The sequence below is a fragment of the Mchenga conophoros genome, linkage group LG11 (genome assembly GCF_057382185.1).
Source record: "Mchenga conophoros isolate Kocher_MC1m ecotype Shallow Benthic linkage group LG11, M_conophoros_male_GT1.1, whole genome shotgun sequence".
Taxonomy (NCBI): Eukaryota; Metazoa; Chordata; class Actinopteri; order Cichliformes; family Cichlidae; genus Mchenga; species Mchenga conophoros.
Genome location: NC_140536.1, coordinates 33906874 through 34051052, shown reverse-complemented (window position 1 = coordinate 34051052; position 144179 = coordinate 33906874). Strand labels below are relative to the sequence as shown.

The window sequence follows — 144179 nt, the reverse complement described above, 5'->3', positions numbered from 1 at the left end:
GTTTCTTTATAAACATGATGTAATAAATATTTTGTTTTGTTTTTAAACTACGTGTATTAATGCCCTAGTGTTTTCATCTCAAATTAATTTTTTTTAATGCAATTTTTTAATACAAAAAATATTAGTGCTGTGAGCGTTAATCTTGTTAAAAGGACGTTAACGCCATAACCACATTAACGGGGCAAATCTCAGTGAGTTAATACGGATTGCCCTGTGCATGGGGCTGGATGCTAATGCGTTAACGAGCTAACTGTGCTAATGCTTTAACGAGCTTAATGAGCCAAACGAGCTAACGCATTAACGAGCTAATGCATGAACGAGCTAATGCATGGGGCTGCACGTTGACACCGTGCAGCCCCATGCACAGGGCGATCCGCGCTAACAGAGATTTGCCGCGCTAATGCGGTTATGGCATAAATGTCATTTTAACTAGATTAACACTGAGCGCACTAAAAAATATATATTGACAAATACAAATAGCAACAGTGACCAATTTCAAAACATTATATGTACACTCACCTTCTGTAATTATGCAAAAAAAAAAGTAAATAGATGACTGAATTAGCTAAATTAGCAAATTTCTGCTGTAAGCCTGGTGTCTAATAAATAAGTAGCCAAATAAACCTGACCCCATAATACACTTTAAATGAAAGGCCCATGTTTGCATAAAGAAAAACAAAGAAAAGAAAATGGGAAATGGTGAAAGGGTGATTGTTCAGACATTAAAAAATACAGGCTTTTAAAATGAGTGAATCAATTAAAAAAAAATACAAACAAAAAATAAAAGGTAATGCATAAAGAGAGAAATAAAGACAGAAAATCTATTCATATTGCATCTTCTAAAATTTTTAGTACCCACATGAAGCTTGTTTTATGCCTTTTTTCTTACTCTGTGTGTTTGTGGATTGAGGATTTTGGCAGGTTAGGTTCTCCGTACTTCTCAACCCCAGACTTTAGGCAGGACAATGGGCTCATTTCACAACATTGCTTCAGCGCTTACACACAGTGTAGACATGCTGTATTGCCTGCTGAGGAGGATTTTGAAAAGACAATACAGGAAAGTAGACAGCCCAATCCATTACAAGGCCTCTAGAATTACATTTTCCTGAGATACAGTGGAGCTTTGGGAGATTCAATACACCGTGTTCCTGGGGATGGAAACAGTTTGGCCCAGGTTGGCTAATTCTCAGAGACTATGTACTTACTCACAGCAAAAACAGTTCAATACACAAAAGGAGGATTTTGTGATAAACAGAGGGAATTTTCGTGTCTTAAATTTATCGGACAGGTGCTCATCCATAACCACGCAGACTCGAAACATCTGGCTGTATAACCTCTAGCACAGCTGATGAGCAAGTTTTAACCTCTAGCCCTTTTCTTACGCTGACATAGTGCAGCAGTTTTTATGTCAGTGGATTGTGCAAATAAAGCCAGTTGTACGCCTTTTGTTCAGCGTTTCAGTTACAGAGAGAAAAACAGAGGAAAGAGGAAAAGCGAATTCGGGAACAGATGGTTCCCCTTGAGAACGGCTGAAGGGTGGGATTCAAATTAAAACAAAATGAATTATATGAGGTGTTTTTGATTGAATCATGCCCTAGCGACTCTTATCAAGGGAAAGTGGTGAAAAAATAATGTTGTGAAATGAAGAGCTGTTTTGTCAATAAATGTGCAGATATTTTGATTTATGAGTCCCCTGGGGGACTCGGGGGGCCAGCGGGCTCTTTAGCATTTCAGAGGTGACAAAATTGCAGCGAGTCATCGCAGAGTGGAGTCGTCACAGCAGCTCGTTTGCTTGGGATCAGCAAGAAGAAATACGATGGTCTGAAGCTGTAAGTGAATCCATCTAAACAAGTTGAAGCTAATTCGAATATATAGAGTACAGCAGTGAAGAAGAAAGCTGCTGTTCCAAATCAGTGGTCTTGAGAGACACATTATGAATGAGGTGCATTTAAAAGTGTCACAGATTGTGAATATCTGAAGCAAAAACTACAACTGCTTTAAAGCTGACTGCCTTCAAGGTAGTCTTCTTATCCATCCAACACTGGACCTCCACCTTAAACAGGAATATCATGTTAGAATAAGCCAACAAAGTCTCAGGGAGCCACATGGAACAAGTATCGTGGTGATAGATAATTGTGTGGGCTGGTTGTGCGGTTTCAATTGCACTTTCCCATCAGATGCTTCAGAACGTTACACTAGAAATTAGGAACCTGGGACATGTTCCCAGTCACACTCCTGAAAGGATGTGCATCCTTTGGGCTCAGACAGTGCAGGCTTTTCCACTGAAAACTGATATTTAGGCTTTGTGTTGTGGCTGAAGGACCAATTCTTGTCAGCAGTGATGATCCTTAACATGAAAGCAGGTCTGTTTGATGCACACCTGGAAGTGATTAGAGCGGGACTTTTGGGGAGCAATCTGAGCGTAGCAGAATTACTGAGAGCACTGATACACAAGTAGAAGGGGAGCCAAACATGAATCGGTATGGGTTTTGTGTTTTGATTGCATCTTCTGTTTCCTTGATGCAGTCAATTACGCTGTAGAAACAAGACTCGTGATCTTTATGTGGTACACCCAGTCTTTGAGCTAAATGCTAATGACAGTATCTTCAGTGGACCAAAGTTTGTGAGCAAGTTCAACCAGGCAATCTAATCTGCACTGAGTCATGCAGGCTAACATGCCTCCCTCTCCTCATGTCGTATACCAAACACACCCGCACAATTTATACTTCAGAATTCCCCATCTCTCCCACTAACAGCTGCCAGTGCAGCTGCATTGTTGCCTTCTGCTTAACCTCTCCACCACCCCAGCATCTACCTCTAGACTCCCCAATTTACACTCATTGGGCACTACACTAATTACATATTAATGCTAGTAGTGGGTTGGACCTCCTTTTTCATTCAGAACTGGATACATTCCTCAGAAACTTTGGTTCATATTGGGATGATAGCATCGCACAGTTGCTGAAGATCAGTCTGCTGTACATCCATGATGCAATTCTCCCAGTCCACCACGTGCTCTATTGCTGAGGTGGGGGAACTCCAGGCCTCGAGGGCCGGTGTCCTGCAGGTTTTAGATGTGTCCTTGAGCCAACACAGCTGATTTAAATGGCTAAATTACCTCCTCGACATGTCTCGAAGTTCTCCAGAGGCCTGGCAATGAACTAATCATTTGATTCAGGTGTGTTGACCCAGGGTGAGATCTAAAACCTGCAGGAGGCCTAGAGTTTCCCACCCCTGCTCTATTGGATTGAGATGTGATGACTGTGGAGGCCATTTAAGTGCAATGATACTACCATATTCAGTGAACTTGTTTGAAATTATTTAAGCTTTGTGATATGCCACTTTATCCTGCTGGAAGCATCCATTAACGGATGGACAGCAATAAAACTCAGGTAAATTATATTTTTTAAATCACGCCTGCTTGGTACTGAGAGTCCCAAAATGGGCCAAAATGGTATGCCCCACACTTATTTATCATCTATTGTCCAATTTAAGAGATGCTCTTCTGCATAACTTGGTTGTAATGAGTAGTTATTTAACATACAATTTCTGTTAAATCACCTCAAAGCACCCTAGCCATTCTCCTTAAACCCCTGACATCATCAAGGCATCATCAGCCAGAGCAGCTCCCTGGATATTTTCAGATCATTCTCAGTAAACCTCAGAGATGATTGTGTTGGAAAATCCCAGCAGACTGCAGTTTCTGAAATACTCACACCAGCCCGTCTGGCACCAATAACTGTGCCGTAGTCTAATTTCCTTAAATCACTTTTCTTCCATCTCTGATGCACATTTTGAACTTCAGCAGGTTGTCCTTTTCTACAGGCAGTCATTGATTTACTGCAATGTGAGTATTTGATTAGTTATTTGCATTAACAAGCAGTCTAACAGGTCTACCTAATAAAGTCTCCATAGGGTGTATATATGTAACATGCTTGAAGGCGGGTGATGATGGAGTCTAAATGCCAAATTGTAACAGCAATCTGCAGCAATAAATCAATCAAACCTGAGTTGTCTGACACAATTGCACAAGGTTTAATGTTAGCATGTTAACAAATTGAACACTGCTGAATGGGAATTAGTTTCTGGACATTTAACTCTAGACGGAAATACCAGCCAAAGTGATCAAATCTCATCCCGAGGAGAAGATGGATGCCTCAACCAACTTTTGTGACACACCATTCAGTATTTATGGACAGGTGCCAAATACACTCAACAAAAATATAAACGCAACACCTTTGTTACTGCTCCCATTCCCCATGGGATGGACGTAGAGACCTAAAATTCATCCCAGATACACAATATAACCATCCCTCCCAAACAGTGGTCACAAATCAGTCCAAATGTGTGGTAGTGGGCACATCTGCTATATTGAGATAATCCATCCCACCTCACAGGTGTGCCACATCAGGATGCTGATCTGACATCATGAGTAGTGCACAGGTGTACCTCAGACTGCCCACAACAAAAGGCCACCCTGGAATGTGCAGTTTTTTGCGCTATTGGGGGTCTGGGGACCCAGAACCGGTCAGTATCTGGTGTGACCACCATTTGCCTCATGCAGTGCAACACATCGTCGCATGGAGTCTATCAGATTGTCAATTCACTCGGCAGAGCATCTGTCATTATTCGTCTCAGGCATCGTTGGTGAGTGTTGCTTTATGGCCTTTAATTGGCTACTGTTGTCTCGGGGTTAACAAGCTGTGGTTGTGGTAACGGCCACAGGTACCGCCAGCTGACGTGATGTGCTTAATGCTCAACAGCTGCTGAAAGTAGTTACAGATTTGAAGCATAACCAAGCTTGGTCTACAGCTGAATGGGTTTCTCACCAGGGGAAGACTTTGTGGTGACTAGTTGTAGGTCAGCTGTTTTCTTTTTTCTCTCTGTTTGGCTTATCCACATTTGTTGAGAAATGTTTCACCACCAACAGACAGAGTAGCTCCCAAAACTAATTTTTTACTATGAACACACAGAGCGACGTGAGCATCCCACTGGACTCTTGTTTTATCACCATGTTTTTAATATATTCACTTTTGTTCCAACTTTGGAGATAAATAACTTGGTTTGGGTTTTCACTATTCATGTTTTATGCTGGAAGAGTGCTGGTAGTTGTGAAATTGGTCCAATTCAACCACAAAGAATAGAGTGTGGATTCTAACACCTGACATATTACATGGAGCAATTTCATTAAGTGCTTATCCCAAAAGCTTTCACTCCTCTTGCCACATTGTCTCAGGAGCCTGAAGTCTTTGCTAACTGTTGTTTTCATAGCCTAAAATTAGCTGTTAGCTAATAAACACACAATAAACAGAAGGTTAGCTGAATTCATGCAATTACCAACAAGTTCACAGAGAAATGTGATGTTTGTCTTATTCCATCTGTGAGGAAACTTCATACTAACTCTACATTCATTTTATTAGAATGTGTGGCAGATTTATTTACAACGCATGCCCAACCATAAACATACTATGGTTGGACGTCTTCATACGAATGGTACAGGTCACTTACTCTATTGTGCATCTCCCGTTTGAATCTCATGACATCTTAAAGGAGAAAAAAGTGATACATGAATGTGATTTCCTGTCAATTTAGCATTCCTCTGAAATTGGAGTCCAGCTACTTAACCCAGACACATGAACTCACTCAGGAAGACAAATCCACCGTTTAAATCAGAGTGATTCAATTATTGTATGTGCTCAAAAAGTATTCAGCACTGGCACAAGCAGGTAAAAGAGGATAAAATTAAATCTTGAGTGATTCAGAAGACACTGTGACTTTTCAGTGTTATCAGGATGGTGGATTTCCAGTGCATATCCTATTCACTCTTTTTTAAATGTTATCACCAAATCAAAAGGCTATTATCAGTTGTTATAAGTTCGATACACATCTGCACCTTCTTTGCCTGCAAGGATGGCGCCTCGCTTCTGTCAGTCTGCCCCGGGGCAGCTGTGGCTACAACTGGGGTTTGCCTCCACCAGTGTGTGAATGTGAGAGTGAATGAATAGTGGAATTGTAATGTGCTTTGAGTGTCTAGAAAAGCCCTATATAAATGCATTATTGTCTATCTTTCCCGCCAGTGTGTATGTGATTGGTGATTTACCCTGGGAAAAATGAGGCCTCCAAAACTGGTTGACCAGTGGTTGCTGGTTGTTTGGCTGCTGGTGCACCAAAAACCTGCTTATGATTGCTTTGGTCATTAGCAGACGTGGTCGCCCATATTTTTATGGAAGACACCGACTCATCTCAAGCACTCAACATCTACCCACCAAGCAGCAGTGAAGTGTGACACAAACCAGAAATGAAGACTGTTTGCCTTCAAAGTAAAACCAATGTGTTTAAAGGGTTTACATTTTTACTTTAAAGGCAAATAGTCTCCATTTCCTGTGTGCTTTTGTCACTTTTCACAGTGTCACTCCTGGTTGGTGAGAAGTTGGTGATGTTTGCAGATTAGTGGGCTAACATAGCAATCAGCTAGCACCGAGCAATTACAAGGTGTGTTTCATTGGCGCATGCTAGATCTCTTTGAAACTACTGTCACCTACTGGTGAGGAGGTGACAGTAGCTGATCCTGGGTCTCCTGTGCACTAGACCTTGGCTGTATCCCAATTCAGGGTCTGCAGCCTTAAAGGCCGCATTTTAAGGCCGATTACGTCACAGCGATGCAACGAAGGCTGTCCCAATTCGAAGGCTGCTCGAAATGCGGCCCTCAAATGTGTCCTTCATTTCCCTGAATTTTAAGGATGTGGCGGTGTAGACTTCGTGGCCCAACATATCCCAGAATGCATAGGGCGGCAGAGGGTGTGGATAATTTTGCCAATTTTGTGGATGAGGGGCGCCCGAAGAGTAAACTTTAAGTAAGTACTGAATATTATGTCACTTATTTATGTGCAAATGTTTAATAACGAAGAACATTAAAACATTCCTGTTGGCCACGTCGGCAAAGTTATGTGACATTAGTGACGTTTGTACTAACTTGGTTTTAAAGCCTTTACTTTAAAATATACGCCGTTCAATAGCTGACCTTAATCTTACAGAGAATGATCAAAGCTCATGTAGAAACAAACAAACAAATGAACAAAAGATTTTCTCCTTCATTTCTGTCAAACAAAGCTGTATGAAACATTTCCAGCTGTTAGTATCATGGTTGCTAGGCAACCTGGGCAGCGCGACGGAGGCTAGACCGTCCCATTTCACAAGCCTCGCACTTCCGGCCTTAGCGGTCTTTGAGTACACGGCCCTTGTGGACCGTTAAGGCTGCGTACTTTAAGGCTGCAGACCCTGAATTGGGATACAGCCCTTATCATGTGCCACCTATTGTCTCCATTTCAAGTCCTCCAATTCTCCAACAACTTCCTTCCTTTGGATAATAATAAATACATTTCTGTAAATAACCTCCCAACCTGAATCAAGTGTGATGAACCAGAATCTTATTTTTGCAGTTCAAATATAACAGCAGGTTGTTACCACACAATTCTGTCCTGCTGAACAAGCTCATTCTCATTCCCACGGTGTCAGACAGTGTTTTGTCACAGCTTCTGCACATGGCGTCCTTTGGTAACAGAGTGTGACGCACTGGGTTTTTCCAGTAGTGAAACAGGTCTATCACTCCTGACACCTTATTGACTGGTGTAAAGGTAGATTTTAAACCCAATTTCTACACCTAAGCAAGTACCTTTAAGTGCCTATGCATAAACAGTGAGGGAACAATACTAAAGCCACCAAATTTAGGGTTTGTAGAGTTTTTAAACTGGACCAGTATCTTAACAGTCACCAAAGGACACCATGAGTACAGTGATGAGATGTAGGCTTTCTGTGACAACCTGGGATGAGAACGTACTAGTGGTCTTTGTGTTTCCTGGTTAAAACAGTTAAAAATTCTGGTAGTTGAAGACACGGTAAAGGTTTAATTCCCCTAGTATGAAATGAGTTTGAGACACATGACCTTTACATCTGTCACATAAAAGGTTTCTTTTATTTTCTGGGGCCAATTTGGGTTTAGGCACCAAAACTACTTCATTCAAAATACCTGGTTAGGTGCTTTATGATGATAACACAAAGAACATCCTACAAAGCTATGTTTGCTCGCCTAAAATGATATCAGCACCAAAAATATAATGTGCAGTTCTTGGCACGGCACCAAGATATCTGCATAAACTGTGTTCCTACCCGTTTATGACTAGTATATGCTGGACGGTAGACAAGGATGTGCATGGGATGAGATATTTTCTGTAACTATTTTCTGTAACCAAAAGGTAACGTAAAAACCATTTTAAGTCTCTCTTTTTCAAGACTGTGCCACTCAGTGATGGATGAATATTACGGGTAATTTTTTCCCCCCATGAAATAGCATTTCAAATCAAACTCCTTGAAAGACCAGTAATAAAACACATTTCACTAAATGTGCCTGTGGTTGAAAGACGTGTGTAAATGGTGGTCGAGCATCACGCTGTGCTTAGAGCTGGGAGATTTTCCAAGCCCAGCGGAGAGCTCATGTGCAGAAATGAAGGCGACGGGAGTTGTGGTGGAGTTGGCGGGGAAGGGCGGGGGTATGAGAGACACCATTTCCTGTGTTTCTAACCAGCACCAAAGCCCTGAGCTTGTCAAAGTGACAGCTCCATTGACAGGCCACTAGTGACACATTGAACCGGAGTGAATAATAACAGAGACTCAAACTGAAAAATAGGCTGCTGCAGTTGTCCTTTGTCAGTGACACCATTAAAATTCTGAGGAAAATAGCTGGCTGAAAGCCTTGTGAGCAATTACTTCTGTGGATGAACTGTAAGAAAAGTGAAAGTGCTAACCTGGTCTAGATCTGTACAGATCAACAGCTCAGTTCAGCTATTGTCATTTCCTATATACTTCATAATGCTGGGGTGCAGTGATTTCAACAAAAAAGACACGGAGGGAATAAAATCAATATAATGGTGTTTAAAATCCCCCTGTAAAAATCTCTCTGTCCATTTTTCACTCCAGCATGTATGTTTTTCTCCCTCTCTCATTCGGCTCATATCATCTCTCCAGTGGAATTCCAGCAGACTCTGGCCACAGGTTATTTGTCATCCCTCATTTCTCCTTTGATCCCAGGGCTTTCCAAGGCTCAGGCAATTCAAGCCATCGCCGTCACCCTTTTGTAATTAATAACAGGCTTCCTTCAGGGGAATTCTACTCATTTGTTTTCTTTTTCCCCATAACTATCCAGCTGCGTCTGCACAAGAACCACAATAATCGTTTTTTGGCTGGTGCAGACCAGCGGGAAAACAAGCTTGAATTCAGCTTGAGAGGGAACGAGGGGGGTGGGGTGGCTGTTACATTTTTGTGCCAATGGGCAGGGAAGAATTGTTCTGTTTCTTTACGGGTCCACCTCGTACCTTAGATGAAGTCATTTTGTATTCAAATAATTGCTCTTGATCAGAAACAGGAGGGCTTTTATATTCTCTTCATCCAAAAATATGAAACTAATTATTATTTGGAATCAAGTAGTTGCTTAGTTGGAAAATTCAAAAGGATATTGCTTCCTGCAGGGATAAATACTCTGTTATTGTTCACTTATCTCTTCTGCCTATTAATCAGAAACAAGGTTTTAATCAGGATGGAGGTATTAATCTGAAAAGAAATAAAGCTCAAAGAATACCAGGGGCCAGAAAAAATTAGCTGCAAGTGTTATGGTTGTTTTGTGGGAAGCACACCAGCTTATGTAAACCAGGGCTTTAGTTTTGTACATAGCATGTGGTGTTTAGCTGTTTCCAAGACTCTGGCTTTGGAGTGACATGAAGAAAAATGGAAGAATAATTTTGTTAGTATTTCTACTCAAGTGAAGTGCTAAAGTATATTAGATGATGAAGATAAGATTACAGGGAATGATTTGTAAACAATTTCTTCATCTGAACTGGAGCCCGTACCATGTGACACAGATCCTTCAGTGGAAATGGGTTAAAAGACCACGAAGCACCCACAGCGCTCAGATTTGGACCTGAATCTGGATGCGAACAGAGCAAACAAACAGGAGCACAGCTGTTTGGAACAGGTTTTATCTCCTGAGTCTGGTTTCACTGGCCTGCTTAGGAGCTTTGACATGTTAGCAAATACATGAGAACAGAAACCTGTTTGATAATAGAAGAAAATATACTTGTGATCTAAACCAGACCTGTTATACTCATTTCTATATCCACATTTTCATTCTTTGACTCTAATAACGTAGCTTTGTATGATTCACGGTTATATATATCTATTTTTATTTTATTCTGAACCTCTCTATAGGTCTATAGGTCCTAATCCACTTAACCCTTATATACTGTTAATATTTCTTCGCAGTATGGTTTGGGTCCACTTTTACCCGGGCTAAGAGTTCTCTCATAAAAATGTCATTTTTGAACAAAAGATCTATTTTGAATTTGTAAATTTAAACCTGAAGGGTTAACACTTTCCTTTTACTTTAGTTTTTAGTAATTTTCCTTGTTAAAACTTGTAACTGAGATTCAACATCCTGTCCATCTGGTTGCTAATAGTTCTTCTCTTTCACTAGCAAGCCAGGTTGCAACAGTGGGATATCCTCTGATCTTGTTCAGTAGAACCATTTGGCGTCAGTGAAATCTAATATTAACTGTAAATCTGATTAAGTAGCAGGAAACTGAATTTTATTTGAATGTATTTTTAAGCAGGCTACAAATGAAAAGACCACTCAAATTCTGTTTATTATTTGTTACAAAATACGAAACATGTGTTAAAGGTTAAAAGTCAGGTAAAGCTAATTCGTACAAAGTGTTTTATGACCCAGTGCAGAATCAGCAAAAGTAGTCCAAGACTGCATACCTCCACCAAGGCAGAAAATTCCCGCATTAGTTTGCAATATTTTATTCGCCAAATTTGTCTTTATTTCAATTTTACATGTTTTTGTGAAGCCCTGATATAGACTGGTGATCTTTCTCAGGGTGTACTCAGTCTTTCTCACCTATAACAGCTAGGATCAGCTCCAGCCCCAGCAACCTTGAACTGCACAAGAAGAAAGATGGATGGACAGATGTATTTTTGAAGATATGACACATATCTTCAAAAATACAGTCTTACAAGAGCAAAGAATATTTCTAAAAATTTCTGAATCCACTACTCATTGGTTCTCTGCTGGTTTTTTCTTTAAACTTTTTGAGTAATCCCTCTAAAATAAATAAAATCCCATGATCTCCTTGGTGGAGGTTAAAAGCATGTTTCTCCACATGGCCAAACTCCAAAGACTGTGTGAAAACCGTATGACTGCTTGTCATCACTGACACTAACAGCATACTCTGCAAGCAGTCTATCCTTAAACACGTTGTTGATCTTGCACTCAGATGTGTGTGTGAAAGCTGAGAAGAAATACACAGGTGATGGAAATTTTGCAAATGATGGCTCAGTTCCTTTAAGTACCCCATTAAGTCATTCCACTAAGCCAGCATGTACAACCCACAACCCAAAAACCTGCTCCCCTGAGTGGAGTACAGCCACTGTTACTGTAATTACAACTGAGAAACATGTCTAAATGTCTGCTTTGAAAAAGATCTGTATCAAGAATCTGGAACTACTTCAGCGAAATGCACGGCTGTCATTTTTAATGGTTCTAAAGGTATCAATTACACGTGTGCTTGCCCTAGCTGTGACAGGTTAAAATGACCGTTTAGAGAAAAGGCTGATCATTCTGTGAAGAGTGTTTGTCAGCGGACGTCAGCTTTGGAGTCTTTTAACATTGTCTGTGGAGTGCAAGAACACACACTTGGAACTTATTGAGTGTATAGATGCACTGAAGCATATTGGTCACAGTTTAAATCCAATAAAACGGCAACAAACCCATGCTCAAAACAAGTACTGTTCTCCACAGCAAATAAAACGTGAAATTTTTTGCTTGTTACTGCCTTTCAAACCTGCAGGGGATTCATGATTTGTATTCAAAAGATATATCTTGGCTCCTGAACATCATTGCATTTACAAGATTTGATATAAAATCAAGCCCAGAAGTAAAGCTATAACTAAAAAAAAGGGATCGCATGAGTTGGGGCCCCCTCTGCAAATAGAAAGGCTGCTGATGATCGGTGTCAAGAGACTGGAGGTTTGCAGAGCATTGAACGCACCGGAGCACAAAAACAAATTTCAGCAGCTAAACAATCACAGAGCAGCCCGCAGCAGACTTTTCAAATGAGATAACCAAAGAAAGCAAGGGTAGGGTTCTTCAACATCATTATAAAAGATGCAGAAGCAACAAAGAGGGGGAAACAGTGAACATTTCTTTCCACAGCCCAGATGATTAGAAGCACTGAAAGAGGGGAATTAGATGCAAAAATAAGACAAATGTGATGTGGCAAATGCTCAGTCTGGCTTATCCAACTGTTTCTCAGCAAACACTGATCTTTATTTACAGACTGCAGTAACTGAATCTCCATATATATATATATATATATATTAGGGGTGCAACGATACACAAAATTCACGGTTCGGTTCGGTTCGATACTTTGGTGTCACGGTTCGATATTTTTTCGATACAAAAAAATGTTCATGCCTTTTTAATTTGTCATTTATTAAAATTATAAATATATATTTTAACTCAAAAGTACAGTTTTTAAATTTAACCCTAACCCTTGTGCGCGTTTTTTATTTTGACAGCGAATGCGCACCTGCGGACCACTTATGTGCAGCCCTGGTTATTTAGCTCCTCATATTGCAGCCACAGAAATTCTTTTGTCCATGAAACCATAAAGCTGCACTTTCTTTTTGCCTTATAGTCTCATTTGTCATAACTTCTCCGTTTTGTGGTAAGCTTTTCTTTGGCTGTCACTTCTTCACCCCGACCTGTCTTATTTGGCTCAGCAGAACTAAAATATATATACTGCTACTTTTACACACGGACTCACATAAGCTCAGCGATTCTCTGCGCGATCAACCTCTCACATGTTTAAGCTTGCTGCGGAAGATTTCACTTGTCATGTTTGCATAGTAAGCTAACGATTAATAAGACGATGTCAGAGGAATTGGTGCACAAATTATCATCACTCACAGATCAGTGCTGTCATTGCAAAGTGAAAGCAAAAAAACAAGCGCAAATTCAAACGCGATTTCAATATGTCACATATTGACAGTGGCTCACCGATGCCAATGACATAATTACCCAGCTACATTTCTGAAAGAATGCAAAAGCATTGACATATATTTTTCCTACAATAGCCCGACGGGCAGGGAAGAGATAGATTTTTGTAGCCCGACTGGAAAGATCGCTAGCTCCAGGACGTCAGGCTAGCGATTTTGCAAGCCCTGTATCTGATTGAGGAATCACTCATCTTTGGAAAAGAGAGTTTATTACAGAGAAATGTCTCTTTCCAAAATAAAAGCTATACTATCCGCTTCTTCTGGGCTATATTCTCAGCAGCATAAGGAGAATCACGTGCTAACAGCTGTCTAAATGACTCGGCTAAAGTTAGTAGCATGCTTGTTGTTTTTGTCTTTGCACTAGGATGATGTCGGCGTAAATGTGCAGTCATATTCGTTGTGTTCCCACTAGTGCTTTCAGGTTAATCTCGTTGAAATGACCTTAACGCCACAACACGGCAAATCTCCGTTAACGAGCTACCGCCGATCGCCCCGTGCATGGGGCTAGACGGCCAACACGTTAACGAGCTAACTGCGCTAACACACTAGTTCACACCAATGTAATTGAGCATTGCATGGCACATCCAACATACTGTTTTACTTTAGTCCATGACTCGCTTACCTTCAGGGTCATACGTCACATGAAAACCAAAATAATTCCAAACGCCAGATCTGAATGAGAGTGGGGGAGGTCCATCTTGCAAGGAGAGCTTAACTTCTGTCTCGCTAGCTTGCCCTGCGCTCTTCCTCCTGACTATGCTGTCTGTGTTGAGCGCTCAGTGGATCTGCGCTCGACAGTGCAGCCTAGGCGGAGTAGTCGAACGCAGATTCACTGAGCGCTCAACACAGACAGCATCGTCAGAAGGAAAGTTGATAAAATAAATTACAAATGTTGTATTGTTCGGTACATATGCGTACCGAACCGAAAGCACTGTATCGAACGGTTCAATATCGATACGAATATCGTTGCACCCCTAATATATATATATATATATATATATATATATATATATATATATATATATATATATATATATATATATATATATATATATATATATATATATATAATTATTATTATTATTATATTTTTTTTTTTTTTTTTTTTTTTTTTTTTTTTTTCTCAGATCAAGCCTCTGGCAATGCATTAGTAAAAATATAAAATGTTTCCGGAGTTGTTAAGAGATTTTATCTCTTAGAATACATTTCCACTGTAATAAAAAAAAAATTCTTTTTGAATACTTTTGAATGCTGCACATGCTTATGTATGTAGATAAAAATATAAAAAAAAAATTAAGCTATGGTATATACTTAGACTATAAAATTGTGTTTTTACAATGTGAGAGAGCATGCACCCTGTGTACTGAACACTGAACTCTTTCAGAGGCCAGAGTTTGAGGCCCCCCCAACCCCCGGTTATTTACTGCCTGCCAGTAAAGACTCTTCATCTTCCCTGTATTATCCTGTCTCATATCATAATATCTCTTTTAAATATGTTATTGAAATTTTTACTTAGTTGCGAGTCAAGAATAACTGTTAGATTAAATAAGCAGAGTGGTATAAAGATAAATAGTAAAATATGACAAAACAAGAATATATAAAAAGTAATTTTTTCCAAAAGAACAAAGATGAAAAGCAGACATTAAAATAGTTTGAATAAAAAAAGAAAAACATAATAACTGAAAGGTCGTTTTAAAGTATTATAGTAACTCAAGCAGATAATAGCTTGAACTATGGACAAACATGTTCAAACCATTAGTATATCAGTATTCATTGTTGTTAGTATTACTATTCTACTCTCACCAAGTACTCTATTAGGTATACTTTACTCGTAGTGAATTAGACTCCTTTTTGCATTCAGAACTGCTTTAACTCCTCAAAGCAACAGATTTATAAGGTGCTGGAAACAGTCCTCAGAGATTTTGGTCCAAACTGATATGATAGCATCAGACTGCAGATTTGTCAGCTGCATATCCATGATGTGACTCTCCCATTGCATCACATCTCAAAGGTGCTCTGTTAGACTGGGATATGATGACTCTGGAGTTCATTTGAATGCAGTGAACTCGCTGCCATGTTCAAGAAAGCATCTTGGGATGATCCGAACTTTGTGATATGGTGCATATCCTGCTGGAAGCAGGCATTAGAAGATGGATACGTTATGGTCATAAAGTGATGAAAACTGTCAGGAAGTGCCCAAAGTGTGCCAGGAAATTATGCCCCACACTATTTTACTACCACAATGAGCCTGAACGACTGATAAAATCAGGATGCCATGCTTTCATGTTTGTCCCAAATTCTCACCCTATCATCTGAATTCACAGCAGAAATCAAGACTCACCAAACCAGCAACAGTCACGTAAACTTACCTTTCCTCTCCATTCTAAAGATGGGTTTGAACTTCAGCAGGTTATCTTGGCTATGTCTACATGCCTAAATGCTTGGAGCTGCTGCTGTATTATTGGCTGACTTGCATTATCTAACAGTAGAACACCTAATAAAGTGGTTGGTGAGTGCAAATAACAACATAATGGCAATTATTAAGCTGATAGTATTACAGTTTAAAGTTCACAGTAGGCACACTATAACCTCTGTGCCAGTAAATCCAGGCGTGAGTACTTTACTGTGATTAAAGAGTGAAAAATGTGCAGTAAATTACAGTGGGCCTGGGGAGATAAACACAATAGCGAAAAGAAAAACAGCATTTCAGAAAACACGAGAGCATTTTCCCTTTACAGTAAGTGTTGGGAAGTCCCTGGTTTTACCAAGGACGTAGTTTCTGAACTGCTCCCAGAACTGTTTCTGACTCATTTTAAGTTTGTTTAAAAGGATTAAACACAAAACTGGAATCACAAGAGAATATTTCAACAAACAGAAATGCCTACATGTGCCCCAATACACACTGTAGGAGTAACATCTGACCTCCACCTCCTGTTTGATCTTATCATAGTCAGTTTTGCTAAAAGATTTGACTGGAAACACAGAAGAATGATGTTGGAAACAGGTTGGTGGAAAATGACTGTGTGGAAAGTTTTCGGTGGAGGTGGAAGAATGTCTGCCCACATCTGCCGTTAGGTCTGATAACTACGGCATGACTTGTCAAAGTCACTCTCGTCCACCCGCCGTAACCTTTACATTATTTTTCAGAGACTGTGCGCTGCCACGTTTGAACAGTGCGACCTTGTCTTAAGCAGAATTGAAGTCATTGTTGGGAGATCATGATGAAGTGCATGGAAACGAATCAGAGACCTCCACTGTGATGAGCTATTATCACTCTCGCCACTCACCCTATTTCATTTCTACCTTGTCACTGACCTTCCTTGAACAATGAATCCTGCTGACTTAAAGGTTTCTCTGTCCTCTCTGCATGGGTGATGGACACCCCACCTGTCCTCTTTCACCCACCACAACAGCACTGAGGCAAGTGTCTCTGTCGCGGTGTGGAGACCTACACCACCGCCAATAAGGACCGTCACTGGCACTGTATTCCTCCTCTCTTCCGGAAATTGACTGCAGGCTTTTCAATTATTCACACTGTTGAATAATGTCGGTCTCCGTCTTTATCTGAGCTTATCCTGACTAGTGATCCTTATCTGAAGGTTGAGTAATGGCAGAGTCAATGGGAGGTGGCAGGATTTCAATAGGAAGTCTTTGTCATTGTTCTTGGATGTTTAAGCTGAATAACACTACAATTTAGGGCAAGAGTAGAGATGAGACGCTGGATAATGTGCTATCATGTAATGAGCTAAACAGGCAGGGTGACATTGAGACTTCCACACATCTAAACATGTGTGTGCGAGGCAGCTCAAGTCCCATAAATGGCTGAAATCATCACTGTTTGCAGTGATCCTATCTTAACCACTTCGACCCCAACCATCAGCTTACCCGCCCTCGATGACCTCAGTAGCTCACATGAAGATTGGTTGATGACCGAGTGATGATAATGACCGACACCTTTTTTCATTCCTTGGCTCATGTGACAACTCACACGATTAACAATGGACCACCTCCAAAGGGGCGTGGCTTCTCATCTGTAGAGACCTCTCATCGTAGAGCTGTTTCAGTTGTAGACACAAATGTAACACTGACTACCTCTCTGCCTGAGCCTTTGTACCTTAAACATTGTTTCCGGTTTGTGTCACATTTTTCACAGTTTCAATGTCTTTTAATGATCTTCCGTGCAAGCTACAGGTGACAGTGGTAATCGGCTGGTAACCAAAGCAACTGCAAGTTTGTAAACACAGCAGTGAATACCTCTGTGCAACTAATATCAGATAATGATTGGCACCAATCTCCAGCAACCACTCACTGACCAGTTGGGCAAAAACATTTTTCTCTAGCAACCTGTAGTTGCCTAATGGTTGCTTGCTGGGCCTGTGTGACTTTTGGTATTGGGTTAAAATCTCGACCCATGTTTTGATGGATTGTTTACCCGGGCAAATTTTGCTTTTGGCTTCTCCCTTTAGACATCACCACTGCAGGTCATCTACCTCCATCTCACCTTATCCCAAGCACCTTCCTCTGTCACACCATCACTTCATCCATTCATATTCTCTGTTGTCTTCCTCATTTTCTTTTCCCCGGCACCTCTGTCTTCAACATCCTTTGTCCAGTATATCCACCATCCCTCCTCTGTAACCCTTACCAGTCATACTCACTACATTTAAGTCCCTTTTCTATCAGTACCTACTCAGATCAACTTAACGCCACGACTTAACTCAGACCGACTGGGTTTCCATTAGAACCCCGTACTTGTCGTCATAGCAACATGTCTGCACCTCCTGTGACATAATTAATTAACGCTAAAGCAAAGGTGGATGTTGAGGCAACCAACCAAAGGGCTTTAAATTCCATTCTCCCCCCTCTTCACGCTTGCCTTTCCTTCTCTCTTATTGCCTCCAAATATGTCTTCACCCTCTCCTACTGTCTTCAGTCAACAGTAGCATAGTTTCCAATACATAATCAAATCAAATCAGATTGAAAAAATAAATATTGGGAGATCTAAACCTGATCTGAAAATATCTCAGTCGGATCCAGATATCCTTCTGCATCCAGGGACTCAGTAAATGCTTTGCATGGAGAAACTTTTCAGCCCTGGGGAAAATAATCGCAGACTGCTCTTTTTATATATTATTTATTATAATTATTTTGACATATGAAGGCCACAAGAATGTTTTAAATGAGTTTTCAGATCCAAGAAAATATACATATATGCTATGTACAAAGTAGCTTTCCTTTAAAACTGTGGTTAGTTGCACCTAAATTTACATGTGCATTTTGAAAAGTGCAAAAGTGATCAAGAAATACATTTTTGGGATTATTTTAGGTGGCAGATCATTGATAAAATCACAATATTATTGTTTACATCAGTGCAGGTGCTCAACGAAGGTCTGAAAGTCATTTTTATAAGTGTGTCAGTGAAAGTGTAGGTCTCACTTTCACATAAAGGAGACCTACGTGACTCCGGAGGGATGTGAAAATTCAGTGATTTATAAAGATTTTGAAGGCACATTATCAACTACAAATGAGAGTCATTCTTCAATATGACAAGACAAGAAAGTACTCTTTCTACCTTTCGCCCTATTCCAAAGGAACGTTGACAAAAAAGTGCAATGCCCGTGTCTCATAAAAGACAGCACATTCCCGAGCTGTCATCACACCACAAGCACAGACAAACATAAACAAATCATTATGCTGCGGGGACGGATGCATGAGCGCACACAATCGAGAGCAAAATCGAATATATTATCCCTACAAAACTTCCATTGTCTGCATGCATATTTTCAAACAAGTCCGTCATGGAAAGCAGTTTTCTTCTCTCATCCCGAGAAGATTAAATCACAGATAAAATTAAAATGTAAACACATTTAATTAAGCTACAGCTATAATAAATAATCTTTGAGTAAGGGAGGGGATGGCAATCAGGCAACAGTGACTCGCCCAAATGGGTGACATGACTCATCGCACAATAATTTAATTTTGAACGGGCATTTGTGAGGACAAAAACAATCGAAGACTGAAAGACTTCCCAGAAGCTGGAGCTGGCCTCCATTAGCAGATTCTGCTCTTTGATAGTGGCATTGCCCTGAGACAGAGAGGGAAGCAGTGAGCCTCGTGACTAATATCTGACAACAATCTGTTCTCTATAAAGACTACACAATGTGCCGTCATTAGTCATGTTGCATGAGCCATATGTTTAGCTCGCTGACAATAATGGCAACAATCAGAATGAACTGGAGAAGCTGTGGAGGGTATCACTCTGACTAGAACAGATGTTGCAGTTCATCTGCAGTTTGTATCTTTTCCTCCTTTAAAAATGATCAAACCTTTAGTTTTTGACTTGAAACTTGAATTCCATGCACATTCAGGATATTTGACATTAATCTAAAAAGACTCACATGTAGAGTATAAGAAATGCAACATTGAAGGCTTTGCAAAAGATTCAGAATTTTCCCTTACATACGAGGAGCTGATCACAAAGCCTTGTGACTCCACCTATAAAAAGCAAAAGGCGGTTTTGGCCGCTGTCCCCGTAAAAATCATCTTTCTTATGAAAGCGTTCCAGTCTGCTGCTACATTTGGATCACTCCCTGGAGAAAACATCAACATCAGTGTCAAACTGACCTGACTTTATGACAAGGATCACTAGTGATGAGAGCAGGGTCTCTGGCTTTTATCCTGAGAGCCAATAGTAGACTAGAGGAGTCCACAGTGTCTAAGCCTGATGGCGGTGGATCGGGTCAGGGCCATGGCCACGAGGATACTCAGTGAGCTTTTTTAAACACTGCCATGGCTGTGATTTTATCCCCCAGGGTCAGACTGTCAATGCCAAGCTCTACTGTAGCGTCCTAAGAGAAAGCGTTGTGGCCGCAAACGACTTGAACTGTGCCCCTCACAACACTTTGAAAAGACACAAACACGACTGCAACTTTGTCTGCTTCAAGTTCAGCGATCTCCATTTTCTGATCTAATTCAAACAGATGTGAGTGCAAGCGTTCAGAGCGGGACTTTCACAGAGTAGCAGTGCTGGAAGTGTTGCAGCGGTGCCCCAAGAGACAAACTTGAGGAGTGATTTGCCAATTTTTAATCAGACACAGTGTTTGCTTTTTTATAGGGTGTTGAACTTTTTGATTCCACTGCTCGTTTGTCTCACATAAAAGTGCAAATCTGGAGGGCAAGCTGGAGCCGGAAATATTTCAACTAGTCTCTATTTGTTCTTTAGAGTGGACATATTCTACTTTTCCTCATTTTCAGTCGAAAAATAAAAAATGCAGCATTGACAATGAGCATAAAAGCCACCCTTTAAACATCATCTTCAATGTTTATTAACATAGAAACACCAGAATTTCCCATAATCATTATTTCATAAAACTGTGTTTTTGGTTACTGTGGGGAAAAACGAGCCTGGGGCATTAATCAAAGACAGCAGATTAAATAGCTTAGAATTTTCAAAACAAAACACAGCACTGTAGCCACAGCATTTATCCTGAAATTAAATTGAATCCATCCATCTTTTCCTACTCTGGAGTTCAGGGGCACCAGGGATCACTCATACCAGCTAACTCCTGTAGGTCTTCACAGGAATGCCAGGCCAAGAGATGTAATATATGTCCAGTGTGTCCTGGGTTTACTCCAAGGCTTCCTCCGAGTTGGACACGCACAAAAGGCCTCATACGCCAGAATCACCCCCAAGCCGAGCCAGTTCAACTTAGGTTAAGTGCTAGCTTTCTAGGTAACTTATAGATCCAACCTACATTTTTCCTGTTTATTTTAGGAAATCTTTGACTTTTTCGAAGATTTCTTTCAAGTTTCTTTCTTTCAAGTTAACTATGGGAAACTACTTTCCTACAAATAAGCAGGTGTGTGACTTTCTTTCCTACTAAATCCGTAGTGGTTAATGTCCATGTGGTTCTGACATAGTAAGACATAGTAAATGTTTAATTTTTGTATCATCAAAAAGAAAATGCCTAATGAGGAGGTTTTAATGCAAGACTGTTTTTGAATGTGTTTGGGAGGTACCTCATATCAGAGCCAGTGATTTCCTGTTTGCTTTCTGTGCTCTTCCTGTTTTCTGTCTTCTGTCCAAAACCAGCTGATGGAGATTGCTGCCCTTGCCTGAGGATGGTTCTGCTGGAGGTTTCTAATATTGCAGGGTCTTTATATTAAATCATGAAACTCCTTGACAACAACAACTGTTGCAAGCTGGTGCTGTTTATATATGTGATTAAACACAACACAACTTTTAGTTTATTTATAATCTGTTTAATGTCAACAGTTTCAACCTCACAAGGATTTTATTTACAGAAAAAAAGAGACAGAACACTGAACTTTTCCTGTGAAAGTCTACCAGAGGGGCTTTGTGATTAGCACTAAACATCAAAACAGCGTGTTTTTACCCGTGTAGGAAAATAAACATCAACATTGTCTCGGAGCATATCTCAGAACCAAGATCTGAGGATGCAGCATTAAAAAGTGAAGGGGAAATTTGAATGATGGAGGTAAAAACTAATCGGGGCAGATGTAACTTTCCCTGAGGAAAATGCCTCCCGTCTTCCCATCATCCCTCACCATGCACAGATGAATGTTTCCAAGGCTGCTGGTTGGAACACACCATGCTATCTGTTTTGATCATCAGATTTCTGACAGCACTACTGATTGTAGATCACATACCATGTTTGCAGCCTCACTACCTCCTCCGCTGCCTCGACTCTTGATTTGCCTCGCTTGCAGATTTTTCCTCCATATGCAGCACTTTGTTGGATGGCATGCATCGCCTGATGAATGGGGGGGAAGACCTTTGGCCCCTGCAGCAGTGTTTGAATACGAGTGGAAGCAATGAAAGTCGAGTGAAGCTGCAGGCTATAACTGGTATGCAATCATTCACCGCTGACATCAAATACACCCCCCTGCAACAAAAGAGGGTAAAAAATTGTTGCCTTACAAAAAAATAATAAATGTGTTAATTATCAAAATTCAAACAAAATTATCTGCATTGTCAGTGTTCACCACTTGATAATTAAAAAAAACACAAACATGACAAAATAAAAATAAATACAGTTGCTCGCCTCATGTTGCCAGTTTTTGCACCGAGGCTATAAAAATCAATCTGGGCCTGTTTTCTCTTTGCATTGTTCCAAGCTAGGAACACTTTGCCAGATTCACTCAACCTGAACAATTAGAGCTGACCCGTAGTCAGTCGTAGCAGAGCATTATACTGGTGGTTTGGCCCCGTGCTTCAGCCTGGCTTTGGCACAGCGGGTAAAAACGAGAGAGTGCTGGTACTGCCCGGCTTTCCATCACCTCAGCTTGTTACAGCACACAGAATCACCCATATGGAATCCATATGCATGGCCGGCATTACTCTCAATGGGTTTATGCTGGTCATGGCCAGGTTGTCATACTTCAGAGGCAAAGAGGCTTTGATGGAGCAGCTTTTGGCTTAACAGCACAGCCGCCGGGAATCCGTCAGACAAACCCTTTCCTGGAACATCTGAGGTATGTTCAGAGCTTCAAGCTGTGATCTTGGAGGCATTGTGTTTCTTTTATGTTCTTGGCTTTGAGAGGAAATCTCCCCGCACACTAAAGGCCAAAGATAACTGCCTAAAGTTTTTTTTTTATTTTGGAGGTTGTTGAGATGTTTTGGTCTTTAAGTTTTGATCTTACAAGCATTTTTGTAGTTTTTTTTCCCATTCTTGTAGTTTTTCTCTTTGTCTCTGTATGGCTTTTTCTGTTTTTTCATGTCTCTGTTTTAGTCACTTTACTTTCACGTTTCAGATGTTTTTGTCTGTTCACCTACACTGAGAGTGACTGTGGTTGAATAGTCAATTTTGCTTAGGACAGTTCCTAACTGAGTGACGTCACCCAGAACTTTCTTTGTGGACAAAATAAAGGACAAATCAAATCCTCTAAATACTTTGGAAAGGTGCTTCACTATTTCCTGTCTTTCTTCCAGTTAAGAAAACTGGAACACCCTTTACAAGTAAATTAGTTAATGACATCCCACAATTCAAAGAACCAAAAAAAAAAAACACTCAACATAACTGACAAACGACACAGATCATCTTGTAAGTTACTGCTGCTTTTTTCATCTCATAACTATCTTATTTTCAGCAATCTCCACATTAACATTACACAGCTTTATTAAAGATCTTTTTTAATGGAGTTGTTCCCCTGGTGAAGCACTCTGTGACAGTTTTTATGCTCTGTAAATAAAGATAATTGGCTATAATTAAATAAAAAAAATATATAAGTAAACCGAAGGCTGTAGTGTAGCTCACTTTGCACTGACTATGTTCTGATTTGGGGCATTGATGTATTGCCAGCTTTTGGGATTATCATAAAATTATTCAATTCCGAAGTCCTTCATAAATCCAGGAGTTAAAGTGAAGTCGTTTCTTAAACGTCATTTTTTCAGCGGGAACAAAACTACAAGCGGACAACACTCGCTTTGTTCCTGGGAAATAAGTTGCGTTATTCTTTGGGTTTTTCACATTTATACCACCTGCATAAAACAAGCCAGGGAAAGCACTTGGGGTGAAATATCTAAAATGACACCATTAAGCAGCCTCATGGTTCCTTGAACAGCTCTTCTCCTTATTCTCTCTCTCTCTCTCTTTCTCTCTCTCTCTCTCTCCCTCTCTCTCTCTCTCTCTCTCTCTTTTATTTATATATATATATACATATATATATATATATATATATATATATATATATATATATATATATATGTAATTTTTTTTTGTTTGTTTTTTTTTGTTTGTTTTACATTTCTTCCATTTAGGAAAAATAGAAGTGTCAAGAAAAAGAAATAGGAGCTCTTTTTTTCTTTCTTCACAGCATTTTTTGTTTTTCGATTGTTAGTCCTCCACTGGACTTTCTTTCTTTCTTTCTTTCTTTCTTTATTTATTTATTTATTTATTTATTTATTTATTTATTTATTTATTTATTTATTTCACACACATGGTTCAACAGTGTTTCATTTCCTACATTCAAATCCTCTTTCTCATTAATATAACACTGCACCCATGGGTGAAAAGGAGCAGGAAGAAGAATTAATTCTTATTACCACTTCCTGCCCCCTATCTGCAATCTAATTATTCTTACAAGAGGGCACCAACAACCCAAAAATACCCTCTAACATGTATCAATATGTAACAATGCAAAACTAAACAACAAATCAGTATGATCAACAATATACAGCACTACTACATGGCAATGAAAATTATTTAGTATTTAGTATTTATTTATTTATTGTCATTGTCAAGAACAATGAAATTGCGTTTGGGGCTTCCATACAACCCAAAAAAAAGAAGAAAATAATAAATACCCCTTAAAACCCAAGTGTACATATTTAACCCAGGGTGACTCCAATGCAATAAGACAATCCTTAGCAATAATGTTCGTAGAAATTCAGACAAAGACCTGAGAAACATGACAAAATACAACAATGCAACCCATTCAATATTATTGTACTGTGAGATATGATATCAGATATGATAGTTATCTATTCCTTCCACATTTAGCCCAAATTACTTTCATGTTCTTCATATTGATTTATCCTTTTAAGTATGTAACACATTTTAAAACGGTGCATATTTGTACAACTCTTGAGATTATTTTGAAGAGAATTCCATATTCTTATACCTTTAACTGTCGGACACATTGGCCTTTGTGTGGTCTTAGCAAACTGATGCTTAAAGTCAAACTTCCTTCTACTGTGCCCACTTCCTGAACACAATACAAACAAACTTTGTAACTTAAGAGGTAATGCATTACTTCTTGCCTTGAACATGAATAATAATGTCTGTAATTTCACTAAGTCTTCAAATTTCAACAATTTCGATTTTATAAACAGATTATTTGTATGTTCTCTATTTAACATTATGAACCATTCGTACCACTTTCTTCTGTAACAAGTATAAAGGATTTATATTAGTCGCATATGTATTCCCCCACACTTCAGCACAATAACTGAGATAGGAGAAAATTAGTGAGAAATATAAAATACGCATTGCCTTATAATCTAGTATATCTCTGACATTACCCAAAATATAAATATTTTTAACCATCTTTTTTCTAACATGTTTAATATTAGATTTCCATGTTAATTTATCATCCAATACTACCCCAAAAAAACGGAGTTCAGTAACTCTCTCAATCGGAATTCCATCAATGGACAGAGTTACTTCATCCTCTGTTACCCGATTTCCAAAAATCATAAATTTCGTTTTTGTCAAGTTCAAAGATAATTTGTTTACATCAAACCATTTTTTTTAGTTTTTCCATTTCAGAAACCATTAATTCAGCCAATTCTTTCAATTTTTCCCCAGCACAATAAAAAATTGTATCATCTGCAAAGAAAATGAAATTTAACATTTTGGACACATCATAAATATCATTTATATATTTGTTGCGCATGCTTCCTGCTTCCCTTTAAGTAATCACCAGCTTAAAACTACAGCTCGCTTTTTGGTTCATTTTGCTCCACAGTCCTGTGTTTGTTTCCTCAATCTGACTGTAATGCAAAGTGCAGTGTGTGTATTGCACTTTGCTATATTGTACATTTGGGGCCTTACAAATAGCGTTTATGTTGGTGTGATGCTCCTCCGTGGCCATTAGTTTTGCATGGAAAAACCACTCTGCTTTCCACACCGCAGTCTCGTTGCCCTTATAACTCTTCAAAAGAGTTCATGCGCAGCAGAATGGGCTAATTGGGTGGAAATGTGTTGACATTTCACCAACACGTCTCTCCAGTCCTACGGCAGTATGAGATGTATCCAATCAATTATTCAGATGATCTAAGCATGAAGAAGACAAGTATGCACCCGGGCTCTGCTGGACATCCACTGGCCCCCGCTTCAAAAACTAATGGTTCATTTAGAGAACGTCTGCTGCACCAGCCTGGTATGCTGCATGAAAACTCTCTCACCTGGAACATGGAGTTTAAACTCAGTAACTGCTCTCTTTCCATCTGGCCTGCTGCCTGTAGTTCACTGTTAATCCTGATCTCTTTATGTTGACATACTTGTCACGTTAGCTTCGCAGTACAGTTGAGACTAAGGCTAAAAATATCTTTGTATTACCATGGCACATGTGCATCTGTAGGTGGGGGTATAGTTGTTTACAAAATGTAATTAATAGAGGACGTCCAATTGGAGTAACAGGTAAATACAGGAAAAGCTTATCAGGATCTCGAGTACAAAAGAAATATGTGTAACTACTCCTCAAACTTCCTGTTTGCCAAATTCAAAGCAGAAAGACGATGGAGCCACAAGGCCATCACACAGTCTAGGAAGGACATGCATGCTGGCTGTTAAGCTTTATAGTGCTGTGTTGTATTCCAGCTCTAAAAGGTAACATTGTTGTTTGCAGGTATACGTGCAACCACAAGCATGTGTGCTTGAATATCTGGAATGCCTTGCCATCATGAGGGAAATTGATTTTATGCTGCACTTTTAGCTAATAAATGTTGAACAAGAGTTACTTTCAGTGCAATATAAGAATGAAAACAGACTTAAGAATCAACACTGATCCATACAGAGACTGTCAGAGCTTTGAAAATTGATCTTTTGAATGTTTTGCAAAAATGGAGCATGTCAGCACTGCTAAAACACAAGCTAATGCATAGCATAATGACTAAATCAATTATATCTTACTTATCTGCAGTATTACTGATCAATATACACTGGTTTTTACTGCCAAAAAAGTAGTAATAAAGATCAGCAAAAAGGCAACGGGTGTTTACATTTGTGGCAGGAAGCCTGTAGTCTGAGGCATACAGCATAAAGCTACACTGTAGCCTAGCTCACAGATTTAACATAATGCTATTAATCATTACAATGTAAAAGACTTTGGCGCAGACGGTACATATCAGTCCTATTGTGGGGATCAAGAGAAAGGGTTTTAAAACTATCAATATCAACGAGCAGAACAAGGTTGGTTGTAGCAATGCCAAATGTGGTATGAGCCAGATGTGGCCCAGAAATCATTAACTGGACTTGACATGGGTTTGGCCCAAATTCCACAACACACCTGACATTCAGCCTGTATAATACGGACCTTCAGCGTCAGTCGCAGCCAAATGAGACCCAAGCAAAACTGATTGTGCACATTTGTGCCAGAGAGTGATTGAGGTCTGTGTACGCTGAAAGGATGCTCACACAGGAACAAAATGCAACTCTTTTAAAAGCTCTTCAGCTCCTCATTGTCTTTTCAGTTAAATACTGCATGTCTGTCCTTTTTAACGCTCCTGTCTAAAAGGCTTCTTCTTGTAGGCACGATCTAAAACATGACTGGCCAAGATTTCAACTTTCCCCGTGCTTCTGAGTGGGATTCACACCTCGCCTGAATGAGGAAGCTTGTTTAGTATTTTTTTAGTCCTGGTCCTGCACTGGTGTCTGTCAGCTTAACAATTTGCAGAGAGAGGGACTGTGGAAACTCAGCCTGTTCAGAGGCTATGGAGTCCTCCAAAAAGCCAGCAGCACATAGCCCGATGGCGACGATACTTGCTGTAGGTAAGGTGTTGATTTTTGTTTTTAAATTGTTTTTAACCAGATAAATTCTTTATTAGCTCTGACTTCTATCCTTTCCATCAAAGTAATAAAGCTAAAGGATCAGCAGCAGCACAAACATAAACATGAACAGCCCACATTACCAGGTCTTCCGCATATTTTTGACACTGCCCTCTGGTAACAGTTCACAGCTAAAACATGTAGATGTCCATCTGTAAAGCTCCGTATAGAGCCAGTGGATGCAGGGTGGGTCCAGAAAGGAGCTTTTTTGGAATTCCCCTTTTCACATTAGGTTAGCTGGTGATTCTTAAGTGTAAGTCAACGTGAGTGTGAGTTGTTGTGTGTGTCTGTGTCTGTGTATTAGCCCTGAGATGGACAAGGTATACAGGGAGTCCTTCGCCCAGTGACAGCAGGACAAGCAGTGGATGGATGGATGGACAAACGGACCTTTAAGCCTAGATGGTACAAAGGACCCTAGTATGGAGGTAAGAGTTAGCATCCCAGGCTAAACCTACTGGTCCCTGGCCTTCATGTCTTAAAATACTGATTCTGGTTCTCTTTAGTTTATTTTTGGCCACAAGATGTGTTACTGCAGTAGTCTAATGGGCCTTTTGGAAGTGTAACAGCACTACTTGTGCACACCAGATGGGCAAAAATTCATTCATCATCAACTTTTGACAAGGTTCATTTGCTAATTGAAAACTGTAAAGTTTCACAGCTGCATCACAGCTTTGTCTTGAGACAGCAGTGGCATTATTATTTGTTTTGGGTTTTGTTTTTTTTCCAAATGTGTATTTGCATAGTTCTAAGTTCTCTTAGATGTAGCTATTTAGCTTTTATATTTTATGTATTTTACTTACTGAACTGTCAACACTGTTTGTAAACACGGTTACAGTTCTTTCCACCAACAGGGGGATAATGATGCTGCTGCAGATGTGTGTTTTTGCACCCGATGCTCATATTTATAGCTTGTTAGATATCATGTAAACACGGCAACAAAGATTAAAGAAAATTCTTTTTTTTTCAACCACTGACTCCACTGCATAAATCTGCAAGATGACCTGGATGGTGGAGCCCTTCGTGCCTCTCAGAAGCATTTTCAGCACCTAAAAGTACCTCAGATTTCAAAGGCTGATATGAGTCCCAGATTTCTGCTCACATTTCTCTTTGAGCAGCAGTTGCACGCCGCCACATCGCCACTCTGTCCCACATCTGTTCCTGTCCCTTCCTGTTTTACAGCACACTGTCCTTGGATAGCCTGATAGGTTCTTAAAGTCCAATTTATCATTGTTATGCATTTCTGCGAACAGCCTCCAGCAATTATTCAAATGAGGACGGCGAAGAACAGACTCCTCGTGTGGGTTCAGACTCACTCTGATGGAGTCAGTGGAGAAACCGAATCTGATCCTCTTAAAAAGTGATTGTTTCCAAATGTAACTGCGATTAGAAGGAAATACTGTATATTTGTGCGTGTGTGTGTGTGTTAGGTGGAGAAGGGGTGGGGGTGCTGCTCATGGTGTGGTCATAAACAGGATGCAGTGTGGCTGGGGGAACGGAGGAGGGGAATTGGGCTGATGGTGACGTTCATTACACGCACTGGTGCACACGCATAACCCTGGCTGAGACACACAGCCATCATTCACACACACACACACACACACACACGAATACAAACTGGCCACACACACACACACATTACAGATATTCCTGCAGGCAGACACGACAAACTTCCTGTCACACTCACCTCACAGAGACAAACAGGAATTCAACCCTGCCTTACCTTCTTTCTTTCATGGAACTGCAAATGTGCAGCTTCATCCATTCCTTTTCTTCTCTGACCCTCTCCTTCTTCAGAAACAGTCACATGAGTCCTGAGGTAAAACATCAGTCAAAATTAATGATTTCTCTTGGACCCCCCCCAAAAAAAAAAAAAAAAAATGCTGTGAGTGCAATTATTTAATTTGCAGTGAGCAGCTTGTAAAAACAAAAGTTTTGTGAAAAGCACACCAGGCCTGTATGACTCCTTCTTTGGTTTTACAGAGCGAGTGGGCCCGTTGGGTTTCTCTTAGACATTAAATGCTCCAAAAACAAGTAAAAGTAATGCAATTAATGGACTCAGCTACTGTGACTTCAGGGTCTTTATCTGAAAACTCTACGTCCAGATAAACAGCAATTTTGGGATTTCCATACCATTGACAGAATATTATAATATCAAAAACACCAAGAATAGATCTCAAAAACAGCTGTTAAGTTAAAAAAATGAAATACAAAAACTGGATTGCAGCGCCAACAATAAAAGAAAAACATGTCTCAAAAGTTAAGAAAGAAAGAAAGAAAGAAAGAAAGACTCTAATATATATATATATATACTGGAGAAGAAAAAAAGAAAGAGTTTTTGAGTTTTAGATTCTGGTGAATCACTGTTGAGTTCCTGTTTTGATTTCATTCTTTTATAATCACGTTAAGCTTCAGTTCTTCTGATATCCTTCATCTCAGCTTCCTGTTTGGATTTCACTGTTTTTGTGTTTTGCTTTCTGTGTTGATTTTACTATTCTAGTCTCTCGTCTTTGCTCCCTCTGTCCCATTTATGAGTAGGTGCCTGAGAACTTGTTCAGTCGTCTGAGTGTTAGTTGAATTTTGGTTGTTTTCTGTTTTATTTTTGGAGTTGTCTTTTTCATCTTTTGGTTTTACCTCTTACTTTGAGATAATTGTCTTCACCTGAGTTAACTGTTTCCACCTGCTGACCCTCAGGTGTGTTTTGTCGTCTGTGTGCATAAATCTCTCTGCTGTCTGTTCTGCTTCTCCGTTTGTGTTACTTTTTACTCCTCGTGCTGTGTTGATCTTCCGTGTGTCTGAGCTGGATTCAGTTTTATGTTGGACTGTGTTCACTGTGCAGTTTCAGCCAGATAGAGGAGACACCTTTTGTACTTCACTTCTTTACGTAACTCCAGAAACATCAAATCAATTCTAAAACAAATGACCAGCCAGTGCTGAATGTTCTCACTCTTCCTGGTTCTCATACAAACTGATGCATTTTGAACAATTTAAAGTCTGTTGATTGATTTCTTAATGCCTGCTAAAAGACCACTGCAGCCATCTAACAGAGAGGACATAAAAGCATGAATGACCATTTGAGTCTTGGTAAAACTCAGTATTGATCGTGTCCTGGCAATATTCCTCAGATGATAGTAGCAGAGCTGGACAACCTTGTTTATGTGTTTTTCTGAAAAGTGAAGCTCATATCAAATAGCCCACGCAGCTTCCTGACAATTGATTTAACATTAACTGACAGCGGACCAAGGGAGGGCTGGATGATAGGATGGAGTTTATTGTAACTAATGATATGTGGTCGAAAGGAGAAACATCTCCCCCCAGTTTTTCCACTCAGCTGCAGATAAATTTCTTAGTTTAATCTGAGTTTATTTTAGAAAAATCAGCAAACATTTTTTTTAATATAAAACTATTTATAAAATGGGTTTTGTTAACGTGTCCGCTCTTTGCATGTGACATTAGCTTTTGACTCACTAAAAGCCTGTTTAGTTGTGGGAAAGTGTTTGGTTTGAATTATAGTATGCTGCTACACATTAACCCTGCACAGTGGAAAAAACAAAGCTTTCCAGCATGTTTAAATAGAGCATCTGGCCCATTCCAGTACTGCCTTATTCCCAATGTCGCTAACTAATATTAATAAAACTGCAGTTTTTCAAGAAAAATGTACTCTATGCAATGTAAAGAACTGCAACAATGTGTCCTTTACTAAAGATAAACAGCTAATTGTTTGATGTTTTATACATTTTAAACAATTCAGATTGTGCTATGGAAATCTAAGTGGGCTATTTATTAAGGATTTTCTGGTGGTTTGTATCATTTTTGTGACCATGGTGCATACTCATCAGCTCAGTATTATTAAAGTCCTTAAGGGGACTTCAACATTTTAAACAAAGATCTTTTTATTTGAAAGCTGGTCAAACCAGACTGCTGTGATCATTAAGATAATCTATCTCATACACGCCTGGAGCTCGCTGCCTTCTTGAATCTATTGACCGTGGAAGGGGCCGGGAATTTTGTTGGTTTCCATCACTGCTCTGCTCCAACCCATTACAACAGATTCAGGTCAAGGAACATGACAAATGATTGGCTGTGTTTTGGTGACCCTCCAGGCCAATCAGCGCAGCACATGTGGATGAAATTGCAGGGCAGATAATGTTGCTGGCAGACTAATCATTAATTACTGCCCTTCTATCAATATCTAATTATACTGGCTGTCTGGCTGTGCAGTAAGGAAGATGAACCTCATACTGGAAGTCTGTATTGGCAATATAGCCAGCAATCTGTGATGCTGTCTGTCTGAAAGCAGCTGTTACCCAGCCAGGTCATCACTGCCCAGAGCTCTGCCGGATTTCATTTTAGCTGTTTAATCACAGACTATTTTACTCTTGGGATGCCAAGTGAATGCAATTAATTTCCATTAACCACCTTGCAGGACAGATAAAAAAAAGCAGCGGTGATGGATTGAGAAATGCCGCTTTAAAACACGCCCTTTCACTCACAGCTCGTGTGTGTGTGTGTGTGTGTGTGTGTGAAAAAAGATTTTCGCACGGATGCTATCCTGCCATACGCTGCAAAAGATAGCAGCCAGAGTTTAATAAAAACAAGATGCTCTTTTAATATACTGCTTAGAAGATCATCCAAGTCAGAAAATAAAGCAAAGATTCCTGCTGAAAGAGGCCCATAGACTGGATTTTATGAATATTTAGGTCACAGTTCCCTTTAGAGGAAACCTAAGAATATCTTTTGACTAGTAAGTAACCAAACTGTGTACATTATGTTGGGGATCTAACCACAAAAATGCACAAAAAACTATATAAAACCATTTTTTTTGGTTGCCAGTGGACACAAGATGCATAAGTAACCCTCTTTTATATATTTATAGATATTTTCCACACCGCCATATCAATCACTGATGTTCTCTGCTTCAGCTGCCCTGAAGTTGAGAATTTTTTCAACTCAGTACTTCTCTCTTCATATCACTGTTATTTGCCTGTCATCAGTACATGGAGCTGCGTTTCACTGAGATTGCATGGTTTCTTGTAGCTATATCACTGAGAGTCTCTTTCAAACAGCAACCTCTGGAACTAAAAATAAAGCCACCGTGGACGTGCCACAAGTCAGTGATAGTTTGCCTCTTCATAACAGCTGTGACAGCTGGTTTATTATTGTTCATTTTCATCCATTTGGACACTTGTAAGGTTAGGGGCTTGGAGACTTTAATTGGTGGGTGTGCCCGCACAGGCAGCTGTAGCTGATTGATAGCTGTCTGCTAAGTCTCACCTCCACCAACTGGAGTCATTAAACTGGAACCCTCCAATCATGTTTGTGGTTTTGGAAAATTTTGGAAAATTTTTAACAGAAGAACCTGAAGAATCATATGATGTGGTGAGTGGTGTAGGCTGACAATGAAGACTTTAGTTTTCAGAAGTTCTAGTTTGTTTGTTTTTATTAGTCTTAGTTCTAATAGGCAATCAGGCGACACGGCTTTAATCAAAATGCTGACATTGAGGACTCAAACCAAAACCAAAGTCTGTTGCTGTTACAGTCTGTTGACTTTCTAAACCTAACCAGATACTGCAAGAAAAATATCTAAGTTCAAAACAGCTTAGAAACAGAACATGCTGACAAACGTCTGAGTTGCTCCACAGCTGCCGATCCACCATCCAAAGGCAGACTTTGACACTCTTTATCTCTCCTTGTATACAATACTGCAGCTGCACAGACAACAAAGGACACCCTGTGCATATCTCTGCAATGCCAGCAGCATCGCACAGAACTGTACTTCACACACTCAGATGACACTGCGCTGTATTGTTTTTCACAGAGAAGCCTAATAAATCTCCAAAAGTTGATTCTGTTCATCTGGACGTAGCGTTTTCAGTGGGAAAACGTTTCGTCACTCATCCAAGTGACTTTTTCAGTCTCAGCTGACTGCAGGTTTCCCCAGTCTTATAAACAGACATGAGAATTTGCATGATTATGATGAAGGTGACCTCCCAGTCCATTGTTCCTTCAGTGGGCTGGTTTCAGTCATTATGCAAATATACTGTTTATAAGATCAGCTGCAGTCAGCTGAGACTGAAAAAGTCACTTGGATGAGTGACGAAACGTTTTCCCACTGAAAACGCTACGTCCAGATGAACAGAATCAACTTTTGGAGATTTACTTACCTGGATGATTGAGAATGCATCAAGACCTAATAAATCTAGATCCCCAGACTTTTTAAACAATATAATATTGTTAAATAACAAACTGAAAATATTCCTATAGATTTTTTGAGGGGGTGGAATTTAGGATGCGAAAGGTATCGATTTAAGATCTGGAAATTTGGAAAGAAAATGAAACCCCCTCTCACAAATGGTGCCATAAAGTCTTGAGGAGTTATAGCAGTGATAAACCTTAGCTATTTATTTTTATCAAAATAGATGTTTATGTGGTGTATAATTTCTCAGAAATACAGTTCTTTGTATATTACATCAATAAAAACCGTTGAGAAGAAAGGTACTGCCAGATGAAAGTTTGGACCTGCAACAAAAACACCATTAAGGTTTTAATCAGCGTGCAGTGGGCAGAGACACAGTGCATTAACTGAGCTACGTAGCACAGAGCAGGCCAGTTATTTTGGCAGTTAGATCATTGTTTCATTAATGTGTTTTCCTCAAGAGGACAGTGCAGCTGTCCTTGAGTAAAGTACTTAAATGCTATTGCTTCAATAAGCACTCGGCTACTGAGCATTCAAACAAGGGAAAAGACTACAGATGGACGGCCCTGCTGTTGTGCTATACACGAGAGTCGGGTTAAAGAACGAGAGCAGGATTTAATAATGTGCAATATATTTAAATCCAGATTTTATGAGTGAGCAAACGTGGTTAAACCTCATAGTTTCCACCAGAGATTGTCTGAATAAAATAAGCTTGAATAAATAAAAACATGCAGGGTGCCGCTTAACTGTTAGTACAAACAAACACCAGATTCTCACAATATGGTGTTATGGTATAGAGTCAAATTAAACTAGCTGGCGAAACTATGTTAATCTTATCAAAAGAATATGGTCTTCACAACATGACATGCTGACAACAGGTTGGAAAATACAGCAGTAGTAGGGTCAGCCTAAGACAATGCAAAGTTTCTCATTTTCTGTTGTTTTTTTTATTATTATTATTAATGCATTTAATCTAAATGTTTTTTTAAAAAGCATGAATAGGGCCTCTATAGATAATTTTCTCCTTTATGACGACTGTACAACAGTCATTTGTCATATATTTCACCTCTTTAAATGTTTTGAACAACAGCAGACTAAGTTGACACTAGTGCCTTCGTTAAGTGAATAATTTTGTGGGCTTGATTTCCTTTGATGCATTTTTAGTTCAGCTATCTGACTTAAAGATTAGTGAATTTCTTTTTATATATTTATTTTAAAAAAAATACTAGACAAACCCAAGGCTTAAGATGCCAAACCCAAGGCTTAAAAAGGCGACAAACTACTGAATGCGTCAAGGTGGCTGTGTCTATCCTTTATATCAGTGACCTTGCATCGGGGGAAACGAGGCAATCGATGCTTACCCTTTAAAATCTGTGGATCTGCAATTTTAGGTGGTTGTGCTTTTATATGAATGTATTATCGTGTTGGTTTTTGATCACCATTTTTATGGATATGTCAGGGCAGGAACTCAGAGCTTTTAAGATTATGCAGAATTCGTGTTGGCAAAGCCTAAAAAGATGCATTGTCCTCAGCACTAATATAAATTATGATTCAGTTTTGGTGGCATCACAGATGACTCGTTACACGACCAATTCAACGACCACATTGGGCATTTTGCATCTAAAACAGCACTCTTGTCCTCTGAAGCTTCTCCTGTTGCCTGTTGGTAAATTACTGCCATCTTGTGGCTGCAGTTGGATCTTGTCTCTGGAAGCAGGTTTAACTCTGCTGTTCAACTGGGATCTTCAGTTTCGAATTTGTTAACAAAGTCTGGATTTGCACAAGCTGAGAGGCCAGCACCTTTTCCTGATTCGTTGGACATGTGCAGTGCAGGTAAACCTCTCATACATGAGACTGACAGAAGACCAGCGTACAATACAAGCTGCTTTTGGCTCTGCATTCATTCAACTTCTTCAGCTCTTTAGCATTGAAATCTAGAGAGGAGGACATCCATTTCCACAGTTTTCAATTTAATAAAATAAAAAATCTTCCACATCATTTGTCTGCTAATTCAAGTTAGTTGAACTGTATTTATTTATACAGCGCCAAATCATAACAACAATCGTCTCAAGGTGCATTACTGTATATTGTAAGGCAAAGACCAGACCCTACAATAATGCAGAGAGAACCCCGACAACTTCTGCCAAAAAGTGTGTGAGTAGCCAGCAGCACCATGTGAATCAGATCTAGTTGTCACATTTTTGTTGCCTTCCTTTCCTGCAGATTTTAAAGTATGGCTTCAGTAAGCCAATGAGATTCTTTCACGAACAACTTGTGAGTGATAATCAGCGTTGCTGGCTGTCAGCAGGAGTTACTTCAAAATTATTAACAAGACCAGAACAAGTTGAGGAGTACTTATTTTTTTTAAGAAAATTCTTTTAATTTATTTCTTTGTTCAGACACTCCTTATTATGCTTTCACACCAAATTATTCTCTCTCCTGTGTTCACTTGGCTTTAGATCTTTTAGGGAGGCTCAGCCAGAGGAAAACTAATTTAATATCTTGTGTGCAAGAGATGTCTGCCATCTTTTTCTTTGCACAGACAAATTCATGCAGTGTTCTTGCAGAAACACGCTGACCTGTGCAAACCATTTAAAGGTCCAAATAGTATGATTTAACTCAGCTGACTCCTGTACGTGAAACAGAATAGAGAACAACACAACACTGTAAGATGTTTACAAGCAAATGTAACGCATATGAAAGTCTATGTTCAAAGCGATGTAATCTGACAAACTGCACTGTAAACTTTTACATAAAATAAAATGACGTTTGTTATTAAATGTTTACCATTTGTGTCCCCATAGGTAGACTGTGACATAGCTGTTTTGACATCATTTTGAACCCTAATTGTTAGTATTTTGGCTGCTACACCATACTTGGGGGTGGTGGGTGGGTGGAGTGGGGGTTGAACCAATAGTAAGGTGCTTGGTTACGAGATACGTCTTTCTGTCTTGGTTAGCTGCACGTATAATGTATGGATGTAACACATATAACTGCCGATTTACATACTAGTAAAATAATAGAATTTCATTTACTAAAACTGAAGCAATTAGCGTCTCACAATGAACCATAATATGTGTCAGATGATTTGATCTGTCAGTCACAGTAGTCATATCCCTTTAAGCCTTAACAGTATCTAAATAGCTGAGTTATTTAAAAAATAAACACAGATGCTTTTAAATGCTGTAAAGTCATCAAGTTTCAAGTAGGTTTTCATTAACTTTTAACAATTGGAGATTTTTTTTATTTATTTATTAAACCACTTTGTGGCTGTAAACAAGTTATGAAGACAAAGCTAGCATATTATCAATTTTTAAATGAATAATGTTGTTATAAAGCAATTTCTCGTTTGCACATCCAGCAGTTGTTGTGTAGCGATAGTGTAAATACCAGCATTCTAACACATATTGGTCTCACCAATATTTGCTGTTTAAGAGATCTAAAGAACAGGACCTGAGGAGGTCAGAGGGGTGACGGTGGAATAACCTACAGGTTTATGAATCAGGTGACCCGATCATGCGTTCAGTCTTCTTTGTCTTCTTTGTGTTTTGCTTTTTCTTTTTTAGTCATTTTTTTTTGCTTGTACTTTCTCTGGCTGGGTTATGTTCATGCTACAAAATGCCACCTTACAGCAGTAACCCTACCAGCTGAAAAATGACAAGTTGGGAGATACGCAGCTACATGCTGTGTAGTGCGTCACACATCGCTGCCAAAGGACACCTTGTGTGTCGGTGTGACACTCCACCAACTTTGAAGAAAAAAATGCATAATTTTACACCTCAGGGAGGAGGACAGGCTGAATATTGACTCTTCTTTTAGCTCTGTTTCTGCAGAACATCTGATGCTATAGCTGCTAAATCTCCCATTACGTTCACCATGGAGTTGCTTTTGCTGTCTTTCTGCTATTTGGTGCTGAGCTGGCAGCGTAGACTTGATTTATCATTTCATTTATCTTTCTTTTTTTTTTTTGCTGAAAGGAGCTACTTTTCTTAGTGCAGTGACCAGTACAGTAAACTCACAGTATAGTGGGTTAAATCTTGCAATAAAGTTGAATAAATCCTGGACGCAGCTCAAAAACTTTCAAATTCTCATAATAATTAAACAGTGCATGGATTAACTCATATGATGTTGCTGTTATTATAAAACATATTTTAAAAGCAAATAAACTATGGCTAAGGTTAAGGTTAGAGGAAGATAATGATTCAGAATCAGAATCAGAATCAGAATACTTTATTGATCCCTGGGGGAAATTATTTTTTGTTACAGTGCTCCATTTTAAACCAACATTAAGACAAGACAGACAATACGCTAACTAAGAATAGTACAATATATACATATATATATATACATACATACATACATAAGTCACTCATAAATAAATAGTTGGAAAAGAAACATGTGTAGTTGTAGCAGCAAACAGTGTGTTAAGTGGATGCGTTGTACAGGGAGATGGCCACAGGCAGGAATGATTTCCTGTGTCGTTCAGTGGTGCTTTTCGGTAATCTCAGTCTCTCACTGAACGTGCTCCTGTGACTGACCAGCATGTCATGGAGTGGGTGGGAGGTGTTATCCAACATTGTCTTTATCTTGGACAGCATCCGCCTCTCCGACACCACCTTGAGGGAGTCCAGCTCCATCCCCACAACATTGCTGGCCTTACGGATTAGTTTATTAAGTCTGTTGGCATCTGCGACCCTCAGCCTGCTCCCCCAGCATGCAACAGCATAGAGGATCGCACTGGCCACAACAGACTCATAGAAAATCCTCAGCATTTTCTGGCAGATGTTGAAGGACCTCAGTCGCCTCAAAAAATAGAGACGACTCTGGCCCTTCCTGTAAAGTGCTGTGGTGTTTTTAGCCCAGTCCAGTTTATTGTCAATGTGTACTCCAAGGTATTTATAGTCCTCCACAATGTCAACACTGACCCCCTGAATTGAAACAGGGGTCAAGTGTTTCCTGGTCTTCCTGAAGTCCACGATCAGTTCCTTGGTCTTTGCCACGTTGAGCTGCAGATGATTCTGCTCACACCACGTGACAAAGGAGTCGACCACAGCCCGGTACTCTGTCTCATCATCCCTGCTGATGCATCCAACCACCGCAGAGTCATCAGAAAACTTCTGAAGATGGCAGGTCTCTGTGCAGTGGCTGAAGTCTGTGGTGTAGAGGGTGAAGAGGAAGGGGGAGAGGACAGTCCCCTGTGGTGCCCCTGTGTTGCTAATCACCTTGTCAGACACACACTGTGGGAGACGTACATATTGTGGTCTTCCTGTCAGGTAATCAACAATCCAGGACACCAGAGAAGCATCCACCTGCATCGCTGCTAACTTATCACCCAGGAGGGTCGGCCTGATGGTGTTGAAAGCACTGGAAAAGTCAAAAAACATGACCCTCACAGTGCTCGCCGGCTGGTCCAGATGGGTGTAGACACGATTGAGCAGGTAGATGATGGCGTCCTCTGTTCCGAGACGAGGCTGATAAGCGAACTGAAGGGGATCCAGATGTGGTCTTACTATGGGTCGCAGCTGGTCCAGGATGAGCCTTTCCAGGGTCTTCATGATGTGGGAGGTCAGTGCCACGGGCCTGTAATCCTGGGGGCCACTGGGACGAGGCGTCTTTGGTACAGGGACGAGGCATGATGTCTTCCACATCACCGGGACCCTCTGCAGACTCAGACTCAGCATAAACAGTTTATGAAAGACTCCACACAGCTGGGGGGCACAGGTCTTGAGGACAAGGGGACTCACTCCGTCTGGTCCAGCAGACTTGCCTGAGTGAAGTCTCCTCATTTGCATCTCAACCTGGTATTGAGTGAAGGTGATGGGTGGGGGAGGGGTGTCAGGAATCTCACAGGAGGCAACATGTGAAGAGAGAGGCTGGCACAGTGGTGTGGCTCTGGATTCCAGGCTGACTGCAGGTGAGGTTGTGGGGGTGGGAGCAGACACTGTGGTGTCGAATCTATTGAAAATTACAACTAAAACGATAAAAAGTCAAATGCTAATTTGATGTCTGTGACAAGACAGCAGCTATTCGGCTGAAGGTTGAAGTAACTACGTAAAGGGCACACCACTTCCTGTGTTGGCCAATATGGAAATGATTCCCAGGACACTTGGGCTGAAAATGTCAGAAAGGGAAAAACGCCCAAAGTGGCAGCAGTTTAATGTGGAAGTTTTGACCAATCAGCAGTAAGGAGCCAGAAGTTTCCGGCTTGTTGGAACATTTTCGCCCTTCAAAGCTGTCCTCTTACATGTGATTCAAAAACATTTGAATTTGCGTGCTTTTGAAATGTGTAGCTTTAATCCCACAAACATCTGATGCAAAATCATTGCACAACTAAATGTTCAACAGATGTTTCAAAAAAAAAAAAAAACATTCCCAAAATACCGCTGGTAAATTTATTATAGCGCTTGGTTCATTTGACCTCTATAATGTGGAAGGGCATCATTATTTAATGTATGTTTGCTGATATAGAGACAGGGTATCTGTGAATTTAATTCTACTAAAATTTCTCCACTTTCTTACTTGCCAGTAATCAATGCTGCTGATTTTTTTTTTTTTTTTTTTGTCCGAGTATCAAAATGGCAGAATGTGAAGGAGGGAAATTGAGAGTTGTAGCTGCAGGCGACTGAGCAGAGGATTAAGGTTCATTCTATTCCACTCGCTGTATAGAGAAAAATGTGAGAAATGAGAATCAGCAGAGCGGCGTTTCCTCGTCTGCAGGATTATCTCAGCCGGCCGTGTTGTATGAGGCACTCAGACGTGGTGTTCCTCGTTCTTCCTGCAGACACTTGACCTTAGGGGAAAACACACACTTGACACCTCAAAATCCATGTCTTTGTCAGTCACACTACCAATCTGAAAGGAATTAAAGCAGCTCTGTATATATGACACATCTCTGTCTCATGAATTCTGGCTCCAGTGAGGATTGCCAGTTTGTGAGCAAATCACTGTAATTAGTGCCTGTGGGATGTAAATATAATAAGTCTTTTCTCAGCAGAGCACCAATGCCTCACTCAATTTAAGGTACAGTTTACCTTAAATAAATGCAGCCATCATAACTAGATTTTTTTCATTTTTAATCACACAATTTGCCAGCAGTCATTGAAAACTTCACGTTTCATGACCTGTTTTTAATATTTGCTGCCGTGATTATGTGTTATAATAACATTTTATTCCAAGAGGAATAAATTAAAACTTTTATCCGTGTTGGACCGAGTTATACACGTCACGTTTATCAGGGCAGAGATAATCACTGCATGAATTCAAGTTCACTGCATGTTGTTTTCACAAATCAGACTTGCGTTCTACATTATTGTACCGCACAATATTTGCCTTGCATTTGCATCATTACGTAAAAGTCTCATGTAAATAAGAATATCATCTGTGTTACGCAATAACAATAATCGCTCTTGGGCTTCACTTGCCAGTGGAAAGAAATTACCTCAGCAGTAAGATCAGTCCTCAAGATAACATTTTAATGTTTATACAATGCAATTTTATTCTTAAATAAACTGTAAAAGCAGACGGGCTTGCTCACATGTATTGTTAAGAAAAACACTCAAAGCATGAGATGTGTAAGTACAAAATTTCCAGCATGATTCTGCAGCCAAAATCAGCATCTGTGCCTTTCCTTTCAGCAGCCACGATCTCAGACTGAACTCCAACCAGCATTAGCCTGCAGTCATTTCCGATGTTCAGATTTTCCTCTTGCAAGATAAGAGGGGAATGAGACGAGGCAATTTTATTTCCAAAGCGTGTTTCCTACACAGAGGTAGGTTCAAGGTACAGAGAAAAGAAAACAGAAAAGCTAAATCTGTAGTATGAAAAAAGGATAAAAGAATGAAAATTAATTAAAATTGTCAGGAATGCAAAATGTTACCTTAAAACCTTCTAAGTTAGTTAAAGGCATTTGAGAGATGTCTGGCTATAAAGGTGGACTTAAACTCCAGGGCATAGTAGCAACACATGTTTCAGAATAATTCATATATCTGTGTTATATTTTGTAATATATAATTTCTCATTTAAATTACAGTAAGCAGCATGTACAGTAGCTGCTATTTCCCAGTTTAGTTTCTGTAATCTACAAAATCTGTCAAACTGTAAATAGTAAAAACTATTATCCCCGTCAGCTGTACAGAATAGGACGTTTCTGTTTTTGTTTTATTGCCATATGCGTTCTGTTTGCCAATCAGAGACCAGCTATTTATTTTTCTTTGACCATTTATTCAATTTAGTGTCTTGGAGGAAGCTGGAGCAGTTTTCCCCAGGCGTGAGGAGGGTACACCCTGGAGAGGTCTCAGTCTGTGTGGCACACACCGGTTACCAGATTGTCTTGTTACTTTCTGCAATCAAACAGTCAAGCGATTTCTACAAATATTGTTTTTCCTTAACTGCCATCATTTCCCTGTAGTTCCTCTCGTGTATGACATTTTACCTGGTTTATAGATCATGCTTTGTTGCCCCTTAATGAAAGTGTTTGCTAACTGAACGCCTGTCATAGACCTCATTATGTTAAAGATTCTAATAAAAATAATTTATCTATTGATGCAGCTTCTCTGTGGTACCTTATCATGCCATATTCTGCCACTAGAGAGCTTCACTTTTAGATTTGTGAGTCCAAGAGTCTCCAAATTAAAGGCAAAGCTTCCAGGTCTCAGACACCCTCCCTAACTTTAAGATTAGATTTTAAACTTTCCTTTCAATAAATCTTATATTTAGAGCTGGATCATTCCTAACTATAGCATCCCTTAATTATACTGCTATAGCCTCATAGTGCTGGGGGACTTCCGATGATGCACTGAGCATTTCTTATCTGCTCGCCTCCTTTTTTTCACTCAACTAACAAATGCCATTATCTTTGTCTTATCTCTGCTATAGTTAAGATTAGGTCCCTGTCTCCCTTTGCTTCCCCCCACCCTCCCCCCTGTGTCTCATGTCAGATGGCTGCCCCTCCCGGAGCCTAGTTCTGCATAAGGTCTCTTCCTGTTAAAAGTGAGTTCTTCCTTCCCACCTTTGACAAGTGTTGCCAACAAGAGATTGTCTGATTGTTCAGAGTTTCACTCTAATATTGTAGGTATTGTATTACTTCGCAGTATAAAGCACCCTAGGATGACTGTTTTTGTGAATTGTTGTCACATAAATGAAATTCTATGGGCTCAAATTGTGGTCATAAATATTTTGTACTTGTAAATTAAATGCATAGTTGTGAACTGAGTTTTCAGGACCTGAAGCTCAGTAAAGCGCCCCACCGACAGCCAAACCCATCTGTTCTCTGACTGGATTGTGAAATTTGTGATTGACATTACATTGACCAGTCAGCTGAAGGAAGAAAAATTTGGTTAAAATTCGTACTTGTAAGTTGAAACTCACACACAGTCAGGGAACTTGAGCGCAGAGTTTTGCACATAACAAAAGAAAATTGTAACTTGTGTAAAAACATTTTTTTTATCAAACACACAAATTCTCATCTATAGATGCACAAACATAAAATTTTCAGACATTTTGGTTTACAAGGTTACAAAACTTAGTTCTCAGCTACACTTTTGATTTACAAGTACAAAACATTTATGACCACAATTTGAGCCCCGTAAAATTCTATTTAATTTAGCCGAACTGAACTGACTTGCTCCCTCCAATTGCAAGGAGTGCATGTTTTAATACCATAAAGATGAACACTTGTTCTCAGTACCAAAAACACTAGAAACTCCGCATACTGTATATTAACAACAATCTCACTCTCACTGCTAAATTAATATTTTTAACTGCAAACATTCCGTTTGAGTCTTTGTTTTCGACAGCAGGAAAATGTTTAATGATCAGAGCGACTGCCCACCCCCAGGTTGCTACGATATGTTGCGTTTCTTTACATTTACTCTACACCAAATGATGGAGTTTTATATAAAATGATTTTGGTCAGATGCTGAATTTTGGTTGGATTCAAGCGACAGAGCAAGACTCAAGTCTGGTTTAATTGAAAACAAATGCTGCTTTATAGCAAGATTGCTATACAGTAGCTTGCTTTTCCTCGAAGGCATCAAAGTTTACGATATCCAGCTGTATTCACAAAGAACGGCACATTGCAGTACAAAAAGTACCATATTTTTACAGTAATTTGTAACAGTAAACTGTTGGAACATTTCAAAGACCATCCAGCAGTTCATTCAAGCATTGCGCTGCATCATGACTAAGAGCTGCTGCTCCTTCCTTTGATTTTGCTCAAGCAAAGCAACAGCATCAACAGTCCTCTCACACTTGAGAGGACTGTCAGGGCTATATTGTTCAAAGACACTGATGATGTCTTACAGTCATAGCTTGTCCCAGAGTCACCTTCTTTCCATTTCAGTAATACAGCAAAACCTTTATTACAGTGCTCACTGATAGGCAAGGCAAGGCAAGGCAAGTTTATTTGTATAGCACAATTCAACAACAAGGTGATTCAAAGTGCTTTACAGAGACATTAGAAACAAGAACAAATAAAAAGCATGATTTAAAATTGAATAAAACAAGCAAATAAACTAACTAACTAATTAACAAACAAACAAACAAACAACAGTATATAAAATCAAAACAGATAAAATCAGAACAGTAGATAAAATCAGTAGTTAAATGTAAGTTTTGAAATTTAAGCTTAAAGTGTGGATTTGGTGCTTTATTCAAATGCAGCTGAGAACAGGTGAGTCTTCAACCTGGATTTAAATAAACTGAGTGTTTCAGCTGATCTGAGGCTTTCTGGGAGTTTGTTCCAGATATAAGGAGCATAAAAGCTGAATGCAGCTTCTCCGTGTCTGGTTCTGACTCTGGGAACTGATAAAAGACCGGATCCAGATGACCTGAGGGATCTGGATGGTTCATACTGGGTCAGGAGGTCATTGATGTATTTTGGTCCTAAACCATTCAGAGCTTTATAGGCCAGCATCAGAACTTTAAAGTCTATCCTCTGACGGACAGGCAGCCAGTGTAAGGACCTCAGAGCTGGACTGATGTGGTCCACTTTTTTGGTCTTAGTGAGGACTCGAGCAGCAGAGTTCTGAATGAGCTGTAGTTGTCTGACTGATTTTTTAGGTAGACCTGTAAAGATGCTGTTACAGTAATCAAGTCTACTAAAGATGAATGCATGGACTAGTTTTTCCAGGTCCTGTTGAGACATCAGATCTTTTATCCTTGATATATTCTTGAGGTGATAGTAAGCTGACTTTGTTATTGTCTTAATGTGTTTTTCTAAGTTTAGGTCTGCATCCATCACTACACCCAAATTTCTCGCCTGGTTTGTGGTTTTTAGATGTATAGATTGAAGTTCTCTGGTGACCTGTAATCGTTTTTCTTTGGCGCCAAAGACTATTACCTCAGTTTTGTTTTTGTTTAGCTGGAGAAAATTGTGGCACAACCAGTCATTGATTTCCTCAATGCATTTACCAAGAGCCTGTACAGGGCCTCGGTCTCCTGGTGACATTGTGATATATATTTGTGTGTCATCTGCATAGCTGTGATAGTTTATTTTGTTGTTGTTTATAATCTGTGCCAGTGGGAGCATGTAGATGTTAAACAGAAGGGGTCCCAAGATGGAACCTTGGGGAACTCCACATGTGATACTTGTCTGCTCAGATGTGAAGTTACCTATTGATACAAAGTATTTCCTGTTTTCTACGTATGTTTTGAACCAGTTTAGTACAGTTCCTGAAAGACCTGCCCAGTTCTCCAGTCGTTTGAGTAATATGTTGTGGTCAACTGTATCAAATGCTGCACTGAGATCCAGTAAAACTAGGACTGACATTTTTCCACTGTCTGTATTCAGACATATGTCATTAAACACTTTGGTCAGAGCAGTTTCAGTGCTGTGGTTCTGTCTAAAACCTGACTGGAAGGCATCGTAGCAATTATTCTGTTTTAAGAAGTAACTGAGCTGTTGGGAAACTGCTTTTTCAATGATCTTACTTAAAAACGGGAGATTTGAGATCGGCCTGTAGTTGTTCATTTGTGTCTTGTCAAGATTGTCCTTTTTCAGTATAGGTTTGATTACAGCAGTTTTTAGTGATTCTGGAAACACACCTGATAATAAAGAAAAGTTGACGATCTGTAACAGGTCTGACTCTAAAGTCTTTGAGACCTTTTTGAAAAAACTTGTTGGCAGGACATCTAAACAGCAGGAGGAGGAGTTCAGTTGACCTAAGATGTCCTCCAGGTCTTTGCTGTTAATAGGTTGAAACTGTTTCATGGTGTTTAAACAGTTTTTTGGTGGACACAGTACATATCCTGGATCTGCTGTTGATGTACCAATTGCTTGTCTAATTTTTTGGATTTTTTCAGTGAAGAATTTGGCAAAGTCATTGCAGGCCATGGTCGAATGAAGTTCAGCTGCCACTGACACAGGGGGGTTTGTTAGCCTGTCAACTGTAGAAAATAAGACCCGAGCATTATGGCTGTTTTTAGTGATGATGTCAGAGAAGTAGGACCTTCTTGCATTCCTCAGTTGTAAATTATAATTGTGAACAGAAAAAATAACCCTGAGTGAGTCTAGGTTAGCTCTTGGGGTTTGGTTTTTTCTGCAGCTCCTGGCCAGTTATTTAAATTGTAACCTACAATTGAATAAAAATCTTTATACAGACAATGTAGATAACACAGGCTGAGTAATACTCCAGTGGAATCACTGCACGTCCGACAAACATTATAACTCAAAATTGGATTCAAAACACAAAACACAGCAGCTATTAAAAAAGACAAAATCTGTTTCTCATAATGGCACAAAACATGGAATAAATAATTTACTGTTTCAAATCATATTAACCACATGCTGGGAGAACAAACTCAAAAAATAAGCTTGAACTATTACTGTCGGCCCACTTTTGCCATTTCCAAGCTGAAGATCACACTACGACGAGTTCTAGCTTGCTATTCAGTTTTATCCTTATTTTATTCTGCATTATTGTGAATAAACTCTATGTTATTGCTGTTATATGAGAGTTTATTTACTGTTACATTTAAACACTCATTGCTTCCCTTTCTGCATGACTTCACCTCCATTAACAGTTCTTGACAGACGCTGCAGCGGCTTTTAATGCAATCATTTGTTTCTGTTACTAAAGAAAAGTTTGGTCGCGTCAGTCCTCTGAATGTAAAGGCGCTCGGGAAGTCTGATGTACGGCCGTGTGTGTCACCAGCAGCCCGGTCTCTCAATGTCCCGATTCAACAGGCCCTCAAGGACAAACCACGCAAGACACATAAAGCCCGGAGCATTAATTATTCAGAAAGGAGACGGTTGTCGGAGGCAGATAAATGTGTTTTACAATTCCACTCTTGCTTTTCACTGCAATTTAAGCTGGAGGGAGGGGAAAACGGGGCTGTAGTTGTCCATTATCATGCACTTTATCTCCTGAAATGAACAAACCCTTCAAAACAAATGCAATTCAGTAAATTGAATGGCAGCAAATCCAGACAGCCATGAGATGGGAGGGCTTGGGAAAGTTAGCATGCACATGGGAACATTTCATGATCAGGAGAAAACACCTTGAAACTTTTACTCATGCGTGTTGATGTGAGAATTTTGGTAAACGTAGGTTTTTCTGAGCAAAACCTGATATTTTGAAAAGGTCCTTCCAGAGTAAAGATATTCAGAAAAGGCTCTGTTATTTCTGCATTTAAACGTGGACAAGGAAAACAAATTTGCTTCCGACTGTCAATAATGTGTAATGTGATTTTATTTGTAGGCTTCTGATTGGCCTACATTTCTTGAGAGAGGGTCATGTCAAACTCGTTGCTTTTATGTGTACTTGAGAGCTGCACAATGTTGTTTTTTGGGTGGATGTTTGTGTAGACAGAGCAGATCTACATGTAGATTTGTTAAGACTTGAATTTGTAAAACCAAAAAATCTCAAAAGGCAGAAAATTCCTGCAAAGGCACAACCCTATACCATTATTATGGGCGAAACTCATGTTCCCCACACTGAAGCACCCTCGCCCTTTCCCCACCACTTGAGATTCACATCATACTGTGTTGTTGCTACTGACCTGGAATATGAGAAAATATGTTTGCAGTCTTTGAGGTTTCTCTTTCTACCTGCAGTCAAAGAAAACTACCAGTCAATTAAGCATAAAGTTTGAATAGTCTCCACAAATGAATGAGAGAAAACTGATGCCAAAGAGAGGGGATATCATTCATATTCTCTGACTATCAGCTCAGAAGGCCCATCCACGTGCTGATCTTCTAATTGGGAGGGGCAGCCAATCACAAGAAAGTTGGTTTACAAGGGATGTGACCTGAAAGACAAAGGAGCAGGCTTGTTGCAGGCAGCAGATGAACGGGTGGAGTGCAGAAAGCCCCAGTATAAGGCAAAATTTATAATGAACTTGCAAAGCTACTCTAGTGCAGACCAATCATAAAGATACGGAGCTTTAAATGAGCACAGGCCCCCTTTGATGTTGCAGGTCATACAGGTGGAGGTAATTTTCTCTGTATACTGCTGGCTGTCTAACATGGACATACTGAAAGATGTAACTACTCTAGAAAAGCTCAAGTATCTGAAAGGTGTACTGACATTTAGCACTTGAGTGTTTTTGCACTTTCCTGAAAACATGTGAAGCATGAGGCTTTGAAGTTGTTAAAAGCCACTTTAGTGTAACGTTAATTATGCCTCTGCTTTTGAGTGCTTTAGCCTGCTCTTGTTACCCTGATATTTGCTGTTTTGTGTGACTCCTCATTTCCTACAATCTCTAGAACAGAATCAGAAAGTGCTAAGCAACCCTGGCCTTGACCCACACAGCCACAATAGCCTGATTAATGAGCAATACACCAGGAAGTAGACAAGGATTATCCTCCAAGCTGTGCCAGGTCCTTTATTTTCTGTCATTTTCATGCGACCACTTGTGGGTTCTCACTGTATCGTAATTCAGCTGCCTGGCAGTATTAAAAGAAGGGTTTGAGTAATCTTTTCTCCACTTTTATAAGTTCTTATAAATTTTAGCCCAAAACTAAGATCACTTTGCATAGTAAAACTCAGCGGTATTGAGAGCAGGCTGTGTACTAATCCCAGGGTTAGAGGTTTAAACCACAGCCACTCTGCATGCTGAGGTGTCGTTTCAGTCTTTGTGCCTTCTGTTTGAGCTCGAGCTGCTGAGTTTAAAGCTGCAGTTCAACCCAAAAGAAATCGTAATGCTTTTTCTTGCTTCTATGATGATATGCATCTCGATTATTTTGCTTCATAGTGACAAAAAAAAACATCCGCAGGCTTTGATGCGAGTAGTTTCACGTAAGAACTATTTTCTATTTTACTGAACTGCACTCATTAATCCTATCACTCTGCAGATGCTTGTGACAACATGCCAGGAAGTAAATACTGATAACATCACTCCCTAACGCCAAAGTCATTCAGGCCTAGAGGACATTGGGAAAGCTCTGTAAGGGGAAAATGTTGATGGGGAAAATGTGTGTTCCCCAAACGGTTGGTCAGTGGTTGCTGGAGGTTGATGGCTGGTGCTTGGTAAAATCACTTGTAAAGTGGATGTTACAACAAAAATCTCCTTTGGGTTGCTATGGTCACCCTCAGCTTGTTTGGAAGATGCTGACTTGTAAAGAGATGTTGCTGCTGAGTGTTTTTAAAGTATTTTTGGATTCTTGCGTTTGTACAGCTAATTATATTTATTCATTGTTTAGTTCTTTGATACAGCTGTGGTGTGTTGTAGACATTAGTATCAACTAAACATTTTTAAATATTGCCGTTAAACAGCTGGTGTGAAATAATAATATTAATAATAATATCCTCACTGTTTAAAAAAACAGCCTAATATATACCAACGCAAACCTCCATCAGCTGAACCTACATATTTTAAACATAAACACTCAAATCTAGAACATCTTAAACTTAAAGGGGTGAATAATTATTTTAGGAATTATTTTGGGGTGCATTTTTCCAACATCACCATCAATCATACGGCAGCATACATATAACCCTTCAAACAGCATGCCTGCCATGTAACAGCCTTCCTTTACAGATCCTGATGAATTCCGACTCAAGCCACAGGAGACGATTCACTCTAAAAGTAGCACTTCCCATTACTGGTTAACTGGCTTTGACATGGAAAATTGATGGAGGTCTCCCTTATAAATACCACAATTCCACAATCAGAGTTAGGCTGTGAATGAATTCATTATTTAATGCCCAAGAATCAGAACAACTGTATGCCTACCTCTTTTAAGCCTTTCCCTCCTGACAGCAGTCATGTGTAGATTATGCCGTTGTCTGAATATGCACGGAAGAGTGTCTAAATGTTTATACGCTTTCTGATTAGCGCTGCATCTGCGAGCTGTTTCAGTTGTTGCGTGGGCAGTAAGATCTCAGCATCTCTGTATGCTCTGTCACAAAGTGCTCCACCTAAATGCCTCTACTACTTATCTTCCTCTGGGGATTACAAAGCATTGCAAATAAATGCCGAGTGGCGTAACTGACAACAGTCACATTATTGCAGCATGCCTGGCGATAAGGCCCACTGTGCACTGCGGGGCTCTCTGTGTGGCCTTTCTGCAGCTATTTAAAAGTGGAACACACACACACAAAGAAACGAGAATCTTTGCAGTACGAAATAGTTTTGATGTGATGATTAATGTTCCTCTCACAGCCGACTCACCAGAAGCCAGAGACGAAGAGCACAAGTGTCACTGGACCTACTCATTATTTTGCCTGACAAATAAAGCAAACGGGTTTCTCTGCCAGATGCCCCTCTCTACATATAATACAATTAACTCACATCTCTTCCACTTAATTTCCCCACCATCACCTCATCATTTTCTTCCTCCGCCCGTCGCTGCCTGGCCACGGTTCCGCCTCTGGCCACAACACTGGAGAATGCCCTCAGTAAAGGTTATTACAGAAGGAGACAAACTTACACTGTGATCTTTAGCAGCAGGAGGCTTATCCACACAGGATTTTACACAATGTTAAATCTAACACATGGGCGTCTACTTAGGTTATGATTAGCATTCTCGCACAGCCGAGGGCGCACGATTCTCTCTGTGGGAGGTGTTTTAAAGGCAGCTGAGGTTTTCAACAAAAAAATCACAGAACTTGTCTCTCTTTTCTGAATACTTTCAAGTAATAAAACATGGCTTCATCAGATGGCTTCCACTTCAGCCAGCCCAATAAAAGTAAACTAAAGTGGGTGATGTGTGTGACCTCTGGCTTTTAAAAGGCCCCCTTAAAAACCTCTTACACTCGGCAAATAAAGTACCTTGTTGTACAGCTTGTCACTGTGGTACTATCCTTTGTGGTATAGCCGTTATCCCTTTGACAGGGTGCACTTATGTGTATTAGTTTGTGCCTTCTGTGATACAAAAACTGACCTGGTGTAGTGCTGTCAGCGTTAATCTCGTTAAAATGACGTTAACGCCTTAACTGCATTAACGAGCTAACTGTGCTAATGCGTTAACACCATGCAGCCCCACGCACTGGGTGATCTGCGCTAACTCGCTAACGGAGATTTGCGGCGTTAATGCGGTTATGCCGTTAATGTCATTTTAACTAGATTAACACACTAGAATAAATATAAAATATTGTATTGTTATTATGCATATTTGTTATCATTCAGCTGCTCAGAAATAACACATTTCTAGCCTTACTGACCGCTCAAAGCCTTATCTGTCTCACATCTGCACCTACAGCTACCTTAGAAACACCAGTTATATTTATATTGCTCATTTGGGGCCATCTGACTGTCGGGGCTTTAGCTGAGGCAACTGTTGTTGTGATTCAGCACTATAGAAATGAAACTGAATTAAAATTTGAAGTGAATTGAAAATTTGCACATCTGGGAAGAAAACAGAGCAACCAGAGAGAGCTCACCAGGCACAGGAGTACATTTAAATCTACAGCCTAGTTGATGTGACAGATTCATAGTTATTCATTCAATTTAATAAAATAAAAGAACATCCATTTATTAGTTTTCTTCAGTTCTTATGAAATTCAAAGGTACCTCAGCTGTCGCTGGTGCACCTTGGACAGATCACAGAATAACAAGACAGTAAAACTGTACTTTTATCTTATTTTATTTCCTGTTTGCTTAAACACAGTCTACCTTGTCAAGCACTTAAAAAGAAGAAGAAGAAGAAGAAGAAGAAGAAGAAGAAGAAGAAGAAACATGCACAAATGTTCACTTTTTAATGCTTGGGAACACTTATGTACCATTTTGGGCCTCAAAAAGGTCCAATTGGGCTAATCAATTAAACTTCCAGTTGTAAAAACATACATTTCTGTAGATTGTACCCTTAAGGAGAGGAATGGCCTTTACCCCTACTTCTAAGAGTGTAGCTGTAAATTGAACTGCTGTAAGTAATCTTTTTGTCTGCTGAGTTACCTTACATGGCTGCTGCTGTTGCCGTGGAGAGAGGAAAATAACAGCCAGCTGCTCCAGAGGTGGAGCCGGTACGCATGAATGTAAGGCAGGCTGTCACTGGAAAACAACATGCACGCTCAGCATAAGTCCTGGCCGGGTGAGGTAAGGTTAATAAAACCTCACAGCTTCCCAGAGCAAAGTCATGAAGGAACCTTGTTCTGTGCTGGAGGTTTCTACCAATTATATCAGATTATCTGCACTTGAATGCATTGCTCTGTGAGCAAAATCGCAGAAAACTCCCCAGTATCCCAGTTACTTGATGCAAACCTCTGTTTTTCCCTTTGTTTCTCCCCCTTTTGAGCCAATGAACCTGTCAGAAAACATCTCCATGAGCTTGTACACAGAGAACAGAGAGGACCTAATTTTACATGTCGCTGTTTTAAACCCAAGGGGGAAGTCAGCAATTTCACTGCTTTCCTGCAGTGGAGAAAAACACAGCTGGAGTCTGGTGAGAACAGCAACAGTCAGGGGGGTTAGTTGCTCCCTTCAGCATTTCAAATCTCAAAAGACATCAATGGGGTTACGCAGAGCAGTGAACGAAATGTCGTCTATTTTGATTGAGATGGATTTTTCCCCCCTTTGTACTTTTCCCAGATCTGCTGTAAATTTGTTTTTCATGGTGACGTTCATTCTGACAAAAACCTCGGTGCTGCAGGTTCAACAAAAAGGGCACAGAAGAAAGCACAGAGCACTAAGCTGGCTGAAACACCGCTGGTTTCTGGAAACAGCTTGCACCAAAGCTAATCAAAGTTTTGTTTGTGGAAGTCTGGAAATGAGCTAAAAACTGGCCTGTTGAATTTTCATCACATTACAATAAAGATGATTCGGTTCTCCTTATTCTTCACGGTGCACGTGTTTGCATTATAAATATGCTACTGCTGTCACCTGCAGGGCAAACATAGCACTGCATGTCATCCTCTCTGGGTGTCGATTTGTTTTCCTGTACCAGAAAAAAGTCAAATTCATTAAAAATAGATGGGGCTGGAAAAGAGCAAACATCTTCTCCTCTGTCACGAATTATGTTTGCACAGATTTCTCTCCGCAAATAACATCCAGCGGCTTGTTAATGACAAGTCAGCAACAAATTCAAGTTTCCCTGATGGGTTCCCAGAAAACAAATTTACTGCAAAGAACAGGATGTACGGCTTTAGTAATGCAAAATGCAGCAGAAGGCAGACTTTAGATGTTAATCAGGAAAATTAAGACGCACGAATATCCTCACTGATCCCAGTTAATCAGGACGAAGGTAAAATAAATTTAGATCCAGGTGGATTGTGGCATTTTGACTTTGGGCTGCTCCACTTGTGTTACAGTCTTTGAGTTTGTTTGTTTTGTTAAGCAGCTCTAACATTTAAATATCTGTAACTGACTGGATTAGACAGCTGCTGCTGAGGCTGCTGATGATGATGAAACACATCTGAATCCACCTTCTGACAGAAACACGTTTGCTTGACAGTGAACGCAAACACCAGATTGTTTAGTGTGCAGATATCGCTGCCATTACTCGATAAGACGATCTGTCAGGCAGCGCGGCTGAGAAACTCGCAAGCACCTGATTGTATCACCCTGTTTTATTTCAAACTTTTATCCAAACAAGTTGCGGTGTTTCTTCTCCGTGAATATAAAGCAGATTGCGATTATAACTTATCATCTTCTTCTGGGTCTTTGCTTCCAATTAAACGATGTTTTGATGATGAAAAAATAATTTCCTTTTGAAATACGGACTGATGAATTTTAGATTGTAGAAATTAAACCTTTCCCTTTTCCAAACACATTTATTCACTGATCTGCTCTTTCATTACGCAGATAAGCCAAATAATTAGCATGTAAAGCTACATCAAGACCGTTCTCTCAGTCATCTTTTTTTCATTCATCGCCTCTTTCAACAACTGATACCAATTATGTTCGAATTCAAAAGGGGATTATGATCATGTTGTTGGGCTTCAAAGGTTGATGTCACTCTGTCCTCGTGGGCTAATGTGCAAACTAACCAGCTTTCAGCAATGAATAAACAAACATTTCCACATCTTCTCCTGCCAGACATTTTGCTTGGTTTCAAAAATAACATCATTTGAAATGATACTGAACAGCTTCTGCTCACCTACCAGGCTCTCCCAAAGAGACCAGCGGAGCAGAGTCTGGAGCAGGATTTGGAAGGGGGGGGGGCTCAAGACAGCCCCACAGTCATGAAACTTTATTTCAGTGCCATATCCCAAAAATAGCACAGCTGAATATGATTTATTATCCTGCCAAACCACACGTTTTGAAAGTAAATACTTTCATGTGGCTCAGTTTGTTTTATTGCCAACCAAATAATTTTTGCTATAATCCAAAAATATAATAATGGGACAGAAATCTCTGTGAAAACTGCTTCCCAGAACCACCTTCCCCATGACGGTGCTCCATTTCTGAAACTACCGCTCTAACATTTATATCCACCTCAGATGGTGACCGGCCATCTAGTGAAGGCGAGGCCGGAGCTCCGGGCTCTACTGGCTGTTTTATTTATCACTCAGCTATCTGTTTCTCTTTAAACATAGATTGCATATAAAAGATGGATGTAGGCATCATTAAGACCTCACGTGGGTACTTTTGGGGGTATTTCCTGTTGTCAACTCAAGATTTTTTCTATCCAGACGAGACCACAGTTGGACGAGAGGACAGAGACATAAAAGAGGATAAGATAAAATACAGTTTATTTATCCCAAAAGACCAGAAATTGTTCACACAGCGCACAACAGTTAAAACATTGAATACACCCTATAACAAATAAAGCTTAGACACATTAAATAAGCTCAATAAAAAATAAATACAATATAGATATAATACAATAAAAAACACAATAAATATCATCAATCAAAAACACTGGTATTCCCAGTGGATGTATGTTGAGCCCAACGCACCATCTGCACCTCTGATTCCATAATTAATCATTGGCTTAATTTCTTTTTAGGATGAAAACAGCTACAGTCTGGCAGTGGACCATCTGACTGAGTGCTGTAGAGACAATGATCTGGCCCTAAACACCTCAAAAACAAAAGAGATGATTATTGACTTCAAGGGATCTGGGGTCAGGAAACAAAATCTCCCACTCCACATTCATGGTGAAATAGTGGAGACTGTAGAGAGCCTTAAGTACCTGGGAGTCACCCTCACAGTGCAGCTGACATGGTCCACTAACATCTCCCAGCTGGTCAAGAAGGCACAACAAAGACTCTTTATCCTCAGAAAGTTAAAACAAGCCAAACCTTTACAGAAAGTGTGCAGGAGTGCAGTGAAATCCATCCTGACAAATAGCAACAGTGTGGTATGCCAGCTGTGCTGCTGCAGAGAGGAAAGAGCTGCACCGAGTGGTGAGAGCATCAAAGAGCATTGTTGGGACGGAGCTCGCACATCTGGACTCCATCTCTGCCATCAGTTTGACGAAGGCAGACAGTATCAGCAAGGACAGTACACCCCGATCAGTCTCGAACAGTTCTGAACAATCAAGACAGAAACAGGAACAGTTTTTACTCTAAAATGACAACTTCCACCACACTACACACTTTACTGTAAACATGGCACTGAAATACACACTTCAATACAAACACATATAATATGTGCATAATGCTGCTGTTTCCCTCCTCTTTTGGTTGTTTTTATTCATTCTATTTACTTATTGTTTTTATAATAAAGCCTTTTTACTATGTTTATTGATAATAAATATTCATTCAATCATCCGTATGCAGTTAAAATATAAAAAAAAACTTCAAATGCTGTCTTTTTCCAAATAACCACTTGAATTCCTTTATTCTTATCTCTTTAAATTTAGCCTAAAAAAACAAGCACAGAAGCCTTCATCAGGGAACGAAAGTGGGACTCCGTGGGAGTCCATATTCACCACAGCTGCAGTTGTTTTGATGACCTCAGTGTCAGACTCAGATTATCATCCCTGTCTCCCTAAAAGTCCCAAAGCCAGATGCTGTAGCCTACAAAGTGCAGCATCATCTCTGTGAAACACACTGTACTGCATACTGTAATATAATGCATAATATAAAACCACATAATAACTATATGCAGTTTTTGTGCTAGAGAAAATGAAAATTGACAAGCAAAAAAAAAAAACTTTTGGAAAACTGATGACGGTTGACGGTTGGAAGGTCGGGTAGTCGGGTATAGTGCTGCACCAAAAGTCTCCCTGTGACTGTTTAGTTGTAAGCAGGTTGCTGCAGTCGCCAGTAGTTTGCATGGAAGACGCCGACTTGTCTGCAAACACTCACTAACAGTTCAAAAGGTAGTGAAACTGAAAGGTGGTGAGAAACAAAGACCATTTATATTTAAAGTAAACATTATGCTTCTTGAAATATGTTGATTGCAGCAGTAAAGCAGGCCATTTAATCTGAAGGTTTCAGGGTTTTTGCAGGTTTTGTCTCAAGTGTTTGCAGAAAAGATGCCGTCGTCTATGCATCGTCATCCACTGCAACCTGCTAGAGATCAAAGTAATCGTAAGGACGTTTTTAGTGTTGCAATATTTTTGGGGTGTTTTCATCTGATGAACAACATCCAGCAATGGCTCACCAACCAGTCCAGGAGTATTCAGTACCCCACCCCTTTCCAGGCCTGCACGACTGAGGCCCAACATTCAAATTTGGGTTGGGATCAAGCACGATTTTGTCACGGCACACTGAGAGGACTCAAACTCAGAACTTACCACGATCAGTTTTACAAGATTTAACAAGGAAACTCAAGAATATTTTATGATCCCAATGGATCCGGCTGCAGACAGGCTAAATACACAAACAGTGGTTTCCAACTTTCTTTATTCAGCTTCAGCTCTGAATAAAGAAATGCCAGGTTTTTTTTTATATTTAAAATCTCTTTATCGCGTCCTCGTCAAGTCTTCCCAGCTCCCAGCAGCAGAGTCAGGGGCTGAACAGCTCTGAAAATGTGAGAAGAGAAATTCAGTCAGAGTTCACATTTTCAGTTCCTCCCCTGAGGGACCGCTTCACTAGCTTCTGTGCTCTTCATCACCTGCTGATTATCGCAGTCTGCTCAGTTCGTCACCCAAATGTCCAGAGGTCAGAAGCTAAACACACAAATGAAAGAAAAATAACTAATGTGAACATAAACTCTAATTTTATGACCCATGTAAACGGTAAATCACATTTACACAACTTCCTCCTCCCTGCCACTTTATCTTTCATAATATGTCCTGCATGTATCACCATCACAACACTGTGATAAACAGCATGCAGGGAATGCAAACAAACCATTAATCTCCTTCTGCCAACAGAAAAACAACCCACACCGCAAACATTTCCTAAATAACCAACTCCTGCTTATTTACACTGCACTATTAAGGCTGCGAGGATGATGCACACAATGAGACAGCGGTGTGTTTGCTTTAAAAAGGAACTGGAAGCAAAACCGTTTATGAATATTTTACTGTGGAGAGCGGAGAGCGACAAAGAGGACGTCTGGAGTCAGCTTTTGATAGTTTTTAAACGGCCCTGTGTGTGTTTGTGCGGCGTATGAGTAAATAACTGGAAGTAGCTGCGGCACTTTGTCTCCCTCGCTCTCTCTGAATACCTGCTGCCAAAGTACACAAGAGGAAATAATAAATAGAAATGCAAAAAGAGAACATCTGGTGGGAACAGTTAAAAAAAAAAACACATGAAAAATTGTGATTATACTCAGGGAAAATACACAGGGGCCTTACAATAAACGCATGTGTTTTCCTTTGTTAAAATGCATTGGATATTTCTCTCCGAGTTATGACGCTGAAATCTGTCTCCCACACACAGAGCGAGCATTTTTTTTTTTTTTGGAAAGTGACCAATGCAGACATGAAAAGCAATCAGATGTGATTGTGTTTGTAATTGGAGAGGAGTTCTGTGCGGCTCCGTAGCAGAACATGGTTGATTGTGTTTGAATAGTTGCTGATTGACTGCTCTGCTGCAGCCAAGCTGTGCACACTATGTGTCCAATAGTTTTCTTTTTCTTTTTAAAAAAAAAGGAACTTGAAAATTGCTTCGTAAACTAAGGAGTTAACCATTTATTCCCCGTGCAATCATATTGCTCCTTAGGTCACAAATTCAGCCTGACTGCTGGACTGAAATAACTCTGGTGAAGAGTCGCCACTGGAAAGAAATGTGCAAGGATGGGTTTTGTAATGAAAAATTAACAAGCTGGGTGAGGCAAAGCGCCGTGCTGTGTGGGAAATAACACAGAAGTATTCAAAAGTGCTACTCTTGTGGAGAGGTAATTATTGTCTTTCATAAAAATAATATTCTTAGAAATACGAGTCATTTTTGGGATTGTACATGCCACATTTCTGGAAGTTTCCTGAACAATAAATAATCTCACATGCAATAATATCACATAATCTCAATCAAATTGTAGCTCCACGGTTTAGCAGTCAGATTAAAAGAGTTTAGACTGGGTATGTCTGAAGACAACTACACAAAAGAGGAGTGTAAAGGCAGGTAAACACTGTGAAATTTCAGATTAAAGACAACCACGATGGAAGAATCACAGTAAAATTTCGGTCACAGTTACAGAGACACAAAGTGGGTGTTATAATAATATTGTAACCAATGAAAGCCTGGGACAAAATTATGTTGTACCAGAAATTTTGTGTGACTCAAAACACTTCATCCTACATCTGCATCATCATCACATCGAGAAAGAATAAATAAAGTGGAAAAAAAGTGGAGGAATTGTAGATCTGCCTTCAAGTCCAGCAGAAACCTCTGGTGAACTCAAGCTGTCTCAATAAAAAATGAGAGCCCTCACAGACTGTATATAAAAGATGGGCAGAGCTTCCAGAGGCCTGCGCTATGAAGCACGATTGAGTCTTATCCAGATAACTTCATGGTTAGGCTACAAACCTATGCTGCAAAGCTAAGATATCTAAGATATCAGCATGTATGAAATCTGCTCTTCAGAAAAAATCATCACCATTCCTGGAAGAGCCCTCAGACCTCTGTGTGCAGGTAGTGGGAGGTTTATCAGTAATAAAGAGATTCTGAGGTGCAACTTTATTCCTTGAATTTTTCCCTGCTGATACAAACAATTTTACTAAAACTATTTTTCTATAAGCAAACATGACATCTATGCTGCTGACCTTATATCAAATTTGCACATAGACTAACCTTAGGTTTGAATTCTGTTCAAACGATCGTGGCTCAAGAGTTGGGAGTTTGCCTTGTAATCGGAAGGTTGCCGGTTTGAGCCCCGGCTTGGACAGTCTCAGTCGTTGTGTCCTTGGGCAAGACACTTCACCCGTTGCCTACTGGTGGTGGTCAGAGAGCCCAGTGGCGCCAGTGTCCGGCAGCCTCACCTCTGTCAGTGCGTCCCAGGGTGGCTGTGGCTACAATGTAGCTGCCATCACCAGTGTGTGAATGTGTGTGTGGATGACTGGATATGTAAAGCACTTTGGGGTCCTTAGGGACTAGTAAAGCGCTATATAAATACAGGCCATTTACCATTTTACCATTTCTGTTGTTACATGTGAAACATCACTGAGGCTGTTAAATATTAATTTAATGGAATACTCAATGATAACCCATCCATTCATTTCATTAAATGATACAGTTGTAATACTGTTAACTCGTAACCAGCTTTGTGCGTCCTCTTATTCTGACCAATGTTGGGGTAAGTGAATCCAGATAACAGGAAGACTTATTTCATAGTATGGGCAAAGGTCTTAAAAGTGCAATCAATGTTGTCTTAAACATGCATTCTTAATAACAGCCAGCAGGTGGCAGCAATTCTGGTTGCAAAATAAAACAGACATTTTGTTCAATGGCTGGAAATTGTACAAAGTATCTTGTAGAGGAGATCAAAATGGCAAATGTTTCTTTCGTTGAAAGAGATCCTTCCGTTGTTTCTGACATCAGTTTCAAACAGCTCGTTCAGTTGTAACCTCACCAGTTGCTGTTTGGTTGGTTTTGGTAAAATGTTAGATAAATGGAGTGGAGACGGTTAATTTACCTCAGTAAAGAAACATAACTAAAAAATTATGCATCATAATAAAATCATATGTTCAATTTGAAATAACTTTTTTCTGAAATTAAATCCACTGAAGTCTATTTTCAGTATCCCAAAAACAATTTATGTTTATTTTTCATAGACTGTTACAAATATCTCCTTTATGGTTGTAACTGTACCCAGCAAGACAAAGGTCTGTGTTTACAGCACAGCAGGGCATCGCTGTGGTCTCCTTTCCCTTTCAGTGATGATCTGCCCTCTATCTTTTTTCTCCTCTCCCCGTTTCTGCTATTGTCTGTGTTCCCTCCATGGAGCCATGACTGTGACTGGTCTCACCTGGCTCGCTGGTTTGCACACCTACACTCAATCTTTAATCAGTCTCCCTCTGCATTTAATCCCTCGCCCATCCATCCAATTTTGCCAGATTGCTCTGCTGGCTAAGTAGAGGTACCATGCAGGGTTGCTAGTATTTGCACTGTAATCTTTCTGGAGAGTTTAACTAAGACCAGAGCTTTTCCCTCTGGACATAACTCTGGGTTTTCTGCCTTTACTCTGACCTTCTCATGTATGCCACCAGCCACCCTGCCTCCGTTCCCTCTGCCTGCTCCCTGTCCTCACTATCTCTCTGCTTTAGTCATTTCATGTTTCTATACTTCTCTGCTTCAGTTCGCCACTCCAGACCTGTAACGTTAACAGAAATGGTCACGGTGACAGCACCCGTTAGTTGCTATGCTCCTTATTTTGAAACATCAGTGATTGTGTTTTAGACTCAGCTGTTGTTGCTGATGTTTCCATATTTGGCAGGATGGAGCAGTAACTTATCTTTTAGAGTTAGCAAGCCTGGTTAGCAACCTGCATTGTGCAACACGTGGCAAAAACAACAGATTTATTTGCACAGCCTGTACCTGTAACATTCCTAACTAAAGCAGGCACATCCCTAGCCTCAGGCTTCAACCAAACCAAATGGTTTTGTAATTTGTCAGTTGTTATGAATCAGCTACAGAGACGGATCAGGCTATTAAAAAAAATCTTAATTTCATGCCAAGAATTGGACGCTTTAATGTGGGACTCTGAGGAAATACTTAAAATGCTTTTCAAGCCACCCTCAAACTAGAGAAGCTGCAGTTGTTTGACTTCATTTTTCAGCCAAGAAGATTGCCACTTGGTTTACAAGAAAACCGATGTCATCGACCACTTTGGGGAGGTGACGGTCTAGACATCTGTGGACTTTTCTTTGAAATAACTGAAAGATAAGTAGTTTTGATTGGAGCAGGAATCTTCAGGAGGGCTCTCATCGGAGTCATATTTGGGGTCTGCCTCTTCAGCATGACACCAAAGAGGAGGTAGTCCAGTAACTGATAAAAAGACCACTGAATGGTAAATGGTCTGTATTTGTATAGCACTTTACTTGGTCCTAAGGACCCCAAAGCACTTTACACTATATACAATCATCCACACACACAGGTGATGGAAAGCTACATTGTAGCCACAGCCGCCCTAACAGAGGCGAGGCTGCCGGACACTGGCGCCACTGGGCCCTCTGACCACCACTAGTAGGCAACAGGTGAAGTGTCTTGCCCAAGGACACAACGACCGAGACTGTCCGAGCCAGGGCTCGAACCGGCAACTTTCCGATTACAAGACGAACGCCCAACTCTTGAGCCACGATCATCCCTGCACGCAGTGAAGAGCTGGTTTAAAATAAGTGAAGGACGGTATAAAGGGTTCAGTCAGGCAGCTCTGAGGGTTGTGGTAGTTCTTTCTAGATTAAGTTTTACTGGGCTTTTGAAATATTTTCATATTCTTGAGGCTAAAGTCAAAGAGACTTTATTTATCCCCAAGGGGCAATTCAGATAGATGACACCTTGCCGACCATACATACAATACACAAACATCACATTGGGGAGACAGGTCAGGCTAGGTAGCACTGGCCGGTCGACCACATGAGCAGCGACCCCGAACCGAAACCATAGAAAATGCACAGCATGAGGAAAGACGAGGAGAAAAAAAAGAACTCCCCCCAGACTGAGCTTCAGCAGGGAGATCAGTTTGAGAACAGGAAAAAACCACCTCAGCACATGAATCATCACATCTCACAACATAGAAGACATAAGCTTCGAAGGCGTTTGGAGGGGTCAGTGTACATGCGTATGTGTGCGTGTGCGTGTTAAATTGCTGTGATGTGACACAACAGATGTGGGACATCAAAGGGAGGGTCACTGGTTTGCATCCAAAGCCCAGCTGCTCTCAGGAAAGACACAGACTGGCTTCCAGGGCTGAGGAACACCCAGGTGTGCTTATATGCTGAGCACATAAATGAAAATCATTTTCTATTGTGTGCAACATAAACCTGCTCACTAAATACATATAGGTAAACAATGTGTTGTTCAATGATGTTAAAACAAACCTCATGCTCATTTTTTGCAGCAAAGTCTTCAGCTCTGACTCAGACTGGAATGCATCCAGCTCTGCTTGAAAATAGACTTGCACGGGACTGATCCTCAAACAGAACAAGACAGCAATAAAGACCTCCCCTGCAGCCTTGAATTTGATTTGTTTTGGTGCTGTTGTGGGGAAAAGTCAGCTTCATAGCATTATGTGAGTACTTTATTCTGAAGAGAGAAATCAACATCATCATCTCTGTTTTGAACTCACAAATATCAGAATGGAAGTCACGCAGGCAGACTAGACTCAATTTTCCAACCTCCAGCTCAGTGAGATTTCTTTTTTTCTGCTGACACAAGGTTTTCATTTCACAGTAAAGACATGCTTCTTGCTTCAGCTATTACCTGAGAGGTGTACCTTTTCTTCTCTTCCAGCTAAAATCCACTTTCATACCAACTTATAGCTGGTTTTAAGGACTCAATCCTATCAAAGAAACGCTATAAAAGTCCATTAGGACCAAATGCCTTTCTGTGACATTTCAGGAGGATGATTACACCTGGTAAAACAATTTAAAGCCTCAAAGGATCATTGAGCATCAAACGATTCTGGACCAGGAGTTCATTTTTCCATGCTTATGGGACTATAAGGAAAGCTTTTAAAGAACCTATCCTTCCCATGCTCCGCTGCCGAGCGGCTCTCACTTCTGAAAAAGAGAGATGATAGCTTTGAATGACCTTGACACGCTTTGCTTTGTCTCATCACTGAGCTGCAATTCCAAGCAAATCAAGCACTGCCATGCCTGAGCAAGAGAGAGAAAACAAGACCCTCAGGAATACACACACGCACATGCACACACACAATCTCCCAACCCGGTCACACCTTCTTCACTTCACCACCGTGACATTAAGATGACAGCAGCACCAAGAGGAAATGAGAAACATGAGAGTGGGAGGTCGGGTGATTAGTGCAGGTCTCACAGCCCCACCTTGTGTTCAAAGGCAGGAAGTGACACACATACAGACACATAATAGGGATGAAATAAAGATTATTCAGTTGCTGAACACATTAAAATAGAGTCCTCATAAGCAGATGGACATAAAGACAGTGGAGCTACAGTTTGCTGTAGAGAACTGGAATCAGGTTAGGCTGTGCTGGAATTGCTACACTGTTGTCACTGACGCACTGGTGCACGTGTTATGCTGCTGCAACCTGTTTTATACAATAATTCTCATTTTTGGCTCAAGAAATGGACTCATCATCCTTACAGTGCACATAAAAAATGAAATAAACATTGCAAACAATCTGAAAATAAAGAATCCCTTTGATTTTACCTCTGCTGAATCATGAGGTCTGAATTAAACTAACTAGTAACTAATCGAGGGATAACCATCCAGTTCTGTTTCTCACAAGCTGATTTGCAATTACTTGAAGGTACATATTTTATTTCACTGTTAATCAACCTATATGTAAAGTGCTTTTCAAGTTATATTTTATTATTTATTCATCAGAAAAATATTTCCAGTGGCATAAGCTTAATTTTATTTGACCACATGGCTAATTTAATCCTTCAACATGGAGACAGAAATTAAGTCAGACAGAGCAGTAAAAGCAGGACCTCGAAGAACAACTTAAGGGAAGCTAGAGGAGCTTAAACAGGGCACCGTGTATGACAATCAATGGAAATTCTGGGATTGTGGACAGAAACTAACTGGTTGTCTGCTTGATCTAATGTTCATGTTTGAAAATCCAAGACTAACAGTGCCATAAAGACCAGTTACTTAATGGATCGAGACTTCATCCGTAAAGATTTGCAACAGTATCTTTCATCTCAAAAATGGGCAATCAAAACTACCTTCATGGTTGTTCCTCTTGCAGAAAGTCGGCGCTTATCCACAAGAACTTTCACACAGACTCACAAAATACTAGCAATAGAGAAAACAGACTTTTAAATTGGATCCACTATAAGAATACTGTGCATGTGATCAGTACAATCAATCAATAATAGCCTAATATGAAGTAACAGAAATCAATAGTGCAAATCAGCCTGTTACCAGTAATTCAGAAACACCCCAGGGTTGTTTTTTTTTTAGAAATCTCTCTTTTTAAAAGCAGCATACATTAAATATATGTTGTAGTACGCCTCAGAGCCTGCATGTAAAATATGTGCAGTTCCCATTTTGCATGCTTATTAGCCACATTAGCATTCAGTTAAAAGCACCGCTATGGCTAAGTGAAGCCTGACAGAGCTGATAGTCTCTTGTTTTCTGCTGCCCGTTTCTGAAGCAGATCATATCCCAGTTTTCAAACGTGTCATTAAACAGTAAACTGTCACTTTTACAGACACGCAGCCTGAATCTCTGATTGAATGCTGATTGCAGAACAGAGAAGAAGATCACGATGAAGCAGCAGAACGACACAACAGATGAATCCTGCTTGTTGGCATGAAAAATATTAAAGGCAGTCAACTGACATGGAGCAGATTAGCGTTTAGATGAATAATGAGAACGTACGGAGCTGGTAGATGGGCATATTCAGCATTGATGGTATGATTTCTCTCTCTCTCTCTGCACTATAAAAGACGTGGCTACTAGCTGAGCTCACGTAGGCTGAACCAGCATTAATCTCATAATTTAATATTCAGTCTAAGCACAGCTCTCAGAAAAGGGGAATGAGAAGAAAAGCAGCTTGGCCTAAGGGGGACGGTGTGATTCCGAAATGTTGACAGTGGCCTCTTGCCATCAAAACCACTGAATCTTATCAGTTTTACAGACTTGTTTTTTGATTGTCGACTTATTTCTGCAGATGAATGCAGATTATTACAGATGGATTTCGTTCCCCCTCTGTTCCTCCACCCCCGTGCCTTTTTCGCTCACAGCAACATCTGTGACAAATATAAAGAATACAATGAAAACCCACTTAAGCTCACTTAACACTCATGCATCCAATCTGCAGGAGGGTCCGATAACAAGGCTCTGCCACAGGACTTGCAGCCTACTGCTTCTGGATTGGAGCACGAGGGGTGAACGAGGGAAGCTAGTGAACATGCAGGACCAGGTTTTGGATTGTTCTAGGGGTTAAACTTTATCCACTGGATTTCCATCACAAAAGCCTCCTCAGCAGTGAGCAGACGTGACCTTGGGGCCTGCCAGGGACAAACTGAGGAAGTGAATTCAATGAAGCGTCCTCCATTCACGTGTAGGCCTAATAGGTCGCTGTCTATCACACCAAGTACCCGACCCTAGGCACACCTCCTCCTCTTACACTGGTCAGAGTCCCTTTATTATGCTGATCTAATGACTGTGGAGGGTAATCCCAAAGACCTTCATTTGAATCAGGGTGATGTGTTACGCACTCAGCCAGATTTGAACTGACACTGGGCCCCATACCTGCCAACTTGGGTGAGCGTTAAAGTCAGCCGTTGCAGTACCAAAACAAATTTATCCTTCTACAATTTGTGCATTCGTTTATTCTGATCTCATAGTAAAATCTCTTGATGCAAAAAAACAAATACCTGCACACAAAGAAAGCAGTGGTAGAACGTGTGCTGCAGAGATATGATATTGCTGGAAGGATCTGTCTTGTTTGAACAGTAATAGAAAATATGTCAGTGAGTCCAGTTTGACAACAAAATACAAATTATTTATAGAAATATTTGTCTTGATACTGACCCTAATGATTTAGTTTCAAGAATATCGACTTCACCAGCTCACCTCTGTGATCCCTATAACTTTCTTATCATGATAAATAGCCGACTGTATGGTTACACTTTTAGCTACACTTCGCACTTTTGCTCTGGAAAGCTCCTGCCCTTCCCCTTCCTCATGGTCGGGGATTCCTGGAACTCAAGATTGGGGTTATCGAATTTTTAATACACAATTATCATGGGCAAAAGAATCTCTAATAATGATATTATTGTCATAGCTATAGCAGGAATGCGTAGTTGTAATACTCCGTATTGTGACCAAAATCACAAGAACTAATTTTGGAGAATAATCCAGTACGATCATAGAGTGCATATATTTAATTAACGTAGAACAACAATTCTGAAGTCTTGAACTTCACTGTCATCATTGTGGGGTTTTTTTTTCCTTTTTTGGACCATAGTTGTATTAGTGGAGACAAGACATTAAACATATTGCTAAGCTGGGCGAGCAAGAAAACAGGCTAAACAGAACAAACTTAAAACTATCAGACAGATGGAACAACTGCCACCTATGTGTAAACCTTTAAATGTTTTTTGCCTTTTAATACACTGAAAAAGACCAGACAGAACCTGCCTGTCACTCGAATTGATCACATCTCTAATAATGCAAAACTTTAACCCTTAATACAAATTAGAGGAGTTATACACATTAAAAGAATACGCAAAGTAGAACAGCCATGAATGAGGTATCAGCCACAGGAATTAAAACGCCTTTATTTCTTCTGTAAAGTTGGGTACTTTAATATGGGAGTATATAGCCGACCTGAAGTGGCCACTTAAGGAACTGCAGTTTTTTTTTACATTTGCACACTGTGGTTTTGAATTTTATTACTTATAACTCATTTTACTGAGAAGGTGCCAAACAACCAGAAATGATACCAAAAAATAAAAAGAAACAAATATTTTTTTCCATAACTGAGTCACAGTGTAGACCTTTTATTTCCTGCTTTAAGGGAGTAGAATATGTGTTTCACAGTTACATGTTCAACAAATAGACAAAGTGCTAAAGACGAAACTACTATTAACCACTCTGGTGTTTTGGAGAGGGGAAAAGACGGTACTGGATGCGATGTTTGCCATTACCATGATTGCTGACATGGTCAAAATAAATTGATGAGATTTAAATTTGTGACGTACAACCTGTTTACCTTTTGGTATTCAGTCAAATACATTGCTAACTTTATTCATTGTGTGCTCATTTTTGGCTCTTGAAGTACAGGGAAAATAAAAGTATTTGAAATTCTGGTGAAGATTAACCACAATGCACAAAAAATATAAAAAATGTACAAGTTTTTACAAGTTATGAACATCTTTCAGTTTGTAAACGATCGTCAGTGCTGCTGTACCACAAGGTCATTGGTCTAAGTGAAGGTGTTGATCCGATTTACTCATTAAGTAAAAACAAAACTGTTTTTATTTCAGATTTATATTTTTCACTCATGAGAATTTATAACTCAGAGAGCTGCTGAGAGAGATGCAGACTCCCAGTCTTCTTTAATTTTCAATTCAATTCAATTCAATTTTATTTATATAGCGCCAAATCACAACAAAAGTCGCCTCAAGGCGCTTCATAGATACAGAGAAAAACCCAACAATCATATGACCCCCTATGAGCAAGCACTTTGGCGACAGTGGGAAGGAAAAACTCCCTTTTAACAGGAAGAAACCTCCGGCAGAACCAGGCTCAGGGAGGGGCGGCCATCTGCTGCGACCGGTTGGGGTGAGAGAAGGAAGACAGGATAAAGACATGCTGTGGAAGAGAGACAGAGGTTAATAACAGATATGATTCAATGCAGAGAGGTCTATTAATACATAGTGAGTGAGAAAGGTGACTGGAAAGGAAAAACTCAATGCATCATGGGAATCCCCCGGCAGCCTACATCTATTGCAGCATAACAAAGGGAGGATTCAGGGTCACCTGGTCCAGCCCTAACTATATGCTTTAGAAAAAAGGAAAGTTTTAAGCCTAATCTTAAAAGTAGAGATAGTGTCTGTCTCCCGAATCCAAACTGGAAGCTGGTTCCACAGAAGAGGGGCCTGAAAACTGAAGGCTCTCCCTCCCATTCTACTTTTAAATACTCTAGGAACAACAAGTAGGCCTGCAGAGCGAGAGCGGAGCGCTCTAATAGGGTGATATGGTACTACAAGGTCATTAAGATAAGATGGGGCCTGATTATTTAAGACCCATCTCCATAGAGACTGTGTCAGCTTCCAAAAAGACAAAAAACAAACTAAAAACCAGCAACAAACAACTTAAACATAAACAATCACAAAGAAAGAACAATACAGTATCCACATCTGAACCAAAGAGTAAAACAGTGAAATGTGGATTATTAAATATTAGGTCTCTCTCCTCCAAGTCTCTGTTAGTACATGACTTAATAATTGATCAACAAATTGATTTACTCTGCCTTACAGAAACCTGGTTGCAGCAGGATGATTATGTTAGTTTAAATGAATCAACACCCCCGAGCCATTCTAACTACCAGAAATCTCGAAGCACAGGCCGAGGGGGCGGTGTGGCAGCAATTTTTCACACCAGCCTATTAATTAATGAAAGACCAAGACAGACTTTTAATTCATTTGAAAGCCTGATGCTTAACATTGTCCACCCCAGCTGTGAAACTCAGAAACCAGTCTTACTTGTTATCATCTATCGTCCACCTGGGCCTTACACAGAGTTTCTGTCTGATTTCTCAGACTTTATATCTAATTTAGTTCTGAGCTCAGATAAAATAATTATTGTGGGTGATTTTAACATCCATGTAGATGCTAAAAATGACAGCCTCAACATGGCATTTAATCTGTTATTAGACTCAATTGGTTTCTCTCAAAATGTAAAAGAACCCACCCACCACTTTAATCACACTCTAGATCTTGTTTTAACATATGGCATCGAACCTGAACATTTAACAGTGTTTCCTGAAAACCCTCTCCTGTCTGATCATTTCCTGATAACATTTACTCAGCACAGTGAACTTCATAAATAAGTATTTTCTCAGACTTGGAGCCAACCCTCTTCAGCCCAGCAGACGATTTGGTGTGTCCCTGCCTGCAAACTCGTGTGAGATTATTCAAACCCAGAGCACAATTTTTAATTCTAGCCTAGATCCCAGAGTTTCCCAGGACACCAAATATGTTAAAGTGAATTACAGGGTAATGCAGTGAAAACAGTGCAGCAGAAGCCTAAAAAGAATCCACGTAATGAAATGCTGCAGTCATAAAAATATTCCCTCAAATTACACAGAAGTTTAATACAGCTTCATTAAATTATGCAAAATCTAAATATATATATATATATATATATATATATATATATATATATATATATATGTGTGTGTGTGCTGTTTTCTAACTGTGGAGAGTGTTTTTCTTTTTTCAAGTCAAAGAGACATGGGAATAAAAGATGCAATAAAGCCTAATGTGTTGCCTTACCAACAAGGTTACAGCCTCAGGGCTCCAGCTCCCCCGGGCCCCATATTCACTCTGTGTCAGTCGCTTTATGAAAAATGCACCATTATATTCCATAAACCAACTGACCATTAAATTATAGTGTCAGCTCAAATGATAAAGCTCTCTGATAAGGCATCTTTATTTCCACACAGCCATTTTACCTTTGCTCTGATGTGCACGTTGCATATTCCCAAATGAATTTATGTTTCAACAAATTACCATAAATAGCGGGTAATCAGGGACTGCAAAGAAACTGTTCGCCCCGGGGCCCCTTTTCAGGGTTCATGTTTATGGGTCAAACAAATGAGTCATTCTCTGGTTTAAAAAAAAAATCGGAGCTTAAGCAAATAAAACGCTGTTTTTTTTTGTCCTTCCCTACAAGCAAAGAATGTAAAGCATCTACACAGTGTGATTTTTATGAGGATTGGAGACAAACTGGTGTAAGAAGTCGATTTAAACGTCCTCTTTAAGATCCTTTAAAGCAACAGGAAGCCATCAACACCATAAAAACACTCCAGAGAAAGTTGCAAACACAGGCAGAATGTTTGGTGCTGGCAGTAAATTCAAAATAATCACTTTTCTTTGTTTTGTCCATCATCTCAGTACAGTTATGGTTAAATGCAGGCTTCCATGATTAGTAAACCATTTAATTTATTTATATTTCATACAGCTTCCCAAGTTGTTGAATTTGATCCTACATGGAAAATCTAATATTTTTATAATAATGGATTGCATTTACATAGCGCTTTGAGGGACCCCTCAAAGCGCTTTACAATACCACTATTCATTCACTCTCACATTCACACACTGGTGAAGGCAAGCTACAGTTGTAGCCACAACTGCCCTGGGGCAGGCTGATAGAGCCGAGGCTGCCATATTGCACCATCGGCCCCTCCGGCCAACACCAGTAGGCGGTAGGTGAAGTGTCTTGCCCAAGGACACAATGACCGAGACTGTCTGAGCCGGGGCTCGAACCGGCAACCTTCCGATTACAAGACGAACTGCCAACTCTTGAGCCACGATCGTTCCTTCCTTGTAAAAGTTCATATTCTAGTTTGTTTAATTATTGCACACCTTTTACAACCGAATAATATAAAAGCTATTATGCCAGTACACACCTTCAGTGCACGTGGCAAATTCTCAGGCTATACATTTTCCAGTGAAAGTAAACAATCTGAATCTGATAAATCTCTGTGTAAACAAAACATGAAAAGCCTGCTGCAATCACAGACTGAGCCTTTACGTGTTTTATTGATTCTTGAACAGTCATCCCACGGGGATATGAGTCTGCAAAGCATATTGGATAAATCATGATTTATTATTTTTCTGCATGTGAAGAAATGCTGCCAAAATATGCATAAATGTAATTAACTGACATTTCACTCAGTGAGTTCCCATCAGGCACTGGTTATCAAACAATTTATTTCTCGTAGTTTACGACCGAGCTTGCCCTCAGGCGTGCCCACAGATCACTGTGGATTGACTCTTGGGGAGGCAGAAGAAAAGAACAGTGCTTCCAAGTAAGCCATTACCTCTGCCTATGGGGTTATTAATCCACACAATAAAGGTTTTAGCTCTCAGCAACCCAGAGAGAGAGTTACAGTGATTATGGCCAAACCAAACAACTTTACAGCAGTGAGAATGAGGCTGAGTTTAAGTACTGCCTGCTATGTGCTAAATATTCCTTAAAGAGATTAAGACCTTTGTTCATATCATATTCATATCAACTGTCTAACTCGAAGTTGCACATATTATTAAATCAATAAGTAATATAAAATACACCATGCTGAAATAGGTCATTCTACACAGTGTGTGCTATAATTGTATAGTAAGTTTGCATTTATATGCACTGTGTCGTTACTGCCGTCAATTAAATCTCATAAAACACCTGCATATAAAATGTCACTCAATTGAAAAGGAAAGAAAATTGTCACCTTTTGTTTTCTTATTGTGTCCTCTAATAAGGCTATCGCTACTGATGAATTAATCGTTAATAAGCACTTACTTTCTAAAGCTGGTTTAAAATGACATCTGTCTTCCAGATTTTATAAGCATGTGTTTGTGTTCAATTTGAAAAATAGTAGAATGCTGTAATATAAATATAATGGCTTTTAGAGCAGAATATTTCTCTCTAAATTGTTGCATATAAACTGGTATTACATGAAAATACTAGTGCAAGTTCAGGCATTAAAGACTCTTTAGAAATGTAAGTTTGACTTTCATTTCCAGCGATCACTTTTCTTACATAAGGCACCGCATTCTCCGGGTTTACCTTTTATCCTCTATGAAACTATATAATAGTACTTTACTACAGACAACGTTTATGTTCACTCACCCTAACACATGGACGACTTAATCTGACTTGGCAGTCATATGGTTGCAGTTACCTTGCTTAAGCTGTTTTGTGTTAAGCATAATGAGAGCCATCAAACTCCGGTAAATGCGAGACACTCCTCAAAGACCCTCCGCTGAGGACTTTTCAAATGTGCCACGGTAACAATTACATGTAAATCAGACCAGCAGGCTGGAATTTTAAAAAGTTGAAACAAAAGAGATGGATGAGAGCAGATGAAACTTTAATGGATGTTGGGAAGGAGTTTGGTTATTTTAGCAGCATTTGAGCCAGAAAGAAGAAAAGATGTTAAATCAGATAAATAACTAAACCTGATGAAGTAAGGCAAATATTTTTCTTATGATTTTCTGTTCCTACTTCATATCAAGCTTTAATCCAGTTTTTAAAAGGTGATTTAATATCCTTTTAGTTATTTTCTGTAATTTGCATACAGATACTATTACAATGGCTGTCTGTGAAGGTTCTCAGTCATCCAGGTCGTCGTAGTCTAAAGAGCCTCGAAAGAAAAGCGTTTGAACTTCTTTAAGTTGCTTAAAGACGTTTCACCTCTCATCCGAGAAGCTTCTTCAGTTCTAGGATCAAATGGCGCAGAGTCTCAGATTTAAGCCCTGTGGGAGGGTCCCCCTAAGAGGGACAATGGACCCCCTAATGATCCTCTACAAAATCACATGAGCCAAGGTGTGAAAACAGGTCACAATCAGCCAGGGTTTCGGGTGAGCTCATTGTGAAACCTGGCCCCACCCTATCATGTGATTTTGTGAGGTCAGATGGCCCAGGATGTGAGTGGGCGTTAAGGCGTCTGGGAAGGGATCTCAAAACTGGATTATAGATGGCAGACAGTTGGTGTCGTAAACCACCGCCTCTGTTCAAAGATGGCCGTTCACAGAGAGTGGACTCTTTCAAACCGTCTGTTTATTACAATGGTTGGTACTCATATTAAACACGGATACAGTTTTAAATAATGAGGTCAGAGTATGTACAAGTAATCCCCGTGAGACTGCTTTAAAAAACTCAGTTTCAGACAGTTTTTTTCTGCACTTGACTCTTTATAGATATTTCTAACTGGGTCATCTTCCCACTAAAAGCCTCAGTCATATAGACCTAGAGACCAGTCCACCACACCCTGGCAACATTCAGCCACTTGGGGGAAAAAAATCTGTATTCCCCAACCAAGTTCCGAGCAGTTGCTGGATGCTGCTGGCTATATGTAAATAAAATCAATCACAAAGGGGATGAGAAAAAATAATAATTACATAAGTATAAGAAATAACAATCATACCAGCAGTGTAAGGATTCACAAATGCCAGCAAACTCTTGGAGATTTCTGAAACTATCGTAACGGATTTGAGGGGATGTGGAAAAATATGTTTACACCTGAAAAAAACACGACCACAACAAAGACTGAGGAGGGAAAAAAGTGCCAGTATTTTATTTGTTTCTGTCGTTTGGCCGGTGTATAAAACGCTGGGACACGACCACATGGTAATTGCCTATGCTGTGCCAGCACAGCATAGGCATAAGTGCTGGCCACAACATCAGCCACCTACATAGGTTACATCCTAGACTCCACAAAGATCTCCCACAGAAGCCTAAATCAGGCATTTAGCCTGGCTTTAGCAATACATTTCACAGCAACTGCCAATAACCTCTAGAAATCCCCTTTTAACCTGTCAGGGAATACTAACTTTTTCCCCATGAGCAGTGGTTACCAGGTGGTTGCCAAGAGGTCTGTAGACCTGTGTGGCCCGAATGCTGCTCAAACCCTCTGCTTATGTGGGACAGACAATTATGAGAAAATTGGTTTAAAAGGTGAGGTAGAACTGCTTGTGTAAAACAGAAGATGAGCAGGGATGAGAGTGCATGAATAAAAATGTGGAAATATTCATACGAGGTCCCTTTTAATCACTTAATGTTCCAATGAAACTACTATTTTACCCCAGCCTTCAGCACAAGCAGTGTGTAAGTGCCTTAATGCAGCCATAAAATTCTTTAATCATGCTTCAGCTGCTAAGCTGAGGGTTTTACCATGTGTGGCTATAACAAGCAGTTAACACTATCTAGTAGCACCAAAGCTGTGATTTTAATAATGATAAATATGCCCGCTAATTCAGTAGTCAATTATTGTGTGGAGGTGTGTTCATATTTACACTATGAGACGCAGATCTTGTGAAGACTGCAATTATCTACCATCTATATGGAATTAAGGCTATTTAAAGATGGCAAATAGCAAGAGTAGTGTCTGCAAAATGAATTCATTCTTATTTTATCTGACCAGTTGGCAGTTATTTAACCTGAAGTGAAATGGGGATTGGAACTGCTGTTTGAGACTGAAGAAGTGCTTTAGTGCTTCACGGATGCTCAGCTGTGTGGATGGGAGAGTTTGCACGGTTTCACAGCGAGTGCACCACACTTACTTTCAATATTTCATGAAAGTGCTGCACGAGCACAGTGTTGTTTGAACGGAGTGAATCACTGAACAAAGTATTTAATTCATGCATTGACTTTTCCACTACAGTTAAAACATCACAGAGCTATTTCTTTGGGGTGTGGTTGTTCAGCTCAGCAGCGTTGGGTTTAGTCGATATTATCGTGCTGCCTGATGCAGAGCCTCGGGTCCTGTCCGCATTTGTTTCACCAAAAACGGTGATGTCACAGCTCCAGATATTGATGGATATCACGGGTTAATGGAGTGCAATGAGAGTGTCACAAAGAACTCTATCCAAAAAGATGCCACTAAATGTCATCCGCCACCACCGGAGTCAGTGCGTGGTTAAATTTAGGTGGGTGAAAGCTTCATGTAAGCGATTCCCCGTGGCTACGTCGTGATTCACACGCTGCCTCAAAATGATGCTTTTTTTGGTTGATTTTCCAACTTCTTGCAACAGCTGTGAGGGCGATAATTCCAGCGTTACACGGGCACTGTGAGGAAATTAATTTCTCCACAGCCTATAAAAAGAATGAAAAATCACCTCTCTGTTTCAGTTACTTATCTTAAGGCGATACTGTACCAGCTGGAGTCTAATGAGCACGGTCACGCTGTAATTTTGGAAGTTCACACTGACCATTCACAGCCCAGCTTTTTGTACAAATTAAATTTGAATTCCCTCTTTTTTCCCCTTCAGTTTGTGTTTATAAGACACACAACATTTCAGGCTGCACTGACAATCATTCGGGCAGTGGGGCTCTTTTAAATTAACGCTTCTCACAGTTTCTTGTAGACAGACTCACAACAATGAGAGACCCACAGCAATATTTGTTAAACATGAAACAAACTTGTTGCTCTTACATTGTCCTCTCTGACTCCAGTGAAGCGTAATCTGCCTTTTGTGCAGACTCTGTTTGTGTGATTCCTTCACTGTGCTGCGGTGACTGATGGATGCTTGTACACAGACTAAGAAAGAGCGAGAGAGACCTCTCAGCTGAAATGCGAACAGGGAAAAAGCATCTTGGACAAAGGTCTTAATCTCTTTGGAAATTAGACAGTTATTATGTATGTTGCAGGCCAACGAGGCCTACTTTGACTCTGCTGTGTGGGCGTGTTGTGTTGCTGTCTTCCCAGCCTTAGGTGCCACCCATTTTCCTGTATAACCAGGAAATGTCTTAGTAATTAACCCTGAGAGTGCTTAATCTATGTGTTTATTCTTGCTTGAGGGAGAGTGCGCGTTAATTCTCATCATTGTTTCCCAGTTTTATTTCAGCATTTTTGCTCTTTTTTTTTTTTGTTGAAAACAGGTGCTCGGCTGTCCCTTTAAGCTAAATTATCAATTAAACCCTTTTTTAACTCCCTGCCTCCTTTTCCTCGTATACGTTTATTGTTCCTTCTCCACATCTGAAGCGTGGACTCTCTGGAGAGCGTAACAAATGAACACTCATCTGGGATTCAGACCCAGGACTTCTTAAACGTGTTATTTTTGCTTAGATTTCTTAGTTTTTGCTTAGTTTTCTAGTAAGCTAAACAATTCACAAGGACTACCAAAGTAATGCATAGTCATAAACATGTGCATAGCTATCTGTTATCGCAACTGCACACGTTTAAACGTGTGCTGGCTTGCAAGTGACACGTCAGTCCTGTTAGGTCCAACATTTAAAGATTTCTGTTTCTGCTGTTTTACAGAAATTGACCAGGGTACTCAATCAGACATGCAGCAAACATAGAACAGAGGAACAGAGATGTTTCTGGATTAATGGAGAGGAGTGCACATTTGAAAGCAGCTTTAGACAAAAGATGTGACATTTACTGATGTAAGTGGGTCTCTTCTCTTCTCACGGAGGGGGGGTATGTGTGTTAGATCTTTGGGTACAGCATTTGTAACTCTTTAATCTCAAATACCCACTTACTATCTATTTGGATATGCAATTTCATTGTGGAAATCACCATTGAATCATGTAGTTGAAAGCTCCATTAAAAATGCTGGTAGGTGAATGTATGAGCTCAGATTTTGTTGTTACGCTTCAATTCTCTTCTTTTTTTCGTCTTCACTGTCTTTTGCATGTGCCCCTGCTGCTTATGTAAAATCATGATTTTCACATCAATTGGCACAGAGCAGGGCAAATCTGTTATTGTTTGCTTGCATGCATCTTCAAAGCCACAGATTTCCACTCTTAGTTGGATGTGAAAGCACAGTCACGGCTCTGTGTTCAAGCTGAAGCCCAATGTCCCCTCTAAGCTCTAAGCGCTGAATGTTCACAGACTTCAACTGACGTCACCGCTGCTGTCGTGCCACGATCGGTGATGAAACACCAGTTTGCCAGGCTTGAGATTCAATTCGTCACGTTAATTTATTAGGAATTTGACATTCAAAAGCAGATCTTTTTCACTTGAAGGTTTCTGCAAAGTATTCCAATCAGTACTCATGCTTTTAGACTGTGATTAAAAGAAAAATAACAGGCAAACTTGATGCATAAGAGCACTGGATCAGACTGTGCTAACAGGACTACACCATGCACTCAAAAGGTTTACTTTACTTTATTGTTTACTTCCCATATTCCTCTGTTTTCTGGCTCTTACCCAGGTCGAGGTTGCAGGGGCATGCTCTAACCACCTCGCCTACGAGGCGTCAAGGAGGCATCCTGGTCAGAACCCTGCACCACCTCAACAGGTGGATGACAAGCTCCTAACCCAGACACCCTTTTGAGGAACCTCATTTCTGTTGATCGTATCAGCGATCAACAGAAATGAGCTGTCACTTCCCACAGCTCATGGCCATAACACAGGAATGTAGATCGACCAGTAAATCTGCCTGCCTTCATGCTTACTTCTCTCTTTACCACAGACTGGTGCAGCATCCCCATCACTCCAATTCATCCATCAATCTGTGGCTCCACTCTCCCCCCCACTCATGAATAAGAACCGAGAAACTTGAACTTCTCCACTTGAGACCCCAAATGATTCCCAAACCAAGAGTGGGCCCTCCACAGTTTCAAGAACCATAGCCTCAAACTTTTCATCCCAGCCATTTAACACTTAGCTGCAAACCACCACCATGAAAGCTGGAGGTTTTCACTCAATGAGGCCAACAGGATCTGCAAAAAGCAGAGACGATGATCCTGAGACCACAGACATGCCACCCCCCATCTCTTGGATTCACCTAGAAATTCCTTTCATAAAAGCAATGAACAGAATCGGTAACTAAGGGCAGCAGTAGCGGTTTCTCCCAGAACAAGTCTGACTCGTGTAAGCTGCTGTGTGACTGAGAATCTTATAGCTGTGTCTAAACACGTCAGATTTCTTCAGTGTAAATTTGTGTGGTCACTGGTTGATGACTCGGTTCACGTAAATAAAACCACACGCATGCATGCTGCAGGCTGTTTTACTGAACCAGATAATCCCGTTCGGTGCAAGGCTCATTCAAACCACCATTATGAAACACCTCTCAGTTCTAAAAACAGCAATATCATAAGATTAGTAACACATGTTTTTATTTAACATCAAAACTTCCTCTGTGTGGACTCACACAGTCATCACTGTACAGCGCTAGAGTGCTGTGGGCTACGCATTCTCTCAAGCAGACTAAATGGAAAGCGTATATAAAGGGACAAAAAATTCAGTCAGAAAGACCTCGACTACATACTGGTTTCACAGTGGGACGGCGCCGTCCTCTCACACGTGCATGTATCAAAGCCTGTGAGCGCGTAAAGGGAGAGCACTGGAAACAGGCCTCTCAGCCACCGTTACAGCAATCCCTCATTCTGACTGAAACATGTTTACACAGAGTTAACAATGCGAAAGATCGAAACGTCAAACAAAGAGTTTCCATAAAATGTTGTGTAATAATGAACACCTGTCAACTGTGGCTTTCATTTCCACAACATATTAAAATGTGAGGTGCAATTGGATTTTCTTCCACTGCATGGTTTAAAAATAGGTATGTATTTCAGAGGAATGACTGCTTTCAGCAGAGGCAAAACTATCACATCTTCCTAAAGATGAATATATCTGAGTTTTGCACTTAATGATAAAGAAATTCACATCAGCCAAAGCCTATTTTTCAAGACATTTAAATGTGTATGGATTAAAAACAAACCGTCCCCTTTCTGTCCTAAGCGCCACTAAACAGGGAAGTGTATATTTATGCAACTAATTACATTTAAATGTATTTATATAGTGCCAGTTCACAACAACAGGAGTCATTTGTAAGGTAAAGACCCCATGTGCACACAGGCTGTGACTGTAAGCAGCTGCAAACATCCTACAGTGGAGGCTGCAGGACGACAGGACTGTAAGTTGGACGGGTGAGATGCTCAATAATAAATAAATAGACATGTTTTAGCTATTTATTTACTTATTTGTAAATCTCCAGCAAAAAAAGGGAAAAGTATCCATGTGAATGTCAATAACTGGTGATTTTCCACAGATGGGAGGTGGGGGAAATACATACTGTGTAAAAAAGGTCTGAACTATTAATTATGGTCAATGCCACGAATCCTAGCTTAAGTTACAACATCCTGACAAACTGTAGGGTTTTTTTTTTTAGTTTGTTTGGGGGGTTTTGTCCTGAGGAGCCAAAACCCCTGTAGCTTTAAACTGAGTTATCAATGTCCACCATTTCTGAACTACTTTACACTCATAAAAGTGTTGATTATACCAAACAAATGTATAATAAATACTCTGTGTGTGCACAGAGTTGCAGGAGTTGGGGCTTTAAGCTGTGTGCAATTCAATAGGGTAGAGTAGGAAAAATATAAAGGAAAAACATTTCCTGCACACACGGGGCTCGTAATTTGTGGCTCCGCTCCTGAACACACTCAGTAAAATCTGATAAAGACATTTTATATGTTCCTTTACAACATACTGAAACCTTATTCAGATTCTCCCCCCAGAGACACCAAAACATGTTCCCTACTGCAGCTTTAAATCCAGCTTTATTGTGATACACACGATTTCAAACCAACTTTGCAGTCTTACAAGTGTCTACCAGAATAAGCAAACACATCATGCGCTACAATGTGTGTACATATGCTGCAATTGGGCTTAAATACCCGTGAGCTGTGTACATTGCAATAGGGTGGAGTTGGGAGGGGAGGTAGTGGGGCTGCGGGGTATTTCTTGCACACATGGGGCTCATAATTTCTGGCTACGCTCCTGCACAGGCTGATAAAGACATTTTATATGGTGACTTATTGTTACACGACTAACGTATTTTATTCCTCGTATTAAAAAAAGAAAAAACTTACTCATTAGGCCCTTTACTGCTTTGGCCTCGCGTAGGCTACTTCTCTCACCAATGCGGCGCACGTGCACGAGCGGTGTGCGCAGACCGGGAGCGCGCGCGGAGGCGGTCCGGGGCTTCCTCAGTTTTCTGTAATCGCTTTTCTGCTGCTGCTACCTCCAGTTAAATAGCAAGGACACGGGAGCGAGCAGGCGGCCGTGAGAGGATATACTTTTTTCGGTACCTTGGGATTACGACGCGGAATTGCAGCATCGACGGCCAGCTGTCAGGTAAGGTCGACACACGCGTTCAGCCGCCGTAGATCCGCGAAAAGTAACTAAATGTCCCGTAAAAAGTGTCGTTTTCCAGTGAAGAAGAAGGGAGGAGGAGGAGGAAAAGAAGGGGGAGGTGGTGGTGGTGGTGGTGGTGGATGTGTGGGACGAGCCTCCCTTTGTGCCGAGGCAGGGTCACTGCTCTTCACCGCACAATGTGGACACTCCAGAAACGGCGAGGAGCCACACGTTTACCCCCCGCACCGCCACCGCACACCGCTCCGCTGGCACTGCCGCCGCTCACCGTCCTCCATCAGCCTCGCCGTCGGACGAGTCCGGCATTAACGCCTTCTCCTATGCGCATTTTCATTGAGTTTAAAACACCGAGGCCTGCTTCTGCTTCTTTTTTTCCCTTTAAATACCCCCCTCAGCGGTAATATAACGCACCCTTCTCCTCCTCCCCCCGGCCTTTTAACGTTAGCTAGCTCCCAATTATGTTTATGGTCGCTTTTGTTTTAGCCGGCCCCTTTTGTGTGCTTCACCCCCACAAATGTTGACCTCCTTGCTCTGACAAAGCAATGAAGTGATGTCTTATGCCACACACACCTCTTAACTTGTGTCCGTTGTTATTTTTGAGGGGATATACGGACCCTGGCATCTCGAAACCGGGTACGTTTCAGCCGTTGGTGTCCTTACCGTCACCGTGAAACGCCCCCCCCCCCCCCCCCTCATAGAAAGACGACCTATCCCCCGCTTCAGTTGATCGCTTTTATTCATTTCGTGCCTATCAGAGAGCTTAAATCTATCAGTTTTGCTTTTAAAAAATAAGTTCATGGTATTTATTCAAGCCCAGGGGCGTTTCCAGGATTTAGAAAAACAAAACAAAAAACAGGTAGCATATTGGGGGGGGGGGGCAGAAAAAATCTGAATCAGAAAAACGTTGAGAAAAACATGTTGGGTACCAATTTCAGGCTCATGGTGTGACATGAAAAATGGTGCTTAACCACAGATTGGGATTTATTTTAAATTTTTTTGTAAAGTGGCAACACAGTCAAAGGGTAGCAACTAACAGCAACCAGACACTGCTGACAATCAGCTGCATTCAGTAACTTCAAGAGGACAGATGCAACTGTGAGGCTTGAGACTGACATTTGAATGTGGTAAATGCATTAGAGGATTACCTTGCTACAAAGCATTTTGCCAAATTGCAGTATTTGCTCGTTGTCCGTTGCTTTGTCACTGATGGTTTGTTGCTATTGGACATTCCCATCTCTGGTCAGTCACCTCTACCTTAGAATGTCCACTTCGCACCACCCCGTCTAAATCACTGGATATGGTTTTCATTTGCCATGTTGCTGCCAGTTATGTTCTTTTTTTTTCCCCCTTTCTTTTTTGGGCACCCCCTGGTGCATGCCCGCCAATTTCATAACTTTTAATGCAACATAATTACATGAAAAAGTAAGGGCTTGAATAGAGGTGGATATAGAATTGAAAATTAGCTTCACTGTGCACTGTGAAAACCCATCAGCTGGTATTCTCCTGACATCACTGATGATCAGAAATGGAGGGAAAGTTTACTGAGATCATTTGAAGGCAACTAGCTCGGACACTTTCTTTGATGCTTTTTAGATGAAGAAAAGAAAAGAAGCATAGGGCCTCTGCAGGACTTCATGTTACTGTAATTTGACTCGCGCTATCGGCCTTACTCCTTATCCTTTTGACTCCTTGGGGTGAACACTCAATGGGTTTTTAACGCAAATGTATTCATGCAAGTAATGCAAAACTTACATCACTAGCTTTACTGCGTGTAACTTTTAACATGAATTTAATCTAAAAGGTCATTATTATTATCAGTTTGGGTTTTTTTAAATGGTTTAAAACCTCCCAAGGTGAGCTCAAGTTATCAGCTGAATCATCTGAAGTTCGGCAAGCACTGGGCAGCACTTTCATGAAATACCAGCTATTGCCACTAGATGAAGCATTGTAGGAAATTCTTAATTATAAAGATTTCCTGGCAAAAGCACAGGCAAGTTTCTTGAGGAAATGGAGACTAGAGGTACAAAGAATTGCCAAAAGTAAAAAGAACAAAACATTTTAAGTTGCCCAGAGGTAAAATGATGCCCCCTGGTGGTAAGGTTTTAGATAACTTACAAAACGTAACATAGCATAGGAAAAGTAGATTTATTTGTTTAAAATCTGCAAAAGAATATGTAAATAATTTTCAGTCGGGGCTGAAGCCACCCCACGGCCCCCACTCTGGACACACCCCTGTTCCTGCGTTGTCTTTGTCGTTTGTAAACAAATGAGCAACAGAACCAGGGTAGTGTATTGATATTTATATTTTTCATCCACAAAGAGCTTTCTGTGTCTCAAACTACTACCACATTATCCAGTAAAGAAGAGGAGAGAGTATGACACAGAGCAGTGACAGGACCTCTAGTTTGTTTTAGAAATCTAGGCCAGTGGAGTCTACCTAATGACTGCTCTGTCTGTAACCCCTAGCAGATGATTGGGTGAATGTCTCATTATATTCTTAACAGGGGCCTTATACATGTGTAATCTGCTGCACTGTAAGCTTTGACAAATGTCTTTTCATCAGCTTTCACTCTGCACAATTTTAACCCTCGCCCACACCCAGCTTTTGATATAGATTAAGTACATTTTGCTGTCCCCAAGTCTACCCAACTATCAGACATTGTGGAAACTTGCAACCTATTAATATTTGCATGTTCATTTATTGCTTTAGGGCCCACGATGTCCAGCGAAGTGCAGAGACCAGACGACAGCCCCAGCACAAGCGGGGGAAGCTCGGATATTGAGCAACGGGAATCGGTACCTGCTGAACAGGAGCGAGAGCAAGCACAGCCCAAAAAGAAGGAGACTAAGATCTCGAGTAAAACCGCTGCTAAACTTTCAACTAGTGCCAAGAGGTAAGAAAAGAAGAGAGGGCTTGAATCTGGCTTTGAGAGCCGAGCGTTTACACAGGAGTTGTTTGTTAAACTGAAGGCCTCTCCCCCTTCTTGTGCCCCAGGGGTGTGAAGTAATATAAAAAGACTGCAGTCCCACAGGCATTGTCATTTCAAACATCCACGCGATTCAGTGTGCCGCTTAACCCACAGAAAGGAAGAAACTCACCCAGCTCTGCGCTGAGGTGTCACTGCTGTCATTTATAAAGAGAGATTCTCGTTCCAGCCTGTTTGTTCGACTGGATGCGCCTCGTGCTCCACAGCCTACACCACCACCAACACTTACCTCCAACCAGTCTTCGCACTTATTCCCAAAAAAGACAGCCGATGAGAGAATTATGCAACCACTTGGCTTAGGCCACTGAGTCTTTTTATAACAGAGACTGACATGATGAACATCTCTGGGGGGGTTTTGTAAGCAGAAAAAGCCAAAACATGGGCGGACTTCAGCGTTGTTTTTGTGCAGCAGTGCCTGAATCCCAATTTTCTGGTTATCTGTAGCAAATGATCAAAGCTGTCTAATTTATCCTCGTGCTTAATAAACAGATAATAGGAGTACTTAATCTGGTTATATTTGCGATCTAACACTTGAAATCTGCACTGTTATAAACTGTAAGTAGTTTTACTTTTACCCAAGCAAGCATGACTGATTTGCATATATTTAAGGCAACTATCAACAATTGTCCAAAACCGCAACTTCTGTTCACTTCTCAGTTTCTTTTTTTTCTTGGTGGTGTGGCTGATGTGGAAGCTGCTGGCCAATAATTGACTTGTTTTAAACAGGAGGGTGGAAAGAAATCACACCAACGGACTAGTCTAAAAGTAAGAAAACATTTGGCAATCAAAGCTGAGCACAAGCTAATGGACAAAATTACATGCTCTCCATAGACGTATTGCATTTTTATTATGAGCTATTTGAAACAGTTAATTGTATTCTTAAGAAACCAAATCATATTTTTAATATCACTAAAATGTGTGGCACAAATTAGTAATTACTTCTTTCCTCGCGCGGATGTGCCGAATAAGGCTGCACTTGGCAATAACCAGTAGTATCACTGCAGGAGCGGAAGGAGAGGAGGTTAATGTGCACCTACTATTGTAGCACTGTCCACCCTCCATAATGCACGTGTGGCCCAAGTGGGTGGATGCTGGAAGTTAGACTATTTCTAACTTCCAGCATGAAGAGACTTTTACATGCTGACATACAATTATGGCTGAAAAGAAAAGTGGGTGGATATTAGGTGAAAGTGAAAAGGTGGAATTACATCATGACATATTTTGGCTCTTTGCTTCCTTACCTTCTTCACAGTTCTACTAACTCCTTCAGCCTGTTTTTAGATGTTTAAAATGTTGCACCTGCCTGTCCTCCACTCTTCATCATGCCAAACAACACACAGCAGCTTTCCACTGACAAAGCAAGCGTCTCTCCAAGTACAATCTTATTACTCTGTAACTCAAAAATCAATCAAACTGTCAGAAATATCCTTCTGTTTTCTCCCATGATGCTGATAAATCAGTGTAACCGCTTCCCACACACACACAAGCATGAGCTTGTCATGTCAATGTTGGTTGTTTGTGGAGCTTCTGAATGAAACTATAATGAAGCATGTTCAGTTTAGTATGACTCATGAAAATGATCATATTAAAGCATCAATAATTATATCATCATCAGTGTGGAGAACTGTATTGCAAAGCCACACTGTTATTACACATATTACATGTCAGCAGGTTAAATATCAGGGCTGACATACAGCCAGTCATTGTCTATATGAACCTATTGCAGAACTTTCCACCCAACTTGAGGGGAAGTTCACATCTTCCCCTGACAGGGAGGGTGAGGAGCACCGCAGCCCCGATTAGTGGTGGGCACGATTGTAAAATCACAGAAAACTGTTCCCTGGTGTTGGCATTTAATAAAATAAAGACAATTAATATAAACAGTTAGTATTTTAGGTGCAGACTATCGAGGGCAGCAATGTCTAATTGCGTAGTCGACCACAGGCGTGGACACTTGATTATGATTTAAGCAGACTCGACATCAGTACTGTAGTATCATATTGAGTTTTTAGAATCTCATTTATAAGCCATTTAATAGGGGAAAAAAAGGTGTTTTCTAGTTGAGTAAACGGAATCCTAATTACAAGAAAAACTTTCTTTTAGGGGAAAGGCCAGAACCTCTTTGGAGGTCGTCTGCATCTCTTTTTCCGTTAGAGATTTGGGTTAAAGGCAACCACACCTCTTTGAAAGCTTTTGTATCACTGAATAAATGCACCAAGGAAATCTCCACTCTTTCAGATGAATTTTAATTTGCAAATCTTTCTTTTGCAGGATTCAAAAAGAGCTTGCGGAAATAACACTAGACCCACCTCCCAACTGCAGGTAAGGAGATGTTACACATTCGGAGCATTGCTGTAATGACTCATAACCCTGAGTGTAGATGGTAAAGCTGATATGGGCAGCAGCAGCAATGTGCTGTTTTCATGGCTTTTCTCTGGGAAAAAAAAAAGGAGATGTAATGCAGTTGTGTTTTTGTAACTCACCGCATACTGCTGCTGTTTGTTTGTATTTTTTGTTTGGTGTATTCGAGTGACTTAAGGCCACTGTGGAGTTGTTGTTGCTGCTGCTGCATAATGCATGCTGCCTTTTTTTTTTCTTTAGATGACAGTATTCTGGTCCTCTGAAATGGTGGAAAACAAGTGTGCGGTGTGACTTTAAAACCTGTTTCGATTCTCGTGTGGGTCCCCCCCCCCCAGCTCGCTGCGCTAGGGATTTACCACAGACAATGGTTATTATGTGCCACTGTCGCGGCTCTGAGCCCTTTGAGGAAGAGATACGGTCGCGAGCGAGCGGCAGGCCACATGTGCATCGGTCTCTGCGGACATGACAAAAGGCATACCTTTGGGAGGAAGCCAGCTTTTATTAACCCAAACCACACAAAGTGACACTGTCATTGATTGTGCCTGTGTTTATTACTGCACAATAATTACTCTCTGAATCAGCACTCGACTGCAAATTAAGAAAGAAAATGGACGCCAGTGTTTGTTGACACTTGTGGGAGATGCTGATGTTTTCTGACCACTGTGATTGGCTATATCCGTTCAGGCACCTGCTTAAAATGATTAAGGAAAACCGCTTTGTGTGACTCATCTGGCAATTTGAAATTACTACACCCTAGACGGCCTTGTTTATTGCATGAATTAATCACCCCTGCTGGGTCTCATCAGAAGCCCACCATCATTAACGATAAACATTGAGCTAACCTTTTCATTTCAGCTCACGGCTCGGTTTTGTTATTGTACCGGGGGCTAAAAGAGATGTTGTTTTTTTCCTCGAGGTCTCTAATCTATTTCACCCCCACCCCTCTCCGTCTTAAAACTAGGTTGGCTCACATGAAGGATTTAGCTTGAGGACACAGCTAAGTCATTTGAAAGTAAAATAATCGCTAGCGGAAATTTCACAGTCATCGTCTTAGTGGGGGAACTAGTTGCCTGGGAAACAATTAAGCTTCTTCAAGATAATCCTTTGTGTGTGTGTGTGTGTGTGTGTGTGTGTGTGTGTGTGTGTGTGTGTTGCCTTTCTGTATTTAAGATGACACCAAAAACCTAATAATGTGTTTTTTGTTGTTTTTTTTTCACGTCTGATGTAGTGAACTAGATTAGCCCTGTGTTAACAATGACGGGGGGGTCAGGTGCATCAGAAAAGCAGACGATCACAGCACAGTTTATATTCTCGCACGACTGAGCACCCAGCCGCTGCGTTTATGTCGTCATCATTTGTATGCCACACACTCATCGCTCCTCCTGGCCAGGTTAGCCTGAGAGGTTATTCAATTCATTCCCCCCGCGACAAATGGAGGCACAGACTGTTGCCCCCCCTTTCATGAGGCAGATAGAGACTTGTGTCAAAGAGATTCACTTTTGTACTTTCAGTAAATGCAGCGTTGGTGGCCATCAACTTAGGAACCATCCAGATTATTCCTCCATTTGTGTCAACGGTCAGAGAGAATTTCTCTTTTTCTATCGTACAGCTAAAAATCTGCAGTCTCCTTTGTTTCACCGACAGTCTTTTCACCTTCAGGGCAGTGGAAGGGATCCCGCAGCTTTGCTGCCTGCAAAATGGAGAGCCCGTCTTTGCATATTTAGCCTTCCTTTTTTTTTAAACATGCACAGCAGCTTTGAACTTTTTAGGACTTAAGATTAATTAATAGTACCTCATTGAGTAGGGCCTATGCTGTAGTGTATTTGAGGTGGTCTGGGCATCTGATCAGGATGGCCTCCCTTAAAGGGTTTTCCAGGCATGTCTAAGTGAGAGGACACTTCGGGGTAAACCTAGAACTCACTGGACACATTATATCTTTTGCCTGCACTGGAACCACTTCAGGATTCCCCCATGAGGAATTGGAAAGCAGTGCTAGGGAGGGCGAATACCATGGAATTTGGAATACCATGTTTAGTTGGAGTAGAAAATCAACAGATGGATGAAGAGTTTTTTTTTGCTTTCCATGTTTCTGGTGCTGTGTGTGCAGAAAACTGTGAAAAATATTCCCACCTGATTCTCCTGAAATTATCGAGTTCATGTGTAAAAATGGCTCATCAGTGAAGATGTGTGCTAAGAGTCCAAATTTACCTTTCACATCTTGGGAGGTGTTGAAGATCTAATTTAGTGAAGCATCTATGGCAGGAGGTTCCCACTAGATAAATATAATAAAACACCCACACATTTTCTTCATTCCACGTTCCTGTGATAACCCTCAAAATGTGTTGTTTAAATGAGCTGCCTGTCTTGATAAATCTCTCTTACTAATGTTTCCTGTCTTTCTCTGGCTGTAGAGAGGCTGCAATATTAATGCTTAAGTTGTTTTAAAACCAAAAAATCAATTCCTATGCAGTGTGAACAAAACTGTCATACCTTCAGTGCAATGTCACCACTTGGAAATCGCAAGCCGGTATTTAAATGTGTCTCCAAGCTTTATCTCACCCTCGGCTTTGTGACAGTCTGCTTGTCACCTTGGCAGTTGTCATGCATCAAACGAACAGGAACATGTTGAAAGCCCAAGAGGATTTGACATGGCAATTATTCTCACTGTCATACACTTCAAGTATATTGTACAGGCAGCTTGTGCTTTTACACCTATTGAAGCGTATAAAGCAGCTTTTGCGACGAATTGTTTTTTTGTTTCTTTTTGGGGGGGGGGGGGGGTCCCTCTCTTTCCATCAACATGTGCAAATATTGCATTGATCTTACTAGGATGAAGTTTTGATTAGATGGGCTTAAAGCGAAGCATGAAAGGCTTATCACTAATACCAGATTTTCAAAGCCACAGAGATTCAAATGTATGCTGCCATCATCTGAAAGTGTTGCACATCTTCAGACAGTTAATCAGGTTTACAAAGGCTGCTGACCCACTGAAGGCATTTTATTTTTCATAAGCCCTTTACTCTCCAGTAACAATACAGATTATTTTCCCCATTATTTGATTCTTTAAAACGGCAAGAAAAGGTCTCATCATTTCCTAAATCCCCCTGTAGCACACATTTCGTGTGATGTGCAAAAGGTACCACTAATATTCTGGTGCATTTAGTGCTTAATCAGATTTTAATCTCAATTGTGATTCTGGCTTCCAACGATTATGCAAGCAAAATAATTGGTATAAAGTGATTACCGACTTGATTTCACTTTAATTGAGTGAAAAGGTGTGTCATGAATCAAGCGCACACCTCTCCCTTACAGCGGTGTGTTTTTGCTGCTCCCTGAAAGCCCAGATTCATTTGCTGTTTGGCTAAGCTGAAGCCAAGGTGAGTAATGTGGGATTTATACTTCAGCTTTAAACCCTTCAGAAATCCTCCATCGTAGCCAAATAACATCCGTCCGACTGTGATTTGTGATTGGCCTGTTCGGTACCGTAGTGTCCTCCAGCACACTTCTTCTGCTGCTGCCATTTTTTTTCTTTTTTAAATCCGCTAAGAGAATTTATAAACTCAAGGAAAGCTATTCCACCCCCAGCTAGTGTTTTGGCACAGAAAATCCAGAACAACACAGGCGTTGTGATGGTTACATCGTAGGCTCTGCATTAGGCTCGAGGCGGGGATTATACTGCGGCGCGAGCGTAGACAGCTGCACCCACCACGGACGAGTAGTCATTTGTGTTGCGCTCCTTCTAAGGCTGTAAGGACGCATGTGGAGTTGGTCAATCGTCGTCGTAGTGTAGACTCCACGGGACTACACTACGACGAGTCATAAAAAATGGGCAGGTGTGCAGACATCTGCAGAAATCACTGCACTTGCCATCTGACAAAATTTACATCATGTGAGCCCAAGCACACACTAGCATACTCATGAACATGGAAATTATAGCCAAGTGAAGCATTTGTCAACAAGATCCAAGTAGTAAAGTTTTTGCAGTTGAACCCTTGGAAGGACTGTCGTCTGCCTGCAGCTGTCTTTGTTTCTGGATCTTTCGGCGTCTCTTACCCAGTCCACTTTTGGTAGTACACGATACTTAGCTTGGCTTCAGCTTGTTGTCACTCTTTTCCCCCAAGGCACTCAAGCCCATTGCTGCCTTAGGCTCTGTTCGCCCTCATCTGCTCCCACAGTGGAGACAGGCTGGCAGGGATCAGCATTTGCCCTTGCAATAGGGGATTTTCTGTGAAAAACACCCACTAGTCAACTCCCTTTTAGGACAAACCTGTGTCCTCCACGCCTGCCTCCTTTTTTTTCTTTTTTCTTCAATTGAATTATATTTTAACGTTCAAGGAAACATACAGTAGAAACATGTGTTTTTAACATGAAATAACTGCATGTCTTTTAAGCTAATGAGAAGGTGATCATTATTTTGCTTATGATCAGCAGCTTTACTAGTGAGTGGGTTAGGGCTGCCACGATTTGTCGACTAGTCACGATTACGTCGACTATCAAAATCGTCGACGACTGATTTAATAGTCGACGTGTCGTTTGAAGCTTTGTAAGATCGCAAAAGACGCAGGAATAATAGCAGGATTTAAGAGTGTAATAACGGACTGAAACAGAAGATGGCAGCACAGCATGTACAAGGATGCCAGCTGCCGTTAAACCCCGAAGAAGAAGAAGCAGCTGTGTCCCAGAATTCATAGCGCGGCCCAGCTTAGTTTCCAACAATGGCGGTAGCTAGTTAGTTTTAATATTACTCTTATTATTCTTTCTGGGTCACAAAATAAACGTTTAACATATTTTCAGGCGAGAATGTAGCTGTGTAAACCTCAAATATCGGCTCAGTTTATCAGGACACCACATATTTTTCAAAAGCGCTCCGACGTTTTCGGAGACGTCTGTTACCCACTAGCTCGATAGCTAGCCGGGGGCTAGGTCACTAGCCCCGTGAGAACACCGGACTCCCGGCAAATTGTTTTCAAACCCACCGCCGTCTTTCGCGACTCAGGTTAAATATATATGAGTCACTTAGATAAATTAAAAATGTTGTTGTTTGGCTTTTTTTTTTTTTTTTTTTTTTTTTTTTTTTTTGTTCCTGAGTAAATCGGTTTGGCTGAGATTAAAGTTATAGTTTTTACACAGCTGAATAAACGTCAAGCAGACAGCTGATTATCAGAAGTGTGAGATGCTGGAGAATATACTCCAGTGTCCTGTTATATTTTAGATAGCAAGGAGTTTATTAAACTTTACCGAAACAATCTGCAAATTTCATTAAAATTGAATAAACTATCATCTTGTCTTTATTTTTAGTTAGCACCTTAAAAGCTTAAAGCTGTAAGCTAATGATAGTTATATAAGAGCAGATGCTGCTGGTGCAATAAGCTGTAGTTTTACGTCCAGTGGATGATGATCTGATTAGTCGACTAATCGCATAAATAATCGGTGACTAGTCGACTATCAAAATAATCGTTTGTGGCAGCCCTAGAGTGGGTGTCACGTGTCCTGCCTCCTGCACGCTCAGTCCAGGTAATTACCTCATCCAAACCACAGAGTATTTTCAGCAGTGCAAACTCATCTGAGGCAGGCTATTTCCTGCTTTGTGAAAAAATGGCAAATGTGGAAAATATCCTGACTTAATTCTCCATAAACTGTCCGAAATTCATGTGCGAAAATGGCTTTTGGCACAAAACACAGAAAATATAGGAATCCCCACAATCTTAAGAAGTGAAAACCAATGAATACCTGTCATTTTCAATGGACTGTGTGACTAAGAACTAAAAAGCGTGAATTGTTTTCCATCTCTGCCTGAATATTACAAGTTTGAGCTACAGCTAAAGACGTTAAAACATAATGCCCGTCCAAGGCTGCAGGAACAAAGTGGAATCATTTTTATCAGCTTTATCTGCTAAATCCCTTTTCATCATCATCCCCCATCTTCCTCTTCTGCTCTGTTTCTTTAAAATACTCTGGCCAAAAACACTCTGTTCTGCTTCTCAGCTTATTCCCTGACCGATCCCTTCTTCATTTCTATCAAATCATGAGTTGTTACTACTCAGCACAGCAACATTTCAAAGAAAAATCCAACCGGGGTCCAAAACCTGCTGGTCTGGACACTGTGCCATTTCATCTCACAGTCAGTCAAACAAAAACTTCCATTACACCCTCGGAGGAGTGATAGCCAAATAGTGCTCAGCTGCTTGAAACGTTAATATTAAAAGCCAGCTTTTTGTGTTAGCTCATCCACACTCAGAAACAGCTGCTATTGTTCAGCAATCACGGCTGAATAATCCGTTGCTGAAGAGCTAGACATACCAATTTCTCCTCCTGAAGCAAATCGAATAGATTAAAAGCAGGGCAGCCACAACCTACGGTGCACTTTGAGTAACAAGTTCAGCTCTCTTTTCTGTCAGGACGCATTCAGGGAAATGTAGGAAACCACTAACTGAAGTAGATAAGGTTGAGGGAAGCTTAATTAAAAAGTAGTTTAAAACAGAACAGCTTCTGTGCCGATTTTGCCGATTATAAACTAAGAGCACTTAAACAGTGTAAAAACACCCACAGTTAGTACACATTAGTACTGTTTAGTAATTATTCTTTTAACCAGATTTCTTAAAATGTTCTTGCTGCTTAAGTATCAGTTTAACAGTATGTCTGTGTTTATGCAGTACATCATAAAAGACGTCATAAAAGCAAAATCTAGGAAACCATTTGTTAACCAGACGGCGGGCTAGGTTAGAGACTGAGAGCCACTGCCAGTCCAACAGCTAGAGATTGCTAACCTATTCCTAGAGCTCCTTGCCACCCCTATTGTGATTTACAGTTTCATTATGTATTTAAAATGCTGATGGAGTAGACTAGTCGCACACAACCGACCCCAACGTAGGCCTGGGCATAAAGAACCATACCTGCTATGACCAGGTCCCTCCTATATTTTCAGATCATCTCCCTGCACTTTGCTCTTTCTCATGGTAAACTCTCAAAATTTGTTTGGCCATAAAGCCTTATTAGGAGTATTTTTATGAGTAACTTAACTTACAAAAATAGGTGCACGTGTTTATCTATGAAAGTCACCGCACTACACATAATTACAAATAATCTCTCAGCGCAACCTGGCAATGCACACCCTGATTCCAGGGGTCTGTGTGTGTGTGTCTGTGTGTGTTCTCTACACCGGCAAACACATCAGTTATATGCTCGCTACCTCAGCAGCTGTTGTTGATTCACTACATCAGATGTCTTTACTATTAGAGGAAGACTTTAAAATACACTCAAATGAACGATTAAAATTAATGTCGTCCTTCAGTCTCAACAGAATCTTTCTGTAGAGCCAGCTGTGCAACATAGGAGGTAGGACTGTCTATAAAGATAATAAAAATATATGGTTTACACAGTTTGTTATGTTAAGCAAACAAAGACACTAAAGCAAAGTTTTCCTGGCTTTTCCTGCTTGCTTACTTAAGAAAAGTTTATGTACCGTAATTGTCGGGCTATAAGCCGCTACTTTTTGCACAAGCTTTGAACCCTGCGGCTTTTAGTCAGGTGCGGCTTTTCTATGGATCGTCCATGAGCGGATTTGTTTTGTTTGTTCCGCTGTTGTACGGCACTACGTTGCCTGGCGGAAGGATCGGGGTTCAAGAGTGGTATTTTGATCACATGTCCATCCGCCAGGCAACGTAGTGCCGTACGAAGTAGCGCGAAAAACAAACTTCAAAGTAGCGCTACGCGTTCAGCTGGAGGCGTGGATGATGAGCGGCGATAAACTTGCGAAAAGCAAGTTATGCTCAACTCCACCGGTGGATTCTGACAGCGTGGAAAAGTGTGAAAACATCCACGATCACCAACGGATTTCGAAGGGCTGGACTGCTGCATGATGGAGAGGAGGACACCGCCACGGCCCTTCTGAGGGTGTTCGACTCCGACACTGACAACGAGGATTTCTTTGGTTGGTTTTGAAAGTGACAACGAAGGAGAGAAGCGGAGAGTGGATGACGAAGCCATCCTGAACCTGTTCGTTTCCTGGAGAAGAGGACTTTGGTGGTTTTAGTGCGCAGGAAGAAGAGGAAGATGGTGGTGAATGACTGACTTTTCTTCTTGTTAAAGCTGTGTCACTGCACCTCAGCCTAAAAGGTAGTCTGAATCTATTTTTCTGGTGTGCTGTAGGTTATTGTTATGTACTACATTTGTTACTCATCTATGAAGCACAGTACATGTTTTGTACTTGTAATTACCGGTACTTGTACATATACCTAAAAAGTTATGCAAATATGTACCCATAACTTGTTTTTCAAAATATTAATAAAAGGGGTGTGTCTCCAAACAGCCGTCTCTTTCCTGACAATTCCCTTTGTGCATATTCTTTTACATATGATAAGTCAACATTGAAACACCTGCGGCTTTTAGTCAGGTGCGGCTAATGTATGTACAAAACAGGATTTTCCCCTGATTTTAGCTTGTGCGGCTAATATTCAGGTGCGCTCTGTAGTCCGGGAAATACGGTATGTCCCTCATGTTTCTTCACTTTTTTTTTTTTTTTTTTTTTTTGTTATAAACAAAATGTTAAAAATGAATAAATCCTGATAATTTTCCTTCTGTGAAAGGTGGAATGTCATGGAATGTTAAATTACTCCTTTTATATTCGGATTAATATTCTTGCTGCAGCTTTGTTTCCAATTATACCAACAAGTATAACTGATAATTATAACAAAACATCTGCTATTCTTAAATGTTAAAACTTCAGCTACTTTCTTGTTATGCAGGTTTTACACTGTTTTCTGACACATTCAAGACTAGATTAACGAAAAGGTTATCACTAGGTTAGTAAAAAAAAAAAAAATCCCGTCTTGCAGGCCTTGTTTGCTGCTTGCTTGGAGCGTCAGCTAGCTGCCTCACGTCTTTCTTCCTTTTGTTTGGGTTTGAATTACAGATGTATTACATGGCTGACCTTTGGAGCAAATGGTCTTCTTTGGTCTATGCATTTCCTTTTGTGTTGACATGATTCCAGAACTAAGCTGTCACTGCTTGACGATATCGGGCAAGCTGTTAGAAAAATGTCCCTTTCGCACTGCATCACATGCTTGCTGGCTCACAGCCTTAACACGAGTACGCACCTCCATCATCATCAAGACTCTCACAGAAATGAGGCTGCTGTTCTTGTAGGTTCTGACCTCTAATTCTCTTCTCGTCTTGGTGTCTGAGGTGGCTGTGCATTGGTTTTGTGCCGTGCCCCTCGGGGGATTATGTGTGAGTGACACAGCCAGCATAATTTTTCATGGCGTTAACATTAAGCACAGCAGGGAGGGCTTATCAATATTCATTAAGGGGCGGAGGGACCAGAGGAAAAGAGACCGGGGTGGGCTCCAGGAATACCTCCCGGGTGTTTGAACTGATAAACGTATTGTGTCTGGAAGCATCAGTGAATTATTATTGGTGTGATTTTAGTGCTATGATGTGCAGCAGATAAACAAGCACCTTTTCTGTGCTTCAAGGTGTTTCCACTGCTTACCTTTATGAAGTGTTTCTTCACTGTGTCAGCCGCCCAAATACAGAGACAGGCTGGATGACCGAGGAAAAAAGACATATACACACACACACACCATCTGTCACTGGGGTCGGTCATTCACTCTGTGATGGATTTGTTGTATTTCTGTGCTAATTTTGCATGCAGATTGTTTTTTTTTTTTATGTAGATACACTTGCGTTATTTGCATCCTCCGGTCAAAAAAAAATACATCATCCTTTTTGCGGGTTTTCTTTGATGTTCACTTCACTGTGGAAACTGATGCACGTGCTGAATTTCTCACCTTCATCTGCCATTTATACTGGTGTGATGCACGTGAAAATAGGTACACTGAAAATAGGCTTGTCTGTGAAATGGGAGACATCTCGAGCTCAAGTGTCAGTTAAAAGTATCGCGATTGATGGAATTTGTTGTTTAGAAAAATATAGAGCACAGTTTTCCACAGTTCTGTCTTCGGGTGTTTTTCCTTTCTGTCTAACCAGCAGTCTTGAATAAAAGGCTATTTAATGCACAGCAAACTGAAAAAGTTTATTTTTATATGTCACCAAATGTTATCGACTTTATGTCCTCTGGTCATCGTGTTTTCTGTGCGAACACAGCTGTAGATTCTCCACTTCTGCTTTGTTTTTTATTCGGTTTCTTTTCCAATAACAGTCACTGACAGTAGTCACAATTTATGTTTTTAATAAAACATTGGCAGTTAAAAAACAAACTTTTCTTTCACTTAACTGAATGTCTAAATAAATCGCTTTCTGAAATGTTGGAGCAATCTCCTTTCATATGTCAGCTCTGTAATTACACCTCCAAAACACTGGTTAGTGGCAGTCTTGGTAGATGTTTCATCTTTTTATTGTTTTCTGTCTGAGAGAATAATCTTCTGTTATCAGTTTCCTAGTGGAAAAGTTCATTGACCGTTAACCATCGAGCACAAGCGTTTTTCATCTCGTACCAGCTCGGGCAGACTCCGGGTCAGTGGTCTTGGAGTACAGCTGGTGATGCCTGCATGGCAGTTCAGTTGTAGGCTGTCTACAGGATGAGAACCTTAACCTGCAGGGATGAGAACCACTTGCCTCATAATCTGTGCGGTTTGATTATTTATTTAAGGGAGTGTGTATGCACCTACATGTACATCATGTTGACACAAACTGAACATCATGTGGTCCAGACTGTATAATCTGTTGCTCATATGCACAAATGAACCAAGTGCTCTCAAAGACTATCAGAAAAATGAAAGATATCTTAAGTGTGCATCCGTTTTCGTGTCCCTACATAAAAGCTCCTGAAACGAATAGTTTTTCCAGCCAAACAAATCTGTCCTGTTTTTTTTCTCCTCACAAAAAGTTTAATGTGCGAAGGTAATAAGTTGTTTCCTATAGATTGCAGCTAACATATGCTCTCCCTCTGACACAAGCCACAGTTTAATTCATCCTTAATGTTTTCCACTACGGCACTTGTTTGACAGTGAACATGGTCCGCCTTGATTCATGTGTGTCATTGAATTCTCAATGTCCTCATTTGTGAGGTAGTTTTCTGGCAAACATTTGTCCGCAGTGTTATTAATGGGTTTGCGGGGAAGTCGAGCATGAAGCATGGAGTGTGGACATTTTGTGGTGGATTGTTGCCATTACAGCGCCGCTTTCACACAAGCAGTTTAGGTCATTGAGAATGACTGAATGGTAATCTGAGGCTGGCAAGTAAGCAAACAGAAGGAATCTTTTGGCAAGCGAACAAATACTGTAACTCACAAGTAAACAGTTGCTCTTAGATCCCATTACCCTTCTGACTGGGATCTTAAAAAGTAATAGATTTCCCCCTGAAGTCACAAATCACAGCTCCTGCCAAGAAGCTTTAAAGTGTCTTAATGACATATTTGTGGTCTCTGGGATGAAATGTTAACACTCTTAACGTTCTGTTGTAAGTGATGAAAAGAAATGAATAATAACCAGGGAATAAAAACGTGCAGCTTAAAAAAAATAAAATAAATAAAAAATCTTGATACGTTTCTCTACCTGCAAACCTTGGGGCTAACACGGTGTCCGGGGAATAGACCAGAGAAATATCGGGCTGTGTAGCAGATGTGGCAGCTCAGCTTGTTCTGATCACTGACCTTTTTGGTAATAAGTCCACTCCCTCAGCCAGGAGACTAAATGGCTGCCCAGAGTAGCTTTGTGGAGGGTGCAGAGAGGCTGAAGAGACGGCTCCAATTACAGCTGAACAGACTTTAGTGGATGGCTGTAAAATGAAGAGTATTAACATTGCACACTTGACTAATTTAGTTCATAAATTGCAAGAGGGTGCAGTTTTGTCTCGGAGGCAAATCTGTTTTTTAGGCAGTTTTCTTTCCTGAAGCAGTGTTCCTGCAAGTCCCTGCCCAGGCAACCAGTTTGCATGTCAGCACAAATTCTAGCTTATTTTATTCAAGCAGAGCAAACGTTTATAATTACCCCATGATAGAGTTCCATGCTCATAAAGCAATTATAAAAAGCTTCTGTACACACCAGTTATGATTTAGATCTCGGCATGTTCTTTGAATTTTATTTATTTTTGCCAAATTGTGCACATTTGGTTTGTCGGGCCTCATTTTAGGGAACCGAAGTTTCTCCTTAATAGATCAGTCACCCTTCACTTTAGGTACACAGCATGTTCTTTGTCGACTAAGTGGTATTTTTATGACTCGTATGGCTCTATGCTGTCGTTTATGCAAAGCATGTGTGCGTTATGCTAATGATATGCTCTGCTTTATACATTTTTAGCTTGAGGCAAACATTTGCACTGCACCAGATGCTGGCAGCAAGCAGCAGGAACATGGAGAGGGAAAATGCTTACCACACTGAATTCTGTGTCGTACCTCAGAAGCATTGTGAAGAGATCAGATCCTCTGTTTATTTACAGCTTTGTGAACATGGGAAGAAAAATGCACATTTATTAAGAACAAAATAAATCTGTTTTTATGACTAGTAAAACCAAAGATAAGATTCTATGCAAGTCCTGCAATCTGCTGTAAATTGCCTTTTTTGTTTTTTTGTTGTTTTGTTTTTTTTTTACCAATTCCTATCATCACTAAGTGTTTATTCTATTACTTCCAAAGTATATATCCCCAAGGCTTTTACTGTAAAGGAAAAGACAGGAAGAAGCTCTAGCTGCACATGTGTAGAGCAAACGGGCTTTCTAGTCCAGATCTGGCTCATTTCCCTTAAGCAGCCTTGCTTATGATTGGCTGCCGCTCACAAATGGAGGGTTTTATTTCCAGTGGGTGAGGTTTCTCTGCTAGCAATCAGAGCTGTACTTTTAGGAAAAAATAATTAAAAAAAAAAAAAAAATTTGCTCTTGAAAACACGAAATAAAACAATAAGTTAAAGGTTTGATTTCTATGCGAGTGCTGTTTGTGATATATTCTAAATAGCCTTTTTCTTCACAGTAATTGAAATACAGCTGCATGAACATGACAGACTTTTTAAGTAAAAGGCCTCTCTCATAAAGTATACTTCCTCAGTTCAACACTCACAACAGTGTGTATTGATTGAACCGAGCGCACACACAGTCGTCTCCCTGTGGGAATCAAACTGTATTATTCCCTTCGACTTGGAAACGCATGCATCCACCTACTCAACCATTTCCCTTGTTGCTGTATAAACCTTCCGGTCAGTAATTGCAGTATTCATTGTACAGACTAACAAAAAAAGGCTCGATTTAAAAAAAACAAACCATGTCATTTGAGACAATAAAGACGAGAGAACAGAGGAAGGAGGTGTCACCCCGGCTGTCGAGCTGCACAGTAATTGGTCTTGGGGCTCTTTCACGGTTGGGGGGAAAGAAGATTGCTTCATTATAGTTCCTCTTCTGATAACCGCCACAGCCGCTGATAGAAAAGAAGATCTTAACTGAATGGCGGTGCTGTTAGGGGGGGAAAAAGTGCCTGTGGGGAATGAACTGGAATGGCGAATAATACAGATAATAGCTTTATTTGTGCTTAGCGGTATTCACAAGCTCCAAAACATACTGATTCACATTCAATTACGAGTTTACCTCCCTGTTTTATTTATCAGCCCCTTGGTGCAGTTTGTGGCTCAGACAGCTATTTACCTGCCGCTGTAAACAGCTCTGTGTGTGACAGTCTGCTTCTGGAGCTCTCTGTTTTTGCTCTTTGTTTTGCTCACACACAGCATCACGTTTGATTATGTTTGCATGTTTCTGTCGGTGACCTTTTAGATTATGTGCAAGCAATATTGGATCCAACAGCATCTTTTCAGTGTCACACTCCCTCACCCTTTTTACGCTTTAAAGGTGGCGGTGTAGTTTCTCGTTTCGGTGAGAGTGCCAGCTGTGGTTAGCTTGAAGTCATCGGCTTCCTGTAGAGACCAGTTTATACAGTGGTTAGAGGGAAATAAAATCCATAGAAACCTTTAATAAAATTCCTGCAGCTCACAGCTGTACGTCTATATGTTCTGTATATAAACAGTCATATTTTCAGAAAAACATTTCCAGAGTTGTTGAAGATATTAGTGACTGGGGAGCTAAATTCATCCATGTCTTTTTAATATAAAAATCAGCTGCAAATGCTGGGAAAAAATTCTCGAAATATGTTGAAACATCCTTTCATGAGGAAAAAAGCTGAAGACCAGCACTGAGGCCCAGAAATTTCACAGATTGCTCAACTTTTCACATAGTTGGTTAAAGGGGTTCTATTATTATATCTATTTCCAGCTCCATATTTTTATTGTTGTAGTTTTGCATAATTCAGTCAAAAATCATCCCAGATTGTCACATGGTTTATTTTGTAGTGAGCTTTGAAGTTTTGTTCTGTGTGTGTTTTTGTGTGTAAATTTAAACAGCTCCCGTCACCACTGTCCTTTAAAATTTGTAGTAAATAATGTTTACATTAAGAGTAGTGTTAGTGTATAGAAACAAACGTGGACACTACAAAGTAAGATGGCTTTCCATTGCCAGACGCCTTCTTGGATGCATCTTGTGTTGGGATTCTCCTCCTTCTGACGCTCAGTTTACTTCAGCTGCACTCTGTTTTATCAAAATACCAGTATTCGTGTGGGGCTTGGCCCTAAACATGCAGGTGAGGACTCGGTAAAAAGAATAGTTAAAGCTTTGAGCCACTCACCTGCAGCAGTTATGCACTTGCTTAGATAACATCTACCCTTCTCGTTCCACATAATATAGACTCCTAGTGGCAACTGTCATCACCACAGCAGGCAGAAAATAAGCTTTCTGTTGTTGTTGTTAAATTTTGTGCCACAAGAATACCAATGGTGGGTTTTTAACAGAAGAGGCGTTTGCACCGGCGCATACCATTTGTAAATCTGGCCCTGTGTCTCAGCGGCTTGGGAACGCCTCGTTGTTCTCCAGAAGAGCTGCAGGAGGAGTCTCAGCTTAAACTGCTACCCCCACAACCCAGATAAGTGGCAGATGATGAATGTTTAGCATGAACAGTATATATGACAGGATCAAATTAAAGCATAATAGTTCCCCTTTAATCTGATGGCTGTTCACATGCAGATTTATTTGATTATGTTCTGTTGACTGCAGCCTATGCACTGGACAGTCTGGCTTTAACATGGTGAGACCAGTAAAGAAGCTGTCTTTGAAGCCTTAGCGCTGTATTTGTTGGATGTGTTTCAGTGATGGTGAAGAGGGAATTTGTGTATTGTTTGTCTTAAAGTCTGTTTCAGAAAGACTCCATCACCACCACGCAGTCCTTTTGGCACACATGGCGGATGTTCTTGCTGTTTCCCTGCAGCTGCGCTTTTCACTCGTGCATTCTTTAATAGTGGTTGCTTGCAGTGTTTTCTTTGATGTAGAAAAACGTAAGTTTATTCTGGTCTGACATTTCAGTTTGTTCCAGAGCATCCTCAAGTGGTATCTGATGTTTATCAATTCCCTCTTTAAGAGTCTAAGAGAAGCTTTTTCCTGTAAACATGATCAGAGCAGATAATTTTACATCTGCTTAGAAATTCAGAAGCATGTCTCATGACCAACAGTCTTTCATCAACTTAACCTGATCCCTGTTGGCTCTAGGTGACAATAACCATGAGATAGGTCAGCGATGTTGCAAAGATTAGTCCTGCTCTCATGCTTTAAGATAAAGGTTATCTTTTGCCATTGGCACCTATCTGTAGATTGCTCCGTCTATGAGGTGTGGTAGTGTGGGTGATTAAATGTGTGAAGGACTCTCTGGTTGCGCAGGCCGAGCCGTACCATGGGAAAGAAAGGTCATTTAATATATATGGAAATGTTACGGCTGGCTGTGATTATGTGGCGCAGCTTGGATAGTTTTTAGGAACTGAGAGTGAAAGGTAAAAATGACGAGGCAGGCCTGTTGTACAGTGTACTCTTTATACGCCACAAAGAAACTGAAACCTCAAGACGGTTTGCAGAGGAAAAGGAAACTGTCCATTTTTATTTTCTCCCAGCTTTCAGTTCACTTGAGGATTTTCGTTGAGGCAAAATACTGAAGGCCGGTGTGAGGGGTCATTAAGTTGAACATCCTCACAGGCAACGCTGTCATGAATTCGTTGCAGGTTTCATACACGCAGAAGTCGTAAGCTCTTCTACAGATCACCCAGCTGAGGCGAATGTGAGAACACTGAGTTTTCTTACAAGGTCCATGGAAACCTCATTGAGTGTTGAAGCAGACTATTTCCTGCTGTGCTACATCTGAAAACAGACAACTGTGGAAAATATCCTGACCTGAGAAAATGACCAGAGGTTTGTGTGTGTGTGTGAAAACGGCTTTGGTATTGTGCTCATTGTTGAGGTCAGTGTGAGATTTGATTACTCGCTCCTTCTCACAGACACTGCCAGCATAAAAACATGACTGAATCGTGTCAACTACACAGCCTTCTGCTGCTAATATTAGCCATGCTCAACAAATCATCCTGTATGCCTTTTACAGGAGATTTATGTGAAGGTTAAATAAATTTCTTATTTCAACAAACAAATATCTAAAAATGGAGCAAAGAGAAGCAAAAATGATGGCGTGAAGAGGGTTGTTTATTAAGGGGTTAGGGCCAGGGTAGGCTGTGTTTTTGATCATGAGGTCCATGTCAGAGGACATGGGCCTTGGCCAGATGGTGAATTCACAGAAAAGATGCCTCAGAATAACTGTGGGGTAGTGGTATCCGTCATATGTCACCAAAAGAGGTGAAAGGCCCTGAGTAATTAGGACAAAGACAGAAACCTTTTTGGTATATGAATCTCACTGAATAAGGGCTCTGTTTTACTCATTTTGTCTGGAGCTGAACTAAGCAGTAAGTGAGTTTAGGTTTCCTGTAAAGGAAAGAGGTGTGTTTGTTTTGTAACCAAAGCAAAACAAGAGAGCTGTGTCCCAAAAGTGGAAGCGGCCTATATAACACCTCATTTTTAATTCACGTCACTGGAAGACAGAAATTTGATGTAAAATAAAATGTTTTTAATAACACAACACTCATGTATGTATATTTAACCACATCCATTAGATTTTGGTGCTGTTTTTTCTGTTCTGTTTTAATCAACTACTAAATTAGTCACCAGGAAAGTCCCTCATTCATCCCTAAAATAAATGTCCGGAGAAAGAATGAACCAAAAAGCAGAAGCGGGATGAATCTGTGTTGAAACGTCATATTGGGGCTCTGCTGTGTAGGAAGCAGCACAGCTGTCAAAGTGGGTTCCTCCGTGATCATAATCTCTGAGGACAAGGCAGTGGCAAGTTTCTCACAGACACCCGCACACTAATGCATCCCAGACCCCTCAAACAAATGACCCAAATACTACATCGAGGCGTTTGGCTGACAGTGCACTGCAGATGTAGCGTGTTATTGACCACAGATTATTGTTATTTCAGCCTGTAACAAAGCCTTTAAACAGCACTGTTAAGGTGGTGAACCCAGACAGAAGCAGCTCTGCACACTTACATGACGTAAGTGTGCAGAGCTGCTTCTGTCTGCCTGAAGAGAGGATTGTTTTCCCACAGAGGCAGAGAAAGACAGAAGGGACGGAGAATATTTATGACTGTCACTCCCCATTTCAGGGTTGGTTGTAAGATTATTGCGGGTTAGCTTTTTTTCAGTTTCACAATTTCACTTGATTATTTATTTATTTTTATTTTTTTTGCCAAGGCACCAGCCAAGCATGATCACACAGAATCCAAAATCTTAAGTAAATATGTAAAATATTATGTTTTTTCAAAAAAGATTTTAATTACATTTACTTTAAAACAAAAGCCTCACAGCAAGAAGCTCCTGGGTTTGAACCACCATCTGTCCGGGGCCTTTCGTTGTGGAGTTCACATGCTCTCCCTGTGCATGTGTGGGCTCTCTCTGGGCGCTCTGGCTTCCTCCCACAGTCCAAAGACATGCAGTTAGTGGAGTTATGTTAACTGGTAATTCTAAATTGCCCGCATGTGTGATTGTGAATGCCAATGGTTGTCTGTCTCTTTGTTAGTCCTGCGACATGCTGCAAACCTGTCCACGGTATACCCCACCTCTCACCCAGTGGCAGCTGGGATAGGCTCCAGCCCCCACCCCTCTCCATTAGGATAAGAGGAACATGCATGGATGAATGCAAGGAGGGGAAAAAAAACACCCGACTACAACGATTGCACTGAAATTTGTTTGTGATCAAATTATTATGGAGTCCCAGGTTTTTAGACTGGTAACACATAATTCAATCAAACAGATCTTATTTTTTTTAATATATATTTTTTGAAACAAAAGAATTCTTTGAGCTATCAAAATGTTTTTTCTTTTCTTTAATTCTTTTATACATAGAAAGCAAGGATGCATGGAGACCATAAAACACATCTACAAGCATGTGTGCGTATTGAAAAGACTGAGCCCAGGCAGCTTCTGTTTTTCCCAGCAGCAGTGAAGATGACACTGCGGTAAATTATGGTGAAGCTGGAGCCTCTCTGATATGCACACAGCGAGAAGCAAAGCGGAAGCTTCGTGATTGGATGGAGTGAAAGAAAATGGAGTTGCTTTGGAGGCGACAGTGACAGCTCTTGCTGCTGTAATCGCTATCACAATAGAATTTGAAGAAAAAGTGATCGTTTTGAACAAACCCGCATGCACTGTGGGTTAGTTTTCACAGTGACAAAGCTATAGAAGAAGTCTGAATAAAGGCTGCCTGGTTGTACATAAACTGCTAGCTTACTTTATTTAAATTTTTTCCTGTAAATTTTGCTCAAAGCTGGCAGCAGCGAGACCCTCTTTGTTGCGGGGTTTGACTAAAGGCTAGATTAATTGCAGAGCTTATTATTATGCAAACACATTTTTTGACTATTAATTTAAAATGGACTATTAAAATTACTACATAGTCATATTGTGGTGTTGCTGCCACAGTCTGATGTAGTGGGCAGAGGGCGAGCCTTCCTCAGTGTGTCGCACCCTCTCTGTGGTCATTAGGAGTTAGGTATAGGGCTGCCACAAACGATTATTTTGATAGTCGACTAGTCACCGATTATTTATGCGATTAGTCACTAATCAGATCATCATCCACTGGACGTAAAACTACAGCTTATTGCACCAGCAGCATCTGCTCTTATATAACTATCATTAGCTTACAGCTTTAAGCTTTTAAGGTGCTAACTAAAAATAAAGACAAGATGATAGTTTATTCAATTTTAATGAAATTTGCAGATTGTTTCGGTAAAGTTTAATAAACTCCTTGCTATCTAAAATATAACAGGACACCGGAGTATATTCTCCAGCATCTCACACTTCTGATAATCAGCTGTCTGCTTGACATTTATTCAGCTGTGTAAAAACTATAACTTTAATCTCAGCCAAACCGATTTACTCAGGAACAAAAAAAAAAAAAAAAAAAAAGCCAAACAACAACATTTTTAATTGATCTAAGTGACTCGTATATATTTAACCTGAGTCGCGAAAGACGGCGGTGGGTTTGAAAAACAATTTGCCGGGAGTCCGGTGTTCTCACGGCGCTAGTGACCTAGCCCCCGGCTAGCTATCGAGCTAGTGGGTAACAGACGTCTCCGAAAAGTCGGAGCGCTTTTGAAAATATGTGGTGTCCTGATAAACTGAGCCGATATTTGAGGTTTACACAGCTACATTCTCGCCTGAAAATATGTTAAACGTTTATTTTGTGACCCAGAAAGAATAATAAGAGTAATATTAAAACTAACTAGCTACCGCCATTGTTGGAAACTAAGCTGGGCCGCGCTATGAATTCTGGGACACAGCTGCTTCTTCTTCTTCGGGGTTTAACGGCAGCTGGCATCCTTGTACATGCTGTGCTGCCATCTTCTGTTTCAGTCCGTTATTACACTCTTAAGTCCTGCTATTATTCCTGCGTCTTTTGCGATCTTACAAAGTTTCAAACGACACGTCGACTATTAAATCAGTCGTCGACGATTTTGATAGTCGACGTAATCGTGACTAGTCGACAAATCGTGGCAGCCCTAGTTAGGTATTGTTTATACTTCCTAATAATTCTCTGATGAACAAATCCAGGTGACTTAGTGGTATTTTGATCCTTAGTGGTGTTGCTGCTGTTGTTATGGAGCACTTTTTTAAATATATATAATGTCTCTAAGTCATCGTTGGGGTTTTAACTGACAGTTGCTACATCCGAAGCCAGTGTTGAACTCTAATAAAATAAAAATGGTAAATGGCCTGCATTTGTATAGTGCTTTACTTAGTCCCTAAGGACCCCAAAGTGCTTTACGCTACATTCAGTCAAAATAGAAATATCTTGGTCACTTGAGGTTTTAAAGGTGTATTTGCTGTGTTGTAACTCAAATATTGCCTTGGTTATCTGCTAACTACTCTATAATGTGTGGAACACAGAAAGTCAGGCATTTTAACTGATCACCACAACAGCCTGGTGAAGGAAATCTCTTACAAACACTTAAAATCGTGCATCTGCAGATGAACTGAACCAACTCGAACTTTATGACGGCTGCAGCGCTCAAATCTCCCAAAACTAATAGCCTCTGAGAGAGAGACTGTCAGATCCTGAATGAGCTGGCCTTCAACCAGCTGCAACAAAGCACCATGGGAGCGCCGGAGCCGGTGGGGGGAGGAGGTCTCCAAGCAACAGCCAGTGGTGGCATGCACATTCAGCTATTGACTTAGCCTTTATCCACAGCCCTTGTGCGGTTGTCAGCTCCCCTACAGCAATCTCGCTGCTGAGCGCGCACCTCTGCCGTGCCCTATCATCACTATCTTTCCTTCATGTCTGAGTTATTATCGCCACTACAATCTCATCACCCTCAAAAGAAGTGAGCATCTCCTTCTATTGGGGATGCCAGAGAATGAAATAGTCACCTCTTTTATTCACCGCGGTGACACAGAAGCTTTTGAATAGATGTGATAAAAGTGTTACCTTGATATGTGAGTGTGTCTGTGTGTATGTAGCACAGAAATGTAAGCTAAAGAGTCACAGAAGGAAGATATCCTCAAGCAAGAAAAATAAGCTGTCTTTGTGGTTCTTTCCCAGCAGGAAATGCAGAGTAATGTTGAGCCAGTGAGTGGCTCAGCTCACTCGTCCACATTTGAAAAGAACTAAATCATTTATTTATCAGTCAGATTTACACTAAAAGGCCTGCGTTTGAAAGCCATACCCACTCACAGATAAAGGTGGGTGTATGCTTGGAATAAGCTAGATGTTATAAAGCATCATTTGACAACATCTGAAGGTTGTTTTGAACAGTTGTTCAGACTAAAGGATGAGGTAAAAACCTGCTGTTAACAGCGAATGAGGCACAAAATGAGTTCACATAAAGGCAGGCGCTGACATAACGACTGCGGTGCCAGTTATGACAACATGTCCGGACCAATTTGGACCGAGTCTTTTCCAGGGTGGCTCAGCTTGTGTTCACATTCAGCGGACAAACTAACCAACATCAGCAGCCACGCAAAGAATTTTTCATTTTTTAACTAAATTTTATCATTCTTTTTTGTTTTTAAGTTAATCAAATCATTTGATTACAGATCAAATACATTTTCAAATCCACTTGTGAATAACCCTTTCAAATAGTTTTCCGTGTTTTCAAAAAAGATCCAACCTCCAGTCCATCGTAGTATGTTAGCCTTCCACGTAGTCTCAGGCTACGTGGAGTATTTCAGACATCCTTCTCCCAGCAGAACTTTTGAGTTCCCCCCTCTAGATGAGCGTGCATCCTAACTTGATGGCCAGACCAGCAGTAGCAGTTCAGCTGTTCTCCCTATCTCTACCCTACACTGGAAACTCATTTCAGCTGCTTGTTTTCGCAAACTTGCTCTTTTAGATCTCATGACCACGGGAGGGTTGGAATAGGGATGGTAAAGCCTTTTGGCTCAGCTCTCTCTTCACAACAACAGTCTGGTGCAACGCCTACATTACTGCAGGACTTCCCAGGATACTTGAACTCCCTCGCTTGGGGCAGCCTTTCTTCCCCCAACCCAGAGAACCATAGCCTTCTGCTCCTCAGGCCTGAAACCCGTCCAATTCAGTTACTCGCCGGTAGATTTCACTCATGACTCAATTGAATTAGATTCTCACAGTCTGGACACTCTGCTCAGTCAGCTGTGATTCTCCCTGTTCTGTACAGGCTGCACTGCTGTTTTTTTCACTTATCTGCTCTGGCTCAACATGCTATCCCCGACCACAACTCCTCCCTCTTTATATTTATCTGTTAAAAAAATCAAGCTAGCATTTGGTCATCATATAACATGCATATCAAAATGACAGCATTTAAGTAGCAGGAACTGGAAATGCACAGGAGGAAATGATGGTACCAAACCAGCCAATCACAGCTGTTCTTTCCTACATTGATTTTGAGAGGTGCTCATCGGGTTTCAGTGTAGGATTTTAACTTTTTCCTTCAAAATGCCAGTGGATTCAATTGACCCGCTTGTTCTAGTGTTGCCCATGTTTGACATTTCTTACTCTTATGATTGACATGTTACACTAAACAGATCTGCTGTCCTGAAAGCTCTAGTCCACTAGTTCTCTGCTCTGATTTAACTTCTCTTTAGAAGGGATAGTTGGATGAGAGGAGCAGTTCATAATGTGTGTTTTTCCTCACTGTATATTGTTATGACAGGCCCAAACTGCTGGCTATCAGATGTCAACATCTGTCTCTGTGTGCCTGTAAATCCTTCTTCTTTGTGCTCACTGCCTACAGTGGCTTTAGCTGTTGTGCTCAGTCCGAACGTTTGTTTGGAGGCGAAACGAAGCCTGAAATTTTGGGGTTATTTGGTGTCTTTTCAGCATATTTAGACAGCACTGTTTGTGCCTGCCAAAACAAACTAAACCAGTGTTGTAACACTCCACGGTTTAAATGGACCCTCTTACCACCCGTGTGCTGTTTAACACCACCTGTGTCCTTTATGCGACAATCACTCATCCAGCAGTCACCGTGCACTGTTTTAGATATCACACTTTAAAGTTTACAGATACAAATGACTAAAACCACGATTCTTTTCAAAGTCAGATTGTTTTATTATTATATCAAGTGTATTCTGCTGTAATTCCCCAGAGAATAAGTAGTCATAATGAGCTAATTAAAGAAGGCTTAAGAGACGGGCAGTGTAAAAGTAGATTAGTGGAAATTTGTGTGTGTTGACACTGGAAGGAAGAAGGAAATGTCTCAAGTCTGATTTCTATTTACGGAGAATGATCTATTGTCAGGGGCATGCTTGGAGCCAGATGCTGCTTTTAACAGTTTAACGTTGGAGGCTGTTGCAGAGTCTCTTCCAGGAAATATCTCTCAAGCTCTTGGTTTAAATAAAAGTGCTCTCACAGCCCTGTGTGCCTGCGCTTCATATGCACACATTTGTTAGCACATCTGCCAGACGCTAAGGTTTGGCATTAAACACCATCCCTGGTAATTACATGAAATAGGAGGGATTGTTCATTGTCCCGGGCTTTGTGATCTGGACATTGTCCTGGTCTCTAAATGGCTCTGTGCCAGATCAGGGTCTTATTGTAGACAATGGTGGTTGGGGGGAAGGAAGCCCTTAATATGGAAATGGTATTAATTACGGCGCCTATACAACAGATGTGACCTTCAATCTCTGCGCGACATAAATACTCCTCTAATGAAGACAAAAACAGCATGAATATTTAATCATTTTGCACCAGTTGGGCTTTTTAAATATCTCATGTAAAAGTCTTTAAGGTCATATTTGTCTTTTTTTTTTTTTTCTTTTTTGTCATTTTTCAACAAAAAATAGAACAAATAAATCCCACAATCATGGCCGTCAGTGGTAAAATGAAATGCGTATGGTGTCGGGACTAAAAGTGAAGGGCACACATTCAACAACGGAAAAGAAAACGTGACAGAAAAAGTGCTGGAATGTGTAAAAAATCTGGACACAAAGTACACCAGATTGTAGTGGAATTAAATGCTTTATATATTAGAATATACACCTAAATATAAGATTTACAGATGCAGAATCAAACACAAATATTTTTGTTCTGTGTACCTCAGTGAGGCAGTTTTCACTTGCTCAAAGTTTAAATCGAATGAATGGTAGAAAACGAACTCTGCTAATATTCATTTATTTATGAGAATATGTTTTATGACCCATGAGCTTTACTCGAGTGGGTGGCCCCACTATCAAGAAAATCTCCACACTCTCATTTTCAAAATTCAGTCTGCTAACCAGTCAGCCCCGGCCCTTCTCTCTCTTCATGTTTCCCTACGGGTGGGCTCATTTCCAGCTCCACCGTCTTGGGCTACTTGTGGTGACGGCACTACTTGTTCTGTTATGGAGATTTGCTGTGAGCTGGTGGTCCGCTCTAACCAGAGCTTACAGCAGGTGGAGAGCTGGCTGAAGTGGCCACAAGGCTACAGAGCAGAACGAGGACTACCATCACAAACTGCTGTTCAAGATGTGGAGTACAAGTCTGTCCACAGGAAGAGAAACAAAATGAAGAGAGGCGATAACCTGCTCTTTTTTTTTTTTATTGTCAGAGTGTATATATTATGATTTATTAATGTATTTAAGTGTGGGTGCACCTCCTTTCATGCTCACACACACGCGCTCCCTGCCCAAGCTTCATGTTTTATTGATGATTATAGCGGTGGTTTAGTTTTCCTTTTAGGAGAACTAAACAATCATATTCTGGGCCCGTGTGCGTAACACTCATATCCAGAGATCTGCTCCATTAGTTCTTCCTAAAAAACAAAATAAAACTAAACAATAAAACTAAACCTGCAGAAAAAAATCATTGCATTTCATTTCAGTCGGATACGATATCCAGTGTTTTTCCCAGCTTTCCCCAGATGTGTGTAGTTGTGTAGTCTGAGAGAATATCAATTCTTCCATTTCACACGTTTCCTGAAGTATTTTTATCTATTCAGGGAGAGCTGCAGAGTCTTTATGCAACTGTTTCTTAGTTATTGCTTTATCTGTCTTATTTTTAGAGCCCAGTTGGCACATTTTCCAAAAAAGTGTCACCAAAATGAATCTGTGAGCTGATTATTGAGCTTATCTCTGTTACCACATCAACCAGTGAGAAGAAACCACAGGACAAAACCAAAGAGCACTCTCTCTAACACTGGCCATTACTGTTTTGTTTTTTTGTTTGTTTTGTTTTGTTTTTTGGAGCATTAAAGCCTTTTTGCAGATGAATTATTTCCATGTACACGTGCGTTGCTGGTCTTCTTCTGTTAGCTTTTTGTGTGTCTTTCATTTATTGAGGTCTCATGCTCATGCAGTATCATTAGTGTGTGTCAGTTTTTCAGAAATGCTTCACTTCCTCGACCCCCCAGTGGCAAGAAATCCAATCTTCTGATCAAAAATTTGAAATATGGTGTAAATCCTTCAAAAATAGCCTTGAACTAAAAAACCCTCAACCCTCCATGGCTTCAGCATTCCCCAAATCTCCATCATTAACTTGTCAGAAGCAGGCATTTCACCGCCTCAGCTGCCGCCCCAAATCTCTATCAGCCCGCTGGCAGTATGAACACCAGGATGTCGATTTCAATGCTCCGTGCTGATTAACATATTAACCAATCTTTTGTTTCAATTTTCCAGCGCCGGCCCCAAAGGAGACAACATCTACGAGTGGAGGTCGACCATCCTGGGGCCACCGGGCTCAGTGTACGAGGGAGGGGTCTTCTTCCTGGACATCGCCTTCACACCAGACTACCCTTTCAAACCCCCCAAGGTCAGCAGTCAGAAGACGCAATTGTTTAGTCGTTTGGATTTTTTAGCAGCGGGCCAAATATTAACTACACACTGCACAGACTCTGGACGGACTGTGGGGGTGTGGAGGATATATCTGGCTCATTTCTTAATCTGGAAACCAATGATTAGCCTGCAGCAGTGCACAAAGCATGACCACATATTTCCTTTCATAATAAAAGCGCATTCGTGTGATATTTTCACAGCAGTAAGGTAAAGACCAACATCTGAACCTGCAATTCCCAAATGTAGACACCCACATCCCATTTTCAAATCTGAAAAGTAAGTTTCCTTTGTTTTGTTTTCGCTGGTTGATTCTCCAGTAAGAGCTTAACTTCTGCTCTATTTGACTTCCTTTGGTGTTCAACATCAAACATGTTGTTTGAGGAATAAGTGCTGCAGTTGAGTTGAATATTTGACCCGTCCTGTTTTCACTGTATAAAGGACTCCCATTCTTGTAATATGTGGCGTTGTCTGCAGAGTACTTTTAGTGATGTCAAGTTGACGGCATTTACTGAACATGCAGACTGTTGGGGACGATCTCCTTTAGTCTGTAGTGCTCCCGATTATACTTTCACTTGGCCTTCATTCACCCCCACCCCCACCCCCACTCTCCATGTTAGTTACGTGCACCCCTCCCCGTGCTCCCTCACCCTCTTCTCTCCCTCTTCCTCGCTCTTTGTGCCATGTAACCACCAACTCTGTGTTTGACAGCAGACTCAAACAAACCCAGCTTTCTGTAGCCAGAGGGAGCTCGAGTGTTTCCGCCCCCTTCAATACCGCCAACCCCTCCAACACACTGTGATCTACAGCCAGCCCCCCCCCCCCCCCCCCCCCCACACACACACACGTCTGCAGAAACACTTTCACATCTGAGGCTTTACAAGAAAATAAAAAAAGTCAACCTAACAAGTTCACCAGGTGGATGTGTTTGTGTTTCTGAGCCAGGAAAGAGGAGCGCTGTGTCCGCAGAGGCGGTGGGGGTGGGAGGGGTTGGTTATTTATAACGTCCTGCCTTGTGTGTGATTTTCAGCGCTGGCCCCAAAGGAGGGGATAGGTTGGGGGGGGGTGCCAGCGCTCATTAGATGTTTCCTCTGGAGGGTCAGGGTCAGGAGGGCCAGATGTTCATGATTGGAGAAGCAGAGGTGTCAAGTGTCCGGACCATACAGATGTCAAGCTCGAATCTGAGCGAGACGGCAGACATAAACAGCTCTGTGTTTGGAGGCTGTTAGCTGAGAGGGCGTGTTATGCAGTCTGTGGTTGCAGGAGCCTGTTTGCTGAGACAGGTAAGCTGATCAACTCTCAATGTGCTCGGTTGTTTTTACACCATGCTGCCCTCTGTTGGCCAGCCAGTTTCAGCAAAAATATAAAAATGTGAAAAATTCCAGAGGATAAAACCAAAAATAATCATGTTCACAATAATAAAAAACAGCTGTTTTAGATTAACTGTGTATTTATGGCTCAGTATTGATCCAGAAACTGTGACAAATAGTGCAGAATGGCCCTCAGTGAAGCGATCAGGCAGACCCATTATACTAGGCCTGATGCTGATACATCGGTGTTAATGTGAGTAACAGAGAAAAGCTTTTAAGCTGCCCTCCTCTGTCTCACCTGTTATTATCACTGAAAGTATCAGACTACATGGTAACATATTCTTTTTTTAAGATCTTTTATTTTATCCCACTTACAGCTAACATGCTGGTTTTACAGGCTTAATCATTTGTTGCCCTTTTTACTCGTCTTCTGCTGGGTGGTGGCTTTCAGTGTTGGTTGAGTGTTAGTGTTTATGGAATTAAAACAGACTTCCACTTATCTGGATCCAGGTGCCGGGGGGTGGGAGGTTAACAGTGTAGGCAGAGATGTCTTGATGCATGCTCAATCATCCAGGTAAGTAAATCTCCAAAAGTTGATTCTACTCATCTGGACGTAGCGTTTTGTGGGAGAAACGTTTCGTCACTCAGCCAAGTGACTTCTTCAGTCCCAGCTGACTGCAGGTTTCCCCAACCTTATAAACAGTACATTTGCATAATGACTGAAACCAGCCCAGTGAAGGAACAATGGGCTGGGAGGTCAGTGCCTTAATCTTAATTGTGTAGGCAGAGATGCCTTCCCAATGCCACTGCTTTTAGTTTCTCTGGAGAAGAGACAGAGGTGTTCCCAGGGAAGCCAAGGTCCTGGTTCTGCCCCAGGGTCTCCTCCCAGTTGGTGTTGCACAAAGCATCTCACCAAGCTGGCATCCAGGAAGCATCCTGATCAGAAGCTGGAACCATTTTAATTGGATCCTTTTGGAGGAGTAGCGGCTCTACTCAGAGTCCCTCTTGCATGACCGAGCTCCTCGTCCTGTCTCTAAGGGGAGCTCTTTCATAGGTAGCTCATTTCCACCCCTTGTACCCGGAGTCTTATTCTTTTCTCCCCAGAGCTCACAGTGATATTTGAGGGTGGTTACATAGAGCAGCCAGTAAATCAACAGCTCTTCCTTGACAATCAGCTCTGGATTCACCTGGTATGATGTCCACAAGGCAAAGGGAAAAAGGGATCTCATGTTTTGTTTAATGCAGAGATCACCAAATAAAAACATAAACAACACTGATGGGAAAATCTCAAATATTTCTCTTATTTTCTTTTTTAAAGCCCTTCTTCTCTAAAGTGCATTTGTCTTTGTGTCTGCAGGTAACTTTCCGTACCAGGATCTATCACTGCAACATCAACAGTCAGGGGGTGATCTGCCTGGACATCCTGAAGGACAACTGGAGCCCCGCCCTCACCATCTCCAAGGTGTTGCTGTCCATCTGCTCCCTGCTCACAGACTGTAACCCAGGTATCTGTTTAATGCTGTTTGTTATGGCCAGAGACTTTTTAATGTAGGTAACTGTTCTGTCTTCATTTCCTTCTTTCTGTCCTTTGAATGCAGTGTTTGTTTTTACTTAACTCTGATGTGAAATGTGGTCTTATGTTTCCAGAATGCTAACTATTCCTGTGTATTAAGGAAACCACAGCCAATTCAAGCCCTCATTGTTTCCCCAAGGCCGTCAGATGCTGACAGATATTTGGCACAATTAGAAGCTTAAAGTTGTAAATACCAAAACCACATTTCGCACCAGGAAAGAACAACTGACCCACAGTCTTATAAGAAAAAACACAATGTCATGTTAAAAAGCAAACCAAAAAAAACACTGGGCTGTTATTAGCTTTGTGGCTTCAGAGCAAGATGTTATGTTTGCACAGTGTCTGCAACCATTAAGCAGCTACACTTGAAGAGGTGAGACAGGAAGTAGCAGAAACTCAGGACTTTATGTAGAAAAATGTAAGGTTATCAAATGTTAACGTTATTTACACTAATTTTAAGCTTAATGCTTTGAAATTGAGTCATTGTTGGGTGTATAGTGTATGATGAGACCCTATTAAAGAGTCTTCCTCATAGCTATACTGCAAAAAAGTTATTCGGGTGAGGTTTGGCCAGCTGCTGGTCCAGTGACTTTTTTTTTCCAGCAGCAGCTTGAGTTCACAGGCTAAAGTGAATGTGAACAACAGAGATTTTAGTTTGCTGTTAATACACTCAGAAAAATAATTATTGGCCCTCTTCAGCAGTAGTTTTTAATAAAATCAAATTGATTTTTTTTTTTTAAGCTTTTTATTATTCATTAAGGAAAATATGCTTGGTATAAACTCAATCTATATGAGTCTAGTAAATTTTATTTGACCCAATTCCATTAACTTTAACATTTTACTTGTGTAACAAAATTACAAGGAAAGTCTAAATGTAATTAAAGTACCGAAAGTCAGAGGTTTAGACATCAATATTTTTTCAAGTGTATCCTGTTTTCAAATACAGGAAGTGTTTACGGTTACCAAAATAAGAGACTGTTCTTACTCCTAGTTTATACTTGCCTTTGTTGCCCTGGTGAATGGCAGCACTAGCCAAAGTGCAGGTGCACGCCTTGCTTTGTACGGGCAGCTTGGTCTTTACTGCAGTTTCACTGCTCTCGTACAGAAGCTCAGAGAGTCTCCGCTTCAGCATCTTCAAAAGACGAATCACTCTGGGAAAAACAACTTTAAAATCTGTGTGACTGCTTTCTTGACCGTACCAGTGTTGGGCTGTGTTCTGTTCTTTTTGTTCTTTATGGTGACACCTACAGAGCACCAGGATAAATGGTTTATAGGGCTGTGGTGATGTTACACACAGTAGCAGAGCGTAACAACGATGGCAATGATTCTAAGCACAGCAGGAAGACGTTTGCGGCTAAAAATAGACATGTGCAAAGTGTAAAACAGGAAACCTGTTCATGAACTTGTTCATGAATCAGAGTTATTAAGGTCCAGCCCAGGCAGCCTTAAGTCTTCTCAACAAACAGATTTATAACAGCAGCAGTGAAGCAATCAAAACTTTGCAGGCAAAAAGCCACTGAAGATCTTATCAGTCCACCTTATCAAGAAGCTTAAAAGCTAAAGGAAAAACATCTTTTCAGCTGCTCCCATCCACAGCGGGTTTCTTTTACAAAGCATCTAACTTAAGGTTCTGAGGTCTAAACCATCATCAGTGAGGACCCTGACTGTGAGCTATCAGATAATGTTGCTTTTGTTCTCTGAAGCCAAAGACACACGTCAAAACCCATTTACATTTTTAACCAACAAGTACTTTTTGCTTTTCTCCGAAACATAGGATTAGGATTAAGAACTCGCAGGATTAAAAAGAAAGAAAGTCTGTCGGTGTGTGCAGATAAACAGCTTGTTTAGTTTGCCAAATTTAAAGATTGAGGCAGTTTCCTTGTAAACGTTGCTGCCATCTGACAGCAGCCCTCCAGCATGCAGGGATGTGTCTAAACCGGAGAGCAGAGTGTACTCATCTCAAGAGCTGGAATAAATATTGCTGTTTTTGGTTTTCTTGGCCAGTTAGGGGAAAACGGTTACTTTGGAAACCATTTCTTTAGGACAGTTAGTTTATTTCTTTATTCATTAGGACTCCCAATGGCCGTAACACAAAGCACAGCTAGTCAGCATTAAATACATCCAACAACTTTAACCGTGCACTAAAATTAATGAAAGCAGGCAAAGTTCAGTGATGAAGAAAGATTAATCAGTTACATCAAAATAAAGATCCACAGGTTTTCCTTCAGTGACTGCTTGAATGAGCCTCTGTTTGATATTGTTTGGCAACCAGAGCGCTCAACCATAATGATCTACATTCTTCTGTTATGCTGCATTTCCATTGCTTATTTTATTTGACGTGTTGTTTGTTTTACATCTGGACTTTTGAGTCTGTAATAAAGATTTATTGATCTCTCTCTCTCTGTTTCAGCCGACCCTCTGGTGGGAAGCATCGCCACACAGTACTTGACCAACAGAACAGAGCATGACAGAATAGCCAAACAATGGACGAAGAGATACGCCACATAGACTCCCTGCCGTGACCCGCCCCCTCCTTCACCTCCCTCACCCCTCACTGAACCTCTCTCTACCTCTCTCACCCCTTAGTCTGTCAAAGCACACTCACTAAGTGCAGCGGTAAATCTGCCCTCCTGTCACCCTTCCTCTTCCATCTTCCTCCTCTTTCTCCTCTTCTTCTTCTTCTTCCCTCTTTTATCTACCTTTTCTGTGTAAAAACAAAAAACAAACAAAAGAAAACAAAAAAAAGTCCTTTGTTCCTTGTTGACTTGAAAGCTTCTTTTTTATACAAAGAGTAGATTGGGATTTTTATTTTCCAATATCTGAATGTTGGAAGTATTGTATTGGAGAAAAAAAAAACACAGAATATTATAATTATCATAAGCATTGTCCTTCAGCTATACATTATGTATTCTCATTTTCTTAGTGGCACCTGGAACAAACATGCAGAGTATGCTTTTACTTTGTTTTTCTCGTTTTTATTTTTTTGGTTGTCACCAGTATGATATCTGCATGGAACAGGAAAGTGGCTACTTCATGCTTTTTAACTTTCTCTGATTTTGTTTGTACTGTATGTATTTTTTCAAAGGCTTTTGAGGCAGACCGCAAAAGTATAGGTCTGCCTGTGAAAGAGGCAGGACTTGTATATTTACTGGCTACCCGCCACCTCTGCAATTGCAGAGTGGTTTGTTGTGCACTTGTATTACTGAAGCACCCAATAAAACACACTGTGGTTGGCTTGTGAGAAAACGCTCTGCTCTCTGTGTGTAACTGCAATCTCTTCACCCTTAAATATTTACACTTGTTCATTCAGTCGCGCACCCTCCTGACTGCTGATGTTGCATGTTTCACATACGCGAACACGCCTGATTATGAAACATTACAGTCATAAACATTACAGCACTTCTTGGCACACACTGGGTGAGGGGTAGATTTTATTACCCACATGAATGTGATGTGAAGTTTTTAAGTTAGCTAGTCTTACACCTCAGAAACTCAAAATGGGCCTTCAGTTTGTGGACAGAAAGACAAACCTTTTGAAGATATTGCAGAGACTGTATACAAAAGATGGATGTAGTCCCCGATTGGTTTTCATTTTATGTCATTGAAGCCATTAGAATTTTGTCTCCTGCTGTGCTGACTTTGTTTTGTTTTTTTTTGGGTTTTTTTGTTTTTTTTGGGGGGGGGTTGCTTGTAGGCTAATAAAATCTGAGCTCTTGACCCATCAAAACTGAAAAAGACAAAGATCTTAGAATGTCTTTGTCTCATAACAGGTTGTGTTACTTATCAAATATTTCCATTAGACTAGTTCAATAACTCTGAATATATTGCTGTTATCCAGATGGATGAGTATAAAAACATAAACAAATCAATTACCCCCTCACTCCCTCGGATGTGTGATCAAGGGGAAAGTTAACTATAGAGACCCAAGCCCTTTTAGTCCAGACTGTAAAAATATTTATTTCTGCTGTTTTGGAACCAGCCTCAAGTGGCCACTAATGGAACTGCAGTTTTTCTGGCACACTGGCTTCTTCTTTTTCCTTTTTCTTTTTTTAGCTCCAGAGGACGTGACTTAATTAATTAATTTAGTCAACTGAACTAAAAACAACTTTAGAATTTATTTTAAAAAATAAAGTTTGCTTTTATTGAGTTACCTGTGCTTTTAGCCTGTTTACGACGACCAAAACTATTACACCATCATTTAACCATAGGAATTCACATGGACATATTCATATGGAGACCAAAGGTTGAATAACCATAATAAACATGAGCTCATCTTTAACTTGATTTATTATGAGGTTTGTCACTTGTTCAGCAAAAGAAAATAAAGTGCATGAAGGTGGAGAGACGAACCAGAAATGTTCAAAATGTCATTATGTTTCCTTCCTTTCATGCCAGGAAAAAAAGAACATAAAATATAACAAAATATTCCTGGAAAATGGTGCGAGTTGAAAATGTCTTTTTTTTTTTTTTTTCTGGATATATTTTTTTTAAGAATAGAGGTGGCCATGTAGGGGGGGGGGTCACTAAAAACAGAACAGTACAGGGAGGGGGAGGGGTGGCGACAGGAAATCGTGAGGGGAAGTTGTATATGCAGAAATAAATGACTTAATGTTTCAGCTCATTGTAGGATGTCTCCTCTCTCTTGTGCTCACATTTATTTAACATATTACCAACATAGGACCGTCTTGCCAGGGAGCCGCTGGGGGGACCAGCAAATGGTGGCGTGTACTGTCATTTCAAAGGAAGATTACTGTTTTAAAACACAAACGCATCACGGTGGCTCTTTGGCGTAACCACCTTAGTAGAAAAGTTATAAAGCTGCAATGACCCATTCAGAAAAAAAAGCTCTCCTGATGCGAAATACAGCCAAAAGTTGCCCTTTGTAATTTCTGCACTCTGAAAAGGCCTCCAGTGGGCCCGATTGGACCTTTCAGTGTGCCATTATGGCCTGGGGACCTTATATTTGATACCCCTGGTTTATACCGTTCTAATAAAAAGGTTAATGTACTTTTTTTTTCTCTCCATTAAACGGTCAGTACATCCCTTCTGCTTATTGGTAGAATTGATGATGTTTTCCAAGAAAATAAATATCCAGTCCTTAAAAAGGATTTTTTATGTATGTGAACTGGGGTCCACAGTGAGTCCAGAACTATTAAAATATTCAAAACAAAAGAATGGACCTGAAGGGGGATTAAAAAAAACACAAACTAAACTTTGTAGTACTTCACACAATATATTTTGGCGGTGTGCCATGTTTGAATCATAAATGAGTCATAGAGCAAAAAGCTTTTAAGCCTTTTCAACAGAACAAGAGCTGACTGATCCCTTGTTTCTTACAGATTTTGGTATTTCGCTTGCTCTCCTGATTAATGCTCCAATTGGCTGGTGCTTTGCATAAGTAATAATGTGGCCATTAGACTGTAAGACTGGCCAGAAGGCTGCTCGCCAAACGAGATAAAGTCTCCATCTCAGACTAAATTGGTGCTTAAAACAACTGCATTTTTTTTACCACACATTAGATTACAGGATTAGGTTGATGTGTTGCATTTAAAACAGCAATCTAACCTTTGCTGGCTCCCATGCTGTTCTTATTGCCCGCGTACAGTACATGTTTTTTTCCAAGATAATAAAGGAGAATTGTATTCCAATTTCAGTCCATTACAGCATTTTAGGCTAAATTTTTCCACTCGATGTACTTTATAACTTCACTGAAGTGCCTAAACAGATAGTCAAAAACCTTGAAAACAACACTTGAAATTGGTTAAAGAAAATAGTATTCCACTGTCAAAGCACAGCAGTAGTCACCGTTTGACTAAATTACCCCATTAACCTCTTAAACCTGCGCACCCTCCACGGGTAACTGCATCATGATGTACTTCGTGGGTCATTTAACAGCTGCAAGGCACGTTTCCCTTACAAATCTATTAATATGTAATTTATCAGTAATTGAGCCACGGTCAGCCCAAATAACAAGGGCCTGAATTTTTTGTTTGTTTGTTTTGTTTTTTGCACATAATGGCAGGCACAAGCGCAGAGAACTGATGCGCCTTTAACACAGAAATACAAACTATTCGCCATTAACCTTTCAAAACTGTGAAAATGTGCTTTCGTGCCAATTTTGGTTGCAATACTTTCAACTCGTGGTCCTGCAATAACACGTTGTGAGTAATTATTGGATGAGTCCACAGACATGTGGTCAGTTTAAGTGGGTTTTTTGTCAGTTTCTGTGGCCGATGAGGCAGCAGCTTAGTCATAGCTAAAGATCTGTTAAATAAGACCTCCTGAATACAGCAGACAGAACATCACACTTTTCAGATTATCTGCTTTAGGTATTGCAAATGTGACCAGTGTGTAATAATCACCTCACATACTGTTTGGTAAATCTAGCCCATGCACTTTAGCTGCCTTCTGTGGTCCTCCAGGTCACATAATGTGCTAGATTGTTGATCTTTCATGGAATAATAAGGGAAAGGCCCATGTATGAAACGGCTTCTTGGTCAACTGCTTTTAAGCCTCTAAAGCGGTGGTATGTATGAGACACTTACTTCAATACTTTCGTTAAACCCCTTCAAATCAACCTGGAAGCCTGCACTTCACTGCACAGTTACTGGTGTGCAGGAGAAAAGACAAAAGCAGTGTCATTGTCCAAATATGCACGGCCCTGACTGTGTAATGCTGCGTTCGGGATTTTGCTCAAGCTTAAAATGCTTTAATGAATGTGCTGATTAATTAAAGGCGCAGTAATGATAGCTGCAACTGAGCCAACTTTAAGATATTCCTCCTGTTTCTAGAAACACAGAATCAACTGCCTGTTTGTTTTCTAATCATTACTCTTTCTTCTTGTGTACTGAATTGGACTGCAGCGCCCGAAATAAACTTTTTTAAAAATTATTATTAATATTATGTAACCTGCGTGAAGCACTCGCTGCAGGCCTGTACTGTTTCCAGAGTACGACCGGTGCAGTTCAGCCCACTGCAGCCGCGGTAGGCTACTTCCGTTCCGCAGAGGGCGACAAGCACCAGCCAGCTAGCCTCTACTGTGGCGGAGGTCCAGACACAATAGAGTGGGTAAGTTTTATTAGCGAATAAAAAATGGCTTAATGGCATTTATTTATCAGACTCATGTGAACTGTCTGCGTCTCTGCGTGTGTTTTTTCAGTCGAAGTCGATGGTTTAAAAAGAGAGGAGCACACGAACGAGAAGGTCGCGGTTATCACTTAGTCGCACGGAAAACGGGCTCCGACTATGTGCTGGAGCGCAGCTGTTGCTCCCGGCTAGTACCTAACGCGTTTAATGTTTCACTCTCAAACTGACACCCTTCATACGACAAGTTTGATATACGAGAATACGATGCAACCATGTGTGGTGCTACACAACCCGACATTTAAATATATATTACTGCAGAAGGCCAGAGTCTTTGCTAGTTGAAGTTGGGGTAAGAGTGGGGAGATCTGAGGGGACAAGGGGGGCGTTAGCCGGTAGCATTAGCTTTGGTGGAGGGTGTCACCACAGGGATAAACTTAAAATCATCTGAATTTTTTAGCATTGACCCCTCGTCAGGCACACTGAGCTTCTTGGCTGTGAAATTATTCGTTTTAGTGTACATAGCGCTAGCTAGCTAGCTTGTTCGTCTGCTAACGTTAGCTAACGTTTTCCGTGACGCTAACGTTAAATCAGCATTCGCGAACGGCTTTGTTTGCGCTACCTCCTCTCCCACACGCGTACCCCCACAACCTGAACAGACAGTCGCTAAATATTGCTCACATTTACGTGTTGTCTTTGTTGACTTATTACGTAACCTAAATTACTTCAACTGCATCCAGTTAATCGAGTCGAAGCGACGTTTTCGCGAAATCGAGTTCGCTTAAATCGAAAGATTTCAGCCGCAGCGAAACGTTCGCATCGCCGCGTCTCGAAAACCGATCAGCTGGTGCTCTTCTGAGGCCACCGTCGATCAGAGGCGGAAGACCAGCTTAATTACGCCCTCTGAGGGCAGCTGGAGCTGAACGGTTCGTTTTCGCTTCGGATTTGGTGAAAAAAACTCCACGGGGCTGCTGTTAAATAAACACTTTCACCTCGTTTTGCTGATCACCTTTCCTACACCCCCCCCCCCCCCCCGGGATATTGCTGAAGTCGACCTTCTGTGGCGAAACTGCAATGTCCAGGAGATGGACTTTAAAATGCATAAATAGCCCCTGAAGTGAAACCAATTCCCATCAGTGATCCAGGACAACTCTGACCTTTATAAAGACAAAGGGTCTGCGTTAACTTGCTTGACAGAGCTCGGTGACTCTGTTAATTCTGATCATTTAAAAAACAATTTTAAGTTTGAGTATATTGAAACAGACTTTAAAAAATGCCAGGAAACCCCTGTTTAAGACACTTTTATACTTCAGTAAATAAAACACATATATTTTATCACCATCTAGGTGATCTTTTTTTCTAATTTTATTTTCTATAAGTTGTATTGGTCAATTAAATATGAACAAATTCTTTGGACCGCAATGAGATTTTGTGGTACAATATCAAACATCAAATATGCTTTGGATCATTTTGAGGTTGAAGAAAAGCTCAAACAGAAAATGTTGGAGGCTGTAGCTCAGGGGGTAGAAGAGGTCAGAAGATATTAACACAAGTTCACATTCTGTTAGATAGAAAGCACTTAAGCATAGAAAAAAGTGCTGGTGTGAATAGGTGAACGAGGCATGTTGTATAAAGTGCTTTGAATGCTTCAGTAGAGTAGAAAAGTGCTCTATAAGAACCAGTCTATTTACCAGAACTAGTAATACTTTTATGTATAGTCTCGGTTCAGACTTGGTTATGAGCTTCTTTCTTTCATAAAGGATGTTCTGGCGTCTCCTCTGCTTCAGTATTTGGAGAATTCAGCCAGTTCTTGTTAAGTCTGCCATACATTCACATAAAAAACCTTCAGCTGCAAATGAAGGTGGTTTAAAGCTCTATTTTTCTTCCTCAACCCTCCGCTGTGCTTCTAAACATTCACAACATGGAAGTGGCTTATTAAATGGCTGCTTGGAGGTCAAATTAACAAAAGCCCCATTTAGAAATGACTCTGAATCTTTTTGGCTTTCCACCTTTTAGGTTCCGGCTCTTCTCCAAACCAAACCGGTATGTCGGATGAAGACTCCCGTGCCAGCACCAGCTCTTCGTCATCGCCGCCTTCCTCCAGCCAGACCAGACAGAAGGACACTTTCTGCAAGAAGAAACGGGAGAGCAAAGCCAGCATGAGCAAGAACTCCAAGCTGCTTTCCACCAGCGCTAAACGGTAAAAAACCTAAACCATAAATCAGAAGTATCTCAAGGACATCCCCGTAATTCTCTTTAATCTCAAGAATTTGATTGTTGGGGGGTTTCTGTGTTAACAAAAATTCTGTGGGTTTATTTTTAGGGGTAAATTTTAACATAATTTATAAGAAGAAGTCCATTAGAGACATGTGTTTCAGCACACCACAAGATTGTCTTTTAGCACTTCCCTTTTCTCTTCTGTGTGTGTGCGTGCGTGCGTGCGTGTGTGTGTGTGTCTGTCTATATCTATATATTTGCACTTTCAATCTCACTTTCACCAACACTTGTTCTTTTACACAAGGAATTGTAGCAGAAATTATATTAATTAATCCCTAAGTGAATATGTAAATTTCATATTTAAATAAGAGGGTCTGAGTCGTAAATTCTGTGATTTCTGGAGTAATTATTACTGTAACTGACTATTTCTTTGATGTGCAGGATTCAAAAAGAGCTGGCTGACATTACACTGGACCCTCCACCAAACTGCAGGTGGGTTTCACTCTGTACCACATGTCAATTATCTACCTAGCTGCACTGGTAATAAAACCCATCACTGTATTTTTCCTCAGATACCAGCCGCTGTAATATACAATACAGAGCAATACTGTGGTCAAATCCAGATCATAATTACAATGGTTAACATTTTTTCAGAATTTGTCCGCTGTGGAGATAAAATATGTTTGTTTTTTTTAATCTAAAACTAATAATTGGCTGCTGTTTCCAAGATATTCCTTATATTTAACACCTGTGTACATTCTTAGAAAGCATTGCAGGGTTATTTCTCCAGAATTCACAAAGTTGCTGCACTGAGTTTATTTAGAGCTCAGCTTGTAAGGTCAGGTCAAGATGCTGGGGCTAGTTGGGAAACATCATTTTCATCATTTACTTAGAATATTATGAAATGTAGATATGTGGGTTTTTGCTGCATGTCATGTATGTCTCCATAACCAAACGTATTTATTCACCGACTTAGAGCACCAATAGGGGAAATGCAAAGTTAGACAAATTAGTGCATATTTAATGAACTAGGGCCTCTAATGCAAAAAAGTCTTTATGTAAGTAATCAACTGGTGAAGTTTGATATTTATTACTTTTTTAAGCAGTGAATACTAGTGTCCAGTTAAAATGAATTCCATCATGTGCACATTTTAAGGCTGTTTTCACAAATTGACTCATGCTCTGATCCTGAAATCTTCTATTCAGCAGCTCTTAGGTCCACCAGGCTTAGCAGTAGTATTCCTGCCTATACACTCAGAGCTTTGGCTGAAAAGCGTGTTCTTTTAACACCTTCAACTTGATTTATTGAGCATTTTATTCCTGAAAAAAGTGAAATGGTTTTTTTCTGACTGATGACCGACGTCAGATTTATGCAGAGATGGGATATCCAGAGTTATTTTTATTTATTTTTATTTTTTTAAACACTTTACGATGCGATATCTGAACATTACCCAGTGTTCACACATCTCTATTTAATGCATACTTGCATGCATTTCCGTATTTGCATATTTAAACACAAACATTTCAGAGAGCTTGTAATGATTAGTGTAATTATGTCAAATGTTTGTAATTACTAAATACTAGTTTCTAACTAAAAACTTCTAAACATATACGATACATAAGGACTTTTTTTTTTTTTTTTTCTTTTTCTTATACTTTTAACTAGAAATCTTCACTTTAGACACTTTACAAACTGCACACACACAAATCCAATTTTAATCTTTTTATTCTGCGGTATTTTACATTAACAGTCAGTATACTAAATATACCACTTCAGATTCTCGGGGAAAAGTAGTGATTATTTAATAATTATTTTAATTATTTAATTGTCCTTAAATGTTAAAAGTAGCAATGCACCACTGTGATCGGAAAGACTGTGCTTAAAACTGACATGTTTGAGTTTAGCCTTTGCCTGCAGTGTCCTCAGGCAAATCACTGAGCCCCACCACACTCCAGGTGGCTGTTCGGCAGCTGCGTCTGACCTTTGACCTCTCTCTGAAAGGAGGGAGAGAGGGAGAGGAATCTGTCCCACTGTGGCTCAGCAGATCAGACAAACAACCTCAGGCTACAGACCATCACACAAATGAATGCTGTCTGGATGTTTGCAGATAAATGAAAGAAACAGGAATTGGTGTCAGTTCACAGCCACAGTCCTAAAAGAAACGGCGGTTTCTGCTTTGACTTCAGTTGTTACTGCTGCCACTTTTCAGAAAACAGCAGCTTCTCGGGCTCCTTCAGGCATCAGACAGAAACTGGCCACTTTCATGTTGTTGCCTCTACCTGATTCTCGCTTTTGTAGATGTCCAGCTGTTTTCAGACATTTTATAGACAGGAGAATGAGGTCAGGATATTTCCCACAGATGCTCCTTTCTCACATGTGGCAAACAGCCGAAAATGGTCCCCTTCAGGCATGTTCACATTACTCGACGTGCCATGTGTTTAGAAAAGTTTCAGCCTGTTTACTAAATCAGACTGTTGGCTACAGGGATGCACACAGCACAACGTTTATCTAATAGTCACCCTACGGTGTGTTGTTTTTGTTTTTTGTTTTCTCTTTTAATTGTTGTTCAGTAGTTTAACAAGTTTAGAAGCCACTGCAGATGTTGTCTATGTTGTGAAGGCAGGAAGCATTATAAGAGCTGTATGTTTGTTTCAATCCTGGCACAGAATCATCAAATGAAGATAATCTAGCTGTTGTCTTAACTCGTGACTTTTACATAGTGAAGAAAAGTCTTTTTTTTTTTTTTCTTTTTTTTTTTGAAACAGGTGACTTAAGGCAAGGTGCAGCCTGCTGAATTGTTGGTTGATTGATTTTTGGCCTGTACAATCTGAGTCAATAACAATAATTCAGTATTATCTGCCTGCTACAGGTGACAGGTTTACATCTTATTCTACAAATCATGTTTTCAGGCCAAATCCACCTCATTAAAAAAATCAGAATATTTAAAATCATTTAAAAGGTTAATGTAGTTTAGAGCTCATGATAGAGTAGCTGGCCCTGTCACTTCCTGTCCTATAAGGTCATTCTAGTTTAAACAGTACTGCGACTGTTTCAAAGGTCCTTTTTGAAGACACTTTATAGTGCAAACATGATAGCCATCCTGCTGTTTTCAAACTATGCACCACCTTGTTTTAACCCATAAAAGAGGTAGGTGGAGTCCAGTTATCTTAGACCAATATAGCTCAAGTAAGTCATATCCTATATGACGGCAACATTAATGTCTCATAAGGGTGCTACTTTAAGCTGATTAGCAGTGTGGAAAGAGTCTTATAATTAGAATTCATCCACTTGAAAGTCAGAGCCTTTCATCTATCACATTTGCTGCTATATCTTTTAACATCCAGATAATTAGTCCAGATGGTTCTCCCTGGATCGATATTCCATGTTGTCGTTGGCAGTGAAGCTCTGTGCTAACCTTGATTAAAAGCGAACAGAAGAGTGCAATATCTAACCCTACCCAGCGTCCCTGCTGCACCACAGGAGCTTTCAATCAATACTGATATTATGGCTCATAGCAATGAACCCTGAGGGGTTCACAGCCGCATGTTCTACATGTCAGAGGGATAAAGGCTGGGCTGCTTTGAGGAAAAATCAATACAGATTACAGATCATGAGGCATAGATGCATCACTGGGGATTTGCTTTCAACTCTGGCATCTTCTGAATGATGCTCAAGGGAAAAAGCTTCGACTCTCTATGTTTGAAGGAAAATATGCTACAAGTACAGTGCTTCTCTTTTTTTTGTCCAGTGTTTGTTAATGGAATTTACAGATGTTTCCCACACGTGTCACATGTAGGGAAGTCGTGAAGTTGCAGTTTTCAAGACAGAACAGCCAAACGGATACATTTGCTGAATGTGTGTTCGATACTTTGGTGTCACGGTTCGATATTTTTTCGATACAAAAAAAATGTTCATGCCTTTTTAATTTGTCATTTATTAAAATTATAAATATATATTTGAACTCAAAAGTACAGTTTTTAAATTTAATGTTGCTGAAACAACAAAGTAATAAAAAACTATCTGATCGAGAAATCACTCATCTTTGGAAAAGAGAGTTTATTACAGAGAAATGGCTCTTTCCAAAATAAAAGCTATACTATACACTTCTTCTGGGCTATATTCTCAGCAGCATATTAAACATATCAGGTCCCCATAATGAGAATCATGTGCTAACGGCTGTCTAAATGACTCGGGTAAAGTTTGTAGCATGTGTGCTTGTTGTTTTTGTCTGCTTCCACTTGTCTTTGCACTAGGATGATGTCGGAGTAAATGTGCAGTCATATTCGTTGTCTTCCCACTAGTGCTGTCAGCGTTAATCTCGTTGAAATTACGTTAACGCCACAACACGGCAAATCTCCGTTAACGAGCTACCGCGGATCGCCCCGTGCGTGCGGCTGGACGGCGTCAACACGTTAACAAGCTAACTGCGCTAACGCACTAGTTCCCACCAATGTAATTGAGCATTGCGTGGCACATCCGACATAGTGTTTTACATTTGTCCATGACGCGCTTACCTTCAGGGTCATACTTCACATGAAAACCAAAATAGTTCCAAACGCCTGAATGAGGGTGGGGGAGGTTCAATTTGCCATGTTGCAACGAGCTTAGCTTCTGTCTCGCTAGCTTGCGCTGCGCTCAGTGGATCTGCGCTCGACAGTGCAGCCTAGGCAGATAAGTCGAACGCAGATCCACTGAGCTCTCAACACAGACAGCATCGTCAGAAGAAAAGTTGATAAAATAAATAAAAAATTTTGTATTGTTCGATACATATGCGTACCAAACCAAAAGCACTGTATCAAATGGTTCAATATCGATACGAGTATCGTTGCACCCCAAAATACAAAAAGTTTTGTTTTCCTCTTTCCCATTTTCTCCTTCTCTGTAACAGAGTGTTTCAGCTACACATTTTTCAAATTGGACAATGTAAATTAGCGTCAACAATGACGAATTAAATATTTATTTTCCAGGTTCATGTGCATGTAGTTTTTTTTTCTCTCCTTCTGTCTGGGCAGCAGATGGAAAGTTGTAAGTAAGATGACCATTAGTAAGACAAAAAATTTGCTTTTAAAATGGTTAGGAGTGACTCTTGAAGCTCTTTTCTGAACTGAGAGGTTTCTGTCATATTTCAGGTCTGCTTATAGAACAGAATGATTGGCTGTGCATCAGACATTAGCGAGGGAGGTCGCTGCCTGTGCAGCAACCTTTAGAAAAATCCGGATACTATTCTAATGGCTATTAAAACCAGATCTTTACTGAGATGTTAGAACTAATCGCTAAGGTTACAGGAGGTGTTGTCAAATGTCGTTTTTACGGGGGGGGCGTTACTTTGGGTGGGATTTCCCTTTAACAGCCCACTGAATTCATCTGTCGAATTACAAACGCGGCATTTATCATCAGCTTTAGCTCCTTTTTGACGCCTTCTTCGGCGTGCTGCCAGTAAACGTGAATTTTATTGTGATTCATTGTGTTTTATACACACAGTATGTGAATGAATGTGACTTTCATACTGTAGTACACACTGCTTTGATCACTGCCGCTGATGCACATCCACTGTGCAGCTTGTAATCTACAGTCTGTGTGTGGGTGTCTTTTTTTTTTTTTTCTTCTTTGTTTCTTTCCTCCCTTTCTGACTTCATTTGCGTCGGTGTGTCTGCTCTGTGGATGTTGTCTGTTTGCAGATGAGATTTGTATCGGCAAAGCTTTTTCCCCCTCCTTCGTTATTATTGATGTAGTATGATAAACACCAGAGATGACCGACAAAGATTAGAACTTTCATTCTTTAAAATGTGACTCATGGCACAGCAGCAAATAAATATTGTATTTTAGGCTTATGTGGGTGGTGCAATAAACTAAGTGTACCTTGATGTTTTCAGAATATTTTTGTGGCTTCACCAGAACATAAATCCAGTTTAAATGAATTTAATCCTTCTGATTGCAGTGCTGGTCCAAAAGGAGACAATATCTATGAGTGGAGGTCGACCATCCTGGGACCGCCGGGCTCTGTGTACGAGGGAGGCGTCTTCTTCCTAGATATCGCCTTCACACCCGACTACCCCTTTAAACCCCCCAAGGTACTGATACACAATACTAGAACCTCATGTCTGTTAACTGTACCTCAGAAGCAGGCAGCAGGTGTTTAGACTGAAACTGTTTCAGCTGCAGGGTTTTAGATAACAACATCAAATCGAGTTCAAGGACTATATTTGATTTAAAAGACAAGGTGTACTATGTTTAACCCAAAAGTTGGAAGGTTGGGTTATTAAATGAAGCAAAACAAACAGATGTCACCTGATATAAAAGTAGCTCTGCATAACGGTGTAAAGTTTGACAGTGCAGGGTTGGGGGGAAAAAAAAAAAAGTCTGTTTTCTCAAGTCAGTACATCTGTTAACTTGAGAAAACAGATGTGTTACTTTATGAAGAATCAGTTTTATCAGATACCAAGATGGAGCTTTATTAGCTACACATTTGCTCGCTTCTTATCAAGAATATTTTTATTTCAAACAGCAGGAAAAGTAGAAATATACAGTGTGCTCCTTTTAATAAACACACATATCCCAAAGGGATTTTTTGTCATAAATAATTTCCAGAAAAATGGGAAACAAACAATTAAGAAAAAACTGTTCACACTGACTTCCAGTTAAATCTCCATCCCCACACTGTTCCAAAAACACGTTGGTGTTTATTTATGTTTTCAGTTCAGTTTCAGATTGCTTCCAGTGTGGGCTTGGTTCTTTCACTTTATTTTTTCCTGTGGTTTTACTTTAGTTTTTAGTTTTTACAAGGCAAAACTGAGCATGTTCAGAAATATATTGGACATAGTATAATTAAAATTTTTATTTTGTCTAATTAAAATGTTTTTCACATCGAGTTTTAGTTACCTTTGCTAACCTCTCACTGAGACACTGTACAGTTTCATAATACCAGGATACAGGACTTTACACAAAATATGTTGTCTCATTTAAAAAAAAAAAATCTTGACACAGATAAGCACTGTGGTTTTCAGTCATTACTCAAACAAGAGTACCGTATTAATCATCTGTTGGTCTGGTTTTTTTAAGCTGTAGATTTTGTGCTTCATTGCATGTTGCTGAGAGGTTTTAACATTGTGAAGCTCTGTAGTACACACGATTTTCTGACAACCAGTCCTGTGAATGTGAAAATCACCAGATCATTTTATTTTTAAAACAAAATGATGCTCCAAGCTTCAGTAAAACTTAGCTTTATTCTTTATTAGCGACGGTGACTATAAACATGGATCTCTTAAGAGAAAACACGCCCTCTCTAGGCACACTGTATTAAATATGCTATAGAATACATGTTCAAATAGCACAAAAAAGCCTCCAGCTCCACTCCCACACACAAAACAAACACATTGTACAACCTTTTGTTTGCCAGATTGCTTTTACTGAGACCCTGCTCCTCTTGCTTTTGTAACAACACAGCAGCTCATGATGGTCACATTTAACCTCTAAAATTACAGCCTAATTATCCCAAACACAGTTTAAAAAATAAAAAAAGTGGATTCAGTCCAGATTTCTGGGAAATCGGTGCTTCTACTTTCCAATTCAAGCATTTATGCATTATTCTTTTTATTTTGTGCTAATGCTAATGTTTGCAATTTCATGTTAATAATAATGAATTGGATTTATATAGCGCTTTTCAAGGCACCCAAAGCGCTTTACAATGCCACTATTCATTCACTCTCACATTCACACACTGGTGGAGGCAGCTACGGTTGTAGCCACAGCTGCCCTGGGGCAGACTGACAGAAGCGAGGCTGCCATATCGCGCCATCGGCCCCTCTGGCCAACACCAGTAGGCGGTAGGGTAAAGTGTCTTGCCCAAGGACACAACGACCAGGACAGAGAGCCCGGGGATCGAACCGGCGACCTTCCGGTTACAGATACACTTCCCAACCCCCTGAGCCATGGTCGCCCCTTTTGTTTCCTAAATGGAAGCGTTTTCTTTTTCCATCATATAACTGCTTCAGCTGCTTACTCTGGATCAGCATCACACATTTACAGAGTTTACAAATGACTGGACGAGTGTTTCATTTGTTTTTCCCCAGAGGATTATTTGAATGATTTAAGCAGCATTTTTTTTAAACATAAAGAGTCACAGCGGTGACAGTGAAAACTCTCATCCCAGTGGATGTGTATAGTTTCATCAAGACTGTTTCCCAGTGGAATGAAACAAAACAAATACATGGTAAAAAGCCCAAACAGCAGTGGGAAACAACCTGTTCTGATGGGATTACAAATTAAGTAATAAACCACCACAAAATATTAAATGATGCTAAAAATGGACTAATTTAAACCCGAAGCATAGCCCTTTATACTTAATTGGCCCATTCATTACATTTAGTTTTAATAAAATAAACATCTGGTCTCTATGTTTGAGTAAAATTTATTTTGTTATGTAAATATCAACAGGAAATCTGCTCTGTTAAACAAAAGCAAAACTGAAGATTAAATGTAAGCACATTTCTGATAATCACAGCGTTTTACTATTCATGTCTGTGTAGGTGGTTTTTGTTTGGGGTTTGTGGTTAGGGACACTTGACGCAATCAGATTTTAATTTCGTGCTTTTGCTGCTTCAGTTCATGATGGAAATATAAATTCATGTAAAAAGAAAACACATATACTGGCTGTTTTCATAAGTAAGTTATTTGAGGAGAAAATTTTATGACCATGCGAGTCATTCAGTAAAAATTGGTCATCGTCTTTTATCTGAACCCTCAGACTCCCAGATTTTTTTTTTTGATTTTTTTTTTAAATAACAATTTCAAAATCATTCAAAATAATTACTTTCTTTATGGTTAGATGATGAGCCTGGTGTCAAATGTAGATCAAAATGAGACATCTCAGAAGTTCTGTTCTGAGCAGTCACCTGTTCATCGTGGTGACATGACCTGTGAAAGCTTTCCAGTGAATTATAATAGAAAAGAAGTGCTGGTTTCTACTCCTCCACGCTACACACATTGAGTTATTGCAGTTTTGCTACTGAACAAAAGTAATCATGAAAAAAAGCAACATTAAGGGTTTAGATTGTGGCACTTCAGGTGGGTGTAAAATTGATTTGGGGGAACCCCACCATCACCCTGGTGGGGTTCTCTGTGTGTTTCCTGTAATTTATTTTTTAGTCTTAGATTATATTTAATGTCTGTGAGAAGTGATACAGCATGATAAATACCAGAGATGACCAACTGAGACAAAAACCGATTATCATTCTTGGAAATCTTGAGTCACGCTACAGTAGCGCATAAACTGAGTGTTTTTGTCTCTTTGGGGGGGGGGAATGAGTATTAGACATTGTACGCTGAGATGAAAAGGACTCAAATTTCCTCCAAATGTTTTCCACACTTCACTTGTTCCACAATAATTTTGCATTCAGTTTTGACACGGAACATTTACTGTAAATGACTCACTGTTTATGGCTGATTGTTGTACTGATAAGGAAAAGTGAGGTTTCCTTCCAAGACAGTTAAGATGACGTACTTCTTTTCAGCCACTAGGGGGCTTTTGTCTACTGAAGAGGTTTCATTGCAGTCCAACACTGACTGAAATTCTCTACACAGAACAAATATTTTGTCATATTTTGAGCTGTGTGAGTGCTTAATTTTGTTTTTAATAACACATGTGAAAGTGATCAATACAGGAGTGTTTGAAGAGAAATGCAGAACACAGTACAGACTTTTTTTTTCAAGTGTTTTTCATGCAGGATCTTTGTGTCTGCAGGTAACTTTCCGTACCAGGATCTATCACTGCAACATCAACAGTCAGGGGGTGATCTGTCTGGACATCCTGAAGGACAACTGGAGCCCCGCGCTCACCATCTCCAAGGTGCTGCTGTCCATCTGCTCCCTGCTCACTGACTGTAACCCAGGTAAGACATGCACGCTGATGAAAGCTGCATCATTTGAGTACTCAGAAAGCAAAGATGTATTTTTGTAACAGCTGTAACATCTGACAATTACTCATTAAGAAACATGGATTTATTTCAATGTAATCTGGTGCCCATGAAAAACAAACGCAGTGAAGGGAAAACTGGGTCATCCAGGCTTGGGCCAGCTGGTGTTTTTTATTGAAAAACTTTATTCATTGTTTATGGTGTAGATTTAATGTAAAAGTATAACTCCTATATGTAGCGTCTTCATGTAAGGTACAGCAGTGGTCCCCAACCCCTGGGCCACAGACCGGTACCGGGCTGTGAGAGTTGAGGCTCGGTCGTGAAATTTATGATTTTCAGGGTTTTTATCGTTAACTCTGTTTCCCTGGGTCTTTTCCTGTGTTGTAGTTGTTTGTCTTATTTTGAAAGAATTAATTATGCATTACCATAGCGACCAGAGAGCATTAAGGGGCAGAGAGGAGGATGTTACTCTCGATGTGGTTAGTGCAATTCAGGAGGACGCTGCTAATAAAGTTACACATTTACACAATACTTTTTTTTTTTTTTTGTAATTTTGGTCCTGTCATTTTATTTTGTTGTATTTATCCGCGACACCTTAAAGGCCTGTCCGTGAAAATATTGTCTGACATTAAACCGGTCCATGGGACAAAAAAGGTTGGGGACCGCTGGTGTAGAGTAATGGAAGAAGCTGCGTTACAGACAGACTGGTCCTCAAAACACTGTCCCGCTGAGCTGTAATGAAAATGAGAAGTGCGATACAAACAGGAGGAGGGAAGATAAAATGTTGCCCCTTTTTGAAAACATGTTGGCTGAGAGCTGAACTTTTTCCATTTCCAGTTTGTAAAACTTCAGGTTTTACCACCACTCGGCTAATCATTAGCAAGTATTTGCAGACAAACTTGAAAAACTAAAGGTAACCATGGCAATTCGCCACCAACTGTCACATTCAATATGGCGGACAACTCTTGAGCAATGCCTGCATCACGTCATGTGACAAACCTCATTGCTGCCAAAAGCAGAGAGGTGAGAGACCCTCAGATGTCAAGTCGTTAATGATCTTTTTACAGGTTTACAATTGTGAAACGCGCACTCTTTCCAGTGCATCATCAAATCAACTGCATCATTTCTCTTTACAGCAGTGGGTTTTTGTACCTCCAAAAAGGGCAGACTCACTGGACAGAAGTAAAAGCCGTGAAAGTTTTTCAGATTGAGCCTGTTAATCGTGCCATTGTCAGGATCGCCGCTGTCAGCTCTCTGTCACTTGTCCCGTCACCAATGTGCAGGTCTCCTGAGGCAGTAAAAAAAAAAAAAAAAGTTCATCGTCATTGGAAGCCAAAGGAGTGATTAAAATAAAAATAAAAATTAGATGAATGGCCCTTCCCTAATGCATGTCACACTGGTTTTATTGGTATCTTACTTAGTGTGAGACTGAAGAGTCTTTGGTGAATAGCAGCACTGTTGCCAGTTGGCTGCTTCAGGTCAGGGATTCTAAAAATGAGGCGCTGCAAAGTTTTCCTCTTTTCCTCACCCTGCTCAGTCACTGACATGCGCTGTTACTGTCACACTGTGGGAAACTGATACAAATTTAATAGCCTGCTGCTCCACATTTACTGCAGGAGTGCGCGTCGCACCGCTGCTTTGACAACCATTCGAATTGATGACCCCGTATTTTTACCACATACCTTCCACAGCTGTGAACTCTGATCTCATGACCCCAAAGCTGCACATTGTAAACGCGGTCAGATTTTATGTGCTCAGCATGCTGCTGCAGGCAGCTAGCATAAAAGTTTTACTCTGATTCATTCACCAGTGAGGAGAACCTGTCTGAAAGACAAGACAGCAGCCGTGTTGTAAAAGAGAGGGTGTAATTTAGCTTTTATGCAGCATGAAGCATTAAGAAAGAAGGCAGAGTTCAAAGTGAGGTGCAGTTTTAGAAATGTGATGTGAATTCCAGCTGACGGTCCACCTAAACATTTACATGATTTCATAAAATGGAAACATGTGACTCAAGTTTGTGTAAACCATCAATTTTATCATTTTATTTTTTCCAAAAAAGTAAATTGCAGTTGTATGAGAATGACTAATCTTTCAAAATAAGAGCATGAGGACTGTACAGTAGTCAGTGTCACTGAGAAACTGCTCAGATCCAAATGTTCAATAATTAAAAAAAACAAAAAACTTCTTAAACAATTGAAACCTTTTAAATTTGCTTCAGTTTTTTGTTTTTGTAGCATTCATGCACAGAGATCATGAAAAAGTGGTGTCGAAATGAATGTTTTCCAAGTCTTAAATTGTTGCCGACCAGCCTACGAGCTTTTTTTTAGTTGAAGTTTTTAATCTGTATTAAAGAGACTATCGAACCTTTTCACCCTGCCATGAAGACGCTTCCGGGAGCTCTGAATTTTAATTCCAAACATGGTGGAATGTTAATTTATAACTTAAACTGTCATTTGGAGGTTTTAGATGGCAAATCGGAAGAACAGATTTGAATGTACTGCACATGCATTCCAGACGAAATGTTTCTAAAGTAATTTATTCCAATTTATTCTGATTATTCCCGTTTCTTCTGTTCACCCAGCCGATCCCCTGGTGGGAAGCATCGCCACCCAATACACGACTAACAGAGCAGAACATGACCGAACAGCCAAACAGTGGACAAAGCGATACGCCACATAAACCCACAGAGGACGGCAGCAGCAGGAAAAGGAGGAGGAGGGTCGAAGGGTCGCTGGGTTGCTTGTTTTGGGGGGAGGGGGTGTTATTTCTATCTCAGATTTTTAGTACTTTATTGTCTGGTATATTTTTTGCTTCCTGATTAAGTTATCTCCAGAAACGTGGTAATAAAGGAACACAATGGAAAGGAAGTGATGAGTCTGCCTCTTTTCTTTTTTTAAAAAAAAAAAAACATTGTTAATTGAAAACTGAATTCCACATACAACTCTGTGCATGTTGAAACTTCCGCTGCAAGCATTGTAAAAATATTTGTGAAGGCACAAGAATGCACCGTGAAGCATGCCACACACCCATCGGCATTTATAGCCTAAGAAAAGCTGCCAAACTAAATGAGATGTACAGTAAACAAAAGCACTAGTACAAAGCATAAACTGTAGTAAAGAGAAGCTGTATACACGACTGCAGTGCCGACCCTCTTTAAAAACTGAAAACGTACATTAGGGGACTGATAGTCAGGCACCCCTGTTTAGCTTTTATGGAGTCATTTAGTTGAAAGTAGATGCATTTAGTGTTTATATATGCTAAATAAGTGTTTAGCTTATCCATAAAAATGCACATTTTTCTTTTTGTTTATACCTGTCATGTTTACCTTTACAACTGTAAGAAGAGCACCTGCTAACATGCAGGATTAACCATGTGTCAGAGAAAAGTAGTGTCCTAAGAGAAAACATGCCTTCCATACCTGAGGGAACATGCTTAATTTTAGTGTTTGTCAGTTGACAACCCAACCTGTCCAACAAGGCTTTGATGGACATGTGTGACATTATGGACGTTTACATGACTGTGAGCCAGCAGCCTTCACAAATTGTTGTCTTTGTATTGTAACACCTGTTCTGAAACTCTTACATCTTGCTCTTGAAGCAAACACGAAAACAGATGGAAACTAAACTGAAGTGAGCAGACATGCTTGGGGAAACTACCGAAACTGAATTCAAAACAAAAAGTCAGAATAGAAGAAAAACTGATCTGAAAATACGAAACTACATTAACTCAGTGAGTAATTCAGTTGAAGCCTGTATGTGCTGTTACAGGCCTGTATTAAATCATATCATTAGCTGCTTTAGTACATTTCTATGAAGTAGTATTTTTTTTTTTTAAACAGACACATAAGTTTAAATGAAACTTATCATAAAGGGTTATATTCAGCCTATGAATCCTGAATAGACTCAGAAAGTTGTGATATTTTTGAAGTGGTTATTCAATTTAGCTTAACAAGTGCATCGGGTAGTTTTAACTCCCAGGACACGATAATTGCTCTTTGTGACCTCTCTCACTTAGAGCTGGTGTTGGATTAAACACAGAAGTCTGCAGACTGAAATTAGAATCTACAGTGCAAAAGTCTTGATTACCACTTATCCTTTATATTTTGCTTCCAAGGTGCCAGATTTTGTTGTAGTTTTTAAAGCGGTCTGGAGTAGTAATTCTCCAGGCTGTCTGAAGGTCTTTCAAAGTTGTTGCTTTTAGACATTGGCTGCTTTTTCACTCGTTTTCAAACCAGTCTTTAAACCTGACTATTTTCAGTTGAATGAGTTTTGCATATCCAGTCTCTTACCACTGACCTATGAATCATATGTCAAGCATAAAAAAAGCACCTAACTCAAATGAACCATGTTGTGTCAGACAACAAAGAATTAGCTTTAGAACCTTTGTTAGCAGCCTGTCTCAAAAACACGATTTTTCCCCCATTTATTTAGTTGAATCTATGAAAAATCCCAAAGAAGACAGACATAAAATGGTATTAAAGTCATTAGCTGAAAACTTCAGCATGATGTGCAGTGTGTCTTTAAAAAAAGTCACTGGAAACTGAACAAGTGGGGGACAAAAGAAGTGGAAGTCCTAAAAACCTTAAAACAGTCTATACCAGATGAACAATGATTTAAAGTCCTTCAAATAACAGGAAGACATCCAAAAAATACCTGATGCAGAACTGAAAGATGCATTTAGCCCTTCAGATGATTCATCTAGCCCACATTTTCGGCTGCATTTCAGCCTGTGGTGTTGGGATTTTGTCAAATGAACACAGAAAAGTACCATCAGATTTTGATCTGCCATGGATCTGATTGGCAACAGCTTAATTTTTAATGCCTTAATTTTTCCAGCATGACAGTGATCCCAAACATCCAGAGAGGTCCTTCAAGAACTATTCCTGAAGACTACTTAAAGTATGAGAACACTTCCTCAGAGAGTTCAGGCAGTCTTTAAAAATAAAGGCAGTCATATGAAATATTGATTTTCAAGCTCACTAGAAACTCTGCTTTTGCTTTATATATTGTATGTTTGGATGTTTTTCAACAAATCACTGAATCTATTTCCCATTTTCCTAGTAAAATATAAAGAAAATGAGTGGCTGAAGACTTCTGCACAGCACTGAAAGGTAAAAGTGGTTTGTTCTGCCAACGTGCAGAAGCTTTGACAGTTAACTAAAGATGAAACTGCTGCTGGCTTTTACCAAATATAGAAGGTCTCTGATGTGGGTTTTAGGTGAGTGTCAAGTATGTAGATCACAGAGGTCAGGTCAAACCCAGGTCACCACCGGGGATGCCATGTTCCAGATTTTTCTGCACTGGGTCAGCATCACTTTGGAAAAAAAGAACAGTGCTGATCATCATGGTTGCAGTATGAGCAGGAAAAAAAAGATTAAATACATGCATGAGTAACAAGAGGGCGAGCTGTCAATTGTTTAAATGTTGTAAATGCACTAAATCAAAGCAGGGAACTTATAAGAAACTGGAAATCCAATATGTGTTCAGCATTTATTATTTAATTTTATTATGATTTTATTTAAGTCATTTGTAGTTTTAGGCTCTTGTTATGCACTCAGCTGTGTGTCAGTCTTCTTAAAATACTGGGGTGATGGGGTGTGGAGCATTGGCGACCTGCAGAGTGAGAATCATTCCAAGGATGCCTGAACGCTGGGCAGAAAGACAAATCTGGTCAATGAGCACTTAGTCACACAGTCACTGTGCATGTGTTTGCACGAAAAATTTTAAATCATGACAACTTCATATAAACTGGCTTTTTGTCAAGAAACCAGTGAATCAAAGTTATAATTTCCAAAACAGCTGGATTTGTACATGCTCAAACAACAAATTCCAAATTCAGGCAACATTAAATCCATTGAGCTAGCTATAAATGTTACTGTATAGTATAAATGTTAATCATTCATCTCACTCAATCTCATTGTAGATATCGTGTCAGTGTAGCATTCAATGCTACAAGTCATTTATGATATGGTAAGCATATTAAACATGGTTTTATTGCATGCCGTTGAAATGAATAATGAATATCAAGGACACAGTCCTCGAAGGGTTTTGTTAATAGTTGCCAAATATGCAAAAACTGATCAGTTCGATTACAATGTTGAGTTTGTGTTATTAGAAGTTTGTAAATTACTGAAGCACATATATGATTGAGTTCAGTTTGAATGTAAGTAAACATTGCTCATTGATTTGACCACCTGTCTTCACAATATTATAATAAATCTTGTTCAGGGGTTGCCACTATCATCTGCCCCCCTCTCTCTCAACAACTCTCTCCAAGTCCTCCTTCACTCCATCATCTCTTTTTTCACCCACCATCAGGTCCATCTTCAACATCATTTGTCTAATTTCCTCTGCAGTTATTTTTTCTCTGCACAAATACGCATGTCAATTTAAAAAAGTTACATATAATTTCAAAACCATTTCCATCTAAAAAGTTATTTCACACTTTACTAAAAATTAAAAGGAAAAATAATCCTGGTTCATAGCGAGCATTTTCCCCAGGTAATTTGCAATAGCTACTCCAAGACTACTGCAAAAAAACCCCACAGAGACCAGCTGGGTTCACTGACAAGTAGATTGGTGCAAGAACACAGTGATTGAATTACAGGCGTTTACAAAGTGAGCATGAGTCCAGCGCCATAATCAGAGGTATTTCCAGGGTGCTTTACATGGGGACGTGGCAAAGGGAGGATCAAGAAGTGGTCAGCCCTGCTCTGAATCCCCACTGCTGTTGACGATGTCACTTTTTGCATATATGCTTCTGTGTGGGCCTCATCATAAGAAATGCTGAGCTAAATATATGGTGGACTTGGAGCTCATGAAAGGTTTACTCGATAGAGAAAAGTCTTCAGAACAACTGAGTGTATACACACCGTCAGAGCTATGAAAGCAGCACATATACACACTGACAGTGTATCAGCTAATGCATTACTAGTGCATTAGCATAATGAACAAATGAGATACAATTACAGCATAACACACTGCCTCATGGGGCCATTATCCTTGTGCTAATCGATATACTGTGTTTACACTCCACATTACTACCATAGCTCCATATTTGAGGGTCGCAGATGCCAACAGACTTAATAAACTGATCCGTAAGGCCAGCAATGTTGTGGGGATGGAGCTGGACTCCCTCAAGGTGGTGTCGGAGAGGCGGATGCTGTCCAAGATAAAGACAATGTTGGATAACACCTCCCACCCACTCCATGACATGTTGGTCAGTCACAGGAGCTCGTTCAGTGAGAGACTGAGATTACCGAAAAGCACCACTGAACGACACAGGAAATCATTCCTGCCTGTGGCCATCTCCCTGTACAACGCATCCACTTAACACACTGTTTGCTGCTACAACTACACATGTTTCTTTTCCAAATATTTATTTATAAGTGACTTATGTATGTATGTATGTATATATATGTATATATTGTACTATTCTTAGTTAGTGTATTGTCTGTCTTGTCTTAATGTTGGTTTAAAATGGAGCACTGTAACAAAAAATAATTTCCCCCAGGGATCAATAAAGTATTCTGATTCTGATTCTGATTTAGTGGTTTACATAGTTACTTTGCAAAAAATTTGCTAGTTCAGCTGCACGTTGTGTCAGGAAGAAAATGTAGAGTTAAAAAAAAAAATCAAAACATGAAGAGCTATCTGCCTGAGACTCCTTGTGACAAGGAAGCAGCTCAAATTAGCTTTCTATTACTAACCACCATATTCTTTTAGCAATCTTTTGCAAACAGGGATTGGGCTGCCAGGGCCTCCTTCAATGACAACCAATCAATCCAACCTCTACAGGCCTGTTCAGGGTGGTGGGCTGGCTTAGCTCTGTGGGCTTAGGCCTGAACAGCAGACGCTCACCCTTGAACCCCAGGACAGGTTAATTTTGTCCCTTGCTTTCCTCATTGACAAGGTTGCAGCACACCTCTCAGGGCAAGCAGAAGGTACAATCCACTAGACACCAGTCCAAGATGGAGACAGTCATACATTCACTTCACAAGGTTCTGCAGTAGTGATAAATTTGAGAACCTGACCGATGCAGATAGAGGGCGAAGAGCAAACTCCAACAAGGAAGCTTAAATAAAGAACCTTCTCACTGTGAGGTGACAACACAAACCTGCACCTGTGCTTGCTTAAGCCATGTTTTACAAAAATATACATTTCTAAAAAGATTACCTTCTTTCTGAGTGTCAAACAACTGAACTATGCAAAAATATTAACATTTAGAGACAGTTAAGGAAACTTCTTTCCTTTTACAGTTTTTTTCCTTATAGAACCTCCTGTACATACTTTTATTGTGACCTTTTTTTGTCTAATTGTAGTTAAATTGTAACTAACATTTGTTTATTTCTATCAATTACACTTTACAACTACAGCTTTAAAGTTTAAACCTCAGCCCAGGTTTAAACAGTTAGCGAAACAGTTATAAAAGAAAAAAAAAGTATTCCACATTTATAAACTGCAGATATCACAGCTGGAATCATGCGAGGGACAGATGTTTACACTTATAGTTGTCTTATTTTAAATACATCGTTAATTATTAGCGTTAGGACGCAACAGTGGCCACTTTTTTCCAAAGCTTGTTTTGTTGGTTTTCATGGTGACGCCTGTCCACGGAATGGTCTAGAAAACACGCTGGCGACAGGAAGCAATTTCAAAGTCGTGGTGACTGACTAGAAAAACTCGGCAGTTGGCGTCCGTGGACAGAACACGGGGCCGTGCATGTCTGGTGGGCTGTGAGGGGAAGGAGAGGCGTTATTCAATCAAACCTGAATAACTCAACGGTTCGCCTGCAGCCGCAGCGTGAACTGCAGAGCTTTTTGGGGCTTCTCCACTTCACGTTGTGCTTTGCAACGTGACCGCTGTTATCCAGTCCTCTGTTACGTCGACGGGGCGCTTGGCTCCGCCCTCACCAGTGTCCTGAAAGTGTGTCACTGGGTTAAAGTGGCTCGAGCAGCCCTGGCGGAGGGGCGTGGCTGACAAATGGGTCACATGGGCGAGCCCACTATTGAGAACATTTAGTTCTCTCCACGAACCCGCAGTCACAAACACGGCGAAAAAAAGAGGGGGGAGTTCCTCCCGATTCAGCTGCCTATACTCGACCTGCTCTTTCTCAGACGCGCCTTCATGACTCACCGAGTTGGACCTGCAGAATTTTTCCGAAATAGAAGCTCGATGTGAGCTCGTGTACCGTCTTTGACTATCAGAGTTCAGTACCATTCGTTGATCTGTGAAGTGGCAGAATAAATCCTGATAGACTGTGCGAGTTAGTCAGATATCTGTTGGACATTTTTTTTTTTAAATTTTCTTAATTCATTGATCAGAGATGCCTGAGGACATTGGGACAGCCAAGCCTGGTAAGTTTGTTTTTCTTTAATAGTTAAAGTAATAGATATTTAAGCCTGTCACAACCATTGCATGCACTGTGCAGAGACGCTACTGCTACTACTACTGCTGCTGCTGTGTTTTTTGATTAACGGTGTCAGCTGCTTTTAATATATTTATTACAAAAAAGTTTATTTATATGGGCTTTTGACGGTTGTGGATGGGCTTCCCATTAAAGGTATGCGTGACATTGACTTGTACTTGTGTGTACCTGTGTGTCATGCACTTATTTAGTGAATAATAAGGAATTTAAAGTGTTTTAAACAGCAGGAGGTGAATGAATGGCGTCCTAGCGAGTGGACAGTATTTTAACGCAATAATCAGACTTAACGTTTGAACACCATCGTGTTTTTTCTATAGACTTGTGTTACGTTAAGTTGTCGCAGGTTTTAAAGTGTGCTAATAGACGTATTTTCGCTGTATTACCGTGTTTTAAAACGAGGTTAGGAGTGCCACTGAGGCGCTGCGTCGTTTACATTTGACACAACAACAGTGTTCCACTTCCCCGAGCCCTCTCACATGGACAGCGTATCCTGGCCATGTGCCTCTGTGTACACGCTCCCAGGGAACACTGCTCTGATTGGTCGAGGGGCGTTCCCTTCTTGGGCGCACGCTTCGGCGGTGCTCTACTCCGATTGGTCGGGACGAAGCCCGTGACGTAGGGTGTTGCACAATCCACTCCGAATGCGGCTCTCCTGGCGCGAGGCTCTCTTGCTGGGTACACGTGAGCCGGGGAGAAACAGCAGCGAGCTGACCTAGATTTTTTTTCCTGTCTTCTTGGCGTTTCGCTTTCACAGAAATTCATGACAGGTCCACGTGTGGGAGGGCCGTGAAAGAGAGCAGTCATGGCTCGGGTTAGGTAATCGTCTGCCGCGGCCTCTGGCACTAAGGGGCTTTTTAAAGAAAGGGTTAATGAAGAAAAACAGTTTAGCTTTCACGCAGGTATTCCAGTAAACCCCGACTCTTCACACGTACACGTTATATTCGTGGAAATTTCCCAAGTATGTTTGGCAGGGGCGTTTCGAGGAGTGGCACTGGTGTGACCCAGAATGACTTAGCGCAGACGGTGCTGTGTGAGAAGTAGCACAACACACAAGTTTTTTTTAGTTTTTTTTTTTTTTTGTAAACGTTTTGAATATCTGCCACCAGTCATACTCAGTACTACAACACACAGCTTCAAAGTATATTTATAAGGTACATGAAGTAAGAAGTAGAAGTTACACAGAATTATACAATATTGGCTCTTAACTAGCGACTAGTTTTATACTTTAAAACTTTTAAAGTTAGTGGCATAAAAAGGCCATGGGCTTCCAAACTGAAGGGTCTCTAGAGCTTTTACAGAAGACCCGCAGATGCAGTTTTCTCAGTAAACCGTGTTTTTGAACTTGATCTTACAAAGCATGTTTGGCATTTAACATCCGCATCACCCTACTTCCCATTCATTCACTTCAACAAACTGGCGTTTGCCCTGAGGGAATTAACAGGTTATTTGAAATTTGAAAGACTTTACTGAACACTTTAAGCAGACCTGTCTGTGGATCTGTTGGCATAAAAACTGCGGGGCTAAAACACGGGGCCAGCCCGCTGAGATTTTCTTGCTGAACATGTCATTACGTAACACACGGTGGATGTTTTCCCTTTGTGTTACTTGCCTCCT

At 40.4% G+C, this 144179-nt stretch overlaps 3 protein-coding genes and 1 long non-coding RNA gene across 6 annotated transcripts in view; 3 read left to right on the top strand and 1 right to left on the bottom strand.

The window, feature by feature from the left end:
* Positions 1-54895: 54895 nt before the first annotated feature.
* LOC146564823 (uncharacterized) lies at positions 54896-79917 on the bottom strand. The gene is made up of 3 exons (XR_014894442.1): positions 79782-79917; positions 57253-57307; positions 54896-57160 (listed from the first exon to the last, which is right to left on the bottom strand). It is a non-coding gene; the product is annotated as an uncharacterized LOC146564823 (long non-coding RNA).
* LOC146564822 (ubiquitin-conjugating enzyme E2 E2) lies at positions 79895-117176 on the top strand. Of its 2 annotated transcripts, none has more exons than XM_085292588.1 (6): positions 79895-80046; positions 82775-82958; positions 85323-85373; positions 110895-111027; positions 113715-113862; positions 116341-117176. In XM_085292588.1, the coding sequence occupies exons 2-6, from the start codon at positions 82783-82785 to the stop codon at positions 116436-116438; spliced, it is 606 nt and encodes a 201-aa protein (XP_085148714.1). In that variant the 5' UTR covers positions 79895-80046; positions 82775-82782; the 3' UTR covers positions 116439-117176. The 2 variants fall into 2 exon arrangements, with proteins under 2 accessions (XP_085148714.1, XP_085148713.1); XM_085292587.1 differs by lacking the exon at positions 79895-80046 and adding an exon at positions 80279-80697.
* A 3668-nt stretch (positions 117177-120844) lies between these two features.
* On the top strand, positions 120845-136006 carry LOC146564821 (ubiquitin-conjugating enzyme E2 E1). 2 transcript variants are annotated; one of them, XM_085292589.1, is made up of 6 exons: positions 120845-120998; positions 123030-123213; positions 123672-123722; positions 129170-129302; positions 132971-133118; positions 135721-136006. In XM_085292589.1, the coding sequence occupies exons 2-6, from the start codon at positions 123059-123061 to the stop codon at positions 135816-135818; spliced, it is 585 nt and encodes a 194-aa protein (XP_085148715.1). In that variant the 5' UTR covers positions 120845-120998; positions 123030-123058; the 3' UTR covers positions 135819-136006. The 2 variants fall into 2 exon arrangements, with proteins under 2 accessions (XP_085148715.1, XP_085148716.1); XM_085292590.1 differs by having other exon boundaries at positions 120895-120994.
* A 6150-nt stretch (positions 136007-142156) lies between these two features.
* Positions 142157-144179, top strand: part of nr1d2a (nuclear receptor subfamily 1, group D, member 2a) — a 6683-nt gene continuing 4660 nt past the window's right edge. The window contains exon 1 of the mRNA XM_085292586.1: positions 142157-142494. Within this exon, the coding sequence (XP_085148712.1) occupies positions 142464-142494 (31 nt within the window). The 5' untranslated portion in view covers positions 142157-142463. The remainder of the gene's footprint in view (positions 142495-144179) is intronic.

Coding starts and splice junctions, on each gene's coding strand:
- LOC146564822 (XM_085292587.1), top strand. CDS start 80,622: ATGCCACACACACCTCTTAACTTGTGTCCGTTGTTATTTTTGAGGGGA. Junction 82,959..85,322: donor CTTTCAACTAGTGCCAAGAG/GTAAGAAAAGAA, acceptor TTTCTTTTGCAG/GATTCAAAAAGAGCTTGCGG. Junction 85,374..110,894: donor GACCCACCTCCCAACTGCAG/GTAAGGAGATGT, acceptor TCAATTTTCCAG/CGCCGGCCCCAAAGGAGACA.
- LOC146564821 (XM_085292589.1), top strand. CDS start 123,059: ATGTCGGATGAAGACTCCCGTGCCAGCACCAGCTCTTCGTCATCGCCG. Junction 123,723..129,169: donor GACCCTCCACCAAACTGCAG/GTGGGTTTCACT, acceptor TTCTGATTGCAG/TGCTGGTCCAAAAGGAGACA. Junction 133,119..135,720: donor GCTCACTGACTGTAACCCAG/GTAAGACATGCA, acceptor CTGTTCACCCAG/CCGATCCCCTGGTGGGAAGC.